The following is a 114,333-nucleotide window of genomic DNA, read 5'->3' as shown; positions in this document are numbered from 1 at the left end:
ATATCTTGGCTTAATGGTATTATAAGTGCAATTACAAATAGATGGAAAAGTATGATCGAAGGTAGCTCTAAATTGGACAATACTGAAAATAAATTGGTACATAAAGATAAAAAGGAACCAAAATTCTATAAATTACTTTTTGGAAGATGACAAAGTATTAGCTTTATCTCCTCGTATACCATTGGAAATAGATTTGAATATGCAGATTGAAGATTGGAATACTATCTACTCCATGCTTTTTATCATAACCAGAAATTCGTTTTTACAAAATTTCTTTTTTAAGATTGTTCATAGGATTCTACCATGTAATTCATATTTATCGAAATGTAAATTAAAAGAAACTAAAGTATGACTACATTTTGTTCAAAAATTAGAGAAGATTTTTTTTCATATTTTTTAGAATGTAATGTTGTACAAATTTCTGGCTATCCATGATAGACTGGATTAGAAATTATGACATTTTCTTGCCTTTTAGCGCAAAAGAAGTAATTTTAGGTGTGTCTGAGGATTGTGCCAACAGTAAAACAGTAAATAATATTTTATTGCTACTTAAATACTATATTTACAAATGTAGATGTAAGATCATATTGCCCACAAAATATGGTGGGATAGAATATTTAAAATTTTGGACCAATACAGAAAAATATTCTGTTTGTTTTTCAACCCCTGCACAAAAAGTAAAAATGGATCAGAAGTGGCAAGTTTTAGAAGTAGCTTTTGATTAACTAAATCAATTGTAATATATATATATCTTATTATATCATTATGACTTGATCGAACTTACAAGTGCTACTTATTTTGTGTCTAATACTGTAGTATGTAATTTCACATGTTTCATCATGAAAAATAAAGAAATTAAAAAAAAAAAAATCAAAAATCAACATGGCCTACAGCTATTTTACAGATATTTTTATTGTAAATTACATCAAAGTGGGTGAAATATTCAAAAGTTCAACCTCTATAGACTAATAAAATTGAGAATGGAAATGAGGGATGTGTCAAAGAGAGAACAACCCGACCAAAGAGCAAGAAACGGTCAAAGGCCACCAACGGGTCTTCAACACAGCGAGAAAATCCCGCACCCGGAGGCGGGCTTCTGCTGGCCCCTTAATAAAAATGTGTACTAGTTCAGTGAAAATGTATGACTTAGGAAAGTAATTCATGTAATAAGTTCAATCATTCTCTGAAGATGAACAAGTTTTAACCAGAAACTTAAGAACAGAGGTCACTATGATCTATATGAATAACCAAATCAACATGGCCGACAGCTACAATACTGATTTTTTTTTTTATCATAAATCACATCAAAGTGTGTGAAATATTTAAAAAGAATTAAACTCTATACGCTGAGCCTGTATGACTTACGACAGTAAATCATGTGCTTAGTACAATCATTCTCTGAAGATGAACAAGTTTTAACCAGAAAGTTAAGTACAAAGCCTGTATGTATAAATAATTGAATTAACATGGCCGACAGCTATAATACTGTTTTTTTTATTATTGTAAATAACATCAAAGTGGATGAAATATTAAAAAAATCAAACTCTACAGACTGAGCCTGTATGACTTAGGAAACTATTTCATCTGACAAATATTTTCTTTTTCTTTTAGAATGATAAAGTTTTAACCAAGAAATAAGACCGTGTTCCATTTCGTAATGTATCGTGTTGATCCAATTTTCCTCTTATAAAAGACTTAATTAAAACGTTAATCGTCACAATATTTCCACCTAAGAAATGCTACAAACTGAAAAGGAGAAAGTAAATAATATAAAAAATTAAAATATATAGTTTTTTACTTACATTATGCTTTTTTGAAATAATTGATGTAAAATAACAATCGTAGTAAGTCGGTTGCGATATTCTCTGAATGCATCGCGATCGTTGAATTTGATTTCGCAGACCACTTTTGAAGTTGCCTATCTCTGTGTATATATGTCTCTGATTATATTAACAACTGTTTAGACTCGGTGATGTAGAGCTTATTGACCTCTATATATCTCAAATCTCCTTATACTGAAATATAAGAAGATGTGGTATGATTGCCAATGAGACAACTCCTTATTTTTATACAGAAAGTAAAACTTTAGGCACAAATTAATTCTGTTTGGTTCCGGGGTGTCCTGCGGTTAAAAATTGATAAACACATATAAACACTGCAATAATGTATCAATAAACCTTTTTCAGCGATCTACTGAGTCGATTAACATTTAAAGATTATTGTTAAATTTTAAGGTATATTATTAAGATTCTTAAATATTCAGATTCTATTGGGTTTCGTAATTAACTTCACTGTTGTCTGTGTGTAATACATATACGGGAAATTAGCCATACCCTTTTTATAGACAAAAAAGGAATCGTAACAACTGAAACGCGTTTATAGACACGAATATTTATCAATTTTTTTTTTTAACAGGCAAAATGAAATAGATATATCAAGAGGCAATCAAAATTAATAGTATAGGAGTAACAACGTTATGACCATAAATTACCAAAAAAAAAAAAAAAAACTCGCATAGAGAGACAACGGTTCACAAAACTAATTTTAAAACTAAAACTTCGAAACTAGAACTTCATCAAATACAGCAGCGGACTCGGGTGATCCGGAAGGGTAAGAAATCCACAAGTGACAACCGTCTTGCTGCTCATGGCTTGTCGCATTCGGTGAAAAGTGAAGATGTGAATTTGCTGAAGACAAATTGAACATAACTAGTGTATGGTCATCTGTTTCACAAATAAAGATGTTCATTTCTTTTCTGTTTATTCTTTACATATTATAATAGACAAGTTTGACTCTCAAAGATCAAAGTTATTGATTGCACGTGGTTGCATATCAAGGAGAATTCGACGGCGATGTTTTGATTTATGAAAGTATTAATTACAAAGAACGCATGTCGTTCATATAGACGCTGACTATACATTCCAATAATTCCAATTCCAAAAAATCATTTAGAAACTAAGGTTCCAACTCCCTCAGGCAAAGTTAACTTAGGGAGCTACCATTTGATTTTTATGGGGAGGGGGGATGAAAAATTTGGTCCTGCATTTTTTTTAGTTGTAATCTCTGTCCTGACTTTTTATTTTTTTGTCAAGTTGCTCATCCTGCCTTTTTTTTACTCAAAACTCCTGTCCTGCCTTTTTTCAAATTTCATCCTAGCCCCCCCCCCCTAAAAATCAAATGGTAGCTCCCTTAAATGAACTTGGCGATTTTTTAATGTCCTATTTGGTTTGAACATTCCCGATGAAGGTAAATCTCGAAAAGTCCTTCGGGGGGCACGAAAATCAAGACTTAGTGTTATTTCGTTCAAATGTTTATTGTACATTTTGAGTACGTTTTGTCTAAAGATCACAGTATATATATTTGGTTGTTATGATGAACACTCATTTTGCATTTATTTATTTCATAACACACATTTTTTTGTTCTTGATCAGAAAATGTAAGTAACACAATCGGTAACAATTTGTCTTAATTAAAGTTTTTAGTATATTAAGGTCAATGACAACTGTGTCAATACAATACATTTAAAACAGTCTACTCCAAATTTCATAGTGTATTCAGAGCAAGGCAGATACCCCATTACTGTGTCTGTAAAGTTGCGAATAAAAAATTTCTGGAGTAGACTCCTTAATGGAAAAGAAGGTAAAATTTGTGTTGTATTATAGAAACTTATGTTTTTATATTATAATGATTTAACGGAACAGAAATTAAGTGGATATCATATATAAAAGATAATTTTCATAATTATGGTATGTATAATATATGGAATGCACAGTTTTCTGATAAATGGGTGTTAAAAAGTATTGAGCAAAAACTCAAAGACCAGTTTCAAAAAGAATGATTTGCTTTTGTTGCAGAATCGCCCAAAACTATTATATGTTATCCTATTTTTAAAAACAATTTACAATTTGAAAAACATTTTTCATTTCACCTTATAATTTCATTTATACATTGTGAAAATATAGATGTGGTACATGTAGTCACCATCTGCCATTTGAGTCTGGAAGGTGGCAGGGTTTACCGAGAGAAGACAAAGTCTGCAAACTCTGTGACTCAAACGACATCGGTGACGAGTACCATTCCATTATGAATTGTAGAACATTTGAGTTAGAAAGAAAAATTTGTTTACAACTGTACTGTTGGTCAAACCCTAATATCTATAAATTTGATCAACTGTTTAACCCATCAAATATTGTAATATTAGAAAAATTATGTAAATTTATCAAAGTTATAAATGTGATAGTCAGTCCTCCAAGTTAATTTCATTGTATTGATACACATGCATGTAATAATTGTACCTTATAGTTATGTTTTCATATACGTTCTCCATAACTATATAATTGTAGTTTTATGAGAAAAAAGTATAAATTATACGTAAATACAATGTCATTTTAAATTCTAATTAGATTGTTCTAATTAAAGAGGGTATAGAAATTAAGAACATATTAAGATCAGAACCAGGCATTGTTCGTTGGTTGTGTCACGGGCCTCGGGAGTAAAATGCGATTATAATTAAAAACAAACTTATGCATTTTGATTCCAAAACATAGGACTAATCCAAAATGAAATTTGTAGACTTTCAAGACAAAGGTGTATTTCTGGCTTTTGAGTAAGCTTAGTATAAGTAGACATAAGAAGATGTGGTATGAGTGCCAATGAGACAACTCTCCATCCAAGTCACAATTTGTAAAAGTAAACCATTATATGTCAAAGTACGGCCTTCAATACGGAGCCTTGGCTCACACCGAACAGCAATTGTCTATTCTAATTTTAGTTTTGAATATGATTATGTAATGAAATCATGAATGAATCTCTTCCAAGTATAGCATACGCAGAAAAACAACTTTCAAGTACAAAATTTAATGTAGTTTACAAAATGACATCTCATATATTTGATGAACACATGTGAAAACTATTAAATCCTATGGAGCAGAGAAAAAGGTTACATTATTACATTATTACATATACATACATTCAGGTAAACATAATTACAAATTCAAACAAAAACAGAACAATTATTTAGCACGTATGCAGCCAAATATGGAACTTAAGTATTTGGCTATACTTTGTTCACAAATATAGTTCAATGCGATGAAATCTAGAGGAAATGGAAAGAACTAACTGACAAGAGTTACGAATAAAATAATAAAAAATGTAAGTATTTGATTATATTTTATTTCATCGGCCTTTAACCAAATGAATGAAGTAAAATACATTTTAATTTTTTTCAAACTTAGAGGATAATGTCTTGTATTGTTTCTGTTCAGATTGGATACTTATACATGGATATTTTAGGTATTTGGACTCCTAATTATATATGATCGCATAACTCCACACATCTAACGTTTTATAATTACTGAATGGTGTCATAACAAAGACAGCGACATCTTCGTTTTTAATTAAAATACTGGTCCTTTTTAACAACTTGCATTAATTTTTATCGAAAGAAACAAAAATAATTTACAATGTCATGTTAAATGAATTAAAATCATATTTGGTGGGGAGGGAGTGGTGGAGGGGTAAACGACATTTGGTTATTTTGATTTTCGATATTCAACAATTAAATATCTGTATTTTCAAAGCCATGCCGATATTCAACTTTTCATTCAATTTTCAACTTTTGCCCAAAACCTTTGAAATATATAATTGAAATTCATCTGGTATTCAGTTTGGTTTTTAATATTCAACATTTAGATTTTCATATTGTCATTCATAAACGTGAAATTTTTATGTACGTGTCACGCTTGCAACTACATCTACATGGGCTCATTTATACATCTACAAGTTTCTGGATGAGTAGATTCTAACGTCCCGTGGCAAATATTTCATTATTTTCACCACAAACTCATGTTAATATGATATGAACTTTATTTCGTACCAGACCGATACGTTCAGTTCGACATATTACATACAAATGTCCAATGTATATAACAATCCGAAGTATGGTATATAATCCCATTCTTATTCATTATTCTGACTCCGTGTCGATGAGTTTTTATACTTCCTTAATGCCGCGCATAAAGAGGAGAAGTAGCAAATAGTGATTTTAAAGTATTTTTTTAGACTCAAATCCCTGAACTACTCAAAATAGTCGCTTGAATATTCATAGATACAACACTGTATTTGTATTGGAATCTCATATATGATAAAACAAATGCTTTCTTTGATAATAAAAATAATGTAATAACTAACTTATTCAACATTTTTAAATTGTTTTTTTTTTTAATAACTTAAATACCTTTCGTTCGTTAAACATAACTAACATGGCTTTAATATTCTATATTTGAGTAAACTCTGAATTAAAACTACTTATAAAAGAAACTATATACAATGCATATTTTCACAAATTTAACTGGTTAATTACTTATCGTTCTTTTATAAAACAAAAATGAAATCAAAATATGTCAAAATCAACAGATATTATTATGGAATATCAACTCCATGTCACCGATCGTCGTTGCGGCGAATCAGCTACTTTCTTAGAGGCTTAAGATCTTTAAGTGAATCTAAAAACATCAAATTCAGCTTTAGAAAACGAATATTTTCTTCGGGTAATAAATAAACTTTAAACAAGACTTAAAAAATTGAAAACAACACGTTTAATAATTTCATGCGTCCGAAGCGAAGCGCTTTTCTGGATTTACCTTCATCAGGAACGCTCAATACCAAAAATTTGAAATCCGAGGGATGTATAAGTTAAAGTTTCACCGTTTTTAATAATGTAGGAAATATATCAACCGTTATTTATTGCTCCATTGATTAATAGTAAATACTAACCAGGCGATATATTTCTGTGTATGAAATGTGTTTTTAATGTAAAGAAATTAACAGGAAAACCTATTTTCAATTTTTATATATTACGAAACTAAACAAACTTGAGGAAAGTTTTACTTTCATCTTTTTTTTTTTTACATTAAGGTAAAAAGGAATGTGAACACTAGATATTATATAAACCTGTCTAACATTTATAATGTTTATTTTGAAAACATTGTATTTTTCATTCAAGCATCTACACGGTTTGTGTTAATAATTTTATGAACATTTTTACAGAGAAAAAAGTAAAGTAACAAAAATACCGAATTCCAATGCAAGGAAAATTCCAAACGGAAAGTCCCTTATCAAATTGCAAAATCAAAAGCTCAAACAAATTAAACGAATGGGAAACTACTGTAATATTCCTGGCTTGTACAGGCATTTCCTTATGTAGAAAATGGTGGATTAAACCTTGTTTTATAGCTAGCCAAACCTCTCACGTGTATGACAGTCGCATAGAATTCCATTATATTGACAACAATGTGTGAGCAAAACAAACAGACATAATAGGTGAACTGACACATGAACGTGGACTTGATTTGTTGTAATAATAAGAGAATAAAATGTATGTTTCATATGATACGAGTATTATCTTTCTAGATTTGACATTAATCGTCCAGTATGACTCGAACATGATATACATGTACAACCTATTATCTTTTAAATTTAATAGGGATAAAACGATCTGATACACTTTAAAAACTGCGTACATTTAATAAAAGTTTCATTTATTTAATAGAACTGATCTCTGTAGCGTTTAAACTAAATTGCAGATAAAGAAGTTATTTTGGATTTGAACTTTAAGCGGGCCGGACATGGGGTACCAAAGACTACACTACAGTATTTTAATACTTGTCTTCTTGTTTATGCAGACAGTTTATGTGCAAACTCAGGTAAATACTTTTTTTTACTTAACACATTCATAAAGGATATTTTTTTTTAAAATTTATACGAAGGTTAATAAATTAAAAAAAAAAAATGAAACTGTGCTAAATTTGAAATAGACTAAGTGCAAAAACTTTGAAAAAAATTGTAGCTGTGCAAAAACTTTGACAAATTACAAATGCGTTGTGTTTGTGTTATTTTCATTTTTTAAAACTTTCTGTTGTCAGTTATAGTCAGACATCCATTATCAAATTAATGTACATATGCAGTGGGGACAAAATATCGTACTATGTTAGGCATCCGGCATTTCTCTTGAACATGCAAGACCATATGAGGCTGGTTGTGTTCATTTCCCGCAATCCTAACAAATTATACGAAAACTACTATTTTTTCTTATTATTAAACGATTAAATGGACTTTATTAATTAAAAATGAACACTTTTTCATAGCTGATAACGATGACTCAAATTTGGTTTGTTTAATCAATTTGTCGAAATTTTATACACAATATATCTGTAATAATTCCATAACGATTTTTACAATTTCGTTATAAAGTAATTTGACTAACTGCATGAAAATAAATATTTGTACATATTTTTGTGCATGGAAGAGAAATTTTATTTTATTTTACTTGGGGAACAGTTAATAATGCAATGCGTCTGATTGATGATTTTAAATATCAAATTCTTGATCTCTTTATCATTCTATACTTTTGGTTTGAAGATATGTTTACAAAACACTGCGGAAAATTTAGATCAAAGGAGAATGGTCAATTAACTCATTAGACGTGAAAATAAGTTAACGTTTACAACATGATATGCAATAGCTTTAACAAATTAAAGCATTCACCATAAAACAAATCTGTTATACAATTTGAGTTTGATTAGAGGTCTATTTCGGGGATATTGAAAAAGAGAAAATGTAGGATAGTTTTATATATTTGTCTTTTGCATGACTCTTACTTGGAAAATATTTTTTTCTAGGAGTTATGCCCCTTTGAACTTAGAATTTTGGCCTTACTTTACCACTGCAACAGTTTGTCATCTCAACTCTTCTGAAACCACACAACAGAATTTCACGAAACTTTATAGATAGCTAGGACATAGTTTGTAAATGTGCATATCGACAGGAAATTATGATTCGATTTTTTTTCTAGAAGTTATGCCCCTTTGAACTTTCAATTTTTGCCTGAATATACTACTGCAACAGTTTGTCATTGCAACTCCTCTGAAACCACACAACAGAATTTCATGAACCGTTGTATATAGTTCTGACATATGTAGATGTGCATATATACAGGAAATTATGATTGATTTTTTTTGTAGGAGTTATGCCCCTTTGAACTTTCAAATTTGGTCTAAATATACTACTGCAACAGTTTGTCATCACAACTCCTCTGAAACCACACAACAAAATTTCATGAAACTTTGTAAATAATAAGAACATTATATGTAGATGTGCATATCCACAAGAAATTTTTATCAGTTGATTTTTTGTAGGAGTTATGAGTCTTTTAACTTAGGAATCTGGTGAGATTATGTTTGCCAAGTGACAATATTGGGGCGCTGGGTATGTGAGCGTGCTCACAAAGGTTCTTTAATTTTAAAAGTGTGATCGGTATGCTCCCTTAGATATTTAAAATTGAAAATTAATGAAATCCTAGCAATTAGATTCAAAGATTCGACATCAGTGTCATTGAAACTTGTTCACTGCATTAAAAATGATATTGTTTCCCTCACATACATGTACATGTACCAACGATAGAAAAAGACCCAAACACCATTTACAACTATACCCTTCCCTCGCCCCTATAAACAACACAATAAGAAACGTGATCTAACGAGAATAAGGGAAGAGATGCACATGTAATATCTTTACAATATGAATGAAAGGATAAATTATAGAGGGTCAATGCTATTCAGACACAAAGCAAGAACCCAATACGCACCGATTATCAGGTTTTCTGCATCCATATTCAGAACGAGAACAAATTAAAAATCAATGCAAAAAGTTGACCAATTGAGTTATTTGGAATGCCACTAGAAAATAAGATAATTGGAAGTTCAATTATAGATAAAAAAAAAATCCGATTGTTGCAACACAATCGCTGAAAAATATTTGCAATTCAAGTTAATAAAAGGAACCGCGAGAAAAAAAAAAATACTTAAAAAAAAATAGGAAATTGACATAAGAAAACTCAAATCTATTTTCTATCGTCCATGGTGTTGTGACATATCATTGATTTTCAACCCCCCCCTTTTTTTTTGTATCATCCGACTTTTTGTTTTATTTACACCATTCACTATTTTTGTATTTTTGAAACCAAATTTGATAAACAAAAGAAAAGTCAATTATTTCTTTCAGAGTGTCGTTTATGAAATAGATGTACATAATAAGTACTTTTTCTAATAAAATCTTTGAACATGATATAAAGTTTTATCAATTTTTATTTTTAAAGATTCTTATCGCTGTGCGTTTCTTTATTCTACATTGGCTAGAGGTATAGGGGGAGGGTTGAGATCTCACAAAACATGTTTAACCCCGCCGCATTTTTGCGCCTGTCCCAAGTCAGGAGCCTCTGGCCTTTGTTAGTCTTGTATGTTTTTTAATTTTAGTTCATTTATATGTTTTGGAGTTTAGTATGACGTCCATTTTCACTGAACTAGTACACATTTTTATATAGGGGCTAGCTGAGGACCACCTCCGGGTGCGGGATTTTTATCACTGCGTTAAAGACCCATTGGTGGCTTTCAGATGTTATCTGCTCTTTGGCCGGGTTGTTGTCTCTTTGACACATTCCCCATTCCATTCTCAATTTTCTTATCAATCATATAAAGAGTTGTTGTTGATAATATCATTAACCCGGTACAAAAATAACCGGTTATCAGTATTTTGTTTCTAAAAATATAATGGAATTTAAAAGAGGTTGCTACTCCAGAACGAGAAATGATTAATCTAAAACTTGTAATCTCCGACTATCTTTTAGACTTGCGTGTATTCTTAAAGAAAAAACTGTTATAAAAATTTCAAATTTCACCCTATATATAGCTATTTTGATATTTTTGAATCTTAAAGGCACTTTTATATAAAGCGCAAAATTAAGACATGACACTAAAATGCAGTTTGTCTTAGTTTAGTTCGTAATTATATAAGTGAATTTAGGATTAAAAAATCAAAGCATTACACTTACTAATGTTACATGTATTTAATGTCTCGGATTCCCAGTACAAAGGTTGGATACAAAAGAAAGTAAGCTAAACAATTAAATGACACACTAACATCGTGATTACAATAATACCTAGTAGCTTACTGTTGAAATAATTAGGTAGGGCCTGAGTACTCTTTAGATGACTTGAAAGTTTGGTTGTCAATATCTTTTGTTCGTATTTGCAGGACATTCGCACTTTTATACAAACCTTAAACTTTGATGTGTCACACCGATTTTCATTTCACGACGTTGTATATACCTGGTCATTTTGAACCAAGATAGATTTTTTGAAGTGGTTAAAATTATTTGCTTTGGGTCTCTGTTGCTGCTGTCGTCTTTAGCTGCGGCTTTCGAATGCCTTTCAAGGGTTTTTGCTAGATAATAGCGGTATACTATTACAGCTCTGTCGTGAGAATTATAGACTTTACACCAGGCAGATACCCAGTTAAAATTAAACAAAAGAAATGGAACTCTTTATCAGAGAAGGTAAAAAAGACAAGTTTGTATATTTGAATTGTTTACATCTGTTTCTATGAGCTACAATATATTTGTAAACTTATACATTATAGGCGATTTTTCACAAAACAGTCGATTGTGGTATGTACAAATACATGTGGATCTTTCTTGTGCATAAACAGTTACATTTCGCCGAAAAAAAAAATCCACAGAAAACTAATAGATTGATCTTTTGAAAGCATTAAGTTGCATCTCTGCCCCCGGCGACATTTTTTTGGAAAAAATCCTAAAACTGGGCAATAATTTCATCGAAGAGATAAAGTCGAGTACTTCTGTTTATGTTTAGGAGTGTTTGAGTTGACTATTCTGTCTTGAAAACATATAAAGGGTTGAGCGCTCATAAACATGTTTAACCCCGCCACATTCTTCGTGTGCCTGTCCCAAGTTAAGAGCCTGTAGTTCAGTGGTTGTTGTTGGTTCATGTCTGTCATATTTGTTTTTCGTAAATTGTTTTGATATAAATTAGGCCGTTAGTTTTCTCAATTGAATAGTTTCATATTTTTCATAGCAAGGTCTTTTATTGCCGAATATAAGGTATGGGTTTTTCTCATGTATGAAAGGCCGCACGGTTGCCTATACATATTTTGTAACTGCTTACGTCCACTTCATTTGAACTTTGGTGGATAGTTGTCTCATTGGCACAAATACCACATCTCCTTATTTTTATAAAGCATACATATTTGATACATCATCTCGCTTCAGATTCTGTTATTTCTATATATTTACGCTAACATTACAAATTCACAGTACTAAAAAATGAAATATATGGGTCAAGTGAAATACCTTTCTAATGGGTCATAACAACAGAGTAGGTGTATAGATATAAGAAGATGTTGTATGAGTGCCAATGAGACAACTCTCCATCCAAATCACAATTTATAAAAGTAAACCATTATAGGTCATAGTACGGTCTCAACACGGAGCTTTGGCTCACACCGCACAGTAAGCTATTAAAGGCCCCAAAAATTGTTCGAATAACAAATTTTTACTAAAAGTACTTGACGACAGAGTTTACAAGTGGATCTTTAAAATACATTACTTCAAAAAACTTCATTTTTTGTGTGTGCTATCTAGGGTTTTTAGTCGTCAACCTCTGAAAATCTTAATTCTGCCCTTCCATGAACTATCTATTTAGATTTTTTTTGTGTTTTTGAACTTTCGAAAATTTCCCATGACAACCGATCAGACAATAATTTCAGGTTGATTGAATGCATAAAAGTACATCAATTGATGTTCAATAGCTACATGTAGTAGATTTATTTGCCTTTTAAAATACAACTGGCTTAGAAGGATCGTAATGATGCTACAGTTTGTCGATAAATTTATCGGTTTTCAGGAGCTAAATTGACAGCACGTCATCCCTACAATGGCTTCCATTTTTACGATTGTAAAAAATAGGTGGCGTAATGGGGAGATAATTTTGACGAAGTAGAATCCTGACTTCCATGTATTCATCAATCTCAAATTGTAACAGTTTCGATGAACTTTATAATTAATGTACACAGATTTGTAACAATAAGGAAAAAAAAGACTACACTAAATGATGTATTGATTTCTTTATAAACGTAAATAGATACTACTTCCAAAAAGATATATTTCCCGTAGTCAAATGTATCATGATATTCAATACTAAGTATTATCTGTCATTTAGGTCATCTTGGGCTAGGAAATCCAATTTAGGTATAAGTATTCTTTTTCTTTGTACTGTATCTGCTTGTTGGTAGGATTCAATAGTCTCACATTGAAAACAAAAACCGCCGAAGAAATAATAATGTTTAAGGTGACCTTTTTAACTTAATTTGTCTTGTATCATTAATTTGTTTAAAAACTACCATTCATTTAGTTTGTTAAACAGAAATGTTGAACACAAATGATGGCAGTGTTTGAAGGGCTTTGATATGTTTTGGCCTGCAGACAGTTTTTAGTTTAAGTTGACGCAAAAGACATAAAAAAACAGACATATTTCTCTTTATTTTTTTCATTCAAGGAAATAATAATTTACAACACCGCCCTTCGATAAAGCAAAATCAAATAAAATTTATTGTCAACATTAATATTACTGTATCCATCATACAATATGATATAATGATTCTATAATATCTACAATACATAAGCATGGAAATGGGACGTTACGAGAAGAAACCTAAAAATCTTATCAACACCTTTTTAAATGTTGAAACTTTTCTGTACAAGGGGAGCTCAACAAGTTTGATAATTCAGCTGTTTCACCTATGCATGCAACAGGTGCGAGCCTTTAAAATGAACATCATATGCAAATATTGGACTGTTTACTGAGTCTCTATCAACTATTTATCAAACTTTTAATTTTAATTATTGGTTCATTTATTTCAATCGTTTTTGTTTCAGAATCCTTCAATACATTCTATGCATATTAAATCAGACATAACACATCGATTTGCTACGACGTTAGTTTCCAGCAAAGTTGTTAACAGTGTTGGGACACCAGTAGAGGCAAGTTTCCAAGCGGTGATACCAGATTCTGCTTTCATCATAGATTTCCTAATGTACGTTCTGTCATAGACATAATTATGTATATGGTATTAATTGGGGGTCATCATTTCTGAATTCGTTCAATTTGATGCCATTTTTTTAGCTCACCTGGCCCAAAGGGCCAAGTGAGCTTTTCTCATCACTTAGCGTCCGTCGTCGTCCGTTGGCGTCCGTCGTCGTCCGTCAGCGTCCGTCGTTGTCTGTTAACTTTTACAAAAATCTTCCTGCCTGAAACTACTGGGCCAAATTTAACCAAACTTAACCACAATTATCATTGGGGTATCTAGTTTAAAAAATGTTTCCATTGACCCTGCCTGCCAACCAACATGGCTGACATGGCAAAAAATAGAACATATGGGTAAAATACAACTTTTGTCTATTATTTTGAAACTGTTATGAATAGAGAAAATCTGAAGGTAGCAAAAATGTTCAGAATGTTGAGCTCTTCCAATTGTTTAAATACGTTAAAACTGTCAGACGACTTCTTATAGGAGTTATAGCCCTTAAATGACAAATTTTACCTTTTTTTTCATTTTGGCCTATTAACTTGAAGTTTATAATAGTTAGAGAGATACTTTAAATTGCAAAAATGATCAGCAAGACATGTCGAAATCGACAGTCGACTACTTGTTATAGTTATTGTCCTTTGATGACGATTTTTAACAACTTTTGGCGTTTTTGTCTTATACATTGTATCTTAAAAATTATAATAGATAGAAACTTCAATAAGCAAAAATGATCAACAAGACAAGATATACAATTACGACACTATGGAGGAAATCGTCCGACGACTCCTTATTGGAGTTATTGCCCTTTAATAACCATTTTTTTTTGCCTGTTGCCTTATATGATAAAAATTATAATAGATGATAGACACTTGTTAAAAATCACAAAAATGATCAGCAAGTCAAGATCTACTAACAAGTCAAATTTTGCCGATTAAGTTAGTAGACTATCACTCTTTATAGGAGTGATTGCCCTTAAATGAGGATTTGTTTTACCCTCTATTGTGTTTGAGCAAAAACTGAAGAAGATAGAGAGAAACTAAACAGACTAAATGATCATCAATACAAGACCAACAAAACATTCTCGTCTACAATGTTGGAGAGTGTCTTTTGTTGAATATGCACATAGACCAAGGTGAGCGACACAGGCTCTTTAGAACCCCTAGTTTCTATTCTTTAGTTTGTCTCAATTATTATCTATTCTTTTTTTCAGCACTCTATTCTCTGTTCTTTATTTTCTCGCCCATTTTTCTCCTGTCTTCGTTTTTGATGTATTAATCTCTGTTCTGTAACAGAATCAATACTTTCATATATTTTAAGAGTTTAATTGTTAGCACGAACAAATTGTTTACCCATGAATCAAGTTTGTATAGAATGAATATGTGCGAGACTCCCATTTGTCAAATGTGTTCATGCAAATCTGAGGAGTCCGTGGAACACTTCGTTCTCGAATGTTCTGAATATTCCCCTATACGAATTAATTATTTTGCCGATATAAATGAGTACCTAAGTCCTAACGTCACCGACTTTTGCTTCTCAGAGTTACCGTCCTACGAAAAAATAAACATACTGCTAGGTGAATATTTTTATAAGGTTGATCCAAATGTTTGTAAACATGTTGACACTTTTAGTAAAAATATGTTGAGTGAAATGTACACTTACAGGTCTTCGATTTTAGAAAATTAAGCTAACTGTGATTTGCGTGTGCAATTTAATTGATGTGATCTCTAAATGTTGAGATGTTATCTTAATATATAATGCTGTTATGTTTTACATGAAAGTTGACTTGTTTTAAAGAGAATAATATTTTTAACTATGATATTGTCCTATGTGTATTTAATTTCATTGTACATTATTCATTGTATATGCTCTTAGACGCACATTAATTTGAATATTGCTAGAAAGTGACAATATGATCCTTATTTGGATACTTAATATTTGTTCATCAAATTGGTAAGACTGATTATACAAATAAAAAGAGATTCAGTTGGAATTACTAGACTATTCATTTGGTTTTATTTTTTCTTCTCTTTTTTTTTTTTTTTTAGACTTGATGGGCCTCTAGTTTTTTCGTATTTTGTTTGTTTGACAAGTTTGGACCACCAGCACATAAATGTACTCTTGTATGTTTTTTTAATTTTAGTTCCTTTGTATGTTTTGGAGTTTAGTGTGACGTCCATTTACACTGAACCAGTACACAATTTTATTTAGGGGCCAGCTGAGAACCACCTCCGGGTGCGGGATTTTCTTGCTGCGTTGAAGACCCATTGGTTGCCTTCGGCTGTTATCTGCTCTTTGGTCGGGTTGTTGTCTCTTTGACATATTCCACATTTCCATTCTCAATTTTATTTGTATCTTAATTTATTTGTGTCTGGTACACGTATATCCCACAAAATGTAGACCATTCTATCTGGGTTTGTTTTCTTAAAGAATAACATTATTAAGAATGTAAACAATAAAACAAAAATTGTTTTGTAATTGTTGGTACATGTACATGTAGTAAGGAAATTATGCACATTATAAGATAAATCTAGAGCAAATGACTTTTAAAAGTCTGCCTACAAATTTTCACTAGATTATATAATGTACTTCCAAATTTACAAAAAATCTGAATAAGTAATACGTTCCAAACAAGAATATCAGTTTTTTGTTGAAAGGTTAATAGGGCAGTTAGTTGGACAGTTACCTAGTTTGCACTTTAAAAAGAACTGCGATAAATCTCAGATGCTTGAATAAGAGCTGTATCAGTTTCTTAAAAAAAAATAGGTCAGTAGAGTAAATATCGTCCAATATGACGTCATACTTATTTAAAGTAATATTCTACATCCATATATCTTTACTTTCTGTAACATAGATATATCTTGTCCTATATTTATTTGATCTTACTTTGTATATTATGAAGATATATTTATTTCTTGTACATGTGTAATATTTAATGACAATACTAGGACCAAAACCCTTTAAAAGAACCATTTAAAGGTGAGAGTGTTTGCCCATTGTGTCATTGAGATGAAGAACAACAATAGAGACACTGTTCGTTTGCTTTTGGTGCTTTCATTTATATGTAGAGTTTTTGTGTCATGAATTGAAACTCTATACCCTTTCTGTTCTATTAAGTGTTAAGTTAGGGTTGCTCCTTACTTTCATTTGCACATATATTTATAGATATGGCCTCACTTATGCACAATTCTTAGGTAAATATGAGCATTAATTAATAACTATTGTAAGCATAAAAGCTATTTCCAGTAATATATGTCCAGCCCTAGTGCATACAGATCTGACTATATCTTTCTTTGCAAAAGACAAAATTCAATATATACTGTTAGTTGATAATTCAAATTATATTTCTGTTTTAATAAGGTCATCAATATTTCATGAACCTGATCCTTTGAGAAGATTACAATCATTTAATGTAAAATGTATAACAGAAAACAAAATCCATGGTAAATTCAAAGAGTGGAAGTCCATAAAAACTGACAAAGTCAAACGGCATCAACGAGCGGAACGAGTGAAAAACAACCGTCATATTCCTGAATAGGTACAGGCATTTCCCGAAGAAAATAGGGGATTAAACCTAGTTTTATAGCTAGTTAAATTTCCAAATTGTATTACAGTTGTTGCGTTATATTGACAAAATTAGTACTGCCACTGTACAATGAGGGTATATTGGATAGGGACAGATATTTTGCCTTGCAACACAAGCCACCTACGGATTCCTCGAAGAAATTGTGCATTATACTTATAATAAATAGTTTGTTTTACTCTTTTTTGTCTTTCAGGGAAATAAATGGCCAGGTGTATCACGGAGAAATCAAGAAAAACGCGAGAGTGAAAGAAAAATATGATAGGGGGAAAAATAGTTGGCAAAATGCAAGACATGTGAAAGAAAAGTAAGTACATTCACGCATTTGTGTATAAAATATAGTTTTGATACTTATATAATGAGTCTGACACACAAATCTTGACGTATAAGTTTATAAGATAAACCGTTATATTGTGCTAAATGGCAGTCAGTTCTTCTTTAATATTATCAAAAGCTATTCACACTATGTGATTATTCACAATGATTGATATGCATATCTGATGAATATAATTTGTATATCAAATGACACTTTTGTAAAATTTCATATCGCAGGATATTAATAAATAGAATGAGTGTATATGCACTTAAAAGACAAAACCTAGGTTTACCTCCGATTTAAATTGTGTTTTTGTTTTGTCCGGGAATGTGCTTTTAATATTTTGAAATGATATTTTCACATTTCCGATCGTCTTTTTAATCTAACTTTAGAACCATCTTCAAGGACACAATGCTTTTGTTACATATTCAAAGTTATAAATAACTAGAATTGCTATTGCAAGCAATAGCGGATGTTACCCTTCCCCCATTGCCACTAAGCGGTAGCCATTTCACAAATTTCAAACAGTGAATGCACATAATTATATGCTTGGCTATACATCTTTCTGTAAATTTTCAGAACATTTGGAGCACTTTGAAATTTTACACATATTTGCAGTTTCCATGGCAACGGCGGCAATTTTGGAAATTCCAAAGTCAAAAGTCTCATCTACACTTGCCAGTTAACATACATAATAAGTTTCAGTAACGTTGGAGCATTTTGAAATTTTGGATACTTTTGCTGTTTCCATGGTAACGATGACCAATTCCAAAATTTAAATGACAGGTACCCCATTGGTACATGAGAGGGGACATACCATTAAAGTTTCACTTGGTTTGACCTACCATATTAAGAGAGGAAATGCTACTTAAAGGTTTTTAGAAGGGTTTTTAGAGCATTTTGACCTTTTTTGCATTGTTTCCATGGTAACGGCAGCCATTTTTGAAATTCCAACTCCAAATACCACATCTACAAATGTTGCATCATTACTGTGAAGTTTCATTAAGTTTAAAGCATTTTGAAATTTTTGATATTTTTGCTGAAGTTTTCATGGCAACATAGTAGTTCCGATCATTGTCAGAATCATCCAAAACCTGTATATAGTGGACAACTACAATGTATCAAAATTTGATAATTTTTTAAGTTTAAAACTTGGAGCTCTGTTTCGTTTCAAGTTTGAAAAACCTTTTGAAAACGCCCCTGATATAAAATAATCATGGAAAATTGACCTTGTTCCTAGATATAAGGGACTGTTTAAACCGTACTTCTGTCCAATTTATAATTGGTCTTTTTATAATTTTCGGCAGACATTTAATTGATAGTTATTTATGATGTTATCATTCACAGATTCAGATATACTAACAGATTTAGTTTTGATATAAACGTACCAGCTGAGAGTACAGCGACTTTTAATCTGACTTATCAAGAACTTCTAGAACGAGTCAATGGCAGATATCAACACAAAATATATGTCGATCCAGGACAGATTGTGGAAGATTTAAAGGTTGATGTGGCCATTTCGGAAGCAAGAAATATAACTAGAATTTTAGTGCCGCAACTACGAAATAACACAATATCTAATAAAAATGGTTTGTACACGTACAGAACAATTTTGCTTCAAGTAATTTCAAAAACTTGGAAATTAAAAAGATCAAAAGAAACAAAACAATATACAATGAACCTTAAACAATCAAAATGGCCAGTAAATAATATTACAGGAACAAGGGCATTAAAAATATAATCTGAATTAAACGTGAACACACACCAATATCGCCAAAGCCTTCTTTGTTTTAAATGTAAAATAAGGAGATGTGGTACGATTGCCATAGTCGAACAAGTCTTATACTACTATAACATTAATCTAAGATCATGAGGAAGTATAGGGTGTTTTGTATTAAACCATTCCCGACAGGAAGCGTTTGGCTATTTTTATGCTACACGTAATATTAGTACCGGTCAGTTACCCCTAATTAAACTGATACATAGATATTCCAAGAGTTTATGGTTGGATGCAATTCCTACAATTGAGGTCGGTATGGTGACCTCTTTGTTGTATGTCAATCTTTGTTTTAATTTTGTATTGTTGAGTAACTGTCACATTGACGTTTTAACGAAATATGTGTTTTTCTATATAGCTAGCTATTCGGTCTGAGCCAAGTACTTTAGGGAGCTACCATTTGATTTCTAGGAGGGGGGCCGGCAGGATGAAAAATTTTGTCCTGCATTTTTTTTTAGTTGTAATCTCTGTCCTGCCTTTTTATTTTTCACTCTATTCGGTCCTGCCTCGATTAGTTTATCCTGACTTTTTTTACATAAATTGTTATCCCCCCATACAAATCAAATGGTAGCTTCCTTATCCTATAATTGTTTACTTTTTACACAATGTGACTTGGATGGAGAGTTGTCTCATTGGCACTCATACCACATCTTCTTATTTATATTGTCAACAGCACATTACAATGAACATAAACAGTTGAACAACACTGCCTTGTGTACAAGTATGAATAGCATGAACATCAATGTAAATTCAAACAAATACAAACGACTTCTCTTTTTCAACATAATTTATGGCCTTGTATTATCACTATTTGTTTCTATTTACTACCTTATAGAGGACCCAGTCTCAGATGCCCGGAGAATTTTACACTTAAGTATAAGTTTGCATTTTGGACAGTGGAACATGTTTTAATTTTGCAATGATATTGTTTTTTTATCTGATAAAAGAGAGATAATTTAAATCGGAAACAAATTCCATCGCTCTTTGTTTTTCTAATGGTGATATGAACTCTATCAAAAAAGACAAATGTAAAGAAAAAAAAAAAAAAAAAAAGCAAAGTTTTCCTTTGTAATAAATTAGTCTTCTGTCGAGTGTTGATAATAAAGATTACACAATTAGAACTTATAGTATTAATAGTTCATTTATTTATGCAGAAGAAGAAAACGCCTTGGCTGTGATTGACCGACCAACACCAAAGTCGGCCACTATTCAATATGCCCCGACAGCCAATGATCAGAAGCAGGTTTCAGACCAGGGAATATCAGGGTTGTTTGTTGTCGATTATGATGTCCAGAGAAAATTTGACGCTGGTGAATTCATGGTAATAGCAAATATACTGCAACTTGGTTGAACTGTCTTTTTGTTTGCAAAATAATTTTTAATGATAAAAAATTCAATAGACTCAACATAGCTTAAAATGTTCAAATAGTTGTTTGAGAAAAGAAGATATTTTTGTGTTGATATATATTTTAATATCTTTTCTTTGTGCGTGAAAAACATGACCGACCACAGCGAAAGGTTACACCAGAACCTACATTGTTACAGTAAACTATAATTAACTTGTTGTGTGATCTTGTTACATTTTATATCTCTGCAAATGTCAAACAGTGATATAAACGAACTTGCATTGAAGTTAAAACACTGTTATATATAAGTCTTTTAATTACATAAAATCGTTAAGACAAACTTAAAGTGCAGTATCAAAATGTTTGAAAGAAAAACATTTGAAAAAAAAATCCCGTATTTTGTTCTTTTATATTTGTTAAGTGAATGTGTTATTTTTCTTATATGGTTTTATTGTATGTTAAATAAAAATGATAAAATAAAAATTAAGAAACAAAAGAATCCAAGGTTTACATAATCGTCGGGTATATTCACGCATTTTCCCCTTTATTTTCATAGGGTTCAGACGCTTATTTTAAACGCCCGTTATGTGAAACAATGTGTTTTATTTTGTTGTTTTATTTTTGTAGATTTCTGATGGATATTTCACGCATCTGTTTGCCCCTGAAAGCCTTATACCAATACCAAAAGATGTTCTGTTCATCCTAGATGTGAGTTCATCTATGTTTGGTACTGAAATACAACAACAAAATAACGCCATTGATACAGTTATACAAGACTTTCACAATTTTGACAGATTCAATATAATGGAATTCAGCACTAATGCAAAATTATGGCAGCCTGAAATTTTGAATGCAAGCAATGAAAATAAACAAAAAGCACGTCAGTATCTCAAAGAGATGCAAGCGAATGGATGTAAGTTAAATTACACAAAACATTTTTTTTTTCATATAAGTATAGGGGCAACATTAAACCCATTTCCATATCGACTATTTGTATGAATGTAAAACTAACACGTTGAACAACTATGTTGTCATTAGAAAAAAAGTTCAGTATGACGTTTTAGTGATATCTCTATCCGTGTAAACGTGTTTTTTTCTTTTTCACTCGCCAGCGACTGTATAATTGTGTTTCTATGATTGTTTACCATTGAAATCAGAATTAATTGGTGATTTTTCTATAATTTCATTTTACATTTATACGTCATTCTTGATTGTAAACACTTGAAAATGCCACACATAAATATTTCTTGCAATTTGTGTAAAGATTTTAACAGCAGAAACATTATTAATTTTGCAAAATGGATTGTTTAAAACTAAATCATTTCATATTGTCATATATTCATATATATTAATTTGTATGCAAGTAAATAAAACTGAGAATATACCAAACTAGCAATTAAAAATCATAATTCGAAACAAACCATACACATGTACAGTACAGGGAAAACGGTACTATTACATTTTCCCAGCATTAGGTTGGTCTTTTGTGTACCCAAGGCAGGTGAAGGAAGTCAACTTAGGAGCGCTGTGATTGGATGTTAGGGTACAATATATTTTTTTATTTATCTATGAATAACTGCAGTGTGTATATTTACAATATAAATTTTGAAACCTATTGAAATATTTTTTAGAGAATTATTCGAAAAGACTTCAAAAATTTCATAAATTTGGTGTAAAATGACGGTGGGCATGGATAACATTAACAAGCTCCATTGGAAGTTGGTCATGATACTATTTGGCTTCAATTTTCAAAACAGAATAATAAAGTACTAACACCACACATAACTGTTTTATCGGGGTTTTTATTATAAAAAGTGGTAAATTTAGAAAATGTTAGTATTGTCGCCTATGGCAGAATAAATAGTACCGTTTTCCCTATACTGAAGATAGCAAGGGAAATCAAAATCAATCAGACTTCAGTTAAAGTAAACTATTTTGAAGCTTTTGGTTAGTACATTTGATTTTTATCACAAAGAATAGAATTTTTTCACTGAGAACAATACTGTGTTGAGAGAAGTGCTGAGTCATCATAATAAGTCAAATTGATGGGTACTGATATAAAACTTTATTCTAGGATTTCAATATTAACTATATTGTATAAAATGCACCAAACTATAGTTCTTTTGTATTTGTTTTCACCTTTCGCAATGATTAATTCAATTGGAAACACCAGAATTCAAGTCGCGACAAATATTTTTAACTGAAATATTTGCCTTTTTTGCTGTGTAATTCCCTAAATGTATCACTTGGGTATTTCTGTAGACATAATCTATTCAAATGGGAAATTGTCTGGTTAAGTTTGTACTGTTTATGGAGTAAGGCAACATTTGGTCATACTAGAAGCATTTTCAGTGTTAAAATTGTCCATTTAAGGAAAAAAGAGGCCCACTTGAGGCTAAATTTAGATAGAATTTATACTCTCCTGTGTAAAGAATTGGTCATATTCTTGGCAATTCATGCAGCAAATATTTCAATAGTACTTCATTTTGTAGTTTCTATCTTTTATTATATCAGGCATATATAATTTTTCATTTTCTACTGTTTGAAAGGACTTTTGTTGGAAATTAATACTCCAAAGGGACATAATTCAGCTTTTTCATAGATTAATACAGGCAACAAAGGCAACTTTACAGCTGAGTATTTTGCATATTTAATGTTGAAAGTGTCTAATATCTTTGTTCTCATCATCTCAAGACAGAATAATGGATTTTATAACAAGCTCTGAAATTTTGAACCACAGTATGGCATATACTAAAGCATGGAATGGAGATTAGTATGAAAAATCTTGAGTTTGTGCTTATGTTGTAAATTTTAGATGAAATGAATACAAATTGAATGGAACTGTTATTTTTATCTGTTTAAATGGAACTGTTTATTATTCTTTTTAAATAAGATAAGATATGATTGGATACAGGTTGTTTATTAAGCCTTATCTGAAAGAAGTAGAGAAAGAGGTAAACCAGCATGTAGGGGTGGGGACATTAAATGATCCATGTTTCTTTAAGTAATGGGAACATACAAGTATTTATTATAGCCAAGGTTTTCACAATAACCCAGTATTGCATTAATGGTGTCAAAAGAATTCTTTATATCTTTATGTCACAGTATAGGGAAAACGGTACTATTACATTTTCCCAGCATTAGGTTGGTCTTTTGTGTACCCAAGGCAGGTGAAGGAAGTCAACTTAGGAGCGCTGTGATTGGATGTTAGGGTACAATATATTTTTTTATTTATCTATGAATAACTGCAGTGTGTATATTTACAATATAAATTTTGAAACCTATTGAAATATTTTTTAGAGAATTATTCGAAAAGACTTCAAAAATTTCATAAATTTGGTGTAAAATGACGGTGGGCATGGATAACATTAACAAGCTCCATTGGAAGTTGGTCATGATACTATTTGGCTTCAATTTTCAAAACAGAATAATAAAGTACTAACACCACACATAACTGTTTTATCGGGGTTTTTATTATAAAAAGTGGTAAATTTAGAAAATGTTAGTATTGTCGCCTATGGCAGAATAAATAGTACCGTTTTCCCTACACAGACAACACCTAGCTAAAAGATAAAACGAGAATCAATTAAACGACTTTGTTTTTATGCGCATTTAGAAAATAGAAAATACACACGAGTTACATGCATTTTGTGGGTTTTTTTTTTACCCCTAGATATCATTTGGTTGTCTTCTCATTGGGTTGCTGTCCCATTGACGCATACCACACAAAGCAGGTATCATATTGACATCTAACATTTAACCAGAAACTGGTGATTTTTTTGACAGATACTGATATAAATAATGCAATGCTGAAAGGATTAGAGTTTCTCAACAATATTTCAAAAGATGGTAACCGTATGAAGATGATGGTGTTTCTCACTGATGGCCAAGCATCTAAAGGAGAACAAAATCGAAGTAAAATTCTCAGTAATATCGACGAGAAAAACATTGAATGTATACCTATTTTCAGTCTTGCATATGGAAACGAAGCTGATTACGAATTTATTAAAACAGTTGCTGTTAAAAATAATGGGATAGCTAGAAAGCTTTTCAAAGGCAGCGATGCTTCTTTGCAAATCAAACAATTCTTCAATGAAATTTCGTCCCCTTCGCTGAGAAATGTCACCTTGAAATACCTGAATAAGAACACAGATATAATAGAAAAAGCAACCACATTGAACTTTGACACGTTTTTTAACGGGAAGGAAATTGTTGCTGCTGGAAAGTTATTTAGTATCGATGGAGATGTAATCGATGTTTTAAGTTCTGGTATTGGAGTAGATGGACCTATAGAATTGGCTTTAGAGATTGACATTCAAAATCAGATTCATTCTACGGCCAAAACATCTGACTACGACGGAATAACCGAGAGAGTATGGGCGTATCTTACAATCAAGCAACTTTTAGAAAAAGCCATTGGTGAATATAATACAACAGAAAAGATGAGTTTAAATCATAGGGCCAGACAGTTGTCTTTGAAGGTAATCTATTTCTAGACGAATGTACTTTTATCTTAATTGTAGAAAATACTTAAGACCTTTAATTAGTCATACCTTGAATAATGTCTCCTTAATAATTTGGCGTTAGTTAGTTGACATATGTACGTATACCCCCACATCTCCCTTTATTCATTTATGACTGTACTTTATTACGTTCACATACTTCTAAGACGTGTAGATACTTATGATAACACAATAACAACCCACCTTTGTCAACATGTTACAACAGTTAGTAAATAGGAATAGGGCGCAACACCGTGCGTAATCCGACGAATGAGGTATCGAATTGGCGTGTCTCAAATTTACATGTATAATTTAATTAGCCATCTACACATTACGATTAATCTAAATGGTGCTCGAATCGAAACAGTGGACATATGTATTGAGGTCTATGTTCGTAAAAGTAACATCTCAATCTCTGAAATAGTTCTTCCAATACGTCAGATATATGTTTAAAATAGTATGTGTGATATAAATGTATTGATTTTTATATTTCGTATTTGATATACTATTTTATTTACGTTTTTTTTCAGTACAAGTTTGTGACACCATTGACGACTGTGGTTGTTACGTTACCAGATAAACGGCATCACGGCACATTCGAAGAAAATGAAGATGCTTTACGTATGTTAAAACCTATTTCATTAGGATACAAATATTTCTATATTTTATTATTTTCTGATTTATTATTACTGATATTAGGGCTATGATCACCGCTTGAAATCATTGAAAACAGATCGAGCCTTAAAGTTTACATTTATTCTATTTTGATTTATATCTAAGCCGTCACAATTTTGTTTCTATTTTTTTTTATTGATTCAGTATTTTGCTTGTGTTTGCAAAGAACTCATAGCCCAAAGATAATAAAGGATTTGAAAACTGAAAAAAACTACTAAATCAACTTTATGCCGTTATAGTTGTCAAATATACTTATAATGCTTGTGTGATTATGTGACTATATGTAAGGTGCGTTTCTGAAGTAATGCAATATCTTTTTGATTGACTATATATTAATATAGTCTAAAATAAAAATAATAAAACTATTTCATAGTACATAATAATTTGTTGTTTTTTTTTCAAATTTCTCCATACAGTTGCCCTTGCTTTACATCATGCTGAGAATAGAAAACAAAGTGTTCCGAAAGGAATTAAACGCAAAGCTAACGGTAGTAGCAGCGGTAGTAGTACAGAAGGAGGAGGTTTGTTCTAATAACATTTTTCAATTCTGATAACCTTTGTGAATACAATGGTATACAGAAAATGTTGATGTTGACTGCTAACTTTCTGGTATTATAATGCAAATCTTTGTTCTATTCTAACAGACTCAAAATGTACGTTTTTGATAGATTTAAATCTATTTGGAGATTTTCATTGTGATACAAGTTATGGTTATGAATAGGTCTACATGACGTAATTTAGGTTTGGTGTAGTTATTCTAATACGAAAATTATAACAATAAAAATGTACATTATTATGATAGGGAATGAGTGGATAATCATCTAGTGTAGTATATATAAATGATTCAACAACACAACAAAAATAAAATAAGAAAAGACACATAAATATTTAATTAACTCTGAAATTTTACTCCGTGTAAAGGCGGCCAAAGACAGGATAATTATGAAGTAAATTTGCATGAGACAAAACAAATAACATTATATGCGAAAAAGCAATATAAATATATATAGCAGTTGTTCGTTGTTGTTCGTTAATGTTGTATTTGATTGTTACGACGATGAAATCAAGCTAACGCTCGTCAGGAAACATCAATCATTGGGGTAAGGAGTAGTAACACTGGACACTTTTAATTTGCAAAACACTCATTTGCAAATCCGCCGCCGCCTCTCCTTAGACCTACAGTGTCGTGTATATAACCAAAATGTGCGGCATTACATGGGATTCAATAATTTCATTGCTTTTCTGCTGTTATTATTATATATATTTTGTAATTTGATTTAGAAAAACATGGGATTTTCAATATCCCATGGGATACGGCAAATCCCATGGGATTGACCATTATCCCATGGGATTTTGGTTAAATCCCATAGGATTTTTTTGGGTCCCATGGGATAATTGTAGTCCCATGGGATATTTGTTGTCCCATGGGACAAAAAAAATCCCATGGGACTATAACTATCCCATGGGATTTTTAATATCCCATGGGATAAAATAAAATCCTATGGAATTCAAATTATAAATATACAGTAATGTGTATGTTACAATGAATTCTGTTTGGTAGTAAAAAGTTTATAATATATATATGAGTGTATCTTGGTTTTTTTCATTTTGTCACAAACATGTTTTTAATTTGTTTATATGACAATAAAGATTATTATTATTTTGGAAAGTATAATAATATTTAAAGTCAAAAAATAAAATCCTTTAACTGAAATAAAATGATGACATGTCTTTATAAAAGAAAAAAATATTGATTTGAAATCTTGTCTTGTTTGTTTTATTATGAAAATAGAACTGAAAAAAATATTTCATATTCTGACTGAATAAATTGACAAAGCACAGTTAATAGTTTAATGAGGTAAAGTTTTCTTTGTTATAGTTCCATTGCAATACATGAATATGCAAACGATTTGAATCTTATACCTTTGTGGTGTTCATAATATTACATTTATATTTGCAAATTTATAAAATAAACACTTTTCCTGTTAAGTTTTAGTTTTCTTGTTTCAGCTTGCTATGAACAATTATTCAGTCCACTATATAAGAGTCAAGTAAATAAATTATTTCATCCACTAGAATATTCAAACAATTCTTAGACAAAACATTTTTGCAATCTGTTCTTCAAAAATCTTTCTCCGTACATCTTTATTGGATGGAGCGATTTAAATGAGTGGACAAAGCAAGTTCATTTGGACAATAAAATACTAATATATTTTTTCATTCCTCCCTTCTTTCAATTGATAATTACGTTGTTGCATTTACATGATTAAGTTCTTGTGCATCTATGATCATGATGATCTGACTCCTTTTTGTTTATAGTCATTATGTTGAAATTTCCTCTTTCTTATGTAGGAAAAAAACACATTCCATTTCAAATTAATAAAAAATTCACACTATGTAGAAAAATATCAACTTTAAGTTTGCTGTTCAGTATTGACCTGTTGAATGATGATCATGAAAACCAAGATGTCTGACCTACAAATACACAAAACTCAAAAATTATAAATGAAGAGAAATACAGCAACAAAATGGCTATTTTATCATGTTTATGTACATTTTGATAAAAATTTCATTTGAATATTTAAAATTGTAAGAACTCTTATTTCAGTGCTTTGTGTCTATGGTTTTCATATTAGTTGTTTTTTGTGCCTTGTTGCAGTTTTTGAGTTAAGCCAATTGCAAACAAGAAATGATTGTAACAGGATGCAGTTACGAAGTCTCCCAAACGAAGCTCCCATTATTCGTAATTCCCAGGGTCGCCTGACATTGGGCAACGTCCAGTGAAAATTGGTTTGGTCCAGTAAAGTTATATGCATTAGTGATGCCTGGGGACTAACCTTGTATATCATTCGAATCATCTTGGCATGACAAACCAGAATATATATGGTTTAAGGGTGGGGATCTCAACCATTTACAAGATACTAGAATATTGGGGGTGGGGAGGAACCCCTGGGGACTGGCCCTATACGTCATTCAAATGTTCATTACATGACGAACAGGAATATATATGGTTTAGGGGTGGGGATCTCAACCATTTACAAGATATTAGAACATTGGGGGTGGGGGGAACCCCTGGGGACTGACCGTATACGTCATTCAAATGTTCAAGACATGACAAATAGGAATATATATGGTTTAGGGGTGGGGATCTCAACCATTTACAAGATATTAGAACTTTCTCAAATGGCAGGGGGTTGGGATGACCCCTGGGGACTAACCCTGTATATCATTCAAACCATCTTCGCATGACAAACTAGAATATATATGGTTTAGGGGTGTGGATCTTGACCACTTAGAAGATGACCCCATGGGACTAACCCTGTATATCATTCAAACCATCTTCGCATGACAAACTAGAATATATATGGTTTAGGGGTGGGGATCTTGACCACTTAGAAGATATTAGAACTTTCTTAAATGGCAGGGGGTGGGGGTGACCCCTGGGGACTAACCCTGTATTTCATTTGATGTGCTTTATCATGACAAACCAGAATATATATGGTTTAGGGGTGGGTATCTTGACCATTTACAAGATATTAGAACTTTCTCAAATGGCAGGGGGTCGGGATGACCCCTGGGGACTAACCCTATATATCATTCAAACCATCTTAGCATGACAAACCAGAATATATATGGTTTAGGGGTGACCCCTGGGGACTAACCCTGTATATCATTCAAACCATCTTAGCATGACAAACCAGAATATATATGGTTTAGGGGTGGGGATCTTGACCACTTACACGATATTAGAACTTTCTTAAATGGCAGGGGGTGGGGGTGACCCCTGGGGACTAACCCTGTATTACATTTGATGTACTTTATCATGACAAACCAGAATATATATGGTTTAGGGGTGGGGATCTCGACCATTTACAAGATATTAGAACTTTCTCAAATGGCAGGGGGTGGGGATGACCCCTGGGGACTGACCCTGTATATCATTCAAACCATCTTAGCATGACAAACCAGAATATATATGGTTTAGGGTGGGGATCTTGACCAATTACAAGGTATTAGAACTTTCTTTAATGGCAGGGGGTGGGGGTGACCCCTGGGGACTAACCCTGTATTTCATTTAATGGGCTTTATCATTTAGAACATTTTCAATTAAAAAGATTGTGTCTATCACGAAAGGTTTACAATTTATAATCATTTGAAAATTTTAAAAAATAAAATCCCATAGGGTTCTATAGTAAAACCCTCTTTTCTTTTTGCCCCTCAAAGTACCCCTTTATAAACCCCATTGCACAAACAAAACCCTGATTGCACCACTAGACATGTTAGTCTAACATATTGTAAAACCCTAAGTTAATCTGACAAGCTGTTTTGGAGAACGGTTGCGGACAATTTCAAATTTAAAAGCGGCGGAAGAAGAAGAAGAATAATAAGAACTGAGCAAAAACAATAAGTCTTCCCAAACTTCGTTTGGGAGACTTAAAAATGTTTACAGTTTGTTCAAATGTTGTGCTGTTATTAAAACCACTGTCCCAGGTTATGGGTGGGTTGGGTGCTCACTAAATGTTTATTTTATTAGTTGATATTTGCTTTGAATTAGCTGTCAGTAACTGTGAGTACTAATAGATCTGCATGTTGAGTCTTTTTTTTTAAAGGGAAAGAATAAATTTCCAGCCACATCCGGTCTGTGTTTTTTGTAGCTGTTTTTCTGCTTTGTTGCATTCTAATGAGTTAATAAAATTGAGAATGAAAACGGGAATGTATCAAAATAACCTGACCCAAGAGCAGAAAAAAACCCTTTTCAACTGATTTTATAGATTTTATATTGAACTGACACTTACACCACTGTCCTTATTTATAGGAGGATTTGGCGCCAGCAAACATGTTAAACCATGCCACATTTTGTAAGTGTCTGTCCCAAGTCAGGGGCCTATTATTCAGTGGTTGTCAATTGTTGCTATATATCATATTTGTTTTTTGTTTGTTTTGTGCAAAAATCAGGCACTTAGCTTTCACCTTTGTTTGTGGTGTTTCCCCCAAGCATGTTTAGCATGGATAGACACCATGCCCTTTTTAAATGACGCCATGCCCTTTTTGAATTGTTTTACATTTGTTATTTCATGGCCTTTTATAGATTACTATGCAGTATAGGGTTTGCTCATTGTCGAAGGCTGTACAGTGAACTTATTTTGTTAAATTTAATGTCATTTGATCTCTATTGGAGAAAAGTCTCATTGGCAATCATACCGCTTCTTATCTTTATATCAACCCTGCCATATTTTGCCTGTCCAAAATCAGGAGCCTGTACATAGTTCAGTGGTTGATGTTGGTTCACGTCCGTCATATTTGTTTTTTCATAACTTTTTTTTTTTATAAATTAGTCTAGTATATTTGAAGTTTGAATTGATGTTTTTTTTCCAAATTTTGTTTGTGGTGTCTTTTATAGATGACTATATCATGTATAGGGTATGGGTTTTCTCATTATTTACAGGTTATCATTGGCCTCTAATAAGTAATTGCATTGCTTACATCCACTTAATTGAACTCTGGTGGATAGTTTTCTCATTTATTATACCACATCTTATTTTCATAATAATCATTATTCAAGGGCAATAACTTTTATAGAAGTGGACTTACCATTTAGGCTTTGTTGACGTCTGTAAATCTATTTTTGTTGATAATTTCTTTTGTTTATAGTTTCCCTTTATCGTTAATGTTCTTGCCCTACACATAAAAGGATAAACATAATCATTTAATGACAATAACTACTATTACATAATGAGTAGGCAACTGACAATTTTGGATCATTTGTATATCTTGTCTTGCTCATCATTTTTGCTGTTTAATATTATCAATATTCTATGAAAATGAGGTCACAGTAATATTAAACTTGGCAGACAGACATCTTCTTATTTTTATATGACACCTTGCAGTCATTCCATACACCAACAAGTAGACATATGCTTATAATATCTGATAAAATGAAAAAACCAAGAAAACACAGCATTGACCAAAGAACCATAAAATGCGATCATGGTTATATGAATCTGCCAGACAGACATGCACACCTTACAATCGTTACATCCACCAAATATAATTTACCTGTTGCTTAAAGCATATGATAAACTGACAAAACAATGCAAACTTTTCATCGACCAATGAACCATGAAAATGAGGTCAAGGTCATATAAAACATGCCAGACAGACATGTGCATCTCACAATCATTCCATTCACCAAATATAGGGGCCTCATTCATGTTATTGCTTACAGTATACGAAAAAAACACAAAAACTAAACATTGTCCAATGTACTATGAAAATAAAGTCAAGGTAAGATGAAACTTCTCAGTCAGACATATGCAACTTACAATCATTCCATACACCAATTATAGTTGACCTATTGCTAATTTGAAAATAAGAAAATAGAAAAACAGACCAAAAAACAAAAAAATAACATTGAGCAATGAACCATAAAAATGAGGTCAAGGTCGAATAAAACATGCCAGACTAACATGTACATCCTTAAAAAATTTCATACACCAAATATACTTGACATGTTGCATACAGTATTAGAAAAACTGGACATTTTTACCTAGGAATAGTGATGTCATGGACTAAGAAAATTAGTCTGGGGACATAAATAATATTTTACTGTCATCGGACTAAATATACTAGTAAATTCTGTATCCATGGACTTTTTATACTAGTTATATTTGTCTGACCAGACAATTTTTACCAGGACTTATTTATCTCTTACACTAGTTCTCAGAGAGACATGTCACCTTACCTTGACACATTATTCTGACTCTGAACAAACCAGTATTTGCTCTTACTCCTTAATAATACTGTGTGCTTAGGGGAGAAGCAACAAATACCAACTTTAAAGTCTTTGGTTTTACCCTGTTGGGTTCAAAATAAACAACCTTCTGCACTTGAGGTGAACACACTACCACAAGACCAGGCAGTATAATACAAGAGTGCACACGCTGAAATGTCTCGCCTTCTTTACTAACCATTGATTTTATGTTGATAGTCCTAAATACAAAGCTTTACTACAAGTAACACATAAACTTAACATGATCCAAGAAAATGAGGTCAAGGTCAGATAAACCAAACGAGAAATACATGTACACCTTACAATCATTCAATAAACCAAACATAGTTGACCTATTGCTTATTGTTTCTAAGAAACAGTCTTAAACAAGAAAACTTAACATTGACCAATGAACCATGAAAATGAGGTCAAGGTCAGACGAACCATGCCAGACAGACATGTACACCTTACAATCAATTTAGGCATTAAATATAGTTGACCTATTGCTTATAGTATCTAAGAAACAAACTTAACCATGAAAACTTTACATTGACCAATGAACAATGAAAATGAGGTCAAGGTCAGATGATACCTGCCAGACAGACATATACGTCTTACAATCCTTCCATACATCAAATATAGTTGATCTATTGCTTATAGTTGAAGAAAAACAGACCAAAGCACAAAAACTTAACACTGAGAAAAGAACCGTAAAAATGAGGTCAAGGTCAAATAAAACCTGTGAAACTGACATGTACATCATAAAATATTTCCATACACCATTTAAAGTTGACCTATTGCATATAGTATTAGAAAAAAAGACCAAAACTCAAAAACTTAACTTTGACCACTGAACCATGAAAATGAGGTCAAGGTCAGATGACACCTACCAGCTGGACATGTACACCTTACAATCATTCCATATACCAAATATAGTAGACCTACTGCTTATAGTATCTGATATATGGACTTGACCACCAAAACTTAACCTTGTTCACTGATCCATGAAATGAGGTCGAGGTCAAATGAAAATTGTCTGATGGGCATGAAGACCTTGCAAGGTACGCACATACTAAATATAGTTATCCTATTACTCATAATAAGAAAGAAATTAACATTACAAAAAATGTTGAATTTGTTTTCAAGTAGTCACTGAACGGTTAAAGTGACGCCACCAAAATTCAAACTTGATCTGTGTTTTGTGGTAACATGTATTGTGTATAAGTTTCATAACATTTGGTTGAGGCAAACTTAAGTTAGAGAATGGAAACTAAAAATTTTGCAATTTTTCCATTTATAAAGAGGCATAACTCTAGAACGGTTAAAGTGACGCCACCAAAATTCAAACTTGATCTGTGTTTTGTGGTAATGAGCATTGTGTATAAGTTTCATAATATTTGGTTGAGGCAAACTTAAGTTAGAGAACGGAACGGAAACTAAACATTTTGCAATTTTTCCATTTATAAAGGGGCATAACTCTAGAACGGTAAAAGTGACGCCACCAAAATTCAAACTTGATCTGTGTTATGTGGTAATAAGCATTGTGTATAAGTTTCATAACATTTGGTTGAGGCAAACTCAAGTCAGAGAACGGAAACCAATTTTGGGACGTACGTACGTACAGACGGACAAGGGTAAACTTAATGCCCCCACCGCTACGGCGGGGGCATAAAAAAATAAAATAGCCTTGCCAAGCCGCCCTTGCTAGACGTCATAAGGGGACGACCATTTGATATTCTGGGGGGGGGGGGGGGGGGGGCAGGAGGATTTGTTTTTGATCGGTTATTTATTTTTGTAAACTAAGAGGACAGATTATCTATTTTCTGCACTGTTGAAGCAAGATTTTTCATTTTCATTAAAGCAAGGGACTGATTATTTATTTTCACAACTTTATTTATAATATTGGAAAACATTCAATTTTTAAATTCATTTTTTATTATAAATAATACATGAATAGTCCAATCATTATGTACCATTTAATCAGAATTAATCATCATCATCTGTAGAAATGAATCTTCTGAATTCCCAACTGCATATACATGTATTGCATCCATACAAGATATTAAAGTTTGGCTGTAATTAGTGTCTTTTAAAAGTATTGCAAATCATTTATGCCGAGCGGAGCGAGGCTAAAAAAAATTTGAAGGGTTTTGGAGCCGCTGAAGGCCCCAAGTTGCTATAGAACTAATGATGCAAAATGTGTTTCCCATACCCTTTCTTAATCTGAAAATGAAAGTTCTGTTTTAATCATTTTTTGACAATATTTTGGTCTCAAAGCAACATGTATAGATTCAGTGTAAGACTTAAGTTTTTAGGAACAACATCAAAAGACAAAGATAAAGCAAAAATTTATTTCACATAGTTAAGTATGTGGCTGCTGTTTTTTTTAAACTCTTGATCAAGTTAATAACAAAATTACTAAATTACAAAAGGAATGCAACACTAACAGGTTTTGAAATTTCCTACATGAGGCATTTGCCTGAATGTAGTTACTGCCATATGTAATAAAAGTAAGTTAAGTGTTCCTGAGACAATATACCTCAAGTTAAATGAAACCCATTTTTCAGACATTTCAAGTATTTTAAATAATATTTATACTATTATTATTTAAAGATTTAGGAAGTGATTCCCGATTTTTTTTGAAAAAAAAGTTGAATTTTATGAAGAATCTGGTGCAATCTCATGCTCTCAAATAGACCTGCCGAGTTATTTATTTTTAATACATTGCAAGTCAGGTTATTTATTTTCAAACTACCACAGAGCAAACCGTTTATTTTTGTGATTATCAAGGCTGAGTTATTTATTTTCAAAATCCTCCTGGCCCACCCCAGAATATCAAATGGTCGTCCCCTAATTATTTGGACTACCAAAAGATGTAACCTAATTCTTACTTGTTTGGGGAAGAGGGGATTAACCGAACCACTATTCAATCTAAATCAGTGAACTGAATTGTTGTCTTTTGCAGAAGTCCGAGTCGACATCTGTAACTAAGCATGCAAATTGATAGTCAACAGTATACCTTTTTTCAGAATGTCAGCTTACAACAAAGAGTCACTGGTGATAGGGGAGTGTAACCGATAAATTGATCCTGAATCAGATAAGATTTTCCCAGTAACGGAGAACCCCTTTCTTTGAGTGAATATAAATAGTGACGGGGGTCACACAAATAAATTTAGATCTGAATTACAGGAACATCGATTAGCAAAGTAAACTTACATATTAATCATAAAGTTATTTACGGTAAAGATAGACTGTGCTCCTGAATTAAGGTATTATACATTTGTGTATTTTACTCGGGGGGGGGGGGGGGGGACACTTCCTATATACAAGGTGATAGGACGTGCCGCTGGAATAGGTCACTTTTTCCAGCTTGAAAATATGGGAATAGGTGGGGAAAACTTTCAGAAATTAAGGTCGATTAAGTTCCAATTACTTGTATATGAAAAGCCCTGTCATTTTTTCACAGCCGAAAGTCTCGCCGTAAGTAAACATTACATACAGAATCTTAGCCTTAAATATTCCACTTTTCCAACAAACCCCACGAAAACCAACCAATATGGGAAAAGGTTACATTTTTAAGATCTAAATTATATGAATAGGGTGGAGTAACACAACCCCAGCGACACCCCCTATCAATTAAGTAATAAAAGTATCTAGAAAAAAATTCTTAGACAAGTGCCTTTGATTTATCTGTCAGTCCCAGAATTATAAATATAATTGTATCTTAATCTTTGGAAAAATCCGATTATTAAATTGTTCAATTCTTTTACTTCATAATTATGTCAAAGTATACTTTTTAAAGTTTTAAATTTTAAAGTTAAAATGAATATTCCGTTTTGATCTGAGGAAAAACTTTTTAAACTGTAATGACATGGTCAGTCAACTGATTTGTTGCATGGCTGATTACAGGTAATTAAAGCATGCAGTAATTTTCCATTACGCCAGTGCGTACATACCCTGGGGTGTGTATAACGTATTAGAAATACCATAGTTTTCTAGAGAACATCCTGTCTATGTGTAATACAGATTGATGACATTACACAAAATTTCTTTCGTTAAATGTAGTTAAGTATCTATTTCCATTCCCTATTGCAACACTACAATTTTTTCGAAGAAAAAAATGTTAAAATTAAAAAAAAAAATCATTTATATAAAATAAAGAAGAAAAAAGTAGCAAATAAACTTATGTAACTACGCATTGAGTAAACATAATTTCACTTTATATGTACAAACCCTTGAGAAAACGTATATATAGATGTTTTTAAAAAGGCCAATTCCCAGTGGATTTATTTCACACTAGGACCACAGGCACTTGTCTCAGAATTTTGTTTCCTATATACCTTAATGCAGGGACTTTCTATACTAACTTAGTATAGAAAGTCCCTGCTTAATATAATATTAAAAGTATATAGGAAATTTTTTTCTGAGACAAGTGCCTGTGACTAGGAACTAAGATAACTAGAACTAAGTTCATTGGAAAGTCTTTTTGTCTGATACATGTATACCTATAGATAATGTACATAATTAAGAACAGCTTCAAATATATGCCTATAAATTAACGGTACGTCTAAAAACCGCTCAGGACCTCCTAAGTGCAGACAGGACATAAAAAGTCACTCAGGACATGTATATATGTTTTAGTGAGCGTTGAGGGTATACATTCGATAGATAATTTAATATTTGATCTTATAATTTTGGTTTTGATAAAATAAAACCAACATTAAAGAAGTTATTTGGGATACGTCATGCATGACCGATGATCATATTCAATACCAATCATCATTTTGATTAGGACGTTTGATCATTAATAATTAGGACTGATTGGTGATGGTTATAAACACATACAAGTAAACTTTGCAAACAAACAAAAAAAACCAACGTTTCCTTAGAAAAATTATAAAAATACATGAATATTGTTTTTACAAAAAAAGTTAAATAAATTTTTCGTTTTGTATGTAATAATTGAAGCCATTTAGAAATATAAGAAATCTTCACATAGTCGGGAAATTTTCAATTCAAGTTATTTCATTTGAATACGTTAACAAATATAGATCTTATTCGATGTAAAATGTGGCGTCCTTGGAGATCAAAATCCCGTTTAAATAGGGTTTGTCTACTTTCGTCTATTGCCGAACATTCTATAATCAAGGATTTTTACAAATCCTTGCTATAATATAATGAATCGCGTCGCCAATATCACCACAATTACATAAAGTACAAATACAATCTTCTCCAAAATATTTGGTATCTAACAATTTCAATAGGAAATTTTGAGTCGAAACTGAAGTACCAAATCTACAAAAAGAATCAGAATTTTTTGTAGTAGTAGGCGTCGAAAACTAAACTGTTTATAATCTTTTTTTTCTCCTAAATTAATTGAAACTCCTGAACTAATTTAACATTATCTATAGACAACTTACATATGCAAATCTTTTTAGAAGTATGTGAGTGTATAGTAATAATTTGTTCATTAACCTCCCTTTTTCCTTCTAACAAATTACATTGTAATCGATTTTATTTCCAAATTTGTGTTTGCTAGGATTGACACTTAGAACGTACAGCAAAAAGTAACAAGTAAAAAGTCACGATTCAGTTTTAGGATATTTTTTTCTTTGAATAAACTTAATTTTAAAAACGTTTCAGTATTTTTCTGAAACATTTTTAAAAGGAAACGGACTTGTTAACAAAATTTATTTTTGAATAATAATATCGAATAATGATTTTTAAGAAAACAATCTGCCAAAGTGGTTTGGTAATTAACTGGCTTCATGCTGTCAAAAATGTCTCCTTTTTATAAGTTATTGATAAAAAAAAACTATTTGAAGGCGAATTAATCATTTCCTCAACTAAATACATTTATCTATAAATAAAGTCAATTCGTCAAGAACTTTCTCTCATATATTTAAACAATTGTAAAATAATTAATTTAAACTTTTGTACTGCGACTTTCTGTCCTTTTACCAATACTTATTCCTTGTTAAGTTTTTTCATATCCATTTACGAATACTTATAATGTGATAATTAATTTTTCCGGATGCTTTTTATCCTATTTTCTTATCAAACAACCATGTTACCCGTAGAACGGAGTTAAGTACAAATTTAGGAATTAAGTACTTTAAATTTTCAACAACAAAATTTTACACTTTCATTTACCTGGATTTTTTTCTACGCTTCGAAGCCGCCTGAATCAAACTTAGCCAACACCTCGCATGGCGTATTCACGATGTGGAGGGATTGACAATATACAATCAAAGTTAGCAATATCAGCAAGTAAGTAATTGGGTGTTGAATGCCAGTAGATCTGAATTTGTAAATTTTTTAATTGATTTAACCTGTTTAGAACGTGTATTGTTGAATTGTTTAATAAAATTACACACATAAGCTGGGCTGATATGCATAAAACCACTTTAAGTTCAAGGTATCAATGAAACTGGGTCTGCATGAAAAAATGACTTATCACATAATACCAGAACCTATGTTTACTGTTAGACGATAAGAAAATATAGCTGTAGGCCTAGTTGAAAATCTTTACAAATTATTTATTCTTTTAATTTCTATTTGACTGTCTGGGTGCTTCTTAAGTGTTTTAAATGTTTGCGTTTTGTATGCTATAGTTAATTTTATAGACTGTTGTACGTCATTTGGTCGTTTTTAAGTTTTTGCCATGGCGTTGTCAGTATGTCTTCGACTTATAAGTTTTATATAATCTGCATCTCTTGTGCTGTATTTTGAAATGTATTACAATTGCTGCATCTTTACACATTCATCAATACACCAAAAAATATGAATAAAGCTTTCGTATATATAAAAATATGGAGATGTGGTACGATTGGTAATGAAACAACTATCCGCCAGTTCAATTCAAAAACCTGATATAAGCAAATGTGACTTACTTACTTACTTTAGTCAGAGAGATCTTGAATCTGAATTCAAGGATACGAAGTGGTAAGGGTTTTGAGGTGGGAGCATGGGGGCCCGCCCCTTTTTTGGAAAAATATTGGTTGATTATTTAGAGAATCACTGAAGCGGGCCCCCTCTTTATGCATGACAGTTAGTGCCTCCTTATGACATTTTTGATCCGCAACTGGTGAGGACTTCATAAAAAAATATTTAGTAAGTTTTTGTTTTGTGATAAATAATGTATTTACATTCACATAGACAGAAATAGGATAAAATAAACTACCGAAAGCTTAAGTCCACATAAGAGGGTATGGATGGGGGTTAACAGAATAGAGAATAACGGGCAAACAATAAATATTAAAGAATAATGAAATGCTAAAATATGAGGAAAGAGAGTTATGAGCAAAAAGTGTAAGTTTTTAGAAATATAGCTAAAAAAAATAAAGAACACAGAAAAAGAAGACACCCCCCCCCCCCAAAAAAAAAAAAAAAAACCCAAGATCCTGATTTCAACTTTAACCAGAGACATATATATACTATAGTAGAATGTAGGACAGTAAGTCACAGGACAAAAAGTCACGGACGAAAAGTCACAGGACAAAAAGTCACAATTCAGTTTTGAGTTTAATTTTTCTCTGAACAAGAAAACACTAATTTTAAAAATAAATTTTTGATTTTTTATTGAACTATAATATATGAAGCAACTTTGTAATTAAAATGTATTCAATAAATATTAATGATGATCAAATAATTGTTATGATAACAAAATGTCAAAGTGGTTTGCCAAGAAATATATTATTTACATGATTAAAATTTAATAATTTTTCATTTATCAAGGCTTATGAACAATTTCCTGAACTTAAAAATGAATAAATGTAAAAAAAGAAATTATTTGAAGATCTTTTTCTTATATATTCAAACAATTGGCAATAAATTTTTTGTGACTTTTTGTCCTATCCAATTTGTGACTTTATGTCCTGCGACTTTTTGTCCTGTGACTTTCTGTCCGTTTACCCTATTCATAGTATAGCCCAGTGTTTCTGTTAAAATAAAGTTCTGGTCATGGTTAAAATAATATGTCAGAATTTGTTTAGTTGTAAAAACAATTACCAAGTAATAATCCATTTAGAACTTCACCTCCGGCAAAATTCAGGTGATCGGAGGGCAATAAATTGCGTAATCGCACACCTGTGAATCCACAGTCACAACTCTAAGGAAATAATGACCGGAAAATCGGACACACATAATTTCACTGTGTAATTTAGAAGCAAACTTTAGCAAAGAAATGTTTCTTGTAATATCATGATCATTACCAGATTTTATTTTTTAAATTAAAAGAAATGCCGAAAAAAAGAAAAAAAAAACATTTTCTCAATCAAATACATTAAAAAAAATACAACTATTTTCAAGTAGTTTTTTAGAAAAAGAATTTATTTGATCTGAAATAAGTTTTCCTATTACTTTTCTTGATTAGCTATCGAGGTTATTCATCCCTTACTTTTTCGGGATACTGACTGCATAGTAAATTATCAATGTACTAGTTAATGTTCTCGAGGGATGACCCTATAACAGAGACATATATACACATATGTGTATATATGTCTCTGCCCTATTACGTGTCAGTAACCTTCTCGACACGGTTCATTTTTACGGCGGCTCAGTTTTGTCTTAAGAATAAACATAATTGATAAGTTTCTTTCCCCTGCATTCCTCGATCGCACTTGTAAAATAGCACATGGGTCTCAAGACATTGGTACACTATACGTTACAACACTTGCCGTCAGTACTCAAAATTGGAAAGATATTAAATAAGAAGGTATAGAAAATTAATGCACACACACTAATGACTATTATCAACCAAAGACATGATGTTTTTCTCAATTTGCCTAAATCGTTATTCCGCAATACAACGAGGGTGAAAACCCACCACTTTGAACACAATCACAGGAACCGGCATGCTGTGAATTTGAAAGTTTCCCAAATGAGTAACTATTCATTACTTTTCTAGTGCCTGGGCCCCCCTTTCTTGGGAAAAATTTGGTTGATTATATAGGGATCACTGAAGCATGACTGGAGCCGGCCCTCCCTTATGAAAAGTTCTAGATCCGCCACTGTATATTCATAAAATAAACCAACAAATTATCCAAAAGATGAATAATACTTAATACTTACGACTAAGATTGATTATAAGTATACTTTAGTCGGTTTGAGAAAAAAAAAAAACTTAGTAATCGTAAGTATACTGTATTGTACATGACTTAATTACTATCAATATTATTTGTAAGTTTTTTTGTGAAACTGACTGCTGAATTGTTTTTCCATGCTTATGGTACATCTAAGTCGTATGCTTTTTTTAAAACCACCTCCAGGGTATAATGTCTGCTGGCCCATAAAATCTGTTTGTAGATATAGGAAGATGTGGTATGAGTGCCAATGAGACAACTCTCCATCTAAGTCACAATTTATAAAAGTAAACCATTATAGGTCAAGGTACGGTTTTCAACACAGAGCCTAGTTTTTATCGAAAATGATAGTATATAGGTTAAATAATTTATTCATACATTTTTAATTGACTGACCTAGAATTATCATGATATTGAGGAATTTAAACCATTCCTATTTTTAAAAAGGGACAAAAATAAAATTTATATATAATAACAGGGTGATACAAATGAGAAAAACTCAAGAAATTGTTTTCAATTAAGATAAATACATGCAGTTAATAATGGTTTTCAGTTGTTTTTTAAAGCAGAGGCAGATTTAGTTTAAAGTTGGAAAAAATTGTTTGTACCAACAAAAATAAATACACGAAGTTAATCCAGAATTTATATGTGTTTATAATTTTTTTTTATGTTTAGGTTGTCAGCCAGATGAAAAGATCAATGCAGTTCAAAAGTCAAAATGTGGATAAGCTGCGGTACAAGGTCCTACTTTTGCAGATTTTCATATTTTGCATGAATGAATTTGAAGTTTATATCGTGGAGGGCAGAGAATTTTCCTGCTTCTGAAGGATAAATGTAAAACATCTTGTTCGGTAAGTTTTATGCTCTGTTTTGATAGTGTTTGTGCATCCATCTGTCTTTCTCTAAATTGTATTCACTTAAAGTTTTTGGTTACAGTTCACCATGAACTTCAGTTAGTAACTTGTGGTTTTACATGTATATACTCAAAATTTAGTACTTTAAAATGTTCATGTATTTTTGTCGAGCCTGCAACTTTTGTCGCAGAAAGCTCGACATAGGGATAGTGATCCGGTGGTGGCTACGGCGGTGGCGTTAGCTAACTTCCTAAAAGCTTTATATTTTAGAAGGTTGGAAGACCTGGATGCTTCATACTTTGTATATAGATGCCTCGATCATGATACAAATTCTGTCTGAAACATGTCCATTGTCCTTGACCTCATTTTCATGGTTCAGTGACTACTTGAAAAAAAAGTTCAGATTTTTTGTAATGTTAATTTCTCTCATATTATGAGTAATATGATAACTATATTTGGTATGTGCATACTTTGCAAGGTCCTCATGCTCGTCAGAGAGTTTTCACTTGACCTAGACCTCATTTCATGGATCAGTGAACAAGAACTTAGTCTTAGATGCATGATTTTTTTTATTAGTTGTTAGTGGCTTTGTACTAGCTGTCAGTAACTGCGAGTACTCTCAGATCTGTACTTAGGGTCTTTTTTTGTTGTTTGGATGTACGAGTACCCGGCCAGGTCCACTTGTATTTGTAGTATTTGTATTTTTATCCATCTGATGAGTTAAGCCTCTTTCAACTGATTTTTATAGTTCGTTCTTATGTTGTACTGTTACACCACTGTCCCAGGTTAGGGGGAGGGTTGGGATCCTGCTAACATGTTTAACCCCGCCACATTCTGTATGTATGTGCCTGTCCCAAGTCAGGAGCCTGTAATTCAGTGGTTGTCGTTTGTTTATGTGTTACATATTTGTTTTTCGTTCATTTTTTGTACATAAATTAGGCCGTTAGTTTTTCGTTTGAATTGTTTTACATTGTCATTTCGGGGCCTTTTATAGCTGACTGTGCGGTATGGGCTTTGCTTATTGTTGAAGGCCGTACGGTGACCTATAGTTGTTAATTTCTATGTCATTTGGTCTCTTGTGGAGAGTTGTTGTCTCATTGGCAATCATACCACATCTTCTTTTTATACGACCGCAAACAAATTTTTGTGGTTGTATATTGGTATGACGTTCAGGCGTCGTCGTCGTCTGAAGACACATTAGTTTTCGCACTCTAACTTTAGTTTAAGTGAATGGATCTCTATGAAATTTTACCATAAGGTTCAATACTACAATAGGAAGGTGGGGATTGATTTTGGGGGTTAAGGAATTAGGGGCCAAAAAGGGGCAAAAAATAAGCATTTTTGTAACTTCCAGACATAACTTGTGTGTAAGTGTATGGATCTCTTTGACATTGTACCACAAGGTTCCATATCACAAAGGGAATGCTGGGATTGATTTTGGGGGTAATGCCTCCAAATTTTAGGAATTAGGGGCCAAAAAGGGGCAAAAAACAAGCATTTTTCTAGTTTCATGACAATAACTTGTGTGTAAGTCTATGGATCTATCTGACATTGTATCACAAGGTTCCATATCACAAAGGGAATGCTGGGATTCATTTTGGGGGTAATTGCTTCCAAATTTTAGGAATTAGGGGCCAAAAAGGGGCAAAAAACAAGCATTTTTCTAGTTTCATGACAATAACTTGTGTGTAAGTGTATGGATCTTTATGAAATTGTACTACAAGGTTCCATATTACAAAGGGAAAGCTGGAATTGAGTTTGGGGGTAATTACCCAAAAATTATAGGAAAAAGGGGCCAAAAATGGGCCAAAAATAAGCATTTTTCTAGTTTCCAGACAATAACTTGTGTTCAAGAATATGGATCTCTCTGAAATTGTACTGCAAGGTACCATACCACAAAGGGAAGGCTGGGATTGATTTTGGAGGTAATTCCCTCAATTTTTAGTAATTAGGGGCCATAAAAGGGCAAAAAACAAGCATTTTTCTAGTTTCAGGACAATAACTTGTGTGTAAGTGTATGGATCTTTATGAAATTGTACTGCAAGGTTCCATATCACAAAGGGAAAGCTGGGTTTGAGTTTGGGGGTAATTGCCCTAAACGTTTAGGAATTTGGGGCCAAACAGGGGCCAAAAAACAAGCATTTTTCTAGTTTCCAGACAATAACTTGTGTTCAAGTGTATGAATCTCTCTGAAATTGTACTGCAAGGTACCATACCACAAAGGGAAGGCTGGGATTGATTTTGGGGATGATGAATCATAAGGGGGTTCAAAACATTTGGGGGGGGGGGGGATTTTTTTTTTCCTTTTTTTTTCTTTAAAATTTTCCATTTTAAATTGGTTATTTCTGATTTATATATAAAAGCAAATATTAATGATATGGTTTGAATAGGTAAATTAAAATTTTTTTAAGTTCTTAGACCACTTTCATTATGTGTCAGAAACCTATGCTGTGTCAAATATTTAATTACAATCCAAATTCAGTGCTGTATCAAGCTTGAATGTTGTGTCCATACTTGCCCCAACTGTTCAGGGTTCGACCTCTGCGGTCGTATCAAGCTGCTCCCCAGCGGAGCATTTTATTTATATTTAAGGTTAAGTTTTGGTGGTCAAGTCCATATCTCAGATACTATAAGCAATAGGTCTAGTATATTCGGTGTATGGAAGGACTGTAAGGTGTACATGACCAACTGGCAGGTGTCATCTGACCTTGACCTCATTTTCATGGTTCAGTGGTTATAGTTAAGTTTTTATGTTTTGGTCTGTTTTTCTTATACTGTATGCAATAGGTCTACTATATTTGGTGTATGGAATGATTGTAAGGTGTACATGTCTAGCGGGCAGGTGTCATCTGACCTTGACCTCATTTTCATGGTTCAGTAGTCAAAGTTAAATTTTTTAGTTTTGGTCTTTTTTTCTAATACTAAATGCAATAGGTCAACTATATTTGGTGTATGGAAACATTTTATGATGTACATGTCAGCCTCACAGGTTTTATTTGACCTTGACCTCATTTTCACGGTTCATTGCTCAGTGTTAAGTTTTTGTGTTTTGGTCTGTTTTTCTTAATCTATAAGCAATAGGTCAACTATATGTGTTGTATGGAAGGATTGTAAGCTGTACATGTCTGCCTGGCATGGTTCATCTGACCTTCACCTCATTTCCATGGTTCATTGGTCAATGTGTAGTTTTCTTGGTTAAGTCTGCTTCTTAGACTATGTTAGAAACTATAAGCAATAGGTCTAACTGTATTTAGTATATTGAATGATTGTAAGGTGTACATATATTTCTTGTCAGGTTTATATGACCTTGAATTCATTTTCTTGGATCATGTTGAGTTTATGTGATAGTTGTAGTAAAGCTTTATATTTAGGACTATCAACATGATATCAATGATTAGTAAAGAAGGCGCAACATTTCAGCGTGTGCACTCTTGTTTATACATTCAGTGATATTGTTGTCTTTTTTCAAAACTACCTCTACCGTTTTTTTGGGGGGAAAATGCATAATTTTTATTGAAATTGGGAAGTTGGTTTATTTTTTTTAAACACATCTCCTATTTTTTGCTAAACTTTACTGTCTTTTTTGCACAGTTTTATCACGTTTATTTTGATTGTCAGACATTTTAAACCTGAAAGATACTTTTTGAGGAGAGGAAAGAGAAGGAAACAATGATGGTACTTAAATTTAATGCATTGAAAACCACATGTGTTACAAACACCGTGATGATTCTGATCAGAAACCTGGATCTCAAAAGCGCTTTCATAATACCAAAATAATAACATGAATACGAAATTTACGTTCATTAATACAAATGCCATCACTTTTGGGAAAAATGTAAAACTTATTGGGAGGAATTTAAAGCCATTTTTTTTAGTAATTGGGAATTTTCTCTAGGGGGAAAAAGCCGAATTTCGGATGTTATTTGAGGCAAACAATATCACTGACATTATACACCACATTTACTGTTTTTACCCTGATTTTATGGATTACTGAACATAGAAATGTCATAATGTGAAATTATAGTACATTCTTAGGTTAAAGTTTAAGGTTTAGGTACATAGCTTACCATGAAGTTGAATTTCATACACATGTTCATTATGTGTTGAATTTTTAAATTCAGTGCCAAACTAAGATTTTGAGCCTGATTACATGATTGACTAGACATTGACACATGCTAGTGTTTGCCAGGCATGTCGTCCTATACTAGGAACTTGTCCTGTACTATAAAGAACTTTAATAGTACTCGCTGAGTATGGAGTTTTTGTGAAAGTTTAATATTAGTTAGATTTTTGCATGACATCCTGTCAACTGCTTGTTGATCATGTTTATACATGTCTTAAATTTAATATCTGACACATTGGTGTTTTGTGAACTTGGAAATAAGTTATTTGATAGAATAATAATGTTTTGAGATTATCAAAATAAAAAACATCCCATTTTTACTATTAATGATTAAGTATTAAAAAAAAGAAGATTTAGGATATATGTATAACCATATATAAAAATGAGACAGCAACCGTACAACACAAAAATAAGAAAAAAAAACTATATAATTTTTTGTATCAATGTTATAATTTCCAACATGTCCAAAGAGTTCAATGTATTTTCTGATTGAAATAAAACACAAGTGGAACTCTTTCAGAACTTCAGAAGCTTAAAGAAGTGCTGTTTCTATTGTTGGCTTTCTGTATAATATATTGCAAATTCTTGTGAAAAATGGAATTTTATTGTATTTGCCTAAAGTTTTAACATTGATCTATATATATATATAACTGGGGAAAATACCTAAATGTTATAAAGAAGAATACATAAATTGATTGTTATATAATATTAGAATAGGAAGATGTGGTATGTTGCTAATTTGACAACTCTCCATCAGAGACCAAAGGATGTAGGAGGTTAGCAACTGATGACACTGGACAACCTTCAACAATCAGAAAAATCCATACCGCATAGCTATTTTTATTGAAAATCATATGTTATTGCTACATGTATGCAAACAATTTTTATTATCCATAACTTCGGATTTTATTGGTTCTTTTTCAGAAGGATTGAAATTCATCACTTAGAATAAAAGGAGAAAACACAGAAACAAGACCAAAATAAATTCAAAGACAAAAGTCAGATCAGTTATTATTTTCATCACTCAGTCAATGAATTGAAGTTCTATTAGATATCTAAAGATATTAAAACCACAATAATGACAATGTTCTGTGCTGATGGCCAAAAAGTGGACTATACATTATGATCACACAATGCTGGATGATAAGAAACTATTAATGTTTTGGGTGGAGGGATATCCTGAAAAAAAAAAATAGATTTATGTAAAAAGCTACTAGTATGTTAAGCCTATTGATAGCGTTTTCATTGATTTCAAATGGGAAAAAATTGTGTTGTGTTTGTTTCAAAAAAGTATTCTAGAGAATTCATAAATAAACATATATTGATACTTACATTATCTGCTTTGTTGTTTAAAAGTTTAGTTTTGAACAGTTATAGAACAATATAATTGCATTAACATTTCCAAGGAAAAAAAGATATTCAACTAAAAAGATTCATCTTAAAACAATTTACTACCAAACAGAATTCATTGTAACATACACATTTATTTACTGTATATTTATAATTTGAATCCCATATGATTTTATTTTGTCCCATGGGATATTAAAAATCCCATGGGATAGTTATAGTCCCATGGGATTTTTTTTGTCCCATGGGACAACAAATATCCCATGGGACTATAATTATCCCATGGGACCCAAAAAAATCCTATGGGATTTAACCAAAATCCCATGGGATAATGGTCAATCCCATGGGATTTGCCTTATCCCATGGGATATTGAAAATCCCATGTTTTTCTAAATCAAATTACAAAATATATATAATAATAACAGCAGAAAAGCAATGAATTTATTGAATCCCATGTAATTCCGCACATTTTGGTTATATACATGACACTGTAGGTCTAAGGAGAGGCGGCGGCGGATTTGCAAATGAGTGTTTTGCAAATTAAAAGTGTCCAGTGTTTAGTATTTGATATTATTAGATATTCGCCACACGTGAGTAGGAAGATTTTCTGAGTAGTCAACACATGGTCGACAAGATGAAATTAAATACTAACTATTATCATGAGAAAATATGTATGAAGCTAGTGTTTTATTGATTTCCAAACATATAATTGCAATTTGATGTTTTTTAATAAACATTTAAATACATATATTACAGGAGGAGGTGACCCCCATTTCATGGTTAAAATTGAAGGCATCGAGTATCCAATATGCTTTGACGTGGATGCTGGCGACGGAGATGTGATTCAGATTCTGAAAGATCCTTTATTAGGTTAATTGGTTGAAAGATTTATAGTCTACCATCGATTGCTTTCGGTTTTGGCCAGTCACTTCGGTGCCTTTAACAATTACAATAGACCGGCATGCAGGTGTCGGAATATAAGGACTAGACAGTAAACTTATTAAACAAAGAAAAGTTTAATTTTGGCTTTATCTGACATTTCATACTTTTAATCATTCAATCAATCTTGAAGTATAATGGATACATATAAGTTTAACAAAAAGTGAGAATAGGAAAAATAAAACCAAAAATAGAAATAGGAAACTACAATTTATTATAGCTTACATATTCATATTCATCTTGAAACTAATACCTTGACGATACTCAATGTTTTTTGTTTGTTAACTAATGTTGTTAGGTGTGTTCATTTTGATAATAACTTTACCTATCCATTTATTCTTCTCCGAAAAAATTGATTTACATGCTGTTCGTTTGATCTTAGATCTTTATTGGTCAAAATGAAATTATAAAGTCACAATTTCTAGATGTCCTCTGATTTAGCATTGTACATGAGATATCACGAAAGAGGCTACTGTGCCTGGTTTCGTCACATAGAAAGAACAAATAATTTTTGCAAATCATTTGGTTAAAAGAAATATAAAGTGCTAAACCTCATAAGAAAAACATATTTCATCATTTCATAATTTGAATTATTTAAATTTTGATATTGAACTGTTTCGATTGGAGTTGTAGCTGACTAATCTATATGTACACTCCCAATTTCCTTAAATCTTGTATTTATACGTAAATGTTATTTCAGGTATGACGATCAATGCTGGTATTATTGGTTCTAGGAGGAGAAATAGATTTGGAAAATATAAAACTTTTATTGGAAACATTTTTGTAATGACACCTTCTGTTCAAATCCATATAAAACCAAACCAAGTTATAGTTAATGGCTCCCCGGTATCTTGGAATAACATTGCTTATGCATCCGAACTTGTTAGAATACATGTTAACAAAACTGTACACCATGATGAGACAATGTTTATACACTTTGGAAATGATATTAGTGTCATAATTCGTAGATTAATGAATGACACTTATAGTCAGGGTGTTGACTATCTTAATTTTAACATTGACAAAGAAACAGGGATATCAAACATTGCCAATGGCATTTTAGGTGCGTATTATTCAGCTTATTTTTGTTTCATTTCCCTAATTTGCAATACGAAGTTTTAGGCTGCATCCCGGAAGTTAATATGCTGGTATTATATAATGACTAATGCACTAAAATTCAATGTATATCAAGATTCATTAATGTCCGTAAAATCAACAAAGTCCAGCCTTACTCATAACATATTTAACTGTATTCACACACCACATTCTCATCTTAAGTACCCTCACACAAACACACTCAACAAAAGTTATGATAAATTTTCTTTCATCTGCATAAAGCTTGCAATCAGATACCTGTATTGCAGTAAACGTCCCCATGTGTCCATAAATTATGTCAAGCTCTATTATCACCTCGAGTCTTAAAGTTAGGATAAAATATGCAGAGACTCAAAGAGCTGCAATCGACACCAAATTTTTGAAATAGCAAAACATTATGACATAGGACAACTATTAGAGCGGTCGGTGGCCCGGGAAAGGCACATGCATACGTGGCGGTTTAAATTAGAATTTTGATATATAAACCCTTATAATAAATTTTGGATGTAACACGTCTTCTGATTGGCTGAAATGTTTTGTCTATCAGCTCATAGACATAATTTTGTCATGTGACCGTGACGTCATCAACTTTTTTTTCATGATTTACTCCTTAAATATGGAATTTAGAATTAACATGTTAATTCTGTTATCATTTTTATTTAAAGAATGACTGTAATATTTTTTTGTCTATTCGAAATTACATAAAACTTGCGGTGCACACTTTTAAATAAACCGCTACGCGGGTTATTCAGTGTGCACCACATTTTTGATATTATTTCTTCATAGACAGAAAAAATATTACAGTCATTCTTTAAATAAAAATGATAACAGAATTAACATGTTTAACATATTAAAATTCGTTTACCGATACAAAGACTTAGGATTATTTTGTTTTATATGAAGAGCCAGATGGTATACAGTTTATGCCTAAAACACCACATATCGAAAAAAATAGATACTGGATGCTTTGGTTACCATTTAAAAGGTTAAGTCAAAGGCTATTTTAATTCTGATTATGGCATACAAATAGTCGTTCAACACTGGATGTCCATGCATAGAGTTTTTTTGCCACAATGATTTCAGACCAGTTACTAAACAGATAATTACAACGGAATAAATGATGATAAGAATGCTAGTATGTTTAGTCTGTATGATCAATTTAACATATCTTAACAAGCTTCATTGTACCAAACTGAATTTACATCAAAGATTTGAATCTCCTTATTTTAATTTTTTATCACTGTATGTTATTTCTGTGCAGTATTTAATATTTTACGTACATGCAGGGCCGGAGCCATATGTTTTAAGCAGGATGAAGTTTTAAGTTTTATCTCTAACATATATGCCTCCTTTATTTGCAGGTCAGTTTGTACATAAAAAGACATCCCTGTTAAAGGTTAGTCTTGACAAGCATGGACGAAAACACGGACATTTTAGGGAGTTTAGTAATAACCACAGATCTCATTTTAAAGCAATTTTGCATCAGAAGCCTGACATTATTAGTGGAGAAAAGGTGTTTTGTTGGAATGTACATAAGAAAACCAAAGGACTTCTTAACGACGATTTACAAGAGTATTTTGTTCCTGATATAACTTCTGTATAAACATGTGAATTCGTTTTACACTAATGTACATGGGTTTCATCCATACCTTTAGCAGGCCATTTTTCATTAGTGAAGATAACAATTCCTTCCATTTCTTTACTAAGTTTCTTTTTTTCTGACCATAAAATGTAAGGTGGTGGAGCGGTTTGTCCTGCTCAATTTTAGTTTTTGGTTTGATGTTAGTTTTCTATATTTTTTGAAATCATCAATAATTTGTATTGAAAACTTCTATGTTCATTTACGAATTGATACTTTCTTGCTGAACGAAGTGTATATAGATGACAATATGTGTTCATTCATAACCACTCTTGTATGCCATATTTGTTCATGTAGAGTAGTAATCAACCATAAATCACCTACGCTAATATCTTTGATAATGTTTTGTAATATAGAATAAATAGAGGATGTGCCTATGGGACACAGATGATGCCCCCGTTTGCATTTTTTTCATTTATATAGGGGCATAACCCGAGAACGGTGAAAGTGACGCCACCCTAATTCGAACTTGATCTGAGAGTTTTGGTCATAAGCATTGTGTATAAGTTTCATAACGCTTGGTTGCACCAAACTAAAGTTAGATAACGGAAACGAAAAATTCAGCAATTTTTCCTGATATAAAGGGACATAACTCGAACGATAAAAGTGACGCCACCCAAATTCGAACTTGATCTGTGTTTTGTGGTAATGATATTTGTTTGAGGCAAACTAAAGTTAGAGAACGGACGGACAACGGCAACACTTAATGCTCCCTCCGCCGCGGCGTAGCATATAAAAAAAACTATACACACCACCGAACACAACCCAAGACGAGATACTAAACCAAGCCAACGTCAACCTACTAATTGTTTGATTGTAATCGAACTTCGCATGTCACTATGTCAAATTCATTGTCCAACTAAAGTAATTTGTTGAAATCTGGTCAGGAATGATCTTTAGTTCATGGCATATATTTCATTGGTATATTTACACGTATTTTAGCTCACCTGACTGCTGGGTCAAATGAGCTTTCCTTATCACTTGGCGTCTGTCGTCCGTCGTCCTTCGTTGTCGTCGTCGTCCGTCGTCGTCCGTTAACTTTTACAAAAATCTTCTCCTCTGAAAATACTGAGCCAAATAAAACCAAACTTTACCTAAATCATTCTTAGGTATCTTGTTTGAAAAGTATATCCGATGACCCCGCCCATCAACCAAGATGGCCGCCATGGCTTAAAATAGAACAGGGGGGTAAAATGCAGTTTTTGGCTTATATCTCTGAAACTAAAGCATTTAGAGCAAATCTGACTGAGGTAAAAATGTTCATCAGATTAAGATATATCTGCCGTGGTATTTTCAGACGCATCAGACAACCTGTTGTTGGGTTGCTGCCTCTGAATTGGTAATTTTAAGGAAATTTTGCAGTTTTTAGTTATTATCTTGAATATTATAGTAGATAGAGATAAACTGTAAAGAGCAAAAATGTTCAGCAAAGTAAGCTCTACAAATAAGTTAAATTATCAAAATTGTCAATTGACCCTTTAAGGAGTTATTGCTCTTTAAAGTCAAATTTTCACAATATTTCGTAAATTTTTGTAATCTTTTACAAACATCTTTTCCTCTGAAACTACTGGGTCAAGTTAAACCAAACTTGGTCTAAATCATCCTTAGGTTATTTAGTTCAAAATATGTATCTGATGACCCTGCCCATCTAAGCATAACTCCTCCCTAACTGCTTGATAGATATTGATGAAATTTTACACAGTTGCAGTACACAACCCGAGATTGTGCATTAAGGAAAATAATCCTGGTCAGAAATATTTTCAGGGAGAAAATTGAACTTACTTAATTTAACATTGCAATATGTTGCAACAGGTCTCGTAAGCTCACCTCTCCTTAATGGCTTAATCAATATTGATGAAACTTTTAACGGTTGCAGAACATAACCTTGGAATATGCATGAAGGAAAATAATTCTTGTTGGAAATATTTTAAGGGAGATAATTGAACTAATGGCATTTACAACTCTATAAAATTATAAAAGAAGCATTAAATTCCAATAATCACATTTAAGTCTAAAATGATGAATCATGAAGTAAAAGTTAGATGAAGCATTTCGTTTGTTTTTCTATATTATAAAAAAATATGGTGCTGGTTCATTTTAAAGGCTGTGAAAATGCATAGATTTCCATTTAGAATTGTAAAAGTCTTTTCAGAGACGAAAGGCCTGGCTCGATTTATTGATGACAAGGATGAAAGCACATTTATCCAATAAAACTGGTGTACAGAAAAGAATAAAAACCAGTATGTAATAATAGCGATAATGGCTCCCTAAACCTGTTGTTATGTATTGATTAACGGAATGTAAAGTTTCACAATGGTTTATTGTCTTTCATTCTTAAGCATTAACAGTATAGGGACCATATTGGCATCTGAATACTTTTAATTTGAAAACAAAAAGTTATACAACTTTTTCTTGAACAAATGTAATGTTTCTTAGTAAGACAAAGCGTAAAAACCTTTTTAAAACGCCCAAAGAAATCAGTTGCATATTAGTTCCACAGCTTTCCAAAGTTTGTCAAGGTAATTGCCAGTCAGGTCTCTTTTTATAGGTAAATCATGTGTTCAGTTACATTTGTACAGTACCTTAATAATGTTTCTTATTTTGTACTTTTCACTAGCTCAGTAGCCAGTACAAAATACTGATATTGTTTGATTGAAACATGGCTGTAATGAAATATTGGAAATCATTTTAAATTAAGGAATATATATCCCTCATAAAAAGCTCTGATTTCTTGTCCGGATTTGGCTTTACTTTAGGTCTTTTTGGTTTGATCAGCTCTTCAACGTTTGCATTGGGTTTAGATTAACAATTGTTTCGGCTCCGAGTTTCACTGAAGAGACATTAATTAACAGAATGCGTTTCTAGTGCAGTAAAATGTGTACCGTTTATGTTATTAGATATGACATAAATGTGACGAATGTAGGGAAATTTGGTTTGTTTTCCTATTTACAAGTGATTTAAAGAAATTTCATTTGACAAGCCATTTAGATTCTATCTGGAACAAGCTTTTAATTTTTTGTTTATATTGAAGCAATATTTATGATTTATTTTTATTAAACATTGCAACAAATCTTATTAACAAAATCTGCTAAATAAACATTTAGTTATGTCTTTAGCGTAAGTTCTTTAATTTCAACAGCTTACACTCTGCTAAGTTGGTAAAACATCCGAATGAAACAAACTTGGCAGTTGAAACTTGTTTGACGAGTCAATTAACCCAGAAATCTTTTTGTGTAGATGCCAACATAGATGTCTTGTTTCCGAATTCTCCATTAACTTGAGTTTAGCCGAAAAATATTTGTTTGGTCCAGTTCTATTAGACCTGCTGGTAAAGCTGCCAACTAATCTACCTTTTCTTCTTATTACTTTTCGAACTGAAACTGTTTCTTGGAGAATTTCCCCTGCAAATAAGAGCAATTGAATTGTAAAAAATAGTTTACAAGGATCAAAGATGGAGTTACGACTAACACAAATTCACAAATATATGATAATTTAAATCTTAATTAAAAAATAACAAAAAAAGCTGGGTTTTCTTTTTTTAGAGTTCGAGCTTTATAAGGTATAGGTTAAATCTTCAAATTTATTCCAAATTAGTCAATTAGTACAAGCACTTTGCTTTGACTTAGTTTAAGTTTTTTTTATGTTTGTATCCTATTCCGATGAAAATTTCTATGCAAACTTCTTAATTTTAATATCACCAAAACAATCGTAACATCGGGTTGAATAACTTATGTAGATTATTTGATATGAGCATGCTAATTTCTTGACTAAAGTATATAATGTATACAAATACTCTAGCATTGTATGGGCGACCCTAGCTTCTTGCCCCAACAATATTAAAAGTTTTATATAAAAAAAAATGAGATGAGGTATGATTGCCAATGAAACAAATATCCACCAAAGTTAAAAATAAAGTGGAGGTAAGCAATTATAGGCAACCGTACGGCCTTCAACAATGAGAAAAACCCATACAAGGCCCCTACATGAAAATATGAAACAATTCAATTGAGAAAACGTACGGCCTAATTTATAACAAAACATATTTAATTGAAAAGAGAACACAAAAAGAACGAGCATCGTAGTGAGATTGATTAATTACCTAATAGTCCTGTACTTCTCTTCGATAGTTTTGTAAAATTATCAATATAAAAATTAAAGTATTTCTTTCCAACGTGTATTACTCTTTTCACTCGTAATGTAACTTCATGGTTAAGGTGAAATACAGTCATTCTTCTTTTATTGTTACTGCACATTATAAGTTTCTCTGTGGTAGTTTCTGTGCAATTTTGCAGTGGCCAATCAAACTTTTGTCCGTTGTATAATATTCCACCATCGATATTCATCAGAAGGGTATGGGCATGTATTGACACAAAAATATCAGAAATATACATCTTATCCTCTTTGAAATCTTCCGTTTCCGGTATAATTCCTATGTTCACTACCATTACTGTTTGAAAAAAACCCCGATATTTTAACATATTGTTTACTTTAGTCACGATCAGAGCAAGTTTTATTTATTCATGTTTATATACTAAATACAAATTTAAAAAAAAAGTTTTAATCCCTTATAATTTTATAATCTTTACTCGTACAATCCAATGTCATCATTAATCAAATAATTATTCAATATAACTTAAAATATACATATTTTCTTCTATTTTTCATAATTTCGGTTAACCGAATACGCAAAGGTTTAAACGAGAAAGCGACAAGAAAGAGAAGATTACGAGAACGAATACGAAAACAACAAGGAAACAAATAAAAAATGAAACGAAACCCAAGAATGTTTTCCAATTTAGAGAAAATGGACCATCTTTTTTACGAAGACTGAAGCTGACAACAGCAATATGAATGTGCGTGTAAGAGTAGGCTTTAAAGATTTGTGCGCATCAACTTAAAAACGCTCAAACTATTATTGTTATCAGCCTAGGTATCTCAATTCCTGGCAATAAGATATTGACAAAACAATCATGTGCACTTGAATAGTCAAGATAAAACATTTTCAACTTTTTCCTTTTAAGATGTTTTGAGACATCAACAAAAACATGCATCAAATATCAAATCTTTTCTCTGAATTTTACCTCTTGGAATTTGAAGTATTCTTACGATCGAACCAGGATCAGTCTTTATATCAAAGCAAATAGGATTCTCAATACCCTCTATTCTAATCTCGAAATGTGGATCTCCTTTTGCTGAAAACATGAAGAAAAATAGGAAATTTGTAAATAGTTTTGTTTAGTCATTATTAGTTTTTCAATGTGATATTTAATGAGGAAAATTCAGCCATCGGGAACTCATTAGGAGTTCTTGGTGCAGGTGCGATTCGGACGCAAGAGGTTTTTACAGTGTTGTTTCCTTTGTGTTTGTCCTTGTATTTATATTTAACTTAAAGTGTATCTTATCGAGAAAGTGTATACAATATACGGTATATAATATCAACTACAAAAACATTTTTTGGCTTCTTTGTCAATTTCCTATCAACTACAAGCACTTTTTTTGGGTCATATTTGTCAAGCTTACTATGAACTACAGCAACTTTTGTGTTAGATTTATTAGTATGTTTGTTTGAATTATTTTAGTCAGTTGTTTTGTATGTCTGTGATGTATGTTTCCCAATTATTGTCACAATAATCTATTATGTCAGTTTGGGTTGCTCAACCAATTTTGTAACGAAACTATAAATAACTGTCATACAAGTGAGAGGTTCAGCTAGTCATCAAAGCAGATTTAACCCACCATTTTCTTCGGAAAATGCCTGTCCCAAGTCAGGAATATGACAGTTATTGTTCACTCGTTCCGTTGGTTGATAACAATTGATTTTGTCAATTGTTATGGACTTACCCTGTTTTTAATTTACCTTGGAGTTATTTGTTATACTTTTTTGGTACTGTTAAAGAGTCATGTTTTCCTCTTCCATTTTCTATCGTCCTTTGTTAGGGCTATTATATCTTTCGTGTTACTCCACTTCATAGGACCAAAAAAACTATATTCCATAGAGTATATTTGTAAACATATGTTGCTATATATAAATACAAAAGTAAAGCGAATAGAAATACCTGAAAATTCTGAATCTCTTCGTTTTGGCTTATTTTCCTTTAACTGGTCCCTTTGATTATGGGCTACTGCATATACAACTTAAAAACATTAAATATAATTGTTGACAAAGTTGAACATTTCATCTACAAAACTGACAGGAACGTTAATTTTACGTTTAAATGTATTTTACTCATTCAATTGAGGCGATCTTTTTCTTGTGCAAATTGATACAAGCAACGTATATTTATAAGAAAATACAGTGGTATTTTCGTTTTATGGAGATCTTTCAATCTTTTTATTCTTTAGTTTCATTTCCAATAAGCATTATTTCTACTATTGAAAAGTATGTACCAATTAAAGCAGAATAAAATATTTCACATTAAGTTTAAGTTTGTGAAATGTAAAACATTTCATGTCAATTTCTAATTTTTTATATCTAATTTCACGTTTCTTTTATATCAAATATCAAAAAATTATATCTCCTAACAATCAATATCCTGAATCAGCTATCTTAGCAAAATTAGAACGCATCTGACATACAAAATTATAAGCATTGTATCTGTTTCCCTATTTTTTAGTGAGATAAAAGACTGTTGACGTTTATACATGTAGCAGTAAAAGGCATACGTGGAAACATATAAATGAATAAGTACATCTTGTAATATTTCGTTTGAAACCCTTTCATCAATTATTATCAAAATGTAATTGTAAAGTGTGTCAACTTATAAATTTTATGAACTAATGGATGAAAACGATTTTTTTTAAATTCGTATCAGTTTGAATACTTCTTCTTTGCAGCGTTATAAAAATAAAATGACTTTTAAATCAATTAAATCGCCAAGTGCCAAAAATTATATATAATTATTTAATTGCAAATATTTAAATGCAAATTTTCTATTGCTTAACTGCATCTTTATCGGAATAAATGTTTTGAATAATGTCGCTTGCTATTTTAAAACATGTAATTTCGTCAATTTCAGAACCCCTTATACATGTTATATAGCCTGTATAGTTATCGCTTAGTGGCAAAGGGGAAATATTTATATTTATGAGTTTATTTGTTACCGTTGACGGGAAAATACCGAACTTTCTTGCTTTATCATCGCTAGTTGGTTAATCACTATCTTTCACTATGGACAAGAGTTGTGACAGTAGTTTGCTAATGGTCGATTAAAAAGAGAAAACAAGACTTATAAAAAAAACCACATAAAGACAAATCTTCGATTTCAAACATACACAGTCAATTGCTTGAACAAAGTGTTAATTTCAGGATAAATTTGAAAAGCATTGTTTTTTTTTCTTTCGTTCGTGCCCGTGCGATTGTTATTTCTACAATCTTATGTAGGCATTCAAACAGAAAATTGTATTCATCTGATTTCAAATGAGCATATGTGTGGTTTGAAATTTTGAAAATTTTCCTATCAGAGAAGCATCGTTCGTGATCATGTTCTAACATTCCTATGAGTTTTGTTTAAAATGATATTTGTTTGAAAAAGCGGCATACTTTAGATATATCTTGGTAACAGCCGTATTTGTTTAACTGGAACAAAATTGTTCATGCAAAATGCTAATTTTGTTTTAACTTTATAATTTAAGTTGGAATGCCTATCATATTATGTTTTTCATATAATATGAATACCAGGAGTTGCCGCCCGTATACCACGGATTGTTCAGTGCATAATATTTACTAAGAAAAACAAATTTGTGTTATCTCCATTTTAAGGCAGTTTAGGTCGTGTCTCAAATTACTTGTAAGCTAATTTTTCATCGGATAAAACAAAGGAAAATCGAGTAAATCAATCCACACGACGAACATATAAAAGTGTTTATGCAATTATTTTGATTGAAATTAATAAAAGTTAAAGAAAAGGCGATAAAGCTACTTTCTAATGATAGCTAGATAGAAGGCTTTTAACGTTATCTTCTATGTTAAAACCAAACGTCTTTCAAGTCATATAGATTCTGGGCACAGAAATTTAATATTCATATCGTCGAACTAAAGCCAAAGAAACATAAGAAATTTGAATTTTCAGCAAAAGTCATGAAATTGTATCAGCTGTGAGGTATACGTAGCCATTGGTACCTTAAAACGTAACAGCAATTTACCGTGATTAAAGGTTTTGACGGCTTATCACGTTTTCTGTTGGTTTTCACATGCTACTGATTGTGTTAAATCTACAAATCCTTGATCAAGAAACCAACACAGATAAGCTAAAGAAAACCACAGAAAATATAAAGAAGATTTACGCTGCTACTTAATTTGAATATTGCAAATTTATTTGATGTGTCCTATTAGGCTTCTTAAAAAATTGAGTAATTACGGGATTTGAATTCCCTTTGCCTTAATATCAAATCATGTTATTCCCTTATCACATTTTTCAAGGACACTTTTTTTTTATTACAGATAAACAAAATAAGAACTTTTGCATATGTTTTCTATTTAATTTGCATAGTACCTCTTTCTTCATTGTCTAGGACAACATTACTTTCTGGTTTACCATGTCTTTCAATCAAGACTGCAGTAAGCGGTGTAACATACTTATACTGCAAATAGAAAATAACACTTATCAATTTCGAAGCATTTCGTGCATCCGAATCGCTTGTCTTGATTTACTTTCATCAGGAACACTCAAATTTAAATCTTTAAAAGCCAAGGGTATATCAGGTCAAAACACGTGAAGAGCTATGTGTCCAGGTTTATAATTGTGTAAGCCTTACTCTACAAAGGACTCGTCAGTGACGCTCGAATATAAAAGATAAAAGTACAACTAAGTTTAAAGAGCAACGAAGACCAACAAATCCAAAAGGTTTTGCCAAATACAGATAAGGTAATCTTTTCCTTGGGTAAACATTCCTATGTATTTCAAAAACATTCAAAGTATTTTGAATCCAAAAGTGTAGGTCCAAAAGGGACATCAAAATAGCCAAATCCCTTCAAAAAGAGTATACATCGTTTTATAGTTAATATTTGCAAGTACATTGTACAATGCCGTCAATATCTAATGGTCGAGCGCATGCACTTCCTGTTAGAATATATTATATAGATATAACGCTTATTCATAATATTACTTTAAAAGTTTGACCGAGGAACTGGGAAATAGCTAATGTAATATAAGAAGTAAATTTCCCGTTTCCATTCTCAGTCTTAATTTTTTTTGGATTAAAATTTAATCTGATGAAAAATGGGATGTGAGAATTTCTTCACTTCTTTCATTACATTTTTCTATACTTTAAGTTCAAACAATTATCCCTTAAAATGTTTGAACGATCTTCATGAATGTGACAAACAAACTTCTTCTACATCCATAAACAAATTAAACAGCTGTTCCTCCTTCACTATATGACTATTCGTCCAGATAATTTACTTAGAACTAATTACATATCTTTTATTAAATACATTTATATCAATTGTGACACTATAACTTTCATCAACTTTAAATCTAAGGACAAATCAGAATAAAATGTGTCGATTTTATTCAGTTTGATACAACAAACACTTTAACGACATGTTTGCTTAATTATCAATGAGCATATTGTATATAGAATCGGTAGTGTTGGTCTTCAGCGTTTTAGATTGTGATAATATTTGAGAGACAAGGAAAATCAATAATAAAGGAGTTAAACAGTTTAAAGTACCTCGAATAATAAAAGAAATTATCTGCATAGGTTTGTCTAAGTCGTAGGTGTTAACCTCTCCCCCTTTTTTTATAGAAGATGCTTAGGTGTGATTTGTGCTTATTAGGAAACAACATCATCATCATTTATTATTATTACCATTACTATTAAATTATTTCTTTGAACTCACATTAATGAGCTGTTTGGCTTTACTAGTATTTTTTAAAAACATTCCTAATCTTAATGAATAGTATAGCTGAAAACGTTAAATTAGAATGTTTTTATTTTAATTTTGCGACTATTGACAGATCATTTTGAAACCAACACGAAACGTACCTGAACAGACATTGTTAACAGTGTTTCTTGTAAAGCTTTAACCATTGTAGAGTCATCGATAGCTTTTTGAATCGACATCACTTCTTTCAATCTTCTATGTTTCCATATTGCCTCAATCGTATTTTTACGCCCATCGTCATCGATTACAGAGACGCTTGCGTTCGATAACATGGTCAGTCCCGATGCTCCAAGTCCAACAACCGTAGAATTGAGAAATTTTGTTGACTCGTTTTGAAATTTTCCTGACGTCACAATTTCGGTATTTTGGAATAAAGTTTTGAAATTCGTTTGTGTAACTGTTTGATCGTTGACAACGTTATCCATGTATACAATATTGATATGCTTCATTAATGTAGTAGCAACATCGTCATACACACTATCTATGATTGAACTTGATGTACCGGCATTATAAATATGTCGCGAAAAGCCAAAATTTTGAGACGCAATCTTAGACGTTAGATTTTGATCTGATTCTTTACCTAAACTAATGGTAAAGATGGGAATTCCTAAAATATTCCTTGATTTAACTCTTTTCGTTATTAGATTTCTGTTTGTTATACCACTCGATGCCTTTCCGTCGGTTAGAAATATAATAATTGGTGAACGGATTTCGTCTACTTTGACAGAATGCAAAATCTTTATGCCTGCTAGTAAACCATCATGAATATTTGTACCTAAATTATAAAAATAATAAATTCAAATGTAAATGTATATCGATGCACATTTGAGTATTTTGGGCTTTAATTACAAAAGCAAACTAAATGGAATTATTAACATACAATCGATGATTTACCATTTGGAGTTTTGTTTATTTCATTTTTCGAGTCTATATCAACAGTTTTTAACTTCAAACATTTGCCGCAAGTTAACAAACTACACGAACGAAGTGTAAACATTGTGTTAATTAATTAGGTTCGCGGAGCTAATAATTCTATTCCTCGCTTGTCCATATGTCAAAATTCTAGGTACTTTATTCATTGGATTTGAATCACGTGATTTCAGCCCTTTTTGCAAAAGTATCTCCCTCAGTTGTTGATTGATAAATATAAATTATATCTAATTTGCGGATATTCAAGTGTTTTCCGTCTTGGATCCTGCATCAAAACTTTACCTGTTAAAAAAAAAAAAAAAAAGAAAAAAAGAAAAAGGAAATTAAAATTTTGAAAATTTAGGAAATGGGAAGGATAACATCTCCATGTTTTTAAAAATTTTGACCGAAAATTAAAAAAAAATACAAGTGAGATAAAAGGGGTTAACCTAAAAAGTCAATCATCAAGGTATTTCCCTGTATGCGAACAAAAATCATGAAAAATCTCGTTCTGTTTCTGTATTGATATTTTTTATCTGGCTTTTTCAAGAATTTTGGTTAGTTTGTGTAGCAATTATACTACGGTTATGCTTCCGATTTTCAAACTATGAAGGCCGAACGTTTTCAAAGTTGACAGCGCTTATTTGTACTTAAACAGAATGCAAAAAGTTCGTACAATTCACCTATATGCAGGCAAATTGTTGATGCTACTTTGAAGTGGCATATTTAAATATTTATTTTAGAAGTATGTTTGATCCTTAAGAATGAACGCCTTTCAAATTAAAAAAGTACAAGAAATTTTGCCATATGTCTAGGGGTCAGCTGAAGCCCGCCTCCGGGTGTGGGATTTTCTCGCTGTGTTGAAGACCCATTGGTGGCCTTTTGCTGTTTTTCTGCTCTTTGGTCGGGTTGTTGTCTCTTTGGCACATTCCCCATTTCCATTCTCAATTTTATCTTAATAGATTGGAAACATATGACGGAATAATTTGTTGCAATCAATAAAAGCAGTATCTGTAAAACACCAATTTTAAAATATTGTGAGACGAAATAAAGTACCAGTAAATATACACCATCTATGAACAGATATGTACTCTCTTACACATAAATTTAACCAGGTATGATCAACATTCAAACGCCATATAAGAGGAGATGTACATTGTCGAGTTTAGATATCTTTAAAATAATGTTATATAATGTCCAAATTGTAAATGATTAAATGACTCAGTGTCATTGTCAAATTTATTCGAGCGTCACTGATGAGTCTTTTGGAGACGAAGCGCGCGTATGTCGTGCACATTTTTGGTCATAGTGTCTATGATGAGTTTATTTACTATCTACAACACCTTTATTGTAAGTGTCTTTGTTAGATTAATTTGTATGTTTGTTTGAATTTTTTAGTAAATTGTGTTGTACGTCAATGATGTATGTTTACACAGTTTTGGCTGCTGGATCCCAATTATTGTCATATTAATCTTTTATGTTTGTTTTGGATGTTCACCCAATTTTGTTAATATAGCGGAACTATAAAGAACCGTCATACAAGTGGGAGGTTTAGCTGGCTATCAAACCAGGTTTAACCCACCATTTTCTTCGGAAAATTCCTGTACCGAGTAAAGAATATGGTAGATGTTTTTCACTTGTTCCGTTGATCGATAGCGTTTGATTTTGTCAGTTTTTATGGACTTCCCGTTTATTGAATTTTTTCTGTATTTTTTTATATACTTTTATACATTAAATTTGGACACACGAAAATAATATTCTCATGCGAACAATCCCTTTGCACATGAAATTCCTTTCAAGTGTTTACGTACCTCCATCAGGTGTCATGAAGTAAATCATATTTTTGGCATCAGTAATACTTCGATTGGTAACTTTTTGCAGTTCGCTCTCAAACATACCAAACGACGATTCGAAGACAACAATGTTAAACATATCCTTTAAAGCAAGTTTGCCCAATATAGTAACCATTGCGTTCTGGAGTTCCGCAATGGGTTCACCTGTCATTGATCTGCTCGTATCTAAAACGAATACGATATCCTTTGGAATAACTTGAAGACCAGTTGGTGCTAGAAAATGTACAAAGAAGCCATCTTCAATCTAAAACATATTTAAATATTATATTAGTGATGTAAAAACTCACCGAAGATGCTAGGCTGATAATTTGGACGTGCGTTTCGTCTTCATAAGACTCATTAGAGTCGCTCGAATCAAAGTAGTTAAAAAGTAAATGAGTCTTTGTCTGACATGTATGCATCTCTTTCAGAAAGAAAAGAAAACTATGTAGTTTGTAAATTATAATACGTTCTTGGCTATCAAATATTCGACTTTGAGCAGTCCTGATGAAGGTAAATAAAGAAAATCACTTTGGACGCATGAAATTTATAATGTGTTGTTTTCATATTTTTTCAAAAATTATTTTGTAAACATAGGAATAACGCTAATTTATCACTATTCTTATTTTTTTTGTTACATTGTAATAAAGAGACATTGTTACAAGTACATATACCTTTGCAATACAAATAGCAAATATAATTTATAGATTATCCTAGTGGAAAACAAATCTTCAGTAATCTTGTGAAATTACCATCTTTATAACATTTTTTAGTAATTTGTTCTGCTTGGCTACGATAATACTATACATTACTTATTTTTCTCGCAATCATTGACAATACTGCAGCAGCGGAATTCTTTTGATAATTCTGTATTGTAATGTCAAAAAGAAATATTATTTTTATTGTTTGAAATCAAGTGTTCCACAATATCTGTATTTGCTAAGCAGATTTGAATGTAACAAGAAATTATTATTTTAATTCATTCAAGATTGATACTCATTGTTACATATGTAATGTATAGGTACAGAGAAACAGTTTAAAAAAAAACACAAAAGTGTAAGTTTACAAGAATCTCTCCTGCATTCTGACTTCTTTCTACGTCATATTGCACTTCCAACTTTTGTAGACATTCCATCTGGTTAGAAACTACATTGTATGTTATGACTGCTGATTCGTTACTTGGTCTTGTGAGATGTAGTTCTTTGCTTTTGTCTACAGTAGAAAAAATATTAGCAAATCAGTAACTGATCTACATGTGAATATAGGACTTTTATCGATGGTTGACAATTATTCATATTGCGATTTTTGTACGAACACTTTCAAAAACTAATGTTTTAACTCCCTCAGGTGAAGCTGGTCTTAAATAGATATGGCTATTATAGGTTCTTTTGGTCATATAGCTCTTCAACTGTTTCAGTTCTTCTAAATCCTTTGATTTCAAATGTAACGTTCTTGTTAAAGGTAAATCCAGAAAAGCGTTTCGAATGCATGAAATTTATAAAGTGTAGTTTTCATCATTTTAAAGACTTTATTAACTCATGAATTTCCTTCTTATCGACTACATGATGATTCACTGGGGAAAAGCAGATGCGCGTACCTAAAGTTACCAGCAAAACAAGAAGGAATACGCTGAAACTTATGAATCAAATTTTTGGCTCCATTAAATTGTTCTATTCAGAGAAGAAAAAAAACATGTAACAAGTGGTGTTTATAAGGTCTTAATAATTCCATTTAAAAGACTATAAATAAGAAGAAGGTGTATCCCTATAACCAAGATGCAGGCCCGAAAACCAGGAAAGGATGCGCGTAACTGAAATCTTGTGATAATGGTAATTGTATTTGAATATTTTATGCTTGTTTCTTTGTTGAAATACGCATAACTTTATTAAGCGCCAAATGTTTAATGCATATTCAGAATGAGAATAAGTTAAACAGTATATGAAATGTTCGAGCATGAAATCTCTATTGACCTGGAGAAAGGTACATTGTCACTAAAAAAACAAGGATAAAGTTGATAAATTAGAAGTTCTGCTTTACAATAACCTTATATAGACCATTCTAAAGCGTTGGAGAAGCGAGCTGGACATTTTGTCAACATGTGATATTGAGACGTCTCATTAATGGTTTTTAATACTTTTATTTGTATACTCATAAATAATACACATGATTGAATGATGTAGAATACATTTCTTTCATGGCTGTTCTTCATTCTCAAACTTGCTTGATAGTTTCAGCAACGAATTATACGATATAGAGTATTTCTTTCTAATTGTCGTAAAATACATACTTTGTATATTTATTTTCTAACAATGAAATCATTATTTAGAAAATTAAATTGTATATTTCTAAACTCACTGTTGACCTCGATTTCCAATGATGCACTTTATTACAAAAATCTGAAATCGGTACATGTGTACCCTGCTGGTTTTTTTTACTATATAATGAGTTTTTGGACCACTTTACAATTATGTAACAAATTGTAGAACTCAGTTTTATATTAAATGTACTTGATTCATCATCAGATGAAAAATTGCAAAAAAAGGCTTGGGAAATTTATAAAAGTTCATAATAATGCATCTCAAAACAAAGAGAGATACTGTTGTCTGTATTCGAAGTAAAGCGTACCATTAAAACAAGTAATTCAGTATTTGATAAACGTTTACATTCGTTATGTTTTTTATATGTAGCATAGGAGTTTCAAACATTAAAAGACTCTTCAAAATGAATATCATTGATAACATCAATATTGCACAAGGTTATCGTCTTATTAGATACCGCCTTTCATTTTATTGAAATAAATAGAACCTCTCCTTATTTTTATTGCATCTTTAATTTAAACATACTTATCACTGCTGTTTATGATCTAAATAACACTAGTTGATACTTCAGATGTATTCAGTATTTTTGATTATATCATGACAAATATAAACAAAAACAACAGTATGTCTTTACTATTTAAATTGATAACAAGGAATATAGGTGATATGATGATGGATGGCTGCTTAACGTCCAGCGGCAAATTAATATGCATATTCAGGACGAGAACATGTTAATGTAATATGAAGATTAACCCTGCTTTGTACTAGACCGACACGCTGAGCCGGATTTTTTTACGTGCTAGTTCACAAGGTAACAGCCCGAAGGAAGACATGTCACCTTACTCGGACACATTATTCTGACTCCGAGCCGACCATTCTTTGGCCCGGCCGGGGTTCGAACCCACAATCTCCCGCACTCGAGGCGAACAAGCTACCACGAGACCACCGAGGCGGATAAGAATATAGGTAATGTGTAAATGAGAAAGTATCCATAACACAATAAACAGAGATAAGAAGACTAGAAGACAACATATGGTCTTCAACAACAGACGAAGTGGAAATATTTTGTCAAGCTGTAAATCGTTCGCATCTAGTTGTGACAAAGTACATAATTTGCCAGAACCTAACAAAGAAATAACATCTGAACCAAATGTTTAAAAAGGACAAAACAAAACTATAGAATTGCTTAGTGATCCGATAAAAACACAATAAAGCTTTTAGTTTAATAGAATTAAATGTATGTACATTTATTCGCTTTTGTAGGTTCTTGATCCTTTACAGACCAAACCAACAATATTGAACATTCCTTTCCTGTCTTAACCACACACAAAAAAAAAGAAACCTTGAAGAATATGCATTTTGTAAACGAAATAAAAAACGAAAAGTATCCATTTTTTCACCTTTTTCATGGTTTTTTATTGTAGAAGTTATATTCTTAACACACGTGCGTCATAAATTACAGTATCAAATATTGATTATATTTTACTTATAAATGTCAATCTAATGAACAGATAAAAACAAACCAAAATTAATATTGTATACGAAGTTTACAAATCAAAGCGGTAATAACTGAATCAAGGACGTTCTCTATTTAGTTTTTAACTACAAAATTTATACAGAAGTCAGAAGTATGTTGGTTAAAAAAATGCAAAATAAAACATTTTCAAAACTGATGCTGCGTGAGGACATTTCCAGCACAACAGATTCGTGGTTGATATATACGTATTTCATCATAGATATGCGCGTTCATGTGAAAATTGGACAAAATACACACAAGTCAAACCGACTGAAACGATTCAGATGTATATATTTCAATATGAAAAGCTGTATACATTTTTCTTGCTAAATATACCAATAGAACCATGAAAAGCCATACGTCGAAGAAAGCCAGACAACGTTAGCACTCTGCCAAAAACAAAATAAAGTAAAATAGAGAACTATAATATTAGGGCAACACGAAACGGGGAAACAATCAGTTGCTATGGAAAACTTGAGGAATATTTTGATTAGCATGCAACACCCGTCGTATTGCCCAGTAGGCAATCCTGGCAACGTAACAAATTCAGTTAGTAACAAAGGTCAGTGTAAGAGATTGAGATGCTGTGAACGTTTTACTGTCGTCGATGACATATATGTTAACTATACAGAGAACTACAAATTAAGCACACTAATCGGGGAATAAGGCAGGTGATCCGGAACACTCGGAAGCAAATTTTGATAACACAATAGCCGTATTTTCATATCAGTATCGAATAACTGGCTTTTGGGCTGATGATACCCTCTGGTACTAACAGTCTACCAGAACAGGTATTGACCCAGTGATAGTAATACCATTAACGATTCAAATTTTTCTGCACCTGATGCGCATTTCGACAATAAATGTCTCTTATGTGATGCTCACGACCAAAAGATTCAAAAATCCAAATCTTATTTAAAAAATGAAGAGCTTATTAATATAAAAAGAACAAAAAGTTTAGCCAAAGCGAGATATATTCCTTAATTAAAACTCATTTCCATAATTTTGTAACCACAAATTTTAATATCACAATATATGTATTTTCATGTGAGTACCGGCTTCTGAGTTTATGATACCCTCGGGGACTAATAGTCCACATGAAGAGGTATCTGCCTAGTGGTAGTAATACTATTAACGGTACCAACGTTTCCGTATCAGATGCGCATTTCGACAATAAAGGTCGCTTCAGTGATGCTGGAGGCTAAAACATTTAAAAATCCAAAACCTATTTTGAAAAACAAAGAACTTATAAACCAAAAAAGGACAAAAAGTATAGCCAAAGCCGGCTATGAATCAGAGCATTATATGAGGGAGATATATTCCTTATTTCAAAATAATTTCCCAAATTTTCTTGCAGCAAATTTTAATAACACAATATCCGTATTTTCATGCCAGTACCGAAGTACTTAGAAAGATGTTTGAGACTAAATCACCTGAGTTGGTGAACACGTCATATATAATGTATACCCCGTCTACATGTACCATTTATCATTTCAGTATCTTCATTATTTATAAACGTTTACATCACGATATGTCTATTTTGGCATATCTGATTTCAATCGTATAAATTGACTAGATTTGAAAGTATGATATTAGGCAAATTGATATTGAATAAATAAAAGTATACTAAATGACCTGTTAATAAAGTTACTATTACATTAAAAATTACGTAAAGAAATATTTTCAAAGAAGATCGTCTGAAAGAAATAAATCTAGAACAAACCAGTACGTGTGTAAATAAAAATTAAAGTAAACTATTGCATTTAAAATAGGTGGCGAATCAAGAATAATCTCATTGCGTATATAATCGATCGTTTGAATTAAGTTTCTTATTCGTTGCCGATTTTTACTATTCCCGACCGATTGATCATTTTTTTTAAATTTTTATCAACTTTCTGTTTGTTCCATCTCAGTTCTGTATTGGTCATAATTCAATTTTTACGTCAACTTTTCTTGTCTCCCTCATAATTTGTTATTTTGTAGTCACAAGAAAAGCTACCAGGTCTCAAAACATCACATAAAACGAACACACTTTTTGTAGACCATTGATTTGAAAAGAAAGATAAAATTTGTCTAAAAATCTTTATAGAAATATAGATTCCACCACTGCAACAGGTGTGTTACGATATTTCTCCACTCGAGACAGTTAAATTTTAATATTTAAAGCGCGAGGCTTGTCGAGCTTTTTAAATAATTAGAATTTAACTGTTGAGAGTGGAGAAATATCGTAATTCACGAGTTATAGTGGTGGAATCTGTTTCTAATGATTTTTATCCTTCCATTTCAACGATTTGCAGAAAGTTGTGTTCTTTATATGTCACGTCATTAGGCATGGTCGCCTTTTTCATGACGTCACAATAGGAAACTCAGAAGAAACCAAGAACATTTGACGCCATAATTAAATTTCGACCAATCATTTGCCGAGAACAGATATTTCACGAGTGAGGAGAACAATTTTTTCACAATCAGTTAATAAATGTGAAAATAGTGAAATAATTAGAGAAACAGATTTCAGCACCGAATATCGTCCAATACGATATTTCTACACTCGACACTTAAATGTTAGATATTTAAAACACTCGTAAAGCCTGGCGTCTTAAATTTGATAATGGTACTATCTCGAGTTTAGAAATATCGTATCACACTCAATGCAGTGGTAGAATCGAATAGTATATGTACACAATTTGAAGATCAATTTACCAAATTGCAAGGAATCATGATTATTTGAGAAAATCTTCCATATGAATAAGAAGATGTGGTATGAGTGCCAATGAGACAACTATCCATCCAAGTCACAATGTGTAAAAAGTAAACAATTATAGGTCAAAGTAAGGCCTTCAACACGGAGCCTTGGCTCACACCGAACAGCAAGCTATAAATGGCCCCAAAATGACTAGTGTAAAACAATAAAAAACAGGAAAACCAACGGTCTAATCTATATGAAAAACGAGAAACGAGAAACACTTATGAACAACACCAACAAACGACAACCACTGAAAACAGGCTCCTTGTTTTGTCATATATGTGTAAACATGTAGCACAAGTCGTCACAATTAAAGTTTGGTCAGAATCGGAAGTTAATCCGATCAAATAAAACCTTAAAATTTCTGTATCCAATTATCTGATTTCACCGTAGATTTTTTGTTGGGAAGGGAGGGTTGTAATTTGTTGATATCAAACCCCAGTGCTAGTGATTGTCAAGAAAAGACAGTAAGGTGAGAGCTTTTGTTCTTCGTTCAATGCCTAAGAAGGCGTTTTTCCAGGGTTTTTTGGTACTGTAAATTGCGAGAATAGGGATTTCTGCAGTTAAGTCATTATTATATATACCCATTTTTTTTTTTATTGCAATGTAAGGCTGCATTTTCTTGCCATCTTTTTATTGAAAATAGATAGCAAGACTTTTGGTTAAAAACATGATTAATCCTTGCCTTGGTATTTTAGAATGAATAATTTAGGAATACAAAATAAACACGTTTTCTTGTTTTAAAATCAGTCGTCTAAACCAGGTCTGTGCCGTATATTAAGGCCTATATATTCGGGGAATATGTACATGTAAGAATCAGTTGGCTATACAGTTCATACGACGTTCTAATATTAACAGTTACTGAATACACCCTTCAAACACTTACGTACCTCGATGTGCATTTTTCCACATTGGAGACAACTCCAGTTTTGTCAAAGGTTTCGTTTCTTTAATCGACATTTCGATATTTGTATTGTATCCGTTTTCACAATGGCCGACAAATATGTTGATATCATAAACCCCTTTAAGTCGTTTGAGTACTTCTTGGTATGTTAATGTTATAGTGACGTCTTCTTCAGGAGGAATTTCAACGGGCAAAACAAATGAATTTGTGCCCAAAAATCTGAAATAATATATTGATATAAGAAGATGTGGTATGAGTGCCAATGAGACAACTCTCCATCCAAGTCAAAATTTATAAAAGTAAACCATTATAGGTCACAGTACGGTCTTCAACACGGAGCCTTGGCTCACACCGAACAGTAAGCTATAAAGGGCCCCAAAAAATACTAGTGTAAAACCATTCAAACGGGTTCGCTTGTTTGAAAACGTTAAAACGTTGACAATTTCACAATCCGTTGCATATACAACGGATAGTACATAGTATACATGTACTTACAAAATAGAAAAGAAAGAGAAAATACCAAGGGGATAATTGAAAAATCCGGTGTTCTGGAAAGGTACGCAGTTCCTGCTCCACACGTTGCATCTGAGTCTTGTTTATCAAAGTATAAATCCATTGATAAATTAAGACAACAGTAGTTTACCGATGTTCAAACCTCATAAATTGATTAAGAAGACAAATCAAGGCAACACACAAAGCTGTCAGAATCGCATGAACTCCAAAAGCAGCAATTCTGGTGTCTTGATAGAGTAAGCAGCTACTGCTATACATACATCACCCGCATTGCGAATCCACACTCAGTCAAAATGTCACAATCAGGAATACGACACATTGGGGAAAATTAAGAACCATTATTCTGGGACCTAAAAGATCTGAGATTGTGAGTTGAGACACAGACAAATTATACCGGTAATTCGTATTTGGTAATGTCATAATCAAGTTAAACATATCTGGAATGGGGTTATGACAAGTGGAACATATTTCTGTGGTCATCTGCGACACAGATAATTCAGAACGGTCAACCAGATCATTGCGGTGTTTATAAAACTTCCAAACATACACCTTAATATAAAAATAAGAAGATGTGGTATGATTGCCAATGAGATCAAATGACATAGAAGTTAACAACTATAGGTCAATGTACGGCCTTCAACAATCAGCGAAACCCATACCGCATAGTCAGCTATAGAAGGCTCCGAAATGACAAATGTAAAACAATTCAAACGAGAAAAACTAACGGCCTGATTTATGTACAAAATAATGAACGAACAACAAATATGATATACAGCAACAAACGACAACCACTGAATTACAGGCTCCTGACTTGGCACAGGCACATACAGAACGTGGAGGGTTTAACTTGTTTAAATGCGCCAATCCTTCCCCTAACCTGGGACAGCGGTGTAACAGTACAACATAAGATCAAACTATAAATCAGTTGAAAAGGGCTTAACTCATCAGATCATTACAAAACAGAAAGACATCTCACAAAAACACAGACCGGACGTGGCAGTGTTTTTATACATCCCCACAACAAAAAAGACACCAAGTGCAGATCTGCGAGTACTTGCAGTTACAAATAGCTAGTACAAAGCCTAAAACTAAAAAACTAATAAAAAAGCATGTATCTAAGACTATTAAATTATTAATCAGTACACATCCAACATCCAATTAAATGCAATTTAGACGGGTCTTTACTGAGTTTGGTCATAAACTGTGATTCATAACAGTACAAGAACAAGGCTGCTATTAAAGGGACACAATTGGTGCCCATGGGAATACCAACAACCTGTCGATAAACTTTATTGCCGAAACGTACATTAATATTATTAAGGAGAAAATTAACAGCTTCAATCATCTCATCACACCCCTAGTAAGTACATCTAGCATATTTTTACCTTTCTTATTAGAGAAGAATACTTTAAACGAGTTGCAGCAAACATATTTGCAATCAGATTTACCAAAACACCAGTTAATCAAATAGGAAAACTTCTGTTTGATAAGATTGTGTGGAAGTGTAATGTAAAGAGTTGAAAAGTCAAAACTGTCAAAAGAATCAAAGGGACCATCAAAAGCATGTAATTTATCTAAAACATCCAAAGAATATTTTACACTCCAAGTATAATTAATTCCACTATTTTCGTATGTTTTATTACAAAAGTTAATGATAAGTTCTTTTATAGTAATTAAAGAACTAGTTAAAAGCACTGAAAGATTAGTTGTAGAACATTTACTAGAGGCCGAGATGAAACGATATTTTACTGTTTTTTTGTAAAGTAAAAGCATTTTTTTTTGTGTACCTTAAAGCTATTTCTACTTTTGTGTTTAAATAACGGAAATTCAAATATTTCTTTATTCGAAATATACATAATCAAACAGGTTGATTATCCAAATAAAGCTGAAAAAACAAGTTTTCACTGGTTTGTTTAATCATGAGAGAAATATTACTCGTTATTGGTCAGATTTGTCATTTACAATTAGCTGTTTAATTGAATCATTTCGATTTTGTGGCGAAAGAAGTATCTCATCGGTTTATTTCCTTCAGCAATGTTTAGAAAGAGAAAGCTTGTACATCAAAAGAGCCAACAAGATCCACAATTTTAAGTTACCGGTTATTTAGTTCCATATCGGGGTTTTCTTACTCACTTTATTTGCCAGAAGATAGTTCAATGTATTCATAATTCAAACAAGTATTGGTCTGAAGAGTTCGTAAGACATTTATAGGACTAATGTGTATACAATTTTATTTTGTGTCTTAAACTGTCGCAAATAGTTCGACATTATAAACATGTTGTTGATGTCTACAATCACTTACTCTGAAATGCTGTCAGTGAAATTCTCTGATTCTGAAGTTTTCCCGTTAATTGTACCAGTATCCTTACTGTCTTTCCCTACAATACTACTTAGTAATATCTCACCACCAACTTCTCTACAAGTAACAAAGATAATTGACTGTTATTGTCTCAATTTTGAATCAATGTAACTTTATAAATTAAAACAATATTTGAATATAAAAAGGGATACATGCATGACCTGTTGAATCTTAATGTTTCACTCCTTTTCAGTTCATACGATTCATATTCGTCATCAATACTCAGCATACCTATGAAATATTCTTGTTCGTATGGTTGATGCAACCATGATAGCAGAACCCAGATTGCTCTTAAATATGATATTTAAAGACAATTGCAATGATACAGAATGATTCAAACTTCGCGAAAAGGCGCAAAAGAACTCATCTCATGTTAAAGTGTGTATCGCAGCTAATTGATTTCGGGACTCGTACATTCATATTGGTCACAGTTTCACATAACGTTTATATATACATGGGCTTAAACAAGAGTAAACCGCAATATTTGTTGTTCTTTTATACATGTACTTTACTTTACAAATGTAAATTCAAGATTACGACTGTTGTTTGTATAGCAGACTTGTTAACACATACGATAACCTTAAATAGTCATTTTGATATCTGAAATTCAAAATTCGCGCGTTTCAGTATTTAAAGAATAAAAGTTCGAAATACCCTTTCTAAATTATGATTTCGGGTTAAGTTAATACCCTACTGATCTCTAGTTGAAGTAATTAAATAAAAGATTTGACCAATGATATACTTTATAAGGCAGTTACAAATTAAGCTGTGTTTGCAAAACGTATTAGATGTTGTTTTTCTTAGAGGAAGATATTTCATTGTGTTTTAAAACAACTGATAAAGGAGCAATGAAAAAAAAGCTTGCGATTCTTTTTTTTTTTTTTTTAATCAATGACAAAATTGAATTAACGTTATAGAACAGGAAGAATATGTCTCGTTAATTCATGAAACAAAATCACAACACGCGCTTGACGAACCCAAAAGCAAAGAATCAACGCCTGTGCTGCTATCCTTCATTTCTCAGAGAGGTCTTTAATTAGGTGTAAATGTTTAAAACGCCTGCTAGCATTGGGTTGCTTTGTTAGATATTTACTAGATCTATATCTGTTTACTGACGAAAACAAAATTGCTGGGTAATAAGTGTACCAACAATTTATAAACTATATCAGACAAGGAAATCTAACAAATATTGTCATAAATAACCTGACATTTTCACCGCAATATAAAGAAACTTTCACAATTATTTAGACACCTACGGGGCACATCAAGATATATGTTAGATTACTTGGCGGGAAATAATGTATGAGTAGGGCAAAGAATTAGAGTTGATCGCATAACCTTCAGTAGGGATTGCATTTTGTGAACATTGCGTTAATTTCACAATTACTTTATGTTACGTTTGGTCTTAAGTTCTTTCCGGGTACTCCGGCTTTCTCCACCAATAAAAGCTGGCCAACACCTTATGGCCAAGATCGTTAAAAACAACAATAATCTGATTGATTTTAAGGAAGTTCGCTACTCAGTTTCAAAATAACAAGCTTTTCATAACACTAGAATATATTGACAGGGGTCTAATAAAGGAACCAAAAGAGCGGAAAAAAGATATAGGTCCGTGTGCTTGTTTTTGAGATATTAGCCATTGAAATTTTAGCGGGAAAATGTTCTCTCTTGATTTTTCATAGCTTTATCATTGACAAGTTTAAGTTCTCAAAAAATATTTAAAAAAAGACTTTTACAGATGCATTCAAATGGATAAAACCAGAGGATATCGAAAATATGACAAAAATTCCAAAACATGACAAGCGAACATCCATAACTCAAATATAAACATATTCTACCCTTTTCATGGTACTGTTTGTACGGAATCTTGATATTTAGTATATAAGTATTTTGTTGTTTACCATTTCTATCAACGCATAATAGTTTTATTTTGTAAAAACGACGTAATGTAAATGCCTTACATGATTGTTTCAACTTTACAATCAAAGTTTTGTGAAGATTGAGAATTATCCTGATAATTTACGTAATGAAGTATAACTAGGTTTGTGTGCCATCCCATGTGTTTTAAATGGAAAATAAACAAAAGTTTGCTTTCTTATTAATAATATATTATCTTGTAGCGAACGAATTGCATAATTTTTCATTTCGTAGAATCGAAAGGGAGCCATAAAATGTAAATTGCGTTATTTGTTTTTGTAGTTTTAAAACTATATTTATACCTATAATATAGTACGTAATATGTATACGTACTTACAGTGTAAAGTTTGAAATAAAAGCCTCTTTTGGAAACGGTATATCAACAACATAGGTCTCGTTGTCATGACTAGGATTAAACACTGTCAGAATATATATTGTTTCCGAAAATCTATACCGTACATCTGTATCAATATCCAATCTTGTGATGACAAAGTTCTGAAGAAAAAATTATAAAAAAATTTATATGAATGGTGATCTCATTCTATTCATGGAATTTTTAACAATACAGAAGAGAAATATCTATGTATGAATATTTTGTCAAGAGGTTCCTTTATTCTTATTTCCCTTCAAGTTTATATTAACTCTCAAATCATTCAAATTCAAGCTTCTTTCTTATAGAAAGGAAAGTATACATCAAACACATTTTCTTCATAATTTAATGTAAAAAATACAATTAATTTCCATTATCTTGGAAAATTAAAAATAGACCTTTATTTTGTTATTTATATGTGTTATAACTTATAATGTAATGAATTGTATATATTGAATTATTTCTAAAAAATAAAGTCGATAATGACTGCTCAACATCAAACCATATATTCCCAATTTCCATTCTCAATGTTATTGAATACGATCACTGGAAGTAACTGGAACCCGAAGAAAAATTACAGACTTAACAAGGAGTTCGAATAGATTGTCACATTGTGTTTGTATTTCAAAAACAGGGACTGAAAAGCTTTACCTTCCGAGTTTCTGATACATGTATCATTTCTAATTTTTGAAATTCGTTTTAATCAAAGCTCGTAACGGTTTACAGTGTACATTGTTTGCATGAGTTTATGTGTTTTGGCTAAATAATAATTGGTTGTCGTTAGATTTTCAGAATGTCTCCTTTAAAATTAAATAATTACATTAGATGTATATGTTTCATAATTATACGTTAGTTTGATTGGCTAACAGCAATCTCGCGTCATTCTTCATTTCAAAATGAATTTCATGAATTGTAACATACATTTTGTACATGATGACACACGTTTCCACAATAAAGTGAACAGGTTAATAAAAGAAAAAATGATAGTAATCGTGTTTTCATGATCATAGCAAAAAAATGTAATTATAAGTATTGAATGCTTCTTTTAGTCATTTCATAGGGTTGTAAAAGCGTTGACCGTGCGTACATTTTTAGAATGAAGCGCGGAAAAAATGTACTTTGGTCAACGCTTTTACACCCCAATGAATTTACAAAAAGAAGCATTCAATTCCTAAATAACAAAAATAAAAAACTAGAACGTTGTGAGGGTTATAACAATGTTGAAAATCTACGGGGTTATCATCAAAGGTACATACTAGATAGGTAATAAAGTTATACCAAAACATCTATTGCATGCCATCATTCTAAAGTCAATATATATAAGGTATTTTATATTGCTCATGAGGGATACATTAAATTCGAAGTATCTTTAAGCAAGAGTTAAGTTCAGACAATCTCTGTGCACTTCTAAGTAATCTGTCATTGCAAAGCCTAAAAAATGCTATCAGACAGCAATACTTTACAAATATCATAGCCAAAAATTAAAAATTTTGAATTTAAGCAAAGTAATGTGATCAGCATTCTGTGAAACTTGAATGCCTGTGAATATTAATTTAAGTTGCATTTTTTATGTTTAAAATCTAATTTAGATATAGTAAGTACGGGTTAAGAGATATGTCAGATACACAGGTCTATTGAGAACAATAAAAGTTTGATTAAATCAACTTTAATGTAATATCAAACGTCTTGGTAAATTGAAACATTAATGATTTTGGCAAAAAGAAAGACACACTATAATAGTTAAAGGGAAACAGTAGACATATATAAGATAAAATATAAAAAGTCAAAAGAGAAACAAGTTCCATTTGTTTGATGTGTTTGGGCTTTGGATTTTGTCATTTGATAAAGGACTTTCCGTTTTAATTTTTCGGATTGGCATATTTTGTTATTTTACTTTTTATAATATCATTTCATTTATCAATGTTCTTTTCGTGAAATGCGACAAATTCTAATGAAACCAATCATTTAATGTAACATTAACTTCCTTTGTCCTTCCAAAATTTCAAACTCTTAATTCTTGATACTACTTTCGGATCGGTTGACAATTGATGCACTCATAGTGTAGATACTGATTTGGGTATTTCTATCTGCAATGGATCTGACATGTTAGCTCTGACGTACCTAGCATAGGTTACGGTTTTGATCGTGTTACTGGTCGTAACCACATGATAATTGATACTACGTTCGGACCAGACTGCGGTTGGATGCATAGAAGATAATGATAAAGTAACCTTTTTCAAGCAACCTAATCTCACTTTATTTTTAATTTATGCGATTGTGACTGTTTTCACGACACGTTTTTCTGCTTCAACCTAGACTCTTGACATCTGAAATCACTTCGGTATGCATTTATATTTGAAAAATTAAAAACCTTACTTAGTCGCTCCGTAATTCTCGTATCACGGCTTTGAGACGCGGGCAAGCATTATCAGCGATATCACAATGTTTGAGAAGTTATCATCGCCGGCACAGTGTGTGAGGAGACGTTATCAAGTTTGCTATTTCACCCTGCTCACCCTTTCCATAATTCTCGTAGCACGTCTTTGAGATGCGAACAGACATTATCAACGATATCACAATGTTTGAGGAGAAGTTATCCGCGTCGTCACAATATGTGAGGAGACGTCATCAAGCTTGCTTTCGTCAACCGTCTAAGGGAGGGGGAAAGACCAGTAATAGAGCGATAAACAGATAATCGTGTTTTTCTGCGTATAGTTAGCGTGAAAGATCGGACGCTCTACAAAATGTGAAGCTTTTTAGTTCGTTCGATACGCTCACTTACCAAAATGTTTCACATTGTATCTCGTTTTATTTATCAATGTGTAGAAACCTAGATAATCTGTATTTGTTGACTTTATTTTGTCATATTTGCCGGTATCTTACATTGCACCAATGGTATGTGAGTTACATTTACAACGAAACACGGTTGCATTTATGACAACATGAACATCCATTATTCTTTTTATATAAACAAGGTTAGATAAGCGAAGTTAATTAAATATAATAATCCATCAAGTTCAGTCAACCTGTAAGTATATCGCAAAATTGATAATATTAAAAAAATATCTATTTAACCGAACATCTTTTTTCAAATGCAGATGTAGGTGTGTAAACGGTCTCGAATTAGGTTTCTAGATAACTGGGATATAACATAATCAGCGCAATAATTAGCTTTTGATAATTCTTATTAGAAATAATTTGAAATCCGTGGAATCTTTAAAGATCGTAAAGATATGATAGTTTCTGATAATAACGCGTTATAACATTAAAGTCAAACATTTAAAAATAAGTACATTTTATCTGAACTTATCCTTGAACATGATGATATCTTTAACTTCATCAGTTTTATGTTAGGCATAAAACCTTCATTCATGAATGATAATAAAAAAGCATATATCAAACAGGTATCGAAATAAAATATATTTAAAAAATTTAATAAAATAATATAAATTAAAAACATCGCATTTTGATGTGAATAGTGCAATTTTAGGAAAATATTGTATTCGTCAGCGTACAGTTTCAATCATGAGGCAAGTTTAAGACAATTGGTGAATATTATATAAATAACACATAGCTGAGAGGTTGATAGAGTAGATTGTTACCCCGAGAAAACATAGTCAACTGAGGCGAAGCTGTTTGTGTGTGTGTTTTTTTTTTAAATAGTTTTTTTTTTAGTATAAGTGTTGTTTATTGTTATTTTTAGAGAACACTATAGATTTTGACAATCAAATATTCTTTGTCTAACGAATAACAAAAAAAAAAAAAACACTTTGAACAATTTCATATTTTTATGAAGTAAATAAATTGTATGTTCCAATTTATGTTTAATTTCGTTGGATAAATTTCATCGGTTTTTTGCATTTGCACCGTTCAGTATTTCATTTGCGCACTTAATAAAGTATTCCATTTGGTCTATTTTACAAATTACAAATGCGGAACATTATTTTTATCCAATGTATTGATATGATTACGGGTAATATACCCTTTTCCTTCTATCGAATTTCGAGCTGGATAAATTTAGTCTACAAGTTTCTAAAATTATTTACATTAACAAGTGAAGAACCACTTTTTTTTTATCACCACAAAACACATTGACCTTTAATATTCATCGAAATTTTTACAATATAAAATAATTAGGTTTGGAAAGATTGCCAATAAGACAATTATTACCAGAGAACAAAGGACGAGGATGGAAACAACTATCACCCAGAGAACAAAGGACGAAGATGGAGACAACTATCACCAAGAGAACAAAGGACGATGATGGATACAACTATCACCCAGAGAACAAAAGACGATGATGGATACAACTATCACCCAGAGAACAAAGGACGAAGATGGAGACAACTATCACCCAGAGAACAAAGGACGAAGATGGAGAAAACTATCACCAAGAGAACAAAGGACGATGATGGATACAACTATCACCCAGAGAACAAAAGACGATGATGGATACAACTATCACCCAGAGAACAAAGGACGAAGATGGAGACAACTATCACCCAGAGAACAAAGGACGATGATGGGTACAACTATCACACAGAGAACAAAGGACGATGATGGACACAGCTATCACCCAGAGAACAAAGGACGATGATGGATACAACTATCACCCAGAGATCAAAGGACGATGATGGATACAACTATCACCCAGAGAACAAAGGACAAAGATGGAGACAACTATCACCCAGAGAACAAAGGACGATGATGGATACAACTATCACCCAGAGAACAAAAGACGATGATGGAGACAACTATCACCCAGAGAACAAATGACGATGATGGATACAACTATCACCCAGAGAACAAAGGACGATGATGGAAACAACTATAAACGTCACTGTACGGCCGTTGACGATGTACACATCGCAAATGAGTTTTACTGTGCGTATTGCTCTGTGGTTGTTTATTCTACATTGGCTAGATGTATAGGGGAAGGGTTTAGATCTCACAAAACATGTTTAACCCCGCCGCATTTTTGCGCTTGTCCCAGTCAGGAGACTCTGGCCTTTGTTAGTCTTGTTTGTAAGTTTTTAAATTTTAGTTCATTTATATGTTCTGGAGTTTAGTGTGACGTTCATTTCTATTGAACTAGTACACATTTTTGTTTAAGGGCCAGCTGAAGCCCGCCTCCAAGTGCGGGATTTTCTTGCTGTGTTGAAAACCCATTGTTGGACTTCGGCTGTTTTCTGCTCTTTGGTCGGGTTGTTGTCTCTTTGACATATTCCCCATTTCCATTCTCAATTTTGTCCTACCGTAAAGTTAAAGGCCCTGGCATGACAAAATGTGAAAGACCAATGGTCTTATTTATGCTATTATCTATAAACGAATTTCAAATACAAACATAGCAGACCACAACCAATAACAACCACTGAATCAAGACAAAAGGTTGACATCTCTCAAAAAAAAAAAAAAAACCAACAACAACCACTGAATTACAGACTAAAGGTTGACAGCTCTCCAAAAAACAAACAACCAACAACAACCACTGAATTACAGACTAAAGATTGACAGCTCTCCAAAAAACAAATAACCAACAACAACCACTGAATTACAGACTAAAGGTTGACAGCTATCCAAAAAACAAACAACCAACAACAACCACTGAATTACAGACTAAAGGTTGACAGCTCTCCAAAAAAACAAAACAATCAACAACAACCACTGAATTACAGACTAAAGGCTGACAGCTCTCTAACAAACAAACAACCAACAACAACCACTGAATTACAGACTAAAGGTTGACAGCTCTCCAAAAACAAACAACCAACGACAATTATTGAATTACAGACTAATGGTTGACAGCTCTCCAAAAACAAACAATCAACAACAACCACTGAATAACAGACTAAAGGTTGACAGCTCTCCAAAAACAAACAATCAACAAACAAACACTGAATAAAAGACTAAAGATTGACAGCTCTCCAAAAAACAATCAAACCAAGAACAACCACTGAATTACAGTCTGAAGATTGACAGTTCTCTAACAAACAAACAACCAACGACAACCACTGAATTACATACTAAAGATTGGCAGCTCTCTAACAAACAAACAACCAACAACAACCGCTGATGTACAGACTAAAGTTTGACAGCTCCCCAAGAAACAAACAACCAACAACAACCACTGAATAAAAGACTAAAGGTTGACAGCTCTCAAAAAAACAAACAACCAACAACAACCACTGAATTACATACTAAAGGTTAACAGCTCTCTAACAAACAAACAACCAACAACAACCACTGAATTAAAGACTAAAGGTTGACAGCTCTCTAACAAACAAACAACCAACAACAACCACTGAATAAAAGACTAAAGGTTGACAGCTCTCCAAAAAACAAACAACCAAGAACAACCACTGAATTACAGACTGAAGATTGACAGTTCTCTAACAAACAAACAACCAACAACAACCACTGAATAAAAGACTAAAGGTTGACAGCTCTCCAAAAACAAACAACCAACGACAAACATTGAATTACAGACTAATGGTTGACAGCTTTCCAAAAACAAACAACCAACGACAACCACTGAAAAACAGACTAAAGGTTGACAGCTCTCCAAAAACAAACAACCAACGACAACCACTGAATAAAAGACTAAAGGTTGACAGCTCTCCAAAAAACAAACAACCAAGAACAACCACTGAATTACAGACTGAAGATTGACAGTGTTCTCTAACAAACAAACAACCAACGACAACCACTGAATTACATACTAAAGATTGACAGCTCTCTAACAAACAAACAACCAACAACAACCACTGATGTACAGACTAAAGGTTGACAGCTCCCCAAAAAACAAACAACCAACAACAAACACTGAATAACAGACTAAAGGTTGACAGCTCTCAAAAAAACAAAAAACCAACAACAACCACTGAATTACAGACTGAAGATTGACAGTTCTCTAACAAACAAACAACCAACGACAACCACTGAATTACAGACTAAAGATTGACAGCTCTCTAACAAACAAAGAACCAACAACAACCACTGATGTACAGACTAAAGGTTGACAGCTCCCCAAAAAACAAACAACCAACAACAACCACTGAATTACACACAAAAGGTTGACAGCTCTCTAACAAACAAACAACCAACAACAACCACTGATGTACAGACTAAAGGTTGACAGCTCTCCAAAAACAAACAACCAACGACAACCACTGAATAAAAGACTAAAGGTTGACAGCTCTCCAAAAAACAAAGAACCAACAACAACCACTGAATTGCAGACTGAAGATTGACAACTCTCTAACAAACAAACAACCAACAACAACCACTGATGTACAGACTAAAGGTTGACAGCTCTCCAAAAAACAAACAACCAACCACAACCACTGAATTACAGACTAAAGGTTGACGGCTCGCTAACAAACAAACAACCAACACAATACAAGGCCATACACCACAAGTACAGGATAAAATACTATGGGGACGAAGTCCCCAATTACGATAGAAAAATCAATGAAAAAAAATTAAAAAAAAATCAATCTACTAATGAACTCAAAATCGTTAACTTTTTTTTCAGACTTTTTTTATTTTCCCGCATTTGCGCAAAAATCTATTTCTTTCTTCCGGTCTCGGTTGTCACGATACTTATAAAATGTTGGAAGGAGCATCATATTGTTTCCCGTAAATTTGTTGTTTTTGATAATTCTTTGACATGAAAATAAAAACGTTACCTAATGATTTGTTTATATTGAAAATGACATCACAACTAAAATCACTAACAACAGGTCCAACGTCGGAAACGTTTCCGTATTTCCGTTTCTTTTTTTTAACAGATTCTGAAGTTAAAATATGCTTGAATTAAAAAAAAAATAATGTATACAGACTTCGTCCCCTTTCACAGGTAACTCCTGCATCATATTAAAGAGAAACTCATCATGCAATAAATATAATCACAAACCAATTCAAGCAGGGTATCTGTAAGCAACACTTCTAATGTTTTGCGACTGTGTAATATAACATCTGCCATACATCAGATACTTATCAAGAAGAAAGAACATTTTCCTTTTGCTTCGGTTTTTTTCTAACGAATGCAGACATATAAAGAGATCTAATGTGAAGTAATTAGTTGAATATCTTTATAGTATCCATCAAATGAACTCATTGAACCCAATTTATCTGCTTATTTCGGATTACACTTTGTAACAGATACATTTTGGTTGAAATTATTTCAAATGAATATGATCTTACTTGATCATTTAAAATTGGCTCTAATTAAATGCTAATTTTATGGATGCAATTGAAAAATCGATTTGTTTTTAAAATGATGAAAATGCAAAACGCACCAAAACGCATCCTTTATCCGTCCATTTTCATTTATTCCATTAAATACCAATTAGGTTGATACATGCCACTTTTTGTTACCTTTAAAGTTTAAAACCGTTATGGTTTTAAAATCATTGTCAATAACGTTTCTCGATGATGAAATGAAATTAATTAATGTTAATATGATGATTGGTTATTTTCTGATTTTGTCCTTACATCTATTTTTCTTTTTAGCAATTTATGAAATATGTACAATGTATCTGGCCTTACGTAAGGGGTTCGTGTTTCTTCGTGTTTCTCAAACTTCAGTTTTTCTGTGTAATGTTTTATAGGCCGATGTTTATCTTTTTGTGGTTTCTTCAGGCTATGCCGTTGTCGGTCTATCTAAGATTTATGAATTTGCCCCCTTTTTTTCTTTAATATAAACATGATTGATTAATTGATTGGTGTTTGCTTTTAAAACAAATGTTCAGGAAGAAAACAATTTAACAAGTAATACAATAGGTATGTTCTGTAATAGAGGCTGTCCGGGATGAAGTTCGGGGAAATTTGTACTGCTACTGGAAAATGAGGGTATATTTTGATAGGGATTTACTTTGCAACAGGCCAACTACAGATCCCTAAAAGAGTTGTTGCAAGGGTTCTTAAATAAAAACAACAGTAGTATACCGCTGTTCGAAATTCATTAATCGATTGAGAAAAAAACAAATCCAGAAAACAAACTAAAACTGAGGGAGTTATCAAATATAAGAGGAGAACTACGACACAACAGAAACACAACATTAAAATGTAACACACACAGAAACGAACTATAATATAACAATGGCCATTTTCCTGACTGGGTACAGGACATTTTAAGAAAAAAATGGTGGGTTGAACCTGGTTTTGTGGCTAGCCAAACCTCGCACTTTTATGGCAATGTTAAATATAACAGTAAAATGACACCATTACATGACATGAATACAGTTCAACATTACGGACAGAGAATTACGCAAATTAACAATACAATACAGTACATTTGGACAACGAAACAACAGAAACACGTGCATAGAGCCTGGCACTCTTTCTACACGAAACAAAGGATTTAACGTCCCTATTCTGACCGGACGTATCTGTTTCTTATAATTCCCGCACAGTCGGACGGACGCTCAACTTTGTCAAGAGTTTTTTTAATAGTCGAAAGAAAACCAAAGTAGCATATTTCTATTCCCCAGTCACCCTTGGGAAAATATAAAAATGAAAAGCATCCTGCGCTTTTAACAATTTTCTTTTTTAAACTGCACTCATTAAGGATCATACACCCCTAGGGAAATCTTTTGCAAATGACGAAGGACTTTAGCTACAAAATGACACAAACATGAAGATAAATAGTATTATTTACCTGGTCAGTTTCCTCAGTTGCACAATAGAAAATGAATGTCCATGTACAAAGCAAAGAAATGAAAATATAATTTATATTTAACTTCATCTCGTCCCAATTTTGTATCTCTTATTCAACTGCTTTTTATACTTGAGAAAACATTATGATATATCATAAATTGTCAGCACAATAAAGCGAGATTTATCATTTAACAACGATAAGCTAATTGAAGTTAGCAACAGTGATGTCAGAGTCCTGGAAAACAGGTTGCACCATTTCAGTATCGAAAATGCGCATAATGTAGATTTGTAAGACAATATGTAATACAGTAGTTCCATATGTTTTTGTGAAATCTTAATTTAGAATGTTCAAATACAAGAAGTGGGACGGCCTACCTTCTAGATTTACGATTTTCTCGTTTGTTATTATCGAAAACGTTTCTTTCACTATTAGTCAGTTTAATGCTTCTTATCGCTGGATATAATATTGGTTTCTTGCCGCATTATGTTTGTTTATATTTTTTTTTATCAGCAAATAATAAAAGAAGACGTTTATATGATGAAAGAGAATTCTTAAAATGTATGTATTGTGGCGTACACTGTCTTACTTATTTCAATAAATATTGTCATTCTTAATTATAAAATCTGTTCAGTAATCCTATTATCTTGTTTACAAAAATAAGTTTAGTATGATTAGAATTGAGGGGGACATTCACATACATTTCAAATTTGCAAAAAGGAATAATTACTTATCATTTTTCATTGAGTCTTTAACAAATCATTGAAAACAGGCCAAATAAGTTTAATATAATATATTATTTAATAAAAAAAAAATGAAACGGGGACTTGGAAATCGTCTAAAGTCTAATGTGATGTTGACGAAACACGCGTCTTGCGCATTTTAAAAATCATAAACCATCTTTGATGGGTTTTTTTTTAACTCTGAATTTACACTTATAATGTATCACTCTCAGACTGAAATTCCACCAGTAGAGGCATCGACCATGTGCTAAATAAATACACGAATCATACTGAATCCAATGCCGCGAAACAACACTTACCAAATCATGCAGAGCGAAGTTAAGAGAATAAAGTGAATTTATATATTCCAATTGTATACATTTCGCCTTTGACAATTAATTACGCAATGAACTATTTAAATGCAATGGCAAGGGGAAGGATTGATTGATTACTTCTTGCAACGTCCAGCAGCAAGTATTACATATACATTTGGACGAAAACACGTTAAATTAAAATCTAATATGTTGATTTTGCAATGTCGCTCTACCATAAGGAATATATTATAATGTAAAATTTAAGATGATATTGTAAAATGAGGGTCTGTTGGATAGGGCAAAAAAACTGTCCTTGCAATAGGCCTCTTACAGATTCTCCAAGAGTTGTCACAAGAGTTTAACGTGAAGAATGTGCTGCACATTCGCTACACGAGGCATCAGATTTAACGTTCCAATTCTGAACTGACGTTTTATACATGCTGCACAATCAAAAGGCCGCTCCTATTTTGCATTGCTATAACTGTCGGATGGAACAAGGTCATGTGATTTTTACACCCCAGTAAACAGTTTTGGTATAAGGAAAATTAGTAGACATGTTTTGAGATTGCCGCAAAATTGTTTCATCAAGGTCCGGTAAAGGCTTATTTTGCCCTAAAATTTGAAGTACATCTGATGAAAGATTTTTGACATTTTTTAAACACTTAAGTGTCTTCTTCAGTAGATTCAATTAGTTTATGTATAAGATTTGAACTGATATGGTCATGAAAGACGCCTAAATTCAAGCTTAAATATGAAAAATCTATCAAATATGCTACAAAACGTCACTTTTCAGATGGTTTTTGTCTAAAAAGGAAGTGGCCGCATTCGTGTTCAGTCTTAACCTTTATAAATGTTATGTATTATCATCAAATACAGCATATGTTTAAATATTAAGGCTGAACACAAGTGCGGCCATCTCCATTTTAGACAAAAACCGTGAAGATTTCCGTAATTTTGCATGAATTAATGATGCTATTACGTGATGTATGTACATTGCATTGTCAAAACCAGCTCATAGTTATGTAACAAAAGTACACTACTTCCCAATAAATAGCTAAACGTTTACATTTTTAACAAATTTTTGAAATGCTATATTTTGAGGCCAAAAAGGGGTCTTACCGGGCCTACTCAGATCACATGTAAACAACGAACAAAATAAAACAAATAAACAGTTATTGAATATTTAAATTACTGATATTATATTTGACTATTTTCCCCCTTAAACATAAACAATATTTTTTAATTTATCATGTTTAATTATATAGTACATGTATTTGATGGTTAAATAATGAACATTTTTAAGTGCGAAACAACGTTGAGAAAAATATAAAGTTGAATATCTCTATCTGGAGTTGATATTTTTTGGAAGCTCAAATGTGTCGTTGTAAATGATGATAAGATTGATGATAGATTATATTTTACTTACAACGATGTGAAGGTATATTGAAGTGATAATTTTGCAATAAAAGGGGTTTAATTATTTATGGTGTTGCATCTATAGAGATTGGAATGACATTTTTATTATTGTAATATTATAAAGCTTTTGTTTGTTTTACATGCTTTTGATTTTCAAGTGGGATGACACAAGCAATCATTTGGCAAATAGGATTGCAACAAATAAAAAGGTTCTTTTTTTCTTCCATAATGATGATAATTTTAGTGTTAAAAGAAAACGATGAAAATGTTGGTTTTTTTTTAAGTATGAAGTAGTTTCCATCCTGTATTTTCAATTATGATGTAACAACATTGTTCATGAACATTTTATGTAAGGATGAATTTTTCTGTTGATTAACGTTAAATCAATGTTGTAAACACTATTAGGTGTGTTTTGCTGGGAATATATTGCTTCAGTGTCACCCAAAATGTATATGTAGATAGAGCTGCATTTTTATGCACCTGTCCTAAGTCAGGAACCTGTCAGTGTTCAGTTGCTGTCGTTTGTTTGTGTGGTTCATAAATGTTTCTCGTTTCTCGTTTTTTATATAGATTAGACCGTCGGTTTTCCTGTTTGAATTGTTTTACACTAGTCATGTTGGGGCCCTTTATAGTTTGCTGTTCGGTGTGAGCCAAGGCTCCATGTTGAAGGCCGTACTTTGAACTATAATTGTTAACTTTATAATACATTGTGACTTGGATGGAGAGTTGTCTCATTGGCACTCATACCACATCTTCTTATTTATAAAGAGTATTTATCTTCTCATTGTTTGTCTGCTGTCAAAATGTTTTTAGATGATGAGAACTTGTTTTTTATAGTACATTAATCAACTTGTTAGTGAAATTGGTAGCTATCTTACTCGAATTTCGCAATACTAGATTGCTCCACAACTATAAGAACCCCATGATTTAACATGATATTTACTTCGTGAAAATCATTTAAGATATGCAATCACATCGGGTCTAGTGAAGTAGGAACTTCGTATCCTTCCTGAGCACACTAAATTGTTTAACAGAGGTATATGTTGCTTTTGCCCACATGTTCTGTGTTGTATTTCTAGTACAGTTTTGATGCCTGTGCTAGATTTCTGTATGTAATGATCTTGTCTATCGTCTGTCTTCAAAATAGATTTTCATTTCAAACATCACATTCGATTACTAGTATGTAGAGAAATTACATCTATCATTATGCTTTAAAACTTGTGCAATACTAGTATGAGTAAAAGGAAACGTGGGATATCTTTAATGGGACAATAGACAAACGACAAAAAATAACCAAAAAACATCTAGAAGGCATGATACAGTCTTGAACAATTCATTCTATTCTATTTGTCCTTTTGTACAGGACATTACAGATATTCATGTAAAAGTGTGTCGTCATAAGAGAAAATGTCTGACTCCACAAAAGAAAACTGACTGTTGTATGACGTCAATAGTTTAAGTGTCACAAATTATCGGGTCAAGTGTCGAATTTCCAAATAGAGAAAAGGTATATAGACAGATGTATAAACAAGTTTTAAACCGAAAAGAAACAATCAGTTTAATCCACCATTTTCTACATAAGGAAATGCCTGTACCAAGTCAGGAATATGACAGTCGTTTTCCATTCGTTAGATGTGTTTGAGCTTTTGATTTTGCCAGTTTATAAAGGACTTTCCGTTTTGAATTTCCCTTGGAGTTCGGTATTTTTGTTATTTTAACTTTTTCAGTAACTCTGAAATAACGGTAAAATACATGATAAAAACAAAACACGATCTACAAATTTTACCACAATAAAGAATGGTCGCAGTAACTGAAAGCAAGCTCAGAGTACTTACATTTGTACAAGTAACATAATGATATGAAATCATGTCGTCCAAAACTTAATGTCTTTGATTAGACAAGAGACATTTCTCAACACCCTACTGTATTACTAATTTGCGCATTTCAACAGGAGAAACAGTAAACATGTCACTAGTGGAGCACAAACTGTTGAGAAGTACAGAGCAACTGCATGAGTTCTTCCCCGTTTTGAATTGAACTTTGTGTTGGTTAGCATATAATTGTATAGCGCAATCTGATTGAAATATAGCACCTGTGTCCACGCTTTGCCTTATTAGTGAAGATTGGACACTGGTTATGTATTTTGAACAGGTTGTGTGTAGTGTTTTGTGGCTCGTTGTTCGTCCATGATTTTGTCTGTCTTTCTACGACTAACGTGTTATTATTGTCCCTTTGGTCTTTTCCTTCTCTGTAAGTGTCGAATTTGTGAAGTTTCATATCTTCAATCATGTCAACGTATACTGAAGTAGTGAAATGAATGAAAAGGTATGCTGTTTTTTAACCATTCAAAAATTTATTCAAGGCAATGCTTCCTTATGAAAAAAATAATACGAAGGAGGTCATTATTTTAATATGACAAGATGCGAATGAAGCAAAATAATCATAATAAATTGGTCTAATTCATCAGTGACACACTTGCATAGAAATATAAAAAAAATAAAGACATGTGATATGATTGACAATGAAACAACTGTTCAAATTACATGAATGTAAGCAAATGTACTAAATAGGTCACCTTACGACCTCAACAATGAGCAAACTCAAAACCGTATAGTAAGCTATAAAAAGCATCGGCATGAAAAATGTCCATTGGAAAAATATTTTTGTTTTTAAATCACTAAATTAGAAATATAACAGTTACAATAGGAAGACAATTTGGTTACAGTTAATTGTACCGAGATATAAATTGTATTTACACACAATAGTGATTTCTGATTTTTGTTCTCTATACTGTAGGAAGATTTATTCAACTTTTTTTTCTTTCGGGGATGTGATTCCATTATCCTTTCTGGTCTTAACATCTAACTATCGGACGAATGTCGCATAAGGAACATAAAAAGCTCACCTTCCCTTTTCAGAGTACATATCTTTTAATGTATTTTATTTTAAGTTTGCAGTTGTTTCTTCTTCTAGACTTTAGGTTTTACACGTACTTTAGTACTGGTCACATAATTCCATTTCATGTTGTTTGATGGTAAATGTGATCTTGCTACTTCATCAACTGATTCACAACTGCACATCATATTATCAAAATTGACATAATAAGACATTTAGATAGTGTTGGCGTTCCATACTCTTCACTGCAGACATGACCATGCTTTACTCATATGCCATTACTCATATGCTTAATTTGCATGAAATATTTGCCACTGGACATTATACAAGCAACAATCAGTCATAGGCTTTTATGTGATAATTATTTTTACTGGGTGTAATAGATATGAGCATATAAGATAAGCGTCAATGGCCAATATAAATATATACCTTTTTCCAAAAATATATTTTCCATGGTGTCTATAATCTTTATAAAATAATATTAGTTTGTATATGACTTCAGAATTATTTTCATATCTGTATTCATTTATGTATTTTTCACATGTAAGAAAGAAGAAGTATACTTTTTTGTTTATCAAAAACAAACATGAAGTCCAAAACAACTATTTACAAAATCCATGTCTATGTCACCGAGTCCCAAGCTTAAGTATTTACTATCTCATGAAATACTTGACGTTTTAATTCAGAAAATGTTTTTAAAGATTTGATGATTAAATTATATATTCAATGAATATTGTTCTTTTGCTAGTCAAGATTTAGAAAGTCAGTATCCGTAGTCTCCCAACACTGCTGTGACAATCTGCTTACTCCATATCTTAAAACTGACTTGAATTCATATTTCTTGTTGGCATTCTTTACCACTATATTAGCTACTGTTTTGTCTTGTCCTTCCCTGTGAGTGTCGAATTTGTGAAGTTTCATGTTTGCCAACGGCCCTGTAATGTATTTTTAAAAATGAGGTTAAAATATATTCATCCTGTGTTCACTATTGCAGTATTTACTGCATATATGGCTAAAGAACTGAAACTCATCATAGATACCAGGATTAAAATTGTGTACGACTCATCAGTGACGATCTAATCAAGTAAGTTAAAAAGGCAAAATATAGTACGAAGTTGGAGCGCATTGAGGACCTAAAATTCTGAATGTAGGGGTATTGTTATTTTATGAAAATCTACATATGTGTGTTGTGTTACAAGATTGATTGATTAATTTGAACTTATGGGAAATACCAGATTTTTAAACGTACATTTGTGCTGAAGACAGATTTAATATGCTTTCTGTGACATATTCTACAGGGGCACTCTCTATTGATGAGGACTGTATGTTGACACTCAAATGTCATTTGGTTATTTTGTGTTGACGTATATCCACCGTTTTGTTCGTATTTCACTAGGTAGATACCGCTGCTAGTGGACTCCTAGTTCCCGAAGGTATCATCAGCTCAGAAGTCTTTGTTCCCTTTTGAATAATGTCCATCTTTTCACCTCAAACAAGTAACCACTATAGTAACTCTCAGTTTTGCATGATAAATGGGTATGAATTCAATTATCCAAAGGAGTATTTCTTAATTATACCAGTTCCGTATTATATTTAAACCAGCGGTTATACATGTACATGTATGCTACTAATATATGTAGAACGGCCGCAAAAGCAGTATTCATTTTTTTGTACACAAACGAAGTACTGTATTTTGCATATACAATGCGACCGGTACACGAGCTTGATATCGTCTTGCACGTGTGCTTTTAAATTTACTTTATAGATATACACAATACAAATAAATAAACTTATGAACTTGCACGATATACGCTTACCTAGAATACCGCTGTAATCAGTGTTAGGAGTTGAAGCATCAATATAGAATTGTAGTCCACGCAGCGACCCGTCAGATCGGCATGCTTTAATCTTCATTTGCTTAGAGGGGAAAGGTAAGTCACAAATTTCTCCGTCGTTCCACTGTCGAAAGGTAAGATCCTCTAGAATCATGTCTGGATACATTGTAACTTGGTGATCAGGAATATAGGCTGCATTGATATAGTCAGCACTATACACCTCTTTTTTGACAGTACTTTCGCATAAGCTAGTCTTTATTCCCAATGATTCATCTGCGAAAAACAAAAGGTAGAAATCAATACTGATTCTACTCTATAATCTACTCTATAACAAACTTCAAGATTTGTTTGGAAATACTGAAACGGAGCGAAATGATCAATACAAACTGAATGGAAAAATCGTAATGATGGAAAACTTGAAAATTTAACGACAAATACGATATGAAATGACATTAGAAGAGAATTTATTGCAACGTAGCAGGATATTTTGTGAAAATTAGTCTTAATCTAATCTAAACCGCAAAATAATAATGTCTGCTCTTTTTGAAATGACTTTTAAGTTAAAATGTATTATATTTCTGTTCATTGTAATTAGTCATACAATTTTTGCATCTTCACTGCCCCTTTTGTAGAAATATACGATAAGATAGAATAATTATTCGTCAAATTTTGGTTGGTATCATCCCGCGTAGATTGCCAAATGAATTTGCATGCTAGCTCAATTTGAATTTAATTTACTCTGCATAATGTTCTGATAGTGCAGTTAAACAATATCACTACCGTCAGATATGCATTTGTATGTATATTATTTTTAAAACTTACTTCTAACCAAAATTCAAACTTTGAAGGAGACGTGCAACCGGAAGTGACGGTCATCGAGATTATTAATTGATTCCAGCAGTTAATGACTTATGCAGCAAACAGCACTTATGGACACTGGTTAATTTAATTGCATTTTTTTTCAATTTGGAAGGTTGATAAATCGGTAAACGGACAGAAAGTCACAGGACATAAAGTCACAAATTTGATGGGACAAAAAGTCACAAATAATGTGTTGACAATTGTTCGAATATATAAGAGAAAGAACTTGAAAAATTTCATTTTATTACATATACCCATTTTTAAGTTTAGGAAATTATTCATAAACCTTGATAAATGAAAATTTATTAAATGTTAATCATGCTAAGGATATATTTCTTGGCACCATGAATTCATATTAGTACCAAGCCACTTTGACATTTTGTTTTCATAACAATTATTTGATCATTATTGATATTTATTGAATAAATTTTAATAACAAAGTTGCTTTATATATATTGTTCAAGAAAAAAACAAAAACAAAAAATTTTAAATTAGAGTTTTCTTGTTCAATCAAAAATAATCTCTAAACTGAATTGTGACTTTTTATCCTGTGACTTTTTGTCTGTGACTTTTTGTCCTGTGACTTTCTGTCCTACATTCGATAAATCTTGACATTCATAAACAAACATTACGTCTTTCCAAAGATTTTGTTTTAATCATTGAAAGTTGTAACACTAATATGAAGGATGCATGAGCAATATCATATTAATATGTACACGTTTATATAAAGAATACAAATACCTGTGATGATAATATACATGTACCTACCGCCATGTTTGATCAAAATCTTTTGTTTGTGTTTTGGAACTTTCAAATGCATACACAGTGGGTCTTCAAGTCCCTCGATTTTGATGTAAACTGAAGGAACAGAGTTTCCTACAAAAAATAAAAGAATCATATTAATAACAATTCCTTGACAATATCAAATTTTGCTGATTTGAACATGATTTTTTTTTAACTTGGTGTTATCAATTTTTTTTTTTATTAATAACAGGTAATTTTTCAACTCGATGATCAATCATATATATATATATATATATATATATAAATAGCCTGATAACCACACACAATTATCACAGCTAAAAGTTCCCAGTTCGAGAAGAAAAATAGATAAAGTCGTTTGGAAAAGGCTAATAGCTAATAACAGGTAAAAAAAATAGTTTTGAAAATTATTTTCATTTACCTGTGTACGTTATTTTATTATTTGGCGGCATTTTGTAGAGGTTATGGTTGTCTTTCTGATATTTTTTTTACATCTAACCCCCTTGTTTTATTAATTTTGTATTTACATTGTGTCATAGATCAAATTTATTCGACCAGTCTGAATTGCTCTGAATTTTACTTAAAATTACTCGACCCAGTCTTAACCACACTCGGCTGTACTGATTTTTACTTGACCCTTATCTTTGCTATTGAAAATAGTCTCAACTATTACTCGACCAGTCTGAAACAGTCTTAACCCATTCTCGACCTGTACTCGACCAATACTTGACCAACTCTCGACCTATTTTTTCAGTCTGAACCGTACTCGACCAAAGGTCTGAACAATACTCGACCAGTCTGAACCATAATTGACCAAATAACCTCTACTTTTTATAATTTTGATGGTTAAAATAACGTTTTTAACTGACATGACAACAGGGCCACAATAAAATAAAGATATATATAAAAACAGATTTTTACATCCTTGCATGATTCTCTCAGATTTATCAAATCGAGATATCGCCGCGATATAGCCTTGTTGTGCTAATGCGGCGTAAAGCAACCAACAATCAATCAATCAATCAAATCGAGATAGTTAAATTATCTAATTTTAAAATCCGAGTCTTGTTAAATAAAAAGACTTTCTTTTACCTGAAAACCACACCTATACTGAGGGTAATAAAACCTTATTAAGGTTCTTTTTGTTTGGCATGTGTTGGGTTTTTTTAAACAAAACTTGATTTTCCTAAATTCCTAAATAAAAACTACTTAGGTTTCATGATTACATACAATAATGAGGTAACAACAACCAACAAAGTCACTGACATTGTTTAACCTTATATCAGAAATATATCTATTCCTATTTATAATTTGGGATATATATATATTTTAAAAAGGAATAAAAAATTAAAGAAATGATTTGGGGTAAACTATAAAGTAATACATCCTGCTTGGGGCACACTGACTGATTAAAAAGATCACACCTGGTCAGAGAGTAATAAATTTTAAATAACATCCATTGAAAATTACAATATCCTGTAAAACTTAAATAACAAGGCCTTTTGAATTCACTAGATAATTAATTCACGAGTTTAAGAAAAGTAGGGTTTTCTTTTTACCTGTAAAACACACCTGTACTATGATAATTAAACCTTATTACAGTGCTTCTTGTATGCCATGTCTTTAATTTTGACAAAACGTATTTAAATTTAATTAAAATAAATTTCTACTGCAACTTTGGAATGCATTTCCTTTTTTAAAAGGTTATCAAGGATTGCTATGAAAGTTTTATTATTATTATTAATATTAAATTCTTGGTTTTACAAAACAAAGGTGTCAATTTTAGCATTTATTACTATTTTATATATATTTTGATAAACAAAAATAAGAATAACATTTAAGATATTTGAATAATGGTTGAAAGTTCTAGCATTTTTGATGTACATAAAGCAATGTGAACATGATATCATGTATATACAAATTCATTTAACGAAAACTTAATTTATTACATGATATTTTTTTAATCCAACCAGAAATTTGATTACCTTGTTTTATTTTAATTTTAAATGTGATATACATTGTATATATATATATATATATATATATATATATACACACAAATTTCTTGGTAGAGTGGTCTAAATACAGCACAAACAACATTTTCCAAAAGACCAAATGAGTGAAAAAGTATATTTTAACAAAACGCATTTGACTAGCAGGTCGAACAACAGTTTACTGATGTTCTTAAACCCTGCTGACTGCCATTGGCGATTGCCAAATAAACGGATCACAAGATGTAACAAAATAGATCTTATTTTTAATTAATTACCAAACAGAAAACAATAAACTTGCGGAAAAGATGGTATACCGCAAACATGAGGTGCAAAAATTTGTACACCATATCCGGATTTCGACAATTAATGTCTCTTCAGTGATGTTAGGAATCGAAATATATATATATATGTATAACAGTTCCTAAATTGATGAAATACAATAGATAGATACAAAAAAATAGGTCAAGGTTGGTTAAGACTTGGTCGAGTATGGGTTAGACTAGGTCGATCATGATTCTGACTTGGTCGAGAATAGTTAAGACTATGTCGAGTATGGTTCAGACTCGTATAAAATGGTTGAGTACTGGTCGAGTAAAGGTCGAGTACAAGTTCAGACTGTTAAGTATGGTTCAGACTACAGTCGAGTAATATCAAGTAAATTTCAGACCAATTCAGACTGGTCGAGTAAAAATCAGTACAGTCGAGTACAGATATAGGCCATTTCAGACTTTTACTGGTTTGTAGTGCTTTTTTTTTTGTTAATATGTCTTTTGATTGAGTTAAGCCATTTCAATTGATATTTTATAGTGTGTATTTCTATGTTGTGATGTTACACTATTGTTTCAGGTACTAGGGTTAAGGTTGGCGCCTATTAAAACGTTTAAACCCGCTGCATTTGTTTGCACCTGTCCTAAGTCAGGAACCTGATGTTCTGCGGTTGTCGTATGTTGATGTGGTTCATAAGTGTTTCTCGGTTTTCCTGTTTGAATGGTTTTACACTAGTCATTTTTGGGGCCAGTTATAGATTGCTGTTCGGTGTGAGCCAAGGCTCCGTGTTGAAGGCCGTACTTTTACCTATAATGGTTTACTTTTACAAATTGTGATTTGGATGGAGAGTTGTCTCATTGGCACTCATACCACATCTTCTTACATCTGTTGAGCACATTAATAAAACTAACTTACTTTTGTCCATACAAACAACATTAGGTTCTGTTGACTTTTGTGATTTCAATGGCCACTCAACAAACACTAAGCCTTTCTTATTAAAGACGTCAGACCACGAAGAAGATCCAATTGATGGATGAGAGTTGTCAGCGTTGTAATGGTAGTTTGTTGGGTTGCCCTTCTTTGCATAGAATGGGTCAACAAATTGATCAGAGTTATGATTTATGTACTGAGCGTAGTCAGATCTGTACGGGTTACTAGATGGTGGTGAGCCGCCGTTTCCCATATATGGTGTTGGTATATGAGAGTTTCCCTTTTTCCCATAAAACGGATCAACAAAATCATTTATTGCATTATCTATGTATGTGTTGCTTGGGCTTCCCATTTGAACATCATTGCTCCAGTTATCGCTATAGCTGTCGTCGGTTACATATGACACACCAGGAAGAAGTTTATGTTGGCTGTTACTTGGCGTTGCGGCAGCATGTATTGGTTTATATGGATCCACGTGTGTGGGTACTTTATTATTAGAATTGCTGTAAAATGGGTCGACGAAGTCATGACCGCCTGGAATGTAAAAAGAAGGAAGAAATGTAATGCAATATTTTTAAAAAATCGGCAAGAAACATTAAATCACATGATTACATAATATTTTTGTTTTAAATGACAAGACAAATTGTTTAACGAAATGAAGTAGTTCAGATAAAAGAAGAAATCTCCAGAAAAATACAACATATTAAGGTTTAAACTGGATTTTCAAGCAACTGGTATTCGAAACGAATGTAGGACAGAAAGTCACAGGACAAAAAGTCACAGACAAAAAGTCACAGGACAAAAAGTCACAATTCAGTTTTGAGATTATTTTTCTATGAATAAGAGAACACTTATTTAAAAAAAAAAAAAACATTTTTGTATTTTTCTTGAACTATTACATATAGATCAACTTTGTAATTGAAATTTATTTAATAAATATCAATAAAGATCAAATAATTGTTAAGAAAACAAAATGTCAAAGTGGCTTGGTACTTAAACGGCTTCATGGTGTCAAGAAATGTATCATTTGCATGATTAAAATTTAATAAATCTTCATTTACCAAGGCTAATGAACAATTTCCTAAACTGTAAAATGAATATATGTAATAAAAAATAAATATTTCAAGATCTTTCTCTTATATATTCGAACAATTGTCAACAAATTATTTGTGACTTTTTGTCCTGTGACTTTTTGTCCTATCAAATTTGTGACTTTCTGTCATGTGACTTTTTGTTTTTTGTTTTGCGACAATTTTTAGATATACTAGTATCGAAAGAATACTGAGTGTGCTACATAAATACAATATAAAGTCTCACCTGTTTTGGCAGCTGACCCGTGCACATTGATTTTCTTCCTGTCACCAGAAGATCCGTCAGCTGTTACGTAAGATACCCCTGGGAGTAAGTTGTTGCCGGTACCATCTTTTACTGGCACATTATGGCCTGACTTACCGTAAAATGGATCGACAAAACCCGGCGTGTCTGAAAATAGTATATACAAACAACTTGTGCGTTAAGTTTGAATTTACTAGAATTATACAATTAATAACAATAAAAAGTTTAAAGGGGCATAAGCTACGAAATATACCAAAAAATTAAAATATGATTTTTTTTGTTCAATCATTAATGAAATTGAAATAGTGAAATTTAGAGATAACTGTATTGTATTTTAAGCTTTACGGACGTCCATCGGTAGTTTTACTGCCGAAAATTTAGTTTACCTAGCGACGCGTAGCGGAGGCTTTGCGGACGTCCATCGGTTTTAGTTTTACTGTCGCAAATTTAGTTTACCTGGCGACGCGTAGCGGAGACAAGTGAACGGATATTTGCGACAGCAAAGCTTAAAATACAATACAGTTATCTCTATTTTAATACAGTGGCGGTATTCAAACAATATTGAATTGCATGGAAAAGTGCAGGCGTCTGTTTAACAGCTCCATTGGTGTCCACATGACAAAGCATGGAGGCTGTTTCATTCGATATCCTGACATAAAAGCTACACACGAGTTCCTAGCAGAAGACGGGGTGCATTTAACAAAGATATGAAATGAAATTTTTCTGAACATTATCCAGGGAGCCCTAGAAACAATTATTTCTAGTAAGACGGGTGGCATTACTTTACCAGACGAATATTCTACACTTTGAATTTTTATAGTTGACCCGTTGTCAGTAATAACTGTCATGTTATGATCTTAGTGAATCGTTTTAATGAAACGTCAGCGTTATTGAGGCTGTTTTATGAATAATGTAAATAATTGTTTGTTGTTGAACAATTTACGCTTTGTTCATTTATCCGAATTTTTAATCAAATTTTGCCTCAAATGGCACAGCTACGCGCAGCTCCCCCAAATCTTATTGGCGTTTGACGGTTTGCAACAGTTTTAACAGAAGGCTAAACTTGTCGCAGCACCGTCAATTTGGCAGATTTCGCTGCGCTTAGATAACATATTAGCAGTGTACAGACTTATTTAAATCGTATGATAGCATTAGCCTCTGATTTCCAGGGTTTATAGCTTATCTTGAACTTTCCCTTTTCAGATATGTTCTGCCACCTCGAACATATTCGGCGATCATCATATAACATTTTCAGAGACACATATTAATTTTTCTCAGTGAATTTTAGTTCATATCACAAATTGCATTTCATATAATAGTACATATATCATATCTGTTAATTAATACTGCAGCCAATTTCTGCCAACTCTAATCTGGTTTTTTTTTTACGAAGATCTAAGATAATGTGTACTCTAGATCTTTATTAAAAAAAAAACAAATATAATTAAATGTTCGGTTATATTCAATATCATGTTTGAAAGTTTCAGTCTATATGTGTTTGTCAGTGTAAAGCATTTTACATGAGTGTAAATAATTTTACATAGTCTTGAAAGAAAGTAAGATTGAATGGAAATTTACATACCATGACTGGGAACATTTCCAACAATTTTAACTCCTAAATTCGACGAAATTTGGTTCTTATGTATGTCTTCCTTCTTCAAGATACCAACAAACTTTTTGACGAAAGGGTTCGATGCAACTTTTATAGGTGCAGGCACGTACTTGTCAACTGTAAATTCATATTGAATACACAAGTACAATCATGATCGTTGCATTACATTTGCGCACTCTACCATTACATTTGCGCTCAAAAATCATTACGTTTGCGCGCAGCTTTTGATTTCATTTGCGCGCATTCGTTTACAGGTAAACTCAGGTAAATACAGGTAGATTATACTTATTTATTTAACTATTATTTTTGGAGCAGGATAAGTCCGTTTTATTGTGCACAAGCACTTAGTCCTGGAAATATAAACACATAAAAATGTAAAAAAAAGATAGTAAATCTAAAGATTAAAAGTACAAAAATACATGGGTGTCCTGAATAAATTGCTTATTGTAGTGAGTATCGAATGATTCCGGACCGTTTGTAGTACATGTATGCCTGGATTCTTCTGACGGTATAGTGATGCCCAAAGACGTTGAGGAAATAGGGAATCTGGTACATTTTGCAATTATTTACAGTGCATCGCCAGGAAATATCCCGTACTTCAGTGTTCTGTCGATACGAATAGTAAATCCATCGTACACAAATGATTTTCCCCCTGATTTGTTTCTGACAAACGAAACTCCATATGTGTACCCTGACGCAACTTTACAAACTTATTTCAATTATTTTGAAATTGCTATTCGGTAGAATTATGACACATAATGCTATTTACTCTGAAATAGTGGCAATTAACTTACATGTATGTCTTAAGCTATTACGGGATTTCTCATGATCATTGTATATTTTTTTAGAATTCAATATAAAAATATATATAATTTTAATTTACAAATAGAACATGTTCAAAATTCATATTAACTATTATAGTCATATTTATTATGAATTATCTCTAATTTACCTGTGGTACCTGTGAAATGAATGCGCGCAAATGTAATCAAAAGCTGCGCGCAAACGTAAAAAAAAGTAATCCCCAAATGCGCGCAAATGTAATGCGCCCATGATAATGGAGGGGGGTTACAGAATTCGTAAAAAGTCAGAAAACAGTGAATCTTTCAAATTGCATAACATGTGACCATATAATTAAAACTTAATTAGTTTTTTTTTGTAAACTAAATGTGTTATTGCATGAACGAACAATTTATCAAATTCAAATTTACACTTGAATTCTGTAAACTGGCTTTGAAATGGTTAAAGTGGTTTTTTTAAGATTAAAGTTTTGAATGAGATGGCTTGTTAAATTCAATGTTTAAATACTTTTAGACAATAACATTATTAAAATTGTGAATTGTTCTTGATATAAAAGTCATCTCATTAAAAGAAATATATAATGAAGTGATTCACATTATGTAACTTACGAAATGTAAGCAATTGGAAGTGAAACATAAATGAAATAAAGTATTGAATCATAAAAATTGCGACATACATGTAATATTATATTCTCGAAATAATCCAAAAACTTTACAAAATATTCAGAATAATCATGTGTAACACGTACGAAAGAAATTTAATTTAAGAAACGCATTCATTGAAAACAGAAGCTTAAAGCAAATTACGGTCGTCTTGTTGCGATTAAAAGATCGCGAATAGCAATGTGAGAAAATAAACAAAAATCATAAATCTTAATTATTTTTGCTTTAAACATTACAATTTTGTCATCGTAAAGTTTTATAAACTTCAAGCGGACAAATGTCTTATGAAAATTATAAATGCTATATTTTATCTTACCAGAACACTGACACAAAGCCACTAGTGTTGTCGAAATTATTACTCCTATATTTAATTTTAACATTTTAATTTCGACTTTCTACTTCCAGTTTGACCACAATTTTTATATCTGACAACCACGGCGAAACATTGGGATAAATAGGATTACGGACTATGTTAACTTTGACGTAATAACTCATCTTAGCAACTTGTCTTTTCTTTACTCTAGGCCTATAAAATGCATCTTCGTCGATATAATCTTCAACCTTAACACTAAAGAGGATTTAGGAAATAAATATTTCAAGGCATGATTGACAGTGACGGAGGACAAGTTGACAATCTTCCGCATCATAAATTATAAGATTTAAGAATCATAGCCACCACGCATCTTACAATGCCATCTTTCCCATACTTTAAACCGCATATTTCCCCCCTCGCAATGCACGCGTTGTTTACCAAGAATGCATTTATGTTTTTATTGAATAAAAGCATGAATAAATAAATTCGTCAAACAAATACCAGTTAACCCATTTCGCAGTTTGAAACATCTAGAACCACTTAAACCATTTCAAAGGCACTTTGCAGAATTCAAGTGTAAATTTGAATTAGATAAATTGTTCGGTCATGCAATGACAAATTTAGTTTAAAAAACAATTATTAATGCCTCATTATCAATTTGGATATAAATTAGACAATATGAAAATGAGCAAAAACTATTGTGTCACAAGGACTTTAGATGTACATGTGTAGCTGATGGGGGGAAAAAACCAAGCGTAATAAAGTCGCCCTTTTCATTTTTTTTTTTACATATTTCAATTGAACTGCAATTTCAGCGTAGGTGTATTGTGTTTTCTCCTCATTCGATAATCTCATTTTTCTGTGAATTTATTGAATCCGGTTTTGACTATATCGTAGCAGTCATCCATTGCTTTGGTCGTTTTTGATATTCAAATTTAAGGTGATTGTTTTCCTTTTCATTTAATCCATCTGATATTAGTAAAATTGAGAATGGAAATGGGGAATATGTCAAAGAGACAACAACCCGACCAAAGACCAGACAACAGCCGAAGGCCACCAATGGGTCTTCAACGCAGCGAGAAAATCCCGCACCCGGAGGTGGTCCTCAGCTGGCCCCTAAATAAAATTGTGTACTAGGTCAGTGAAAATGGACGTCACACTCAACTCAACAATAGATTTAGACAAAACCATTTTAATTGCACTCTGGGAGGCTTGATTTTTGTTAACTGTCCAATGTGTAGGTTGTTAACTCCTATAAAATACTACTTTCGATCAATGACATCAGTTCAGATTTTAATTATGCTTCATAACAATACTCTACAGTGTTGCTTTATAAAATTTATGGGAGACGTAATGGATTAAAAATAAAATTGTTTGTATAAGGATACGGAATTAATGTTTATTTACAAAAGGCGATTCAATGTCAGTCTGCTTTTAAAACTTTTCACACAAGCGAAAAGTGTACGTATCTTATTTCACGTAAACAACTCTTTGGCAAGGGTTCACCTATCAACAGCAAGTGCGTTTAGAGAATTTTTAGGAAGCGACGCACCACATTACTTTATATAAGTATATCATACGTATGTTGTATATGTATCCTACAGACATGTATAATGCAATTGTGATGCATATAGGAGGACTCTTTACTTTTGAATTGCATAGCGTTTTTTGAAAATGTATTCGAATTGATAGCAAGTGACACACCACATTTTTATGAAGCGTGGAAAGGATTTTATGAATTGAACAAATGAACACTTAATATTAGTAAAATTGGTACGGTACCGTAAATATTGTTTCAATTGTACAGTATGTCTGTAATACTTGAACTACTGCTGCAAAAAGATAGTCTGTGAGGTAACCTTTCAAATGGTCTTTCTTTAATCGTAACAAAATCACCACATGTAGTCGAGAATTCTCTTGGAGAGGATATTTTATTTCAAAATGCACAAACAATTTTTCAAACAATTTTACTGCATACATGCATGGTATGACTTGTATATATAGATACAAAATCGTGCTTGTGTATCGTTGTCTTAAAGTTTAGTATACCCTTAACACTTCACAGTTCTTGTCGTTTGTTAAATTGTCAATGTTCGTACTCATGCGTAATTTTGTTTTTATCTTTCAAGACTTCTTAAAGATGGCTTATAATGATATGCAGTTACTTTGAATTGTATCTGGAAATTTCTGTCTTCCTGAAAAAATTCAACCTCACATAACCTGCAGATTGCTTTACAGGTATGAAGATGAATATATTAGATGATAAGGGTTTTCACGGCAGATATCATTCAAATGATTCAAACGGCGAACTGGATTGAAAACCTTCGCTTTCGCTTAGTTTTTCGTTTCCACTTAGACATGTCAAGATATAACATGTATATTAAGTTAGTCGTCGATGTACCGAAATCTAATATATCATTACTACCACTGGGTCGATACTTCTGCTGGTGGACTGTTAGTCCCCGAGGGTATCACCAGCCCAGTAGCCAGTACTTCGGTATCAGGATTGAAATTTTGGCCAGTACTTCGGTACTGGCATGAAAATACGGATTTTATGTTATTAAAATTTGCTGTTACAAAATTTTAGAAATTATTCTATGTTAAGGAATATATCTCCCTCACGCAAAGCTCTGATTTCTTGCCCGACTTTGGCTATACCTTTTTGTAATTTTGGGTTATAAGCTCTTAATATTTTAAATAAGCTTTGGATTTTCAAATTTTTAGGCTTCGAGCATTACTAGAGAGACATTTCTTGTCAAAATGCGCATCTGGTGTAAACGATTGGTACCGTAAATGTTATCTATGTCAATTGACAGTCGGCATTGTTTCTCTTGAATCTTTACATGACAGATTAAAAAAGAAAACATTGTGCTTTGGTAGCTAAACAGGCCTTTGAAATACAAAACAAACTTCATTCAGAAAAGTTAAGAACCTCCCAAATATTTAAAAATTTGTAGTTGCTTATTTCATAAATCGTTATCACGGATGTACTGTCGTGTACATCATTTCTAATAAATCTGGTTAAATATGAACTAGTAATTTCAGAGAAGAAGTAGAAAATGAGATTTCAAATATTGGTTTAGTGGATACAATGAACCACCAATGACAACTAGTTTTCCATCTGTTTAATCAAGTGAAGATCGTTTGTAGAGAGTATACGTGTCCAAATCATCAACACTGTGAAGTTTCAAAACATTGCGCCTTGTAGTATCAGAAAAGAGGATTTTCGAAAACTGACAATTGTAGATTGTGAGTTTTTTTCCCTCTCTAAAATACATTTTGATTTGTTGTCTAACTTAATTTAACCAAGTCACATCTTTTGAGCCTGGAAAAAAGAAAACATTTCTCATTTATTGATTTTGAAGCAATTTTGAGTCTGAGATATAGCAGGTAGCAAAGAAAGTGTTGTGATACTATCAAATAAAAAATAGTTAAGCGCAATATACCCATTGCACCAAAATTGCTTCCCAACCTACTTTTTTACGATTTGTATATTAATTTTCAATAAGATTGTTACACCTCATCCACAAAACTACCAGATAATTTTGAATAGGAAGTTAAGTATATTGTTTGTGTTTTTTGTTTATTTGTTTGTTTTTGCTAGATAGTTATATTCTTACAGTCGTACTTTTGGTTTTTTATCGTAAACAAGTTTTTAAATTGGTATTTGGTGCTTCTTCTTTAAGTCGCGCGGCGGCAATAATGATTAAGCGAGCGAAAAAAATCTGATCGGCCTTGATTCAAAATAATGTGTCTTGGGGAATATGCTCGAGGTAATTTGATAAGAGATCCTTAAATTATAAAGTAAGAACAGATTTTCATCACTAAGTCCAAAGATAGAAAACAATTTTCAGGGTGTTGATCACACTGTGAAATTTTTCTTATGATATGGGAGTGAGACAAGGGGATCGTTTATGTTAATTATATTTACTTCAAATGTAAGAAAGAAGATTTATATATACAACAGTAAACATTACATTAGAAAACAAACACATTAGGGTATGGTTCAAATATTGTAATATTTAAGTCACTTTGAATTGATTGAATTTACAAATTTTAGAATAATGATGAATTTACATCCATTTCATTTGAATTTTGGTGGATAGTTGTCTCAATGACAATCATGATACCACATCTCCTTATTTTTATATTTATTAAAGCATAACATTAATATTTATTATACTTCATGTCAAAATGACAGACTTTGATTGGTCGATAGGAGGGAGACAATTTACTCTATCCCATGGCAAATACTATATTACCCTTCACGGAGACGCTTCAGATCAAATGTGCTCTTTAATAAATACGGATTATTGTTATGCACAAGACAGTTTTATTACTTTGAATTCGAAATTAAAGACAGTAATAACAGAACATTCAGTATAATAAATTAAATAACATATAGCTGAGAGGGTGATAGAGCAGATTGTTACCCCTCGAAAAGAAATTATCAACATTGGCTTCGCCTCAGTTGACAATGTTTTCTTGGGGTAACAATCAGTTCTGTCGAAGATGAGGCTCATTGTTTTTTTTTTTTTGAAAAGGAGGGGGGATTTTTGCAATATTTCAGTTCAATGTGTTTAATGGAAATACAATCATCTTCTTATTCTTTATCTTAAAACATAAAAATTGGCATCACTATCATACCAACTACCTGTATTCTAAAGCTTTTAAACAATATAACTAATCTAGAATGAACCCATGCCACCAATCAATACAACCATTTTAATGGTCGATGTGCAAAGATGTTATTAACAGACAACACATATTATCCAGTATTCTTCGGAAAACATTAAAATGAATAAACTTGAAATGATCAATAATGCATTTCAAATCATTTAAAAGTTAGATTAATTGAAAGAAAGTACTCTTGACATTAGAAAGGTCAATATTTGTACAACTATCAGTGTCATTAAATTTTAGAGAATTAATTGTTTCCCATCAATCATTTCGATTTTTATGCTGTCATGACAATAATAATACATAATGTAAAATTATTTCCTTTATTCCTTTAAATCAAATTCAGACAAAATGAGAACACCAGTGCATATGTAAGCATATTTCAGTGATGGGTTTTGCGGCAGCTTTCCTGCAGAGAACTTTTCTAACGTCGATTATTTTTGGTAAGCTTTTAAATCTTAAGAGACGAAAAAGAACATAATGTAAGAATCAAACGATACCGATTTCACTGCACCACGCAGATGTGCATTTGGACATTGTATTGTCACTTGATTCTAAATTTATGTATGTGTTTACTTGGTCGCCCGTTCAATCTTTTAACTTTTGCTTTTGTTGGTATGGTATTTAATTTGTGAAAAGTCAGCACAGTTACAGATATCCTTAAGATAAATTCCATTCAATTCACTTCATTAAATATCACTTTTGTTCTCAATTTTTTGCGCTTATACAAAAGTGCAAAGTCTTTTACGAAAGCATATTCAGGACCATCTAAAAAAATAATATGAATGGAGATCATTAAACATTACTTTAATAGGATTCCCATATCTACATAAATAAATCATAGACGTTTTTATTCATTTCCTTTCCTCGATAACCAAATGATGTTCCGGTATGCACTGTGAATTTCTCTGTTGGTTTGATATTACGTCATTATTGTGAATTTCAGAATTCATCAAACGTCAAAATGACCCTGTTACTAATTACCATTTTGCAAAAGTGGCATTTGTATCGCAAATTGGTCGGGTCTCGACTTGATTAAATGTCTCACAAATATGGGCATGTATTGTCGGAATACTCATGCAGGAATTAACTGTAAAATATTAGTTAATTTGTCAAGAAACAAAGAAAAATCTGAATGGTTACATGTACACTCATTTGTAATTATGAATGGTTACATGTACACTCATTTGTAATTAGTACCATTAAAAAGTTATTAATTTATATTGATAGACAAATGTTTGACTAATTCGCAAATATAATTTAAGATGAATGCTAAATGTATTTTTATTAAGTTCTACATTAAACATGTTTTTTTTTAACTCTTAGAATTTTAATCTTTCGGTGTCTTCTGTCGCTTTAATTTTAGATAATTTATACAATAATGTGCATTTATCTGCAATTGTTTGCACCTGTCCTAGTCAGGAATCTGATGTTCAGTAGTTGTCGTTTGTTGATGTGGTTCATAAGTGTTTCTCGTTTCTCGTTTTTTATATAGATTAGACTGTTGGTTTTCCCGTTTGAATGGTTTTACACCAGTAATTTTTAGGGCCCTTAATAGCTTGCTGTTCGTTGTGAGCCAAGGCTCCGTGTTGAAGACCGTACTTTGACCTATAATGGTTTACTTTTATAAATTTTGACTTGGATGGAGAGTTGTCTCATTGGCACTCATACCTCATCTTCTTATATCTATTTATCGCCGATTTTCAACTTTCTACCTTGTTTTCACTAACTCCCGTGATTCTCAAATTATATAAACTGTAGGTCCGCCGCACCAATAAAAAGTGTTTGTTGTTAAGCAAACATAACAATATTTCATCTTGTCGTACGGCCATGTTATCTTATTATTATGTAGTAAGGTTGAATCCGGTTCGAGGTCGGGCTATTTCAGGTTATTAGGACGTAAGGTCGGACTCGAATACTGTTTTCGTTTAGTTGCTGCAATATGATTAGAGAACAAAAATGTGCAGTTTTCTATGACTTGTCTTATCTAGTCCCCGTCAAGGCAAGATCATATCATGGTAGAGGACTTCAAAAGGATCAAATACTTTTTCATTTATCAGCCGGTAATTATAAGAACGAATTTATAAGTCGTCAGATTGATATGCATCACAGTGTAACGTAAGGAGGATATGGTTCCATCTTTTTTATTTTCATTGAACTCAAAAGCAAGCGACACAAATGTATATTGAAAGAATAAGATCATTAAAAAAAAGTAAAATAGTATTCGCGAATAGGGTTTTTTACCTTTCAATTCAGTAATATCATTGTTCTTTCTGTCGAGATTTTGATCTATATGTATCATTTACTCATAGTTTTCAAAAACTATTTTCGATGTTCATTTGGTTTGCTAACTTTCATAGGAGAAACAATAACGAGTCAAATAAATTACATAAGAATACCAAGTTTTGATGGTTACAGACCGACAGACCCAAATCCGATAGTTGAAGCACATTACACACCATACGATGGAATTTGGTCATGTTGTTTGGCTTGCATACAGGACGAAAATTGCCATTCGTACTTTTGGAATACTGAAGATTTTACGTGTGGAATGTATTCAACAAGATTTGACAACAATCATACGATGTCTTTGGAACAAAAATACGGAATACAATATTACGTAAAAGGTAAGACTCGTAAGCACGATTAACAAACAGAAGCAGGATATGAAGATAATATTATGCACTTTTATATTAGTCCGGTTATTTCAAACTGACCTGGCCTTAAAGATCAATGTCAGCTATTGGTGTCCGTCGTTTTCCCGTCGTCAACATTAAAGTCACTTTATAAAAAAAATATATTCTATCAAACTACTGAAACAATTGCAACCAAATTCGGCCAAAATCAGTCTTTAAGTACATTTTTATCTAGTTTAAAAACTATGAACATTGAACCCGCAAGCTAGCTATAATAGCCGCCGTGGCTAAAATTGGAATATGGGAGTAAATTGTTAGTATTGTTTAATATCTTAAAACTGTTATAGAGATAGTGAAAGTACTTAGAGACAAAAACTCTCTCCCGCAAAATTGAACAGCATGGCAAGAATTTGGCTTACGTTTGTTAATTTCCATTTAAAATCAAATACATGCTAAGTATATTTTTCCAAAAGAACTTAAGCTAAAAAAGGCTGATAAGGCCATTTTTAGACATAACTGTATTGGTACAAAATAGAAAATTAAAACTAAAATATAAGAAGATTTCAACTTTGCCTTGACCATTTTGACATATAGATATACGGAGATGCGGTACGATTATCAATGAGACAACTATCCACCAGAGAGCTAGACGGTTATGTTCCTTTTGTCGCATTATATTACGTGTAAAGTTCACAACATATGTATACACGTGTACAGTTTGCTACATGTAAAATATGTTCTGATGAGCCTGACTTTAATGAACAATTTTTACCTTGCATCTTATTACAGACACGATTGAATATACCACATGCTTTTGAAAACCTTAAGGGCCATTTTACAGGCGTTATTATCTTATGTTATGCCCTTTTTAAGTCGTAAAGCTTTTCAACTGTTTCGGTTCTTATACACCATTGGCTTTCACAATATTCGGCTTTGAGTGGTCCTGTTGAATGGATATCCAGGAAAGCGCTTCGAATGCAAAAAATTTATATAGTGAGTGTTATTTTCATTTATTATGTTTCCTGTCAATCATTTTTTTCTCGTAAAAAATATAAGAGGTATTTATCAGCGGTCCTTTTATTGTTATGTCGTTTTAGTAGAACTAAAAAAACTGAACAATGGTATATTCATACTCGAGAAAGGTATTTCATCTTTCCAAAGCTTAGACTATAAACGTAATATACTCACTGGTATGATTGCCGATTGGACAACTATCCAACAAGAGACCAAATACAGTAGATTTTAGCATTAACAAGTCATCGTAGGACCTTCAACAATGGACAAAACATATACCGTTTAGTAAGCTGTAACAGGAAATGAACACATGTTAATCAATTCAAACGAGGAAACCAATGCCCTGATTTATGTACAACACTATAAACGAAAAATTTACAAACAACTCATTAAACAAAAAAACCAAAAGTGATATACAGCGACAACTACAGTGACTGAAGCTCTTAATTGAGACAGACACACACAGAATGTATCAGGGTTAAACATGTTTGCGAGCGCTCTGTCCTCCATCTCACCTTGGCCAGTGTTGTAACAGCACAACATGAGAAAAAAAAACAGTTGATCAGTTGAACAAGACTTAGAACTCAAAGTACCGATGGAAGAGTACTCGCAGTTACTGAAAGCTAGTTCAAGGGCACATTTTGACCCTGATATGCAAAATATGTGACGTTTTCATGTCTTTGTTCAAGCTAGTGATCATCATTTATACGTATCTATAACATAATTTTAATCTAGCTAATTCTTATTATAGTAACTAATTCTTATTAGTGCATTTTGCAGGTTTTTTATTGTGTTTTAGATTTTAGACATTGGGTCTAGATAGGCAAGGGGGAGGTTTGTGCGAACGTAAAACTGGTTTATCACCATAACATCGTATACCTGTACCGAGTCAGACTATATTGACTGCTTGTTGTTTGTTGTCCGTTTTATGTACATTTATAACTGTGATTTCTAAGTTAATTCAGGTCAACGTCTTACTTTTAGCGAGGGAAGAAATTATATAATCAATTTCAACTAAATAGTATTGTTATATACCTATACACATTCATGGATCAACAATCAGTCGATACCTGTATCTTGGCATTGCACAAGGTCATGTTTTTCTCCGACTGTTCATGACGTCTTTACACTAAATCCATTGGATGTTGGATGTGTAAGGATTGATAATTTAGTCTTAGATGCATAATTTTTTTTATTAGTTGCTAGTGGCTTTGAACTAGCCGTCAGTAACTGCGAGTACTCTCAGATCTGTACTTAGTGTCTTTTTGTTGTTTGGATGTACAAGTCCCCGACCACGTCCACTTGTATTTGTAGTATTTGTATTTTTATCCATCTGATGAGTTAAGCCTCTTTCAACTGATTTTTATAGTTCGTCCTTATGTTGTACTGTTACACCACTGTCCCAGGTAAGGGGGAGGGTTGGGATCCCGCTAACATGTTTAACCCCGCCACATTCTATATGTATCGGGCTGTCCCAAGTCAGGAGCCTGTAATTCAGTGGTTGTCGTTTGTCTATGTGTTACATATTTGTTTTTCGTTCATTTTTTGTACATAAATTAGGCCGTTAGTTTTCTCGTTTGAATTGTTTTACATTGTTATTTCGGGGCCTTTTATAGCTGACTGTGCGGTATGGGCTTTGCTCATTGTTGTAGGCCGTACGGTGACCTATAGTTGTTAATTTCTGTGTCATTTGGTCTCTTGTGGAGAGTTGTCTCATTGGCAATCATACATGTACCACATCTTCTTTTTTATATCTATTGGTGCTATGAATATTTACCTAAATTGTCCGGCCTGGAACTTTCTTCAAAAATGCTTTAAATGCTCTTTATGACTTTTATTTGAAATAATCAATTAGGTAAAATAATAAAACAAATAAAGTAACCTTCTTTCTTAGCGAACAGATGTGAAATGGCGGGCTTTATCTGGGTCGATGAGCTGCAGTTTTGTTTTCAAATATACGAAAATGCAAATAGAAACCACAGTGAATCAAAACAAACGTGCAGTAAAACAGAGGGAGGTAGACTAGCACGAATTGATACTGGTGACAAACAGAATCATTTGAAAATTGCGATTTTATCATTGAACGACGGTAAGTATATTTCAAGCCTCAAAATTAATATCTCTTTGACAAAAGTTTATGTATTCAAATTTTTACGTCAAGAAATCTAGAAGTCAACATAGGCCTTTAACGCTACAAGAATCAAGCTATACATGTATGCTTCATCTTTCCTCTTTATCCTCCTCCAATAGTTAAAGAACACCTAACTTTAGCAAGTAAAGGCTGGTCAATATATACTAAAATGACAAGTCTAAAAAACATTATGTACAGTTATTTCCTGCAAAAGAACTTTTCTGTAAATGAAATCCGGTGCTCAAA

General features: G+C 32.2%; 2 protein-coding genes and 2 long non-coding RNA genes across 4 annotated transcripts; 1 reads left to right on the top strand and 3 right to left on the bottom strand.

Annotated features, from left to right (window-relative positions):
• The first annotated feature begins 4,987 nt into the window (after positions 1-4,987).
• LOC127700033 (inter-alpha-trypsin inhibitor heavy chain H3-like) lies at positions 4,988-52,383 on the top strand. Its single transcript, XM_052203480.1, has 13 exons — positions 4,988-5,151; positions 7,584-7,703; positions 13,787-13,944; positions 17,715-17,825; positions 19,182-19,423; positions 20,766-20,932; positions 21,585-21,870; positions 24,744-25,438; positions 25,990-26,080; positions 26,551-26,655; positions 49,066-49,179; positions 49,949-50,311; positions 51,705-52,383. Exons 2-13 carry the CDS (start codon positions 7,626-7,628, stop codon positions 51,944-51,946), a joined length of 2,652 nt encoding a protein of 883 aa, XP_052059440.1. The 5' UTR covers positions 4,988-5,151; positions 7,584-7,625; the 3' UTR covers positions 51,947-52,383.
• LOC127700038 (uncharacterized) lies at positions 27,897-36,052 on the bottom strand. Its single transcript, XR_007981407.1, has 3 exons — positions 35,923-36,052; positions 31,727-31,813; positions 27,897-28,609 (listed from the first exon to the last, which is right to left on the bottom strand). It is a non-coding gene; the product is annotated as an uncharacterized LOC127700038 (long non-coding RNA).
• Positions 52,384-52,466: 83 nt separating the features above from the next.
• Positions 52,467-77,371, bottom strand: LOC127700034 (inter-alpha-trypsin inhibitor heavy chain H5-like). Its single transcript, XM_052203481.1, has 11 exons — positions 77,217-77,371; positions 74,906-75,019; positions 72,077-72,309; positions 65,676-65,821; positions 64,589-64,874; positions 61,970-62,643; positions 60,475-60,562; positions 58,039-58,116; positions 57,064-57,174; positions 56,082-56,429; positions 52,467-55,383 (listed from the first exon to the last, which is right to left on the bottom strand). The coding sequence occupies exons 3-11, from the start codon at positions 72,144-72,146 to the stop codon at positions 55,133-55,135; spliced, it is 2,052 nt and encodes a 683-aa protein (XP_052059441.1). The 5' UTR covers positions 72,147-72,309; positions 74,906-75,019; positions 77,217-77,371; the 3' UTR covers positions 52,467-55,132.
• A 14,728-nt stretch (positions 77,372-92,099) lies between these two features.
• Positions 92,100-95,820, bottom strand: LOC127700064 (uncharacterized). Its single transcript, XR_007981418.1, has 3 exons — positions 95,719-95,820; positions 94,072-94,362; positions 92,100-93,189 (listed from the first exon to the last, which is right to left on the bottom strand). It is a non-coding gene; the product is annotated as an uncharacterized LOC127700064 (long non-coding RNA).
• Between the last annotated feature and the right edge of the window lie 18,513 nt (positions 95,821-114,333).

Source organism: Mytilus californianus, unplaced genomic scaffold (genome assembly GCF_021869535.1).
Source record: "Mytilus californianus isolate M0D057914Y unplaced genomic scaffold, xbMytCali1.0.p SCAF_47, whole genome shotgun sequence".
Classification (NCBI taxonomy): domain Eukaryota; kingdom Metazoa; phylum Mollusca; class Bivalvia; order Mytilida; family Mytilidae; genus Mytilus; species Mytilus californianus.
This window is presented reverse-complemented; position numbering and strand designations above follow the sequence as displayed.

What these genes read in the sequence shown, in the direction of transcription:
- LOC127700034 (XM_052203481.1), bottom strand. Translation starts at nt 72,146, where the DNA reads ATGTCGATTAAAGAAACGAAACCTTTGACAAAACTGGAGTTGTCTCCA. An exon ending in GTGGAAAAATGCACATCGAG is followed by an intron (nt 65,822 to 72,076) that starts GTACGTAAGTGT and finishes TTTCTACTGTAG; the next exon opens with ACAAAAGCAAAGAACTACAT. An exon ending in AAGAGATTCAGAATTTTCAG is followed by an intron (nt 57,175 to 58,038) that starts GTATTTCTATTC and finishes TCATGTTTTCAG; the next exon opens with CAAAAGGAGATCCACATTTC.
- LOC127700033 (XM_052203480.1), top strand. Translation starts at nt 7,626, where the DNA reads ATGGGGTACCAAAGACTACACTACAGTATTTTAATACTTGTCTTCTTG. An exon ending in CACAATATCTAATAAAAATG is followed by an intron (nt 19,424 to 20,765) that starts GTTTGTACACGT and finishes TTATTTATGCAG; the next exon opens with AAGAAGAAAACGCCTTGGCT. An exon ending in CCAGACAGTTGTCTTTGAAG is followed by an intron (nt 25,439 to 25,989) that starts GTAATCTATTTC and finishes GTTTTTTTTCAG; the next exon opens with TACAAGTTTGTGACACCATT.